Source organism: Dreissena polymorpha, chromosome 4, assembly GCF_020536995.1.
Source record: "Dreissena polymorpha isolate Duluth1 chromosome 4, UMN_Dpol_1.0, whole genome shotgun sequence".
Taxonomy (NCBI): domain Eukaryota; kingdom Metazoa; phylum Mollusca; class Bivalvia; order Myida; family Dreissenidae; genus Dreissena; species Dreissena polymorpha.
The window spans coordinates 7,865,794-8,009,972 of NC_068358.1; the positions used below are offsets into that span (position 1 = coordinate 7,865,794).

At 34.3% G+C, this 144,179-nt stretch overlaps 5 protein-coding genes across 6 annotated transcripts in view; 2 read left to right on the top strand and 3 right to left on the bottom strand.

The window, feature by feature from the left end:
- Positions 1-208: 208 nt before the first annotated feature.
- Positions 209-33,988, top strand: LOC127877113 (E3 ubiquitin-protein ligase RNF115-like). The gene is made up of 9 exons (XM_052422767.1): positions 209-334; positions 1,841-1,890; positions 2,214-2,286; positions 5,755-5,948; positions 15,128-15,193; positions 18,574-18,649; positions 21,633-21,726; positions 26,627-26,742; positions 28,156-33,988. The coding sequence occupies exons 1-9, from the start codon at positions 242-244 to the stop codon at positions 28,270-28,272; spliced, it is 879 nt and encodes a 292-aa protein (XP_052278727.1). The 5' UTR covers positions 209-241; the 3' UTR covers positions 28,273-33,988.
- Positions 33,989-36,177: 2,189 nt separating this feature from the next.
- LOC127877112 (beta-hexosaminidase subunit beta-like) lies at positions 36,178-61,078 on the top strand. Of its 2 annotated transcripts, XM_052422765.1 has the most exons (12): positions 36,178-36,682; positions 46,857-46,972; positions 47,570-47,680; positions 49,841-49,942; positions 50,249-50,354; positions 52,295-52,499; positions 53,010-53,096; positions 55,283-55,355; positions 57,246-57,417; positions 58,345-58,435; positions 59,204-59,308; positions 60,517-61,078. In XM_052422765.1, the coding sequence occupies exons 1-12, from the start codon at positions 36,250-36,252 to the stop codon at positions 60,581-60,583; spliced, it is 1,668 nt and encodes a 555-aa protein (XP_052278725.1). In that variant the 5' UTR covers positions 36,178-36,249; the 3' UTR covers positions 60,584-61,078. The 2 variants fall into 2 exon arrangements, with proteins under 2 accessions (XP_052278725.1, XP_052278726.1); XM_052422766.1 differs by lacking the exons at positions 36,178-36,682; positions 46,857-46,972 and adding an exon at positions 47,125-47,205.
- Positions 61,079-74,054: 12,976 nt separating this feature from the next.
- LOC127877379 (uncharacterized) lies at positions 74,055-75,098 on the bottom strand. Its single transcript, XM_052423141.1, has 3 exons — positions 74,968-75,098; positions 74,618-74,825; positions 74,055-74,228 (listed from the first exon to the last, which is right to left on the bottom strand). Exons 1-3 carry the CDS (start codon positions 75,002-75,004, stop codon positions 74,066-74,068), a joined length of 408 nt encoding a protein of 135 aa, XP_052279101.1. The 5' UTR covers positions 75,005-75,098; the 3' UTR covers positions 74,055-74,065.
- Positions 75,099-89,839: 14,741 nt separating this feature from the next.
- LOC127877058 (uncharacterized) lies at positions 89,840-91,836 on the bottom strand. Its single transcript, XM_052422658.1, has one exon. It carries the CDS (start codon positions 91,692-91,694, stop codon positions 90,036-90,038), a length of 1,659 nt encoding a protein of 552 aa, XP_052278618.1. The 5' UTR covers positions 91,695-91,836; the 3' UTR covers positions 89,840-90,035.
- Positions 91,837-138,259: 46,423 nt separating this feature from the next.
- Positions 138,260-144,179, bottom strand: part of LOC127877059 (uncharacterized) — a 29,506-nt gene continuing 23,586 nt past the window's right edge. The window contains exon 2 of the mRNA XM_052422659.1: positions 138,260-138,378. Coding sequence (XP_052278619.1) covers positions 138,260-138,378 — 119 coding nt within the window. The remainder of the gene's footprint in view (positions 138,379-144,179) is intronic.

Consider the following 144,179-nt stretch of genomic DNA (forward strand, 5'->3'; position numbering starts at 1 on the left):
AAAATATGTAAGTATTGCTTTATTGTAATATATAATAATTACGACTCATTCAGTTTATAATTGTGATTTGCTGTATATCCTTATTGTGTATTATGTATACTCGAATAAACGAAGTGATCTGTTATATTCACAAAAGAAGTTAATGTTAAAAATGAAATGATAAGTTTTAGAACAATATCAGTGAAATGCAACAATTTAGTGGGTAAGAGACATTAGTGCACTGTAGCCTTAAACTGACAAGATGGCGGAAGCAATGGTTGAAAATCAAGAACGGACACAAAACTCTAAATTTTATTGCCATCAGTGCTCTCTACAAATAACACCAAAACTACCGGTGGTTACCTATGCTTTTAATTCTCTTAATAACTGTACAAAACGTAATTTCATCTTGAAATTAAGTAAAACCATATTTGACAATGTCAATTAAGGGATAAGTCAAATATTTGATGAAAGTTGTTATATTTTGTTGACGTTGCCCATAATTCTTTATGGTTGGCATGTATACTGAATATTTTCTTACACATTGGTGGTTTTTCCTAAAAATAGCCAAAGGACTTATCCGAAGATATTAAAAGTTTTTTTTGAAGTTTGTCATCAAGTGCCTGTATACTCAAACCGGGTTAACTCGCGGGTCGGGTTGACTCGCGGTATTTCATAAGCGCCATCTAGATTTTGTTTATAAACAAATCTGCTTGACCTACTTGTCAAATCTGACAGAAAATATCTCGCTACAGGTTGGAATCGATTTTTGGTATTTTAATGTTGTAATACTCGGACTTTAACAAAATTTAAATTTTTATAGTTCAGTGAATTGTCGTAAGGAAAAAAATACAACAGTGCTTGAAAATAACTGTGCTATTTATTTTATTTGATGTCTTAAAATTCATATATTTAAATTGTTATATACGTTATTGATTGTTAATTTGAATGATATGTCAGAGCTTTGATTATTCATGTTATATTTAATATTGGTGCTGTTTAACCTATTTACCACGAATCTACCGGGCGAAAAAATTAACAACAATGGAGGACAGTGGTGTTGGATTTATTTCTACGGCAGTTAATTTTGAAGAATTTTCGTCATAAAAAGGCATTGTCCAATAAAGTTAAGTAAAATATAATTGTCCTTTTAATCATTTATCTGATATATGAAGATGGTTTCTAGACGCAAGTGAATATTCCTGAAGTACCGCGAGTCAACCAATGCAGTATAATTGATAGCATAAGAAACAAAGCACAGGAGGGAAGCCCATATTTATATATATATATATATATATATATATGCTATAATAAAAACAAGGAGTTCAACTTCGTTCACCGTAAAACTAGACCATATTTACTGTAAACCATGTAACTCAAACAATAATAAACGAATCAACTACACACCGGTTGTTTTCAAAAGATAATAAAATAATTAATCAGGAAAAATTAACATCAGTATTTTCTCAAAAGGTCACTTTCGAGCGCGCGGGTGTTTCTGGAATGCTTTCTGTTGCATGTTAATTTATATATTATTAATAATTGTTAGAATATATTTTTCCCATTATTATTAAACCATTCAAATACCGTGTCTTCAATGAGGAATAAATGAAATACAATGTAATAAGAGATTTATTAATTATAGTATGTAAAAAAAAATATATATTTTTTTTTTTAAGGGGCAGGGGGGGCCTAGGAAGGGCAGGGCGGAGGTTCGGAAGGGTCTAGCTGGAGCACTGTGATTTTTTATGATTATACCATGTATCAAGGGATTTGCACCCATCAATAAACAAGATTATTTTTCGGGGATAACAATTCAACAAATTTGCTTGTTTTGTATTAGATTAATTATTTTCCTCAGGACTTCACCTGTCCACGATGTGACAATGGATTCATCGAAGAGATTACAGAGTAAGACTAGTTAAATGTATTTATCAATTATCTACATGATCTATGTACATTTATAATTGTATTATATTTTTAGTGTCTGTAGATAAAAGATGGATTCCAAAAGTCAAAGCTTCAAAACAAACTAGTATGCTCACTTTTTCACAGACTTATTTGGTTGCTTTTATTGTTAAATATAATAGTTTTGCAATCTGGACTCTCACATTGTTAAACGAAGCAGTAACAAATGTTTTTTCTAGACAAAGAGTAAACAAGTTTCAAAGGCAATTCCTGTCTTTTGTTGATTTTTTGCGACAATTGTATACACATAACTGATATTGTTGTAGGGAAGAAGGCAGTGCAGAAAGTTCTAATTCTGTACCAACACAAGTGCTAGACCCTGCTACACAATTTGCACAGGTATTATGCCTTTTCATTCTGCAATTTTATGTGAGGTTAATAACAAACAGTTAAATTCTGTTAAATTTGTGCCTTTACAGTTGATTTATTTTACTTGTATGGTCTTGAGAAAACAGAATATTTAATACAGAGTTTGGGATTTCTGATTGTTTTTTTAATAGCCAAAACACAGTTATTCTTTACTCATACCTCATACCAAATCTACATAAAGAGTTATAAGATTAACCCCATACTGTTGTATATAATAACGATGCAAGGCTTGAAACTCCATATTGGTTAGAATGTATTATGGGTAATTGCACTTTGACTTGCATAAATTTGCTTGAACTAGTTCCAACTGGTTTGATGTCTTTCCTACTAACTTAAATTGGCAAACTTGACCATAATAATAATCTTAAGTTAACTTCGTGTGATGTCTAAAAGGTTTGGTAGCGCTTGGCAATTAATATACCCAGATAGGAGTTTTAACCCTCACCGAAGTAAGAGTTAATGCAGTCAAACTGAGGATGCCTTTGATTTACTGGAATATATTAGAAGTGGACTGCAATAGATACATATATTATAAATTGTTTGAAAGAATAAAGACCGAGGTAATTTATTGTAAAGAATATTGACCGAGGTAATTTATTATAAAGCAACATTTTACAATACCAAACATAGGACACAGGGCAATCAGTCATTTTAATAAGATCATGAATTCAATTCCATTGAATTGTGTAGTTTATTCTCATGTGAAGGATAAACAAACTTTGACATGTTTCATAAAAAATATTCATGTGTCTTTCTAAATTTTGAGTTTTTTTATGCGTCCGGTAGGGCCAAAAAAAGGTCCGTTTCGTGTCTCCTGAATTGGTGACGACCCTCAACTTTTTATTGGGGTCTCCAAAAAAAAATTGTTCATTTTCGTTCATATGTAATATCAAGCAAACAAAGCATATATATATATATATATACATGTACTTTTTATAATAAGCTTTAGTAGCCTTCCATTCTCGTACCCGAAAGACAAAAAAAAATCCCTACCTACCGACCCTGTTTTTTTTCCCCAAGGAGACCCCAAACAGACCTAAATATTTTTTGGGCCTAGGGTGTCATATAGCAGTTGGAATGTCCATCTGTCCAGCATCCCATTTTCCAGTCCATTGATTTTTGCCGAAGTGATGGACCTTGGACTTAGAATTTTTCTCTATAATAACCGTTTTCTGGAGGGTTTTAGCTCACCTGATTGCTCAGGTGAGCTTTTGTGACCATTGTTTGTCCGTCGTCTGTCCGTCCGTCCACATTTGTTCGTAAACACTCTAGAGGCCACATTTTTTGTCCGATCTTCATGAAACTTGGTCAGAAGCTTTGTCCCAATGAAGTCTCGGTCGAGTTCAAAACTGGGTCATGCTGGGAAAAAACTAGGTCACTAGGTAAAAAAAAACAACCTTGTAAACACTGTTGAAGTCACATTTCATGCCCAATCTTCACATAACTTTGTCAAAATGTTTGAACTAATGATATCTTGGTTGAGTTCAAAAGTGGTTCCGGTCCGTTGAAAAACATGGCCGCCAGTGGGCGGGCAGTTTTTCTTTTTTTGCTATTGAGAAACCTTGTAAACACTTTAGAGGCTACATTTCTTGCCCAATCTTCATAAAACTTGGTCAGAAGCTTTGTCCCAATGATATCTCGGTTGAGTTCGAAACTGGGTCATGCCGGTTCAAAAACCTAGGTCACTAGGTAAAAAAAAAAACAACCTTTTAAACACTGTGGAAGTCACATTTCATGCCCAATCTTCATGTAACTTGTCAAAATGTTTGTCTTAATGATGTCTTGGCTGATTTCAAAAGTGGTTCTGGTCCGTTCAAAAACATGGCCGCCAGTGGGCGGGGCAGTTTTCCTTATTATGCCCCCCTTCGAAGAAGAGGGGGTATATTGCTTTGCTCATGTCGGTCGGTCTGTTGGTCGGTCTGTCGGTCCGTCCACCAGGTGGTTGTCAGACGATAACTCAAGAACGCTTGGGCCTAGGATCATGAAACTTCATAGGTACATTGATCATGACTCGCAGATGACCCCTATTAATTTTGAGGTCACTTGGTCAAAGGTCAAGGTCACGGTGACCCGAAATAGTAAAATGGTTTTTGAATGATAACTCAAAAACGCATACGCCTAGGATCATGAAACTTCATGGGTAGATTGATCATGACTCGCTGATGACCCCTATTGATTTTTAGGTCAAAGGTCAAGGTCACGGTGACCCGAAATAGTAAAATGGTTTCCGGATGATAACTCAAGAATGCATACGCCTAGGATCATGAAACTTCATGGGTAGATTGATCATGACTCGCAGATGACCCCTATTGATTTTGAGGTCACTAGGTCAAAGGTCAAGGTCACGGTGACCCCAAATAGTAAAATGATTTTCGGATGATAACTCAAGAACGCTTTTACCTAGGGTCATGACACTTCATAGGTACATTGATCGTGACTCGCAGATGACCCCTATTGATTTTCAGGTCACTAAGTCAAAGGTCAAGGTCACAGTGACAAAAAACGTATTCACACAATGGCTGCCACTACAACTGACAGCCCATATGGGGGGCATGCATGTTTTACAAACAGCCCTTGTTTGGCTATTGAGAAACCTTGTAAACACTCTAGAGGCCACATTTCTTGTCCGATCTTCATTAAACTTGGTCAGAAGATTTGTCCCAATGATACCTTGTAAACACACTACAGGCCATAGTTTTGGTCCAATAATGATGATACTTGACCAGGGTGCTTTTCTTGATGATATCTATGCAAAGTTTGACATTTGGTCATGTGGGGTCAAAATCTTGGTCAGGAGGTCCAAATTTTACAAAAACCTTGTAAACACATGTAGAATTAGCATTACTTGCAAACTTTTGCATGCAAAAAATCAATGCAGATATTACAGTACACAATCAGAATTAATCATATGCTCACACTGCAAAAGTAAACAGAAGAGATATGCAATAATATGCTCAAGAGTACTGAATTTTCAACTGAGCAATGAACAAGGCCTTGTAAATAAAGGTGAGCAAACTAGGGCCATCTTGGCCCTCTTGTTTACTAAATGGTTTCCGATATTTAGCTTATTACTGGTATGTGAGTTTACCCACATGACTTACAGGTCAAGTGTGAGTTTTGTTCCAATCTATTGATTTTTTGCAAAGTTATTGGCCTTGGACTTAACAATGTTCCCTTATGTAGCTGCTGTGCTGCTTCAAAAGCACAGTAGGGGGCATTGTGTTTCACAAACACAGGTCTAACTTGATTTTTTATGTCATTGCTTTATATTTTAAATGAAGAAAGTTGAAAAATCAAAACGCACAAACAACTCTTAAGAATATTTTTTTTCAGATTTTTTTACTATACATGTACTTTATTTATGCTAAATTAAATAAATTTCTGAAAATATATAGCAAAACATTGCTGTTTTGAACCATACAGTTTTGGTTTTTTCAGCTCTGGGGTAGAGCGTTTCTAGATAGCTTTAGTAATCATGCAGCAGAAAGAGATGAAGGGGCTGCATGGAATCAGAACAGAGATTCTGACGATGAGGTTGGAGAAAATATGTGGCTACAGAGACATAGACCCTTCCCACAACCCAGGACCACATATAGAAGAAATAGGCCAGTTAGAAATCAATACTTGCACGGGTTGGTGATATTGTTGGAATGTTTACTTTGTGTAATGTTTTTAGTTAACATTTTTTGGCAGAAGCAGGAAAATAATAATTTTCATCCAGCAGAAAGAATTAGGGAAAAATACATCATTCTGCTGATTCATTTTTAGCTCCACTGGCCAGAGGCCAGCGGGGCTTATGTCATGGTCCTGTGTCCGTCGTGCGTGCGTGCGTTAACTTTTCCTTAAAACATCTTCTCCTCAACTACTGGTCCAATTCTGATGACATTTCTCAGGAATGTTCCTGGGGTGAACCTCTTTCAAATTTGTTCAAATTATGCCCCTGTGGTCAAATTTGACCCTGCCCTGGGGGTCACAAAAATGAAAATTTTCTTATATAAGGCCTATTTTGTGTAAACTTTCAAAATCCTATCGTCTAAACCATTGGGCCTAGGGCTATCATATTTGGTATGTAGAGACATCTAATAGTCCTCTACCAAATTTTTGCGAATTATGCCCCTGGGGTCAAATTTGACTCTGCCCTGGGGGTCACAAAATTGAACATATGCTTATTTAAGGCCTATTTTGTGAAAACTTCCAAAACTTCTTGTCCATAACCATTGGGCCTAGGGCTATCAAATTTGGTATGTAGAGACATCTAATAGTCCTCTTCCAAATTTCTTTAAATTATGTCCCTGGGGCCAATTTTTTTTTTGACCCTGTCCCGGGGGTCACAAAATTGAACATATGCTTATATAAGGCCTATTTTGTGAAAACTTTCAAAATCTTTTCGTCCATAACCACTGGGCCTAGGGCTATCAAATTTGGTATGAAGAGACATTTAATAGTCCTCTACCAAATTTCTTCAAATTATGCCCCTGGGGTAAAATTTGACCCTGCCCCGGGTCACAAAATTGAACATATACTTATATAAGGCCTATTTTGTGAAAATTTTCAAAATCTTTTCGTCTATAACCATTGGGCCTAGAGCTATCAAATTTGGTATGTAGAGACATCTAATAGTCCTCTACCAAATTTCTTCAAATTATGCCCCTGGGGTCAAATTTGACACTGCCCCTGGGGTCACAAAATTGAACATATGCTTATATAAGGCCTATTTTGTGAAAACTTTCAAAATCGTCTCGTCCATAATCATTGGGCCTTTGTCTATCAAATTTGGTATGTAGAGACATCTAATAGTCCTCTACCAAATTTCTACAAATTATGCCCCTGGGGTCAAATTTGACCCTGCCCCGGGGGTCTTAAAATTGAACATATACTTATATAAAGCCTATTTTGTGAAAACTTTCAAAATCTTTTCGTCCATAACCATTGGGCCTAGGGCTATCAAATTTAGTATGTAGAGACATCTAATAGTCCTCTACCAAATTTCTTCAAATTATGCTCCTGGGGTCAAATTCCTGGGGTCAAATTTGACCCTGCCCCAGGGGTCACAAAATTGAACATATGCTTATATAAGGCCTATTTTGTGAAAACTTTCAAAATCTACTCGTCCATAACCATTGGGTCTAGGTCTATCAAATTTGGTATGTAGAGACATCTAATAGTCCTTTACCAAATTTCTTCAGATAATGCCCCTGGGGTCAAATTTGACCCTGCCCCGGGGATCACAAAATTGAACATATGCTTATATAAAGCCTATTTTGTGAAAACTTTCAAAATCCTATCGTCCATATCCATTGGGCCTATGGCTATCAAATTTGGTATATAGAGGCATCTAATAGTCCTCTACCAAATTTCTTCAAATTATGCCCCTGGGGTCAAAATTGACCCTGCCCCAGGTGTCACAAAATTGAACATACTGTGAAACCATTATATATCGTAAGGCATTAATTTTCGTATATTTCGTCAGTCAACCGATTGACAAATTCAAGATCCTAACAAACAATTATGTCCCATATTTAAACAAATTAAGACTGAATTACCAAAGGCATGAGGTACTAAAATCCAACGTAATCCACGCATTCATACTCCGTCTGTTACGTAATCAAGATAAATCCGGTTTTGACACAAAATTGTGTAGATTACACAGTGTACTTAACTGACACGCGACATTGCTCTAAAATGCGAAAGCAGTACAGCTGTATCGACTGCGTTGACTTCATTTAGGTAGAATTGTAATGATAAGCGCTAATTGTTAACAACTTTATTACCCATTGTGTGTATTGTGTTTTTCAGTGTTGTTGCCTCCACGCACCGGATTAGATCCGGATCAAAGACAATAAACACAATTAAAAGATGGTGATGTATATACTTACCGTATACTTTCTCTGCATTGATTACAAATAAATACAGAACATTTTGATTTGTGTTTGGTTGTTTGCGTTTAACGACAATACAGGTGTAAAAATAGCTTGTGCTTCGTTTTATGGGCTATCGATCTCTTTAATCATTGACATCTTTTACACGTTTTTACTATACATGTTTCAAATAACTGATACTTGTAGCAATATTGAAAACGTAACAGATAAAGAGAAATTAGCAATCATGACGATTAGTTCCATCCAAACGTAGGGAAATTGTTTTCAAAAATTCACTTTTATTTTTGTGCGATTTCCAGGAAATCCCCGGAAAGCACGTGTTTTGAATGACAGTATAACGCAATAAAACATTGCTTTGTATCCTATTGCAGTCAATCTTATTTAAAGTCACTTGTCCCTAAGTTGTTACAATTAAATCTGAACTTTGCCCTATGAAACCGCTGTCCCATAATGCACTGTTAATTGTACACTTCCAAAAATTATTGTACTTAAGTGGTCAAATAATTACGATGCAAAACTCATGAAACTTTATTGAAAACTGACCAAACAGTTTGCTAACACTAATTTTAACCAATAATCTCCGCACCTTTTCTAATTTGCGCGGATAAGGCCAGCATTTTTTTTTAATTTGTTATACGGGAAATTTTTCAAAAAAATTGAGTCGGGGGTGATAAATAAAAATAAAAATAAAAGCATCAAAAGTGCGCATTTTACCAAAAAAACGATTATTTTTTTTATTTTTGACAATTTAAAATTCAGCCAATTTAATCTTATGTATACTTGCATTAACCTTTAAGTGTTTTATATATCACATTACACTGTAGTAAAAGCTTTTTATAATAATAGTAAACATATTTATATATATATTTCTAGGTAAAAGCACCTTCTGCATGTATTATGCTGTATTGATTCAATAGAGACTATTAAACACGACAGGTGTGTAGTGTATTATAGTGATTGTTGAACTTTAGTTGAGTGTATATCATAATTATTATTTTTTATTTTTTTATTTTATATGTATGTTTATAACAAATATAGCATGAATTTGACTTAAATAAAAAAGACTTAAAAACTTTTTACATTGTTTAAAAGCTTTAAATAACAACCAACTTTGTAACTTTCATCCATGGGTGGAATATGCACATTAAAAATACTCTTTAATATACAATAGACTTGCTTTATATCATGATAATTTGTATCAATCATGAGAAAAAAATGAGCCACGTAACAGGAAATTGGACCTTAGGGTGATAGCGACCATTTTGGCTCCAAAAGAGCAGTCTGATCAGGATCCAAAATGTTCAACATAATTGTCATTCAGTCAGTACTTCTAAAAATGTTAAGCGAACACTTTGGATCCTAATCAGACTGCGCTTGAATTGATCTTGATCTTGATCAAAAACTTTGTGTAGCGAGAGTTTTATTAAATATTTCATTTAAGAAACCAAGAGTTATAGACTTATAAAAACATGTGCTGCTTTTCATCACATATTCAGAGTCAAAAACTTTGGTTTCGTCTGTATAAGTTCAATAAAATGAACTGATCAAAACAAAGGGACGTTACTTGGTCAAAAGGTACCGGAAAAATGGTTAAAATGTTGATATAAAAATAGTTATACAGTTTAATATAAGGAAAAAATGTTTTGTTTTAAGTTAATGAAGAATAATAAGCATGTTAATTTGCTACTGTCTGTGTCAAGAAAAAGAATTTAAAACTTTCTTGTGACTTTGACGGACATACGAACATCTGGACCCAATGTTATTTTCTTCAGAAGCTGTGTTGCATACTTTTTTTCTAAATTAAGAAAATATATGGGTGGGTGGGGAATGGGATTTTTAATGCAAGTACCTGTGGTTCAGTCCTCATGTTCATTATTAAGAAACGTAAAGTAGTATATCTTGGACATTTTCGGGATGTTGATTTTTTATCTATAAAAATATTACAGGATCTACATTTTAAAAAATACGCATATTTATTAAACCTACCCAAAACTTGTTAACACACCAAATGTTATCGATGGTGACACCTGTGCGTCATCTGCAAAAACTCTAATTATTTTTAATTTTGTATCACATAATATAGGCATGATGTCAACAATGGTGTTCTGAAGATTAACTTTTCTAATTGAAATTGTTTCTGCTCCGTTTTTAATTAATTTGATTTTAAAATATGCTACATTTGTCTCGTTGTTATTAATGTCCGCCATTTTGGAAATGCAATATGAAAATCATTTCTTAAATACTCACCGATTGGCTAATAGCGTGTGGTATTGGCTGCAATAGCCAATGAAAATCGCTGATGCTTTACAAGTCGACTTGGCACAACGAAACAACCCGTATCATAAACAAACTTTGAACAACACTTTCGGCAATCTTCACAATTCTTTTTCTAGTTTTGGATAAAATACCAGGTCGGCGGGTGAAATGAAAATAAAAAAACGAAAGTGACTTTTATTTTTATTTGTATTTGTCGAAAAATAGGGTCGGGGGCTCCCGTAAAACAAATAATAAAAAAATGCTGGCCTAAAGGTAAGATTGTTATTAGTTTGGCCATGATAATAAATGAATAGGACCAATTGGCAACTGGCTTCACTGTTTCAAACACTCGTTAACGGTTATTTGGTCCCACTTATCCGCTAATCATAATAATGATACACACTAATGGGGGCTAATCACTGATCACCTGATAACAAAAGACAAGTATATTGACATGTTGCAAACAGGCCCAACTTGCTGCAAGTGACTCTCAAGTGTCCTCCCTCTTTCTCCACTACGATTTTTCGCAACCGCGATATATTTCGGAAAAAAAATCTGATATTGACTGAAGCATTTTTTTTTCAAAGTCAGGAATTGTGAATTTAAGTGCTGACAAACACATTATTTTTATAAAAATGACAAAATTTCTTGCTGGCGAAAATAAATGATTTTACAGTCGGCTTATATAAGGCCTATTTTGTGAAAACTTTTAAAATCTTCTCGTCCATAACCATTGGGCCTAGGGCTAATAAATTTGGTATGTAGAGACATCTAATAGTCCTCTACCAAATTTCTTCAAATTATGCCCCTGGGGTCAAATTTGACCCTGCCCCGGGGGTCACAAAATTGAACATATGCTTATATAGGGTCTATTTTGTGAAAACTTTACAAATCTACTTGTCCATAACCATTGGGCCTATGGCTACCAAATTTTGTATGTAGTGACATCTTATAGTCCTCTACCAAGTTTTTTCAAATTATGCCCCTTGGGTCAAGTTTGACCCTGCCCCGAGGGTCACAAAATTGAACATATGCTTATATAAGGCCTATTTTGTGAAAACTTTCAAAATCTTCTTGTCCATAACTGTATGGCATTGGGCTACCATATTTGGTATGTAGTGACATGTAATAGTTCTCTTCTTAGTTTGTTCAAATTATGCCCCAGGGGTCAAATTTGAAACTGCCCCGGCTGGGGGTCACAAAATTGAATATAAATTATGCTTATAAAGGTCTTATTTTTTGAAAACATTAAAAATCTTCTTGTCCATAAACATTGGGCCTAGGGCTACCAAATTTGGTATGTAGTGACATCTTATAGTCCTCTACCAAGTTTGTTCAAATTATACCCCTGGGGTCAAGTTTGGCCCTGCCCCAAGGGTCACAAAATTGAACATAATTATGCTTATATAAGGCCTATTGTGGGAAAACTTTAAAAATCTCTTGTCCATAACCATGTGGCATAGGGCTACCAAATTTGGTATGTAGTGACATGTAAAAGTTCTCTTCTTAGTTTGTTCATATTATGCCCCTGGGGTCAAATTTTAAACTGCTCCGGGGGTCACAAAATTGAATATATGCTTATAAAGGGCTTATTTTATGAAAACTTTAAAATCTACTTGTCCATAACCATTGGGTCTAGGGCTACCAAATTTGGTATGTAGTGACATCTTATAGTCCTCTACCAAGTTTGTTCAAGTTATGCCCCTGGGGTCAAATTTGACCCTGCCCTGGGGGTCACAAAATTGAACATACGCTTATAAAAGGCCTATTTTGTGAAAACTTTAAAAATCTCTTGTCCATAAACATTGGGCCTAGGGCTATCAAATTTGGTATGTAGTGAAGTATTATAGTTCTCTACCAAGTTTGTTCAAATTATTCCCCTGGGGTCAAATTTGACCCTGCCCCGGGGGATCACAAAATTGAACATATGCTTATATAAGGCCTATTTTGTGAAAACTTCAAAAATCTTTTTGTCCATAACCATCCAACCTAGGTCTATCAAATTTGGTATGTAGTGACATCTTATAGTCCTCTACCAAGTTTGTTCAAATTATGCCCATGGTGTCAAGTTTGACCCTGTCCCGAGGGTCACAAAATTGAACATATGCTTATATCAGGCCTATTGTGGAAAAACTTTAAATTTTCTTGTCCATAACCGTATGGCATTGGGCTACCAAATTTGGTATGTAGTGACATGTAATAGTTCTCTTCTTAGTTTATTCAAATTATGCCCCTGGGGCCAAATTTGAAACTGCCCCGGGGGTCACAAAATTGAATATATGTTTATAAAGGGCTTATTTTGTGAAAACTTAAAATCTACTTGTCCATAACCATTGGGTCTAGGGCTACCAAATTTGGTATGTCGTGACATCTTATAGTCCTCTACCGAGTTTGTTCAAATTATGCCCCTGGGGTCAAATTTGACCCTGCCCTGGGGGTCACAAAATTGAACATATGCTTATATAAGGCCTATTTTGTGAAAACTTCAAAAATCTTCTGTCCATAACCATCCAGCCTAGGGCTATCAAATTTGGTATGTAGTGACATCTTATAGTCCTCTACCAAATTTGTTTAAATTTTATCCCTGGGGTCAAATTTGAAACTGCCTCTGGGGTTTCAAAATTGAACATATGCTTATATAGTGCCTATTTTGTGAAAACTTTAAAAAAATTCTTGTCAATAACCATTAGGCCTAGGGCTACACAATTTGGCATGTAGTGATATTGTATAGTCCTCCACTTAGTTTGTTCAAATTATGCCCCAGGAGTCAAATTTGACCCTGCCTTGGGGGACACCAAATCGATTATATGCTTATATAGTGCCTATTTTGTTAAAACTTTAAATTCGTAATGTCCTTAACCATAAGGCATAGGGCTACCAAATTTGGTATGTAGTGACATCTAATAGTTCTCTACCAAGTTTGTTCAAATTATGCCCCTTGGGTCATATTTGACCCTGCCCGGGGGGTCACAAAACTGAACATACGCTTATATGGGGCCTATTATGTGAAAACTTTAAAAATCTTTTTGTCCATAACCATTGGGCCTATGGCTAACAAATTTGGTATGGAGTGACATCTAATAAACCTCTACCAAATTTGTTCAAATAATGCCTCTGGGGTCAACTTTGACCCTGCCCTGAGGGGTCACAAAATTGAATAAATGCTTATAAAGCGCCTATTTTGTGAAATCTTTAAAAATCTTCTTGTCGAAAACCATTCAGACTATGGCTACCAAATTTGGTATGCAGTAACTTCTTATAGTCCTCTACCAAGTTTGTTCAAATTATGCCCTGTGGGTCAAATTTGACCCTTACCCGCGGGTCACAAAATTGAACATTATATACGGTTATATCTTGCTTATTTTGTGAAAACTTTAAAAATATTCTTGTCCTTAACTCTAGGACCTAGGGCTACCATATTTTGTATGTACATGTAGTGAGGTATAGTAGTCCTCTACAAAGTTTGCTCAAATTATGTCCCTGGGGTTAAATTGGACCAAGCCCAGGTGGTCACAAAATGTACATGTGCTTAAATAGGGCCTATATTTAAATATTTGCACATGCAGAGAATATTTGTTTCAGCCTTTTTCAGCAGTGGAGCGATACAGGGCCATCATGGCCCTCTTGTTATTTGATAACATGAAATTCTGTGCATTCATGATTTGCCATTTTTGTTAGATCTTCAGTTTGAAGATGTCTTTTTCTTGTAAACAACAACTAAAAATGCAGTAATTATGTATTGTGGGCTCAGTTGACATCTGCTATAACAAAAATTTGTTATTTTTTCTGTGTCTGTATCGTTATTTCATGTAAACATAATCTCTCAGTCATTTTTACAGGCTGTTTCCCAATTGTGAAAAATAAAAAAGGCTGTTTCCCAATGGCAAAAAGTAACATTGTTTCCCCAAAATCTGACAAAAATTTCCCCAAAATATGCCAACCTTTTCCAATCAACAAAATTATGAGTTTATTATACAGCAATTTGATTACCTTCTATAAATTTTAGAAAGTAGTTAAACATGTACTTAAAAGTAATTGGAATACTGTTATAATCATATTAATTATGTTTAATTTTTCCCAATTTCATGGTCTATTGCGTTTTTTTTCCCCAATCAAAAAGGTACAGGCTGTAAAATATGAAGTGAAGAAAAAACGCTGTCTCTACCGTTAATTTAAAGTGTAATATAAACTTAGCCTAATTAAAAAAAAAGGTAGGCTTTTTATCATAGAGATACCACTGTGCCTGAATTTTCAAATATAAAGGGGTGTCACTGTGCCTGAATTTCCAAACATTATAAGTATATATGCTTGTTAGCATTGCATTACCCCAATGCCTTATCAATATCCTGGAGAATGGCTGGGTACAATATACCAATTTTACAATTGGTCAAACTCTTCCTTTCAGTTATTAATTCTGTATAATTTGTGCATTCAAGAAAGACACATTACTGTTATACGAATTTTCAAAGAGTTTAAGAATGATTTGACATTTAAATGATAGCTTTGCACAGTATTATTATGCTTCACTGCATATGGCATAAGACCTATTTTCACATCACATGGCTTATATTATAAATATTTTTATTAACTAGGACAAATATTTCAGTGTGTGTTTTTATACTTAAACATGCTACATGTTGCTAATTTTCTTAAATATAAATTGTACATATTTTCAGACTTTTCCAATACATCTCTGATCAACTGGAACCAGAAGGTGGGGGAGGAGGATTTAGACTGCCAATGTATGTATGCCTAGTTTGTATCCATTAATATATCCATTGTAGAATACATTACTCATGGTGATTAACCCTTTCCCACTTAAAAGCAAAGTGAAAATGGCTATGTGCAAACAGCATGAAAACAGAACAGCCTGCGAGTAACTCGCACTCTGTTCAGGTTTAATGCTGTTTGCTGCTCATAAGTATCGAAGGGTTGGAAATGAAGCCTTTAAAATTTGAATTTAGTAAGAAAGGTCTTAAATTAAATGTAACTTTCTAAGGGACTACCATTGTATCAAAATACGTATCTAAGTGGTAAAGGGTTGACACCCTTTATTATTCTGTGCATGCATTTGTTCATACTTTGTCATATTTTCATGCATAGAACATTTCATGATGGGCATGGCTGATTTGTTTAAAAATTGTTTACAAAATCCCTCAAACTGTAAGACTGACAGGTTTAACATGAGATATTTGAAGTTGTCTACTTTTCTTCCATTTAGTAAGAAAGGCCTTTAATTAAATTTAACTTTCTTAAGGACTACAAATGCGTCAAAATACGTATCTAAGTTGTAAAGGGTTCTATAAGATGAGTCTTGTTGGTAACACTACATGTATGCTAGAAGATAAAAAAAGTAGCCTCCATTGCCGCACATTTATCAGAATCTTAGCCTTGTTAAAATGATGTCATAATTGGGTCAAGTTCTGAGGTAAGAACTTTTCACAAACAATTTTATGATCTACTAAGTTGTGTTCACCTTTTATGAACATTTAAAATGATAAGATGGTCCCTTTGATTTGTGAGTGATGTGCCCAAATTGGTCCCAAATTCGCTTAAAAATTAAATATAAACTTTACCAATGTCACGATGATAGGGCGAATACAACAACTTTTCCGCTCACCGTCAAAATTTTATACTTCTGACAAGAGCACCATATCCTTCTGTCAAAAACATGGCCGCAAACTCTGTGGCGAGTCCAGAAATTATAGAATAAACAAGAAAAGAAGGTAAGTTGATAATAAAAAGATATTCCATCAAATGAAGTATATACATTACATCTAATTGCCGCTTACCGTATCACAATTAAGTCGCTATTCACTTTAAAATAGTGAAAACAATTTGAGCATGTCGTGAAAGAAGTGACTTTCGTGACGCGAAAAATCGTATTTTTGCAGATTTTAAACATTTTAAATGAGAGATTTTTGTGCTAAACGGTATTTTATGGTAGAAGCATCAATTTACAACACATTATTGCATGCTTGATTGAATATAACTGATTTTTACATTTACACGCGTTAGCAAGTATGCACCGCTCAACACTGACATTATAGAAATATGGACACCGCTCAACAATGTCGTAAAAGCACCGCATCTTTATGATGTTTTGGCACCGCTTTATTCTGATATTTTTTCTTTCAGAAGGAAGAGACATTCACATTTATGTTTGAACAAACCAAAAAACAAGAAAAGGAGACTTTTTCCTCCCGGTGCTGAAGATGATACCAGCGCATCTCCAGGCGACCGTCAACCGGCATGTATCAGCTCCACGTATGTCATAGAGACACAAAACGATCAGTGCCGCCCAGCCGTCCATGACAATTGTGTAACTTCTCCACACAAACGAAAAACCAAAAAAAAAACAAGATCATCAAGAAAGAAATTATTTCAAATTAGCATTTTAGAAAACATGTCTGAAAAAGTGACGCAGCTATTACGAGGTTTTCTTCAAAAATTACACTCGGCAAATTTATGCAATTACTTTTGTAACTTTATTTATTTTGTATGTAACAACAAGTTTCCGCTGACAAATATTGCTCTGCTATTGTTTCTGGTGCATCCTCTTAATCATGTACTATTGTGTCGTTGTTAAGGGAAACAACTATATCATCAGGCATCAATTCATCACTATCTAGGCCACTCATCGCAAATTCCAGCAAAATCTTAAAAAAATAGCATCAAAGGTTTGTACATGTATTATGACACAAGAGCAGTAGAAAGACAGTGTGATCAACTATTCTCAGTGCTTGATAGTATGATAAAGCTATTCTAATAAGAAAAATTGTGGTTAGTTTGGGTTCATAATTGTGAACAAATATAAAGCAAAATATTTAAACAATGTTAAATAATGGCTGCATAATTTGAATCACGATGGTAAACACGTGTACAAACGGTTTCAAAGCAATATTAAAATGTACTTTGAAAATATTTGGTTTTCAATTGTTTGTTTTATACTACGGAAATAACTATATATGCTTCGAACCCTTAGCATCTCGATAAAACGGACCGCGCTGTAATGTCTTATCTATGGAGACATGCAATCACAAACTTCTATAGACAGTCTCCAAAAAGTAGTTTTTTTATAATTGTTACCCCTTTGTTTCTGATATAAGTAGTCAAGAGCATCTTCGGTATATATCTTTGGTTTTGGCCACAAACACTAAATTCATATTTCAGTTAATGTAACCAATGCAACATCACACTGTACACTCAATAAATAACTATATTTATTATTTCCTTCAGTTAGTTTTACACCAACATTGCTTATACCTTTCCATAATCGTAGCTGGACATCTTTTTTACTGTTTATGAATCTGAAATCAATAAATAATAATTATCAATAATTCTTGCATTTTACCACAACAATATAGAAAAATTGAAACACAAGACTTAAACATGTGCCCTCCACGTACTGGAAAGCAAGACAATCCATCCCAGTGAACCTTTTTTTGGTGCAAGTATGCCATCATTTTCAAGATCAATTCTGGGACATGTAACTTTGATAAATGGAAGATTAACTTAAATAAATTAAGCTCACAATAGCTTGTTCTAGCTTATCATTTTAAACCATGTGCAGAAGTTAGCGGTGCCACGAACTTCAGTTACACGGAATATAGATACGGTGTTTATAATCAGTGTTGCGCGGTGCATGGATATTTATGTAAGTGATGCATGTTTTCACCAAAAAATTAGGCTTTTAACAGATATTTAAACTAACAGGCTCGTATGGCATGTTCTTTTTACAAATACAATGATTGTAATATGTCACATCAGGTCTGACACATCGACAATCATCTGATTATTACATTTTTCTCACAGGTCCGAATGGTGTCGAGCGCGACGCGACTTTTTGTTAACACTTTCAAAGTCATGCTAAATATTTCACGACTGGTAAACTTTTAAAAACACGTTATATTGGTTCAGAAATTCGATGGAGTGCTTCGCAAGTGGCAATCATTTTGCAGTGTATTATAATAAAACATTTTGTCACCCACTTACAGATATTTCTTCGTCCGCCATTTCTTTTTGTCAGAAGGATACGGTGCTCTTGTCAGAAGTATAACATTTTGACGGTGAGCGGAATAGTTGTGGTTATCGCCTAATCACTGTGAATGTTGTTTTTCAGAAATGTGATGCCCTTGCACAGTAACCCCAACGACTATGTGTGGGGAGCAGGAGGTCTTGATGCCATTATTACACAGGTAGGTGTACAACTGATAATCTGTGAACCAGCTGATTTTGCATTTATTATACCCCCATTACCATTGGTCACTTTGTCGGTCGGTCCGTCTGTCGGTCTGTCTGTTTGTCCCGAAATTTCATCCGATCTTCACCAAACTTGGTCAGAAGTTATCAAGCTGATGTCTAGGTCAAGTTTGAATATGGGTCATGCCAGGTCAAAAACTAGGTCACAGGGTCACTTAGTGTGTTTTAAACTGAAAGTTTGTTCGGACCATAACTATGTCATTTATCGTTAGATTTTAAAATGACTTGGTACATTTGTTCATCATCATGGGACGGTGTGTCGTGTGAAAAAAGTACGTCGATATCTCAAAGGGCAAGGTCACACTTGCAGTTCAAAGGTCAAATGCTTGTCCGGGCCATAACTTTGTCATTTATTGAGAAATTTTAAAATCATTTGGCAAATTAGTTCACCATCATTGGACGGTGTGTCGCGCGAAAGAATTATGTCGATATCTCCAAGGTCAAGGTCGCACTTTGATTTCAACGATCATAAATGAGCTTGTCCGGACCATAACTATGTCATTCATTGTAAGATTTTAAAATCATTTGGCACATTTGTTCACCATCATTGGACGGTGTGTAGCGTGAAAGAATTACATCGATATCTCCAAAGTCAAGGTCACACTTTTAGTTCAAAGGTCAAAATGGCCATAAATGAGCTTGTCCGGGCCATAACTATGTCGTTCATTGTTAGATTTGAAAATCATTTAGCACATATGTTCACCATCATTGGACGGTGTGTCGCGCGAAAGAATTACGTCGATATCTCCACGGTCAAGGTCACACTTAAAGTTCAAAGGTCAAAAATGGTCATAAATGAGCTTGTCCGGGCCATAACTATGTCGTTCATTGTGAGATTTTAAAATCATTTGGCACATTTTTTCACCATCATTGTATGGTGTGTCGCGCGAAAGAATTACGTGGATATGATGTAAGATTTAAAAATGACTCTGTACATTAATTTTGTTCACAGTCATTGGACGGCGTGTCATGTGAAAGAACTCAAGAGTTCAAAGGTCAAAATGGCTATAAATGATAATGACATAATAATTCTTAAAAATTGCCAAAATTAGATTCTCTTGTTTTGTGAAGACAGGATGAAAAATAGTCTGTGTCAATGCGGCATGTGGGGGTATATGTCACGTCTGTGACAAGGCTCTAGTTTCTTGGGTGTGATTTTCGAGAGGTCAGCGCATTTTGCTGCCCCTTTTGACCCAGTGGTAATTCATGAGATTCTTATAAATTCATTAAAAAATTTAGGTAAGGGGGAATGGGTTATTGACTCTGTGTCAAATTTTATAATAAATGCTTGCCCAATAAAAGACATGAAACCTCTCTGCCAATAAAAGACATGAAACCTCTCTGCCTATAAAAGACATGAAACCTCTCTGCCTGTTACTCTTGTGGCATTATCCTCATATTGCACTACTAGCATTTTTTAAGAGCGTGTTGTAGGCCTTTGTTTCCCACGTTTCCCATTACAATTGGTCTTTGCAAATGTGTTTGCTGATTTGTTTGCAAATGGTGTAGTTCTGATAAATATGATATTATTGAAAGAATGAACGCATCTAGATGAATCTTGTTGATAGATAAACCAGGGAAAAAGGGAAATGAGAATGGCTATAAACAACCTTGGATATAAATAACGAAGCAATTCCAATTTACCCATGCTCTGTGAAAAGGGGGTTTAATGCATGTGCGTAAAGTGTCGTCCTAGATTTGCCTGTGCAATCTCTTCTTAGCAAAATCCGATTTAGGTGGAAAGTGTCGTCCCTGATTAGCCTGTGCGAACTGCATTAACCCTCCTTTTCTCAGAGCATGGCCCAATTGTTAAGAAGATGAACCATCCTTGTAAGGTGTAGTATCTTCCAAGTTCCGTTTGAAACAAAAAAGTGAACTACAGATCCCAATGGTAAAGCGTCATTTTTTTAACAATTTAAAGTGCTTACCCTATGTTGCCAAAGTAAAAACTCAAAGATTGCCAGCATTGTTCATAGAGATTGGGAAACAAAATGACAAGCATTACAGAATTCCCCCCAATAAATAATAAAATTGCATACTTAATAGATTAGTGAAATTAGAAAAGTTATTTTGTTAGAAATAAATCTTATTCTAAAATTTAAATAGTTTTTAATTTGTATGTCTGTTTTAAGAGGTTTGTCACTTTGCTATGCACACAATTATGCGAAATCAGTTGACTTAAAATACGTCCCTTCGGACTTCCCCTCAATGGCACCCCTGAATAATAGTCAGATTTGTGTTTTGTCCTATGAAAAGGTTTGAAGTTGCCTTAGCTATTGTAATAGGAAAAGTTTCATTTTATATTAACTCACAAAAAAATCATGTGATTTTTGGAAAAAAACACAATACACAAGCTATTTTGTGCAAAATATTTCAACTTCTCAATATATGCGGTTTGTAAAATGAATGGTGTTTGTGAAAGCCACTGCATCTTTTGACATGATTATTTACATATTATGTTTGTGTGTTGAACTTAAGTTTTTATGTTAAACACTGATTTTTTGAAGCTGTTGAAGTTTTATTTCTATATGCATAACCATTATTTTCTCACACAAAACCACTATTTTTTACATGGGCCATAATTTCTTTATGTGAACCTTTATTCATGTTGAATAATTTTTTCTTCATGTCCCATTATTTCTTCATGCGAAACCTTTATCTTTTTACAGTGGACCATTTATTTCTTTACATGGGACCATTATTTCTTTACATGGGACCATTATTCCTTTACATTGGACCATTATTTCTTTACATGGGATCATTATTTCTTTACATGGAACCATTATTTCTGCACATGGGACCATTATTTCTGTACATGGAACCATTATATCTCTACATTAAACCATTATTTCTTAGTATGAACCTTTTTTTCCCCACATAAATTCTTTATGTCTTCATGTATAACTGTTATTTCCTCAGCTGCTGAACCAGTTGGAGGGATCAGGGGCACCCCCTGCCAATCAGGAGCGAATTGAAGCTCTTCCGACTGTTAAGATCACACAGAAACAAGTTGGTAAGTGTATGAACTTGATTATACTGAACTTACCCTTAAATATACTCATAAGCAATATTTACAGCTCTACAAAAATATCCTTTTATACTTGGGTTTGACTTAGTAAGCCCAGTTGAAACATGTGACTATCTACAGCCAAGTGTAAACAATTTCATTTTTAGCGAGGCTGTTTTCATAGAAAACCCGAGCTATTGTCATAGCCAGCTCGTTGTCCGCCGTAGGCGTCATGCTAAAACCTTAACATTGGCCATAACTTTTTAAATATTGAAGATAGCACCTTGATATTTGGCATGCATGTGCATCTCATGGAGCTGCACATTTTGAGTTGTAAAATTTCAAGGTGAACATCATCCTTCAAGGTCTAGGGTCGAAAAAACAAAGTCAAGGAAAGTATTAGCTTTAAATGGACATAGTTATCTGACCTGCCCAAGTATATATTTTTTTTAAATAAATCAAAGCGGCGCAGTAGGCGGCATTGTATTTCTGACAAACACATTGTGGTAAAAGGTCAAGGTCATCCTTTACGGTCTACGGTAAAACATACAAATTTAAGGGAAGTAATAAGCTTTAAAGGGATCTTTTCACGGTTTGGTAAATTGACAAAATTGAAAAAAGTTGTTTCAGATTCGCAAATTTTCGGTTGAGTTTTGATATTTGTGAGGAAACAGTATTACTGAACATTTGCCATGATCTAATATAGCCATTAAATGCATCTTTTGACGATTTAAAAACCTAAAAATTATCAAGCGTTGCAACGCGAAACAATTGAATAATTTGGAGAGTTCTGTTGTTGTCGTTTAATTTTGTGAAGCTACGAAGATTGCTTATATAACGTATAAAATACGCACCTTTGTATGCTTGGCAGGATAGCTCAGTTGGCTTATGTGTTTTTACTTCAGGATTCCAGGGGTCACTGGTTGGAGCCCTGATGCGGGCTACTTTTTTTCCTTTTTTGAATTTTATTTTTGATTTATTACTGGAGCTTTTAAAATTTTATGTTTACATTTATCAATATAAAGCATTAAATTACAAACTTTAAAAAATGCCAAAATATGTGAAAAGGCCCCTTTAAAAAGGGAGAAAATTATTCAATATTGAACATAGCCTCTTTTTATATTTGGCATGCATGTGTATCTCATGGAGCTGCACATTTTGAGTGATGAATCTACAGTCACGGTAGTGGCTTTTAATTATTTGCTACTAAAAATAGAGATTTTTACAGACAATTATTTTCAAGGGAAGTAATTTATATAATTATAAATCTCATATTATATATTTCCGTACCAAGAATTGAAGTTCTTTTCACAGTTACTGTACAGATTTATTATTTTGATTATTTATAACCCAAATGATTGATTTGTCAAAGTTTTTTAGATGGTCGCTTTAGCGACCGTATAAAGTGCTTAATGTGAAATTCAGGTCGATACGGCCTAGGTATGATTAATCCAATACCCGCTTGCGTATCCGCGCAAGTAAGAGTTGTATAATTTATGCAAGAGGTTTGAGTTCTCCAATTATGTGTATTCACAAATGGAAACATTATATTAATATCGTGTTACATTCAATATTTTCGAACGGTGTTTTATAGAAAAGAATCAATAAACAATGATCGTATTGCACGTGTCGCGGAGGAGATTGTTTATGAATGATTAAAATAGTCCACTTTCTGCTGCGTGTGCTTGACGTAGTATTTTCGCTGAGCTCATTCATAAATCTGAGGCTGGCGATAAACAAAGGGGAGTCCGTGTGAGAATAACGCAATAGTATAAGGTTACGCTTGTTTATATTCACAGGTCTCAATTAATAATACGTTGACCACGAGTTCAACAATTATTACAGGGATACGATAGACAACATAAAAAATGTTTCATTATCGCTGAAACTGTTAAAAAACATTTAAATATAACAATAATATTCTCTAAAAAATGTAGTCTTGCTGTTTTGAAATAAGGTTTGGAATTTTGTTTTCTAAATAACTTAATTCAAAACAAAAGAATAATTATAGTGTTTTTACTTGTTAGTCGCATATTTACCGCATTATAATGTGTGTTATAATAGGCAAACCATACATTAGTAAAATTCAATCTGCCTTCGCACATAGAAGGAATGGGTCAATTAGGTGCTGCGTTTCCTTTGCTTACTTCAGTTAGAGGTCAATTATTTACGTAATAGCAATCACAAGGCTCCGGCTTCAAAGGAATTGCGGAGCGTTCTTACATAATAAAAGTCGTAGTCGCATGGTATTTGCATCCTATTTGGTCACGTGGTTCTTTTTCGCGGGTGTTTTGGCATTCATGATAGGAGTCTATTAATAGATGCGCCTGTCGATAAACAAAGGAAAGTTTACGGGTTATAACAACCCAATAGGTTACGCTCTCGCATACAACTCAATGACGTAGTACAGGTCGTAAATTGAGAGATTCGGGAAAAAGTTGACGCTTATTTATATTCTCAATTTATAAAACGTTGAACATAAGTTCAACACTAACTTCAGCGATACGATAGACAAAAAAAAAGTTTCATAATTGCTAAACCCGAATATAACAAACAATTTATAATAATAATACGAATGCAATAGTAGAAGGTTAGTAGAAGGTTAAGCTTGTTTATATTCACAGTTCTCAATACATAGACAGTTGGATATGAGTTCATAAATTACTACAGGCATACTATAGGCAACCTCGAAAATGCTTTTTAATCGCTAAAACCGAAAACAACTTAATATATTATATTAAATATATTTATAACAATAAATGTCTTTTTAAAATGTAGTCGGCGTATACGCTCACTTTGAAATAAAGTTAGCAATTTACTTTTCTTAATAATTAAATACAATTAAACAAAAGTTAAACTATTGTGTTGTGTTTTTCACTTGTAAGCTGCATATTCACCGCATGAAATGTGTGTTAGCATTGTCAAACCACACATTAGTGTGAGTAAATAAAAAATATACTACGGGAGAGCACTTCATATGTGTCCTCATATGCCTTGTTATGAGTATCTTTCTTCACTATGGAAATATATCGTATGTTTATATTTTATTTAAACGCAGTTTTCTTTCGACACATTTAAATCACACCTTAATAGCGCCGTCATGCGAAAATGGGTCTTAAGCGTATCGGCAAGCGTTTGTTAAACCCAACATGTGCTTTTGCGCAGTCAGGCCATAGGCGATGCTGTTCGCTTTAAAATCATTCAATATGTTATGTTTCTCCTTACCAGAAGGAGGGATAGCTGAGTGGGCTATTTATATGATGAGCGCATGATATGGAATAAGACCCATTTTAGCATGACGATGGTCATTACAAATCTCATTGCGAATTGAAAATGCCACATTTAAGAACAATGCTTTTTGATACAAAATTGAATTGAAAATAGCAAACTTGTTAATAATGGCAGCCTATCCACACATTAAAGAATGATTTCCAGACGTGCTGACCAAGTACGGCAAACATTGTGGTATGATAATTAAACGATTTTCTCTTATCGTGACACTATACTTTTTCGCTAATGATTGTTTTCTCATCTTGGAGGCGAAAGTGAAATTCTGCGAGATGGATTGTAACGCGTAATTGTAACAGGGCCACAATTTGTGTCGTTTGAGCATACAGAGAGTAGTCCGGAATTCCTTACACTGAATAGTGCTACATCCTTTGAATTGAGCACATACGCAGTGATGTAGCAAAAATTCAGAGGTTGTATCTCAAATCAGCTTATTAAATATTCGAAAATAATAATGCGTGTCTGTTGGCGTTATGTAAAAGTCACTAAGATGAAAACTGAAACAGTTACGCCTAAAAGCGCATTAGTGCTCTATACCTATGTTTATGTTAGCGTTGTTGACACCGTGTGAACTGCTCGGGTAACAAGTAAAGCATAAACAGCAATGTTTATATACTTTTATTCCTCCATATACAAGATACGAAGATTATTGTATATTTTGAATTTGTATATGGTGTCAAAAATCAAAAGTTTTGTACACGGAACTTTCATTATGAATTTATATTCTTGGTGAGATAGTCATTTGATATTAGAAAAAAATATTCCTTTAATATGATGGTGACTGCAAATTTTCTTTATATTAAGTTATCATTACCATTTTCATCATTCTTTCTATGCTTTCAGAACTTCCAAAAAGCATGTTGTTTTTATTTTGTCTAAGTTATTTCTATGAAATAATAAGGATGATAAAAAGTGCACACAAAACTCCACCTGTGCGCTATGACACACACTTTATAAAGTTGAATGGCGTGTGTTAATTTCAAACTTGCGATTGATTTTCAAAAATGAATTGAGTGTTAAATTATGCAATAGCGAACATCTTCAGTGCCTTCAGCGCTTTGATTTTTAAATGATATAATTATAATTTCTTTGATGTTCATTACATACCTGTGGACTTATGTCCATAGATACATGATCAACTCAAGCTATGCTCTCTTTTAAACCACAGGCCTTGGTTGTCAGTAATGTCTGACATGGTCATAATTGACTGTGAGACCCTCCCCAACCCCCCCCCCCCCCCCCCCCCCCCCCCCCCGCCCCCGGTTGGATTGGACAAAATTCAAGGGAAGTACTAACCTTTAAAGGGAGATGATTTCTATACCTGCCAAATGATAAATAGAAATTTTATTTCAATGCGGCGCAGTAGGGGGCATTGTGTTTCTGACAAACACATCTCTTGTTGGGTCACTAGGTCAAAGGTCAAGGTCACTGTGACCTCTAAAAAAAAGCCTAGCATGGCACCCGTTATGCTGTGCTGTTGTTTTGCTTCTATAATATTTTCTCTTACCCCCTGGAGTACAATATTTTGTGTGCTGTATTTCTGAAGTCTTACAATGTTCAAATAGCAACATTTAATTTTAAAAAGGTGTTTTACCATGTTAAGTGTGCTACATTTCAGATGATATTTTACAATGTTCAGTATGCATGGATGATTTTCACCTGAATGATGAAGTGAAGAAGCTACCCTGTGATCACCATTACCACAATGACTGTATCGTCACGTGGCTGAAAATGGTAATGGTTGTACTAGATGTTATATTTGAGCCACACTTTTTGAAAAGGGGGTTTAATGCATGTGGGTAAAGTATCATCCCGAATTAGCCTGTGCAGTGTGCACAGGCTAATCAGGGACGACACTTTAGCTTTTATGATATTTTTTTCGTTAAAAAAAATTCTCTTCTTAGCAAAAATCAAGAACACATTGAGGGGAGGATTTACTTGTATTTCAGTGTTAAAAATCTTATTATATGTTGGTCCTTAAAAAGTCAAAAAAAGAACAAAAAGGAAGGCAATGGCACGATTTAGGTGACTAGCTTTTAAGGATTTGCGGTGGTTTTGTCTTAAAGTTCATAATAGAGGAGGGTGTACCAATTTCACCATTGAAATTTGTCGGTCTTCCTGTCTGTCTGTCCATGGACAAAACAGCTCAGACGAAAAACATTTTGTCCAATATGATATAAAACTACATGTGCATTGTTTACCCCCCCCCCCCCCCCCCAGCATCTACTGATCCAGACATGGGGCATATAGTGATTGATCTGTACTTTTTTTCTTTCATTTGTCTGTGGGTCAGTACAAAGTTAAACCAAAATGACCCGTTTTAAATATGACATCAATAATGTTTTCTACAAAGTATTGATACACTCAACACACCCTTATTAGCATAACCTCAATTGATCTTGAAATGGACCTACTTTTGGACTAATTCAGAAGGGCAAAATTATTGGTGAACCAAAAATGATGCGTTGATATCATGCATGGATGTTATCTATAAGACTCAACACACCACATGGGCCTGACCTCATGTCGAACTTGACACATTAAGAAGGCTTCCAATGACAGCATCTTTGTGTATTGAATGCAACATCTTGCTATCATCCAACTTTAAACTTGCACAAATAACACCTTATTTTCATCAGTGAATTTTATAACTTGATTATTACAATTGATGATATGCTCTGATTAGCTAAGTCATTCTTTAAACAATACTAATAGATTTAAGCCTTGGCTGTGACAATTATACCATATTGTAGCACTGTTACATACCATTACAATTCAAGTGAAAGCTTATTTTAAAATAAAAAAGTAATTAAATTCCAAAAAGGAAACTTATTGCCAAAATTTGTCTAGTCATGTATCAAGATTGATATCGCTTAACTTGATTATTTGAGCCTTGTTCTCGTATCATCCCAGAGCAGCCTGTGAAGTCAGCACAGGCCAATCAGACACTTTCTGCCTAAACTGGATTGCTAAGAAAAGACGTCCTTTAAACAAGACATTTCATAAAAGTCGATATCATCTATGATTATCCTATGTGAACTTCACAGGCTAATCTGGGAAGAAACTAAGTGCACATGTTTTAAGGCCAGTTTTCACATTACTAGGCTTATCTTGTGAATTTGATAAACTTTTTCTATTTCCTCGCAGCATGGAACATGTCCGGTGTGTCGGAAGGACCTAAATGGTGAAGATACCTCGCTTAAGGACACTATAACCCCCATTGTGGACTCTGAGTCCCCAAGTAGTGACAGCTCGGGAACATAGAGTGACACTGGCATTTTGGCTAAATACTCCAGCATGGTGTATATTATGTTAGATAAAATGAATTTTGTGTGTAGGTTTTATGTTGCATGTGTTTTTGCTTACTTTTTATGCCCCCCTTCGAAGAATGGGGAGTTATATTGTTTTTCACATGTCGGTAGGTCCGTCGGTCAGTCGGTCGGTCCTTCTGTCTGTCCACCAGATGGTTTCCGTATGATAACTCAAAAATGCTTAGGCCTAGGATCATGAAACTTCATAGGTACATTGATCATGACTAACAGATGACCCCTATTGATTTTGAGGTCACTAGGTTAAATATCAAGGTCACAGTGACTCGAAATAGTAAAATGGTTTCAGGATGATAACTCAAGAACGCTTACGCCTAGGATCATGAAACTTCATAGGTACATTGATCATGACTCGCAGATGACCCTAATGATTTTCAGGTCACTAGGTCAAAGGTCAAAGTCATGGTGACTTGACACAGTAAAAAGGTTTCCAGATGATAACTCAAGAAAGCTTACGCCTAATATTATGAAACTTTATATGTACATTGATCATGACTGGCAGATGACCCCTATGATTTTCAGGTCACTAGGTCAAAGGTCAAGGTCACAGTGACAAAAAACGTATTCACACAATGGCTGCCACTACAACTGACAGCCCAAATGGGGGCATGCATGTTTTATAAACAGCCCTTGTTTTAGTAATGCCAGTGCAAATGTAAACTGAAAAATAAAAACAGTGGAAGTTTTTATATCAGGTTATTTTTATCATCTGTTTGGTTACATTCAACTGAAGTTTAATTTTATTTTGTTTGAATTGTTGAGAAGGTGTTCAGTTTTAAAGATTATAAAACCGTAAAAATAGTTTTGTTTTTTTGTAAGTCACATCACAGAATGACCTAGGATACAATGGTTGGTATGTAAATTTTGCCATTTATAAAAATGCACAATATAATTTTGTGTTTGTGGTTATTCTGAAGAGCACCTTAGTTGCCACCCTGTGCAGTTAAAGTTTTGAGTATTACCTTTAGTGTACTAAACAAAATTGTGCGTGGGCATTGCAACTACATGTAGGTAAAATTTGATTATCAGCAAAATATCTAAAGGAGTAGACAAGATATCTCCCTTAAAATATAGCCCAATAAGCATCACAGACTCTAGATACGCTCCATATAAACTTTTATGCTGCCCAACGTTTTTTGCCCTAGAATTTTTGAAAATGTCTTTTTTAGCCTTTTTCTCAAATAGAATATGACAATTTCTTGACAAACATGATAAACATAGTTCAAAAGTTTTAAAATCAACCAAATCATATGTAGAATTAATGCCCTTAATTTTGTAAAACTACTTGTAGCCCTATAAATTATTTTTTCTGCTATGCATCATTATGCTGTGTTACAAACCATTCTTGTTTTTCATTGCTGTCTATAAGCTAATGATGTATCTGTAAATTTATTAAACAGCTATACAAGTTGTGTTTTTCAGTTAAAGGATCCCAGATGTTGACTTTTGAAGCAAAAAAGTGTTTGCAATCATGTTCAACTCTAGTGAAACAAATATTGTTATTGGAATCATAATTTAGGTTTTGGCATGATCTTATTTATGTATTTAAGCAGAGTTCTGTAGTGAGGTATCTCCCTGTCATGAAACATGGTTTTTAGCTCACCTGATTGCTCAGGTGAGCTTTTTGACCGGTCTTTGTCTGTCGTCTGTCCGTCCGTCCGTAAACATTTGCTCGTTAACACTCTAGAGTCCATATTTCTTGTCCCATCTTCATGAAACTTGGTCAAAAGCTGTGCCCCAATAAAATCTTGGCCGAGTTCGAAACTAAGTCATGCTGGGTCAAAAACTAGGTCACTAGGTAAAAAAAAAGAAAAACCTTGTAAACACTGTAGAAGTCACATTCATGCCCAATCTTCATGTATGTTTGTCAAAATGTTTGCCTCAATGATATGTTGGTCTAGTTCAAAAGTGGTCCGTTGAAAAACATGGTCGCTAGTGGGCGGGGCAGTTTTCCTTATTTGGCTATAGAGAAACCTTGTAAACACTCTAGAAGTCACAATTTTTGCCCAATCATCATGAAAGTTGGTAAAAACATTGGTTTTATTGATATCTCGGACGAGTATGAAAATGGTCCAGTTCGGTGAAAGAACATGGCCGCCAGTGGGCGGGGCATTTTTCTCTATATGTATATATATTGAAAACATGTGAACACTCTAGAAGTCACATTTTTGGCCCAATTTTCATGAAATTTGGTCGGAATTTTGTTTCCTTGATACGAGAGTTGAGTTCGAAAATGGTTCCAGTCAGTTAAAAAACATGGCTGCCGGGGGGGGGGGGGGGGGGGGGGCAGTTTTCCTTATTTGGCTATAGAGAAACCTTGTAAACACTTTAGAAGTCACAATTTTTGCCCAATCATCATGAAAGTTGGTAAAAACATTGGTTTTATTGATATCTCAGACGAGTTCGAAAATGGTCCAGATCAGTGAAAAAACATGGCCGCCAGTGGGCGGGGCATTTTTCATTATATGTATATAGTGAAAACATGTGAACACTCTAGAAGTCTAATTTTTGGCCCAATTTTCATGAAATTTGGTCAGAACATTTGTTTCCTTGATATGAGAGTTGAGTTCGAAAATGGTTCCGGTCAGTTGAATAACATGGCTGCCAGGGGGGGGGGGCAGTTTTCTTATATTTATATAGTAAAAAAAGCTTGTGAACACTCTAGAAATCACATTTGTTGCCCAATCATCATGAAACTTGGTACAAAGATTGGTTTTATATATATCACATAATTAATGCCATAATTATTGCCCTTAGATTGTCAAAATTTTCATTATATTATACAAAATCCTTGTAAACACTCTAGAGGTCACAATTTTGTTTCAGATTTTATGAATCCTGGTCATAATATTTATTTTTGTAAGCAAAGTTTGATGTTTGGTAAGGGGGGGGGGGTCAACTTAAAATATAGGTCACCAGGTCAAATCTTACAAAAACACTCCATATGCCAGAGTTTTGGTTCAATAATGATGAAACTTGACCAGGATGTTTGTCTGGACAATATCTAGGTAAAGTTTGACGTTTGGTAAAGATTGAATGAACCGACTCCTCTCAGGTGTGCGAACTAGGGCCATCTTGGCCCTCTTGTTATTTGCTTTTACTACCACAATTATTTTAAAAGTGCTAGGAGTTAAGAATTTATTATACTTTACAATACTGGAGGATATACTGAAATCACAATTGATGTTTGTATGTTCGTAAAAACATCCTAGACTTTTGGAGAAACACAATTCAAATATGTCTAAACATCTGTGTTTTTCATGTAATGGTATGCAAGTATGTCTTAGTATGTGACTGTTTCATTGTTATAAAATGCATGTTATGGGGTACCATACTTCTTTTATATTTGCTTTTGTGAATTCCATTTAGTTTGGCTTGATTGTTGATTGTCACAATGTAGATTAAAAACAAATAATTATGTTTTACCTTTCATCACTGTGACTGTTACTGTTTGAAAAGATCCACACAAGTAGCTGTACAGAAATGATTGTTAAACAGTATTAAACAATGATTATAAATGTTTCAGTGCGTTTCAAATTTACAAACACCATTTCATTGTATTTACTATCTTAATTTATTTGAAAAACTTGTATTATGGTAGCTGTGGTTTAGTACAGTGTAAATTGTCCATTCAAATGATTCTGTTTGCTAATTATATGCGATACAAGTACAGATGTCTGTTCATTCATACAATAAGTTAGCCTTGTATTCATGTATTATTTTTGTTCATAATATCATACTTGAAGTGTTTGCTCCACCTCTAGAGATACATGTAGTTAATTTTGTTAAATTTTACCTTTTGAATGATACAATTTGTTTATTTTCAAACATTTGGTTTGAACGTTTAAGTTCAATAGGCTTATTTTGTGTTTGATTTAGAGAATGTATCATATCCATGTTATTCCAACATTCATTATTTTAAAAAAAGTGTTTTAAGTGGTAAATATTACACCTTTGTATATTAAAATTGAATATGAAGTGGATTTTTAATCAATTTTTCCAATTTATGTTATGAGTTGTGACACAAGTTAAAACATGACAATTAGTATTTGATATATGTAGTATGAATTTTGTAAACATTGTCTCAGCGGTGAAATGTGTCTTATGGAAGGTCCCATGGTGTTCTTACTACTGCCCTTTGTATATATTGAAAGGACAAATGAATTAATATTGTTTAGATTTAAGTCCAAAGGTTTATTCTATCTACTGTATAAAATAGTACTTTTTTGCTTTGTAAATGGCTTTAATTGGGAACACCTGAGCAGGTTTAAAAAGACTGGTTAGAATTGATAAACATGCGAAGACAGAGTATCATTTGCAAGAACGAGACATGAGGGTCAAGGTAAAGGTCACAATTGAAATAGTCTAAAATAACCATTATATTAAAGCTCTTTTTTCTGCAGCATAATTTGTCCAGCACAAATGGATAAATGATAGGCATGGTGAGTCGTAGTATCATTCACAAGTACCAGACCCATTTAAATAGTAAAGGAACGCATTTGTTGACAAATGGTTATACCCAAAACCCAGGCCTTGGTTAATGTCACAATATAGCTTTGAGCCATTTAAGGATTTTCAAATAATGTGGCAGAATTTAAAAGTCTGATGAATCAGGGTAAAATGTTAAATATAAGTAATGAACTGAGATTTTGTCCAAAATCAAAAAAAGACTTCATTGATGGGCATATTGTTGCATCTAAGAACTCTACCAGGCTGTTATGTTTTGTGAGGCAACATACAATTTATTCATAGATTCAGATTCATCTTAAAAATTGTAATTTGCAATTTTGACACGTAAGTGCTAGATTAAAAGTTTTTTGTTATTTTATGACACAATTTCGAATTTTATGAATTTTTACATACAGTCTATACAGAGCTTCACACAACTGTTGATTTGTGTTGATGTTTAATTTCTATATGTGACTGTGTTATATTGTCTTATTTTATAAATCTGACCCCTCTTTTCGATCTTCTGTCTGGCTTTAAGTTATGCCTCATATGTATAATAGAATAAATATTCATAAAATGTTCACATGTTGTTGCTTATGATAATTGAACACAATTTATTTTAAATATTTGTGTGAAAGTTTTGTTGCTACATTTAATCACTAACATATGAATATAAATAATGAAAATGTTAATGTTTTCTCTTGTACTGCAAGTTGTAAAAGCTTTCATATAAATTATAAAATTATAAATTATATATTATTTTTTGTTACATCTTTATCAAGTATGGTCAGAAACAGTGAGAGCACACACTTCTGGCAAACCAACATCTAACATTTAAAGAAACAACAACATGCACATTAAAATTGTAAACATCTAACAATTATTGGTCATGTATGTCTAAGTTAATCATATGCAGATTAGACTAGTGTAGAGGGAAGTGTCACATTTTAAGTTCAACGGTGGTTAGGTACTGATCATCAGATATTTCAGTGAGCCTAAATAATACATTTCATATTGATTTATTTAAATTGCAAAGACATGCTTACCTTTGTTCTTCAGAATGTAGTGTATTCAAATGTAATCATACAATGAGTAATAAGTTACAATTTCAAATACAAATATGTGTTATTTTCATTTATTTTTTTGTTGTTATGTTTTTCATGATTATTTAGACATTAATGGTATTAAACTTCGAATTTATATTGATATATATTTGTTTTGCTTTGCCAAATTAATGACACTAATCTTTTGTAATCAAGATATGTGTATTATTTCCAAAGGATTCATTCAATCATCTGTGGGGTCTTGGACAAACTTGGATGACTTGATAAGTTGAAAGTTAATATAATATTGAAAGCACTTTTATTCTCTTTATTAAGTATTTGTAATCAACAACACCACCTATTTGCCAATTTAAGTAAAAAAATGAAAGATTTTTGCCAATACAAATGGCCCTGGCTGCTTTCCAAAATACGGAAAAAAACCCTGATATTTCATATTTCTTCATCTGTTGAGTTGTTAAATAAGTTTTCTGTGGTGAACAATGTCGAGTCTAGAAAAGTATAGAAAAGCGTTTCTGATAAGAGATTTTTGTATTATACACTTGATGTTTTATTGTTTGAAGTTTAAAGTCGGCACATAAGATCTTTTGCCTTTTTAATCTGTATATTGTTTGCAGATCAGATCTGTTTATTCTATACATTTATTTATTTTATTGAGATCTGAAGAGCGTTTTTTTCTCTCTGAGGTATGCGAAATTCAAAGAAAGCGTTTCTAAACTTAGATTTGTATTCAACGATTTTCTTGGGACACTGTATATTGTTTATGTGTTTCTATTTGTCATATCTCTAGAGTCTACATAATGCATTTCTTCTGTAACAACCTTCTGAACAATCTGCGAAATGTGCATCAAGACGTAAAATATGAAGACTAGGAAAATACGTTTCTTGAAAGTCTAAAGATTACGTGCGTAAGGAAGCGTCTTTCAAGGGTGCAATATGTACAGTTTTCAATACGTTTCTGTGCTGATATCAATTATGTCGAAAACGAATCGAAAATTGCATGACTTAAGGCCTTTAGTGTAACGTAACGTTTTTTTTAGTTTTGTATTCTATGCAGTCTTTTTTATGTGTGTAGAGTATAAAAATGCGTTGAAATCTTTGAAGGCGGAATGCGTATATGCTTTTCTAAAGAGTAAACATATGTGTTTATCGTGTTGAACTCTCTTTTGAAAACTGTTGAGTTAGAAAAGGGGTTTCATTTGATGCATTCTGTAAGTTAAAAAATTGTGCTTTATGCATTTTGATATTCAATATCTTACACGCGTTTCTTGTATTTGGATCTTGATATTCGAAAATGCGTTTCTTGTATTCAGATCTATAGATTCTTCAACGCTTATCTTGTGTTTAGATCTTAATAAAAGACTGTAATCGTTTCTAGTGTTGAGGTACGAATGTAGTCGAATTTTTTTTTCTAGTAATGCCATCTGTACAGATGAACAATCGTTCTGTTTGTTTCGAGCTTTTTGATTGAGGAATCTGATTCTTTAAAAAGCCTTTCTTCTGCTAGAGAGATGTAATGAGTCTGCAAATCGTTTGTTGAATTCTATAAAATATATTAAAATGCATTTCTTATGTCGACATGTTTTAAGTCAGAGGCGCGTTTAAAAAAAAAGACATGTAAAGATGGAAATAGGCTCAAAGTCTCAGCTCAAATTAGCGCTTCTTTGAGAAAATACGAAAACCATGAGTAGTGCTGCACTTTATTGAGTCTGAACATGATCTGGGATATACATATACTCGAATAATTGGATACTAATTTTGGTAAACGGTTGAAACGGGGGATATCTACAGTCATTAACCAACCGTTTACAATCTAAACATTTAAGAGTATTAGGTGAGAAAAAAGTACAACAACAATTGAAATAGATAGTGTATTTATAGCATATTTTATTATGAAATAGAATCGATTTGTAAATCTTTTACTTTAGAAAAAAAATTCTTCTGTTTTGTCCACAACAAATTTATCAGTTAATCGACGGCATTCAGCTCCAACATATTGGAGTGAGAGGGCAAAATATAAAATGCAATAAATTTAGTGATTGTTAGAATACGGATAATATACACTATTTGTGGTAATATATATATATATATAGACTGGATCATAAGACATTGAAAACATGGAAAAAGTCGGATGCTTTGTGAAATGTGGATAGGTAGGGGCGCAATCCAAAAATATAATTATATGTATATCATTTGACGATTTTGAGGTCTCGCGCCTCCAACGAAAATCTGATCAATTTGCTGTGACCTTAGTTCATTTTTTTATCGTAGCTACTTATTCTATCACGGACAAGAGATAAACTGATTGTGGAGATGGCCTATTTGATCGGAGTGTTCTGTTTGGTGGCTTTTGCTCCTTTATCACGTGCGCAATCATGTGATGTGTAAAGGTTTCGTTCAAAATGGCGACTGCAAACCTAGTTTTGTTTATTTTCTGCATGGTTTTAATTTTGTTTTTAACAGTTGTGCAATCAAAGGATGGGTATAAACTGTTCAAGGCTTCTTTGCCTAAATCTCAAGGCATGCCTTGGCCGCTCCCTTTTCAAATGACATTGTCAGAAGATCAACTATTAATTGACACAGACCGGTTCGTCTTCAATTTGGACCAGAGATGTGACATCCTCACGATAGCGTTTCAGCGATACATGGATATTATTTTTGGTGCAGTTAAGAATAGAGTATCACAAACAAAGAGCGATTCAAACAGAACTTCAGTGTTTGAGTTTGCCATTACGCGGCCACTACGGGATGATGATGTTGTTACAGCTCTGCACGTTGATGTTAAGGGACAATGTATGGATGATGCATACCCCAGTCTCAAGTCGGATGAATCTTGTAAGAAAAACTTCCAGATCCTAGATAGTAACATTTTTTATGTTTTTATTTATGGTTTTGTGATTTATTTTTTGTAACTAATGTGTAACCATAAACGAAATCACGAATGCCTTTTAAAGGGACAGTCAACCAGATCGACGAAAAAAAGAAAAGTTCTAAAATACCGTCATTAAATCGAGATTATACGATTTTTATAGGTGTTAAATTGTAATATATTGATAAAAATCTGTTACAATATCACAAAATAGGCAAGAAGAATTATACATTGAAGACAAATTTCATAAAATGCAGCAAAGGCAAATTAGCGCCCCGAGCCGATTGTGACAAAGATATTTCGTACATATTTTCCTACTATAACCGAATCATTCGTCTTTTTATTAGGATCGAAGTAAGTGTTTGTATGTCCTATGAATATATATCGTTGCAGGAAATCAAAATGATCCGTAAAACTAAATTTAGATTCACATCGTACATGCATGATGTACATGCTGGCAAATTCGACTGTACAGACTATGGAAGCATATTTGTGCCACTACTTACTAGATGAAATAACGTGAAAATAATTGCGGATTTCGCGGAAAAAAACGACTTTTTTCTCGATAACAGATAAATTTTCACGAAAATAAAATAAATAATGTTAACACGAAATTTTCCCTGTTAGTGCTCTAAACTGCCACCACATAAAGATAAATTAAAGTTTTCACGAAAATAAGTCACTTTTCTCGAAAACAGATAACTTTTTATGAAACCTTGGAAATAATACATTTTCACGAAAAGAGTAAAATAACGGAGGACTTTTCTTGGAAACTTTTCACGAAACATTAAAAAATTCGCGAAAGTTGCCAGATCTAAAAATAGATGCACTTCAGAGCCTTTCACGTGCCAGCATATATGTTCATGTATACTTGTGTACTGTTGGATTGTGTTTTATAATTGCTATGTTTTTACAATTCTTATAGAGCACTTATTAAACCAGGATATTTTAAGTGTGGATATTAATTTGTTCAAATTTGAATATTGATTTCAAATTTCTTAATGTTAGATTGACATAACATGTGTACATATTTGGATATTTTTATATATAACATAGTTTGTTAATTTTTTCCAGATTTCATTTCTTACACAAGAATATGATACAGTTTTTGGTTTCCGAAGCATAACTTTGTCATTTCTCAAGCAAATTTTAATTAAATTGGCTCAGATGTTCCCCATTATTTGATGAGTCGCACATAACAACCATGTCCCATTCTTCAAGGTCAAGGTCACACTAATAGGTAAAATGTCGATATATGACTTTATGATACAATGTTTTGTGTACGAAACATAACATCTTCGTTTATCAAGCAAATTTCATTGATCTTGGAACAAATGTTCCCCATCATTTGCCTATGTTTCGCGCTTAACACCAAGGTCAAGGTCACACTTATAGGTCAAATGTCCATATATGACATTATGATAGTGTTTCGTGTCCGGAGCATAACTTCGCCATTTATCAAGCGAATTTCATTTAGTATGGCACAAATGTCCCCTATAATTAAACGATGTGTCACGCTCAACACCCAAGGCATTATCTCCAAGATCAAGGTCACACTTATAGGTCAAATGTCTATATATGACAATATGATACAATTTTTTTATGTCCAAATCATAACTTCGTCATTTATTAAGCGAATTTTAATTAACTTGGCACATATGTTACCCATCATTTGACAATGAGTAACGCTTAACACCTAGGTCCCTTCCTCCAAGGTCAAGGTCACACTTATAGGTCAAATGTCTATATATTATGACAAAAGGATACAAGGTTTTGTGTCCTGAGCCTAATTTCGTCATTTATCAAGCAAATTTCATTTAACTTGGCACAAATGTTTCCCATCATTAGATTATAATATTATGTTGCTTTTAACACCCAGGTCCCTACCTCCAAGATCAAGGTCACTCTTATATGTCAAATGTCCATATATGAAAATATGGTACAATGTTTCGTGTCTGGAGCATAACTTCGTCATTTATCAAGCGCATTTCCTTTAACTTGGTTCTAATGTTCCCCATCATTAGACTATGTGTCGCTCTTAACACCCAGGTCCCTACCTCCAAGGTCAAGGTCACTCTTATAGGTAAAATGTCCATATGTTATTATATGGTACAATGTTTCGTGTCCGGAGCATACCTTTGTCATTTATTAAGCGCATTTCATTTAACTTGGTACTAATGCTCCCCATCATTAGACGATGTGTCGCGTTAAACACCCAGGTACCTACCTATAATGTCAAGGTCACACTTATAGGTCAAATCTCCACATATGATACAGTTTCATGTCTCATTCGTGTCTGGAGCATAACTTCGTCATCTTTCAAGTGAATTTCATTTAACTCGGCACAAATGTTCATCATCATTGTCCAATGTGTCATGCTTAACAGCCAGGTCTCTACCACCAAGGTCAAGGTCACACTAAGACTTACAGGTTAACTCTCTATTTATGGTACAATACTTCATGTCCTGCCTGCGTCCGTAGCACAATTTCGTCCGCGGAGTTCTTGTATTTGTTTTTTTTTTCTTATTTTCTTAACTTTTTGATAACATTGATTTCACATTGATTGCTATGTTGTGGTATGACAAAAAGTCTGTCTTATTTTAAATAAATCAATATTAATTTTATTTGCCCTTGCTTGACTTAATCATGTTAATGTGTTGTAGCTCTACTTTTCGACGCATGTTGAGTTATTGTTGTCAGACCATTGTAGTTGAGGACATCAGTCTTGTTTAAGTGTGTGACTGGTGTCCATTTTTCAACAACTATCAAAGGTTTTCACCTCTAACTTTGAACACTTGCAGCCAGTTGTGTAAACTTTGATAAAAGTTATCATTGGTTATCTTTTTCAATATCTCTGGTTTTGGATAATTTAATTTGGATTCCAATTGTATAAAACGATTAACGAGACCATCACATGCTTTGGATATTGTTTTTTTGTTGTTATTAAAGTTAACCAAGATCTTAACCAATTTGGACAAATTTAAGCAGTGGACAAAGATAACCGGCGGATAAGATATCCAAGTTGTATACAATGGGCTGTTGTTAACTATCAAAAGGAGAACACAAACTTGCAAGACAGATACTCAAAAAAAAAAATTGGCAGAATTATGCCCCATGTTCAACGTATATTTTTTCACTTACATTTTCATTTTATAATAATAATCTAGCACTGCCTTGAGAAAAGTCGTGTGTGTGGATGTCGAACGGTTCTTGTTTAAATATCATCTTGATTACCATCAAACAAATTCAACTAATACAGCCACCCCTGACTTACCTTTGCACTTTCACATACTCGGTGTAGTTGTACCTTAACAAATAGATAGTTGTACATAACTTTTGATGTATTTATCCATATATACTGGTGTGTTTGAGGTATATTACTCAAAGGTCAAGGTCACATGTAGACTACTGCACAATGAAAATTAGTTCGGATATGAAACACTCTTATTGTATGGCATAAAACTGCTATTCTCACCCCACATTGGCGGAACAAGGCAAGACGAGAAGTGCCTTATGACAACCCCTGCATTCAAGGTAACACGAGAAAATGACACCTGACAGCCCTCTGACACGACACAATGATATCAAATTTGACAGTAGTAATGAGACAGTTTCTCTCGTTTATCTTTAGTCTTTACAGAACCGTCTCAAGGCACACCTTGTGTTGCCTTGTTCATACCGTATGCCCAAAAAATGTATAACTATTTGACAGTATAAGGGCGATTGCCACACATGGGAAGAACAGAAGCATTCCACCGTTCATATGAAATTTGGAAATGTTACGCAAACAGTGCAGTGATCCAGAAATTATATTTCCAGACACTCTACCCTTCGTGTAACACTACTTCCCCTGTGACGGTATTGATTCCATATACAACGTAACCTGGTTTGTGTGGGTTTTTTTTATTTCAGGGTGTTCATAACACATTAAGCTAGCATTTTGGCCACATATTTAAATGATATTTTAAAGCGAAACTGACAAAATATGTATTGTTTTATTGACACATAATCATACATGGCAATGACAGCGCATACAAAGCCAACAGCTTGTTTAAAACTGGTACTTGCTCTGCTTTCAGACACAACTATATATATTAATTGACATTTTGTCAACCAATGCACAAGTTAGCCAGCTTGTAAGGAAGTATCATTAAGTTCATTTTTGTTTCATTTCCGTGTTAAACGAGGCGTTCAATGTACATGGTTATTGCAGCAAAAAGCTCTGTTTCCTCTTCTCTGTTTCTAGGTGGGTATTGAAGATTCAAATCTCCGACAGCTGCTCTTGCAATTGTCAGGAACTCTGTGATACACCAAGTTCTGGAGGGCGTTGAGAATACTCCCGTTCCACATAATTTAATTCCCTATTGTCAACCAGTGGTATTTTACAATCTCTTGCACCATATACTTCTGGCTGAAAGAACAACACCTCAGGTTTTCCTGCAGAACATGAAATTCGGTTATTTCGACGAACACGATGAGTATTCCAAATATTGCAAACTTCATTCAGGTCTTTGCTAATGACAAGAAGAAAACAGTATCTAATGCATTCTAAGTGCACACTATCAGATGTGTCCAATAATCCGAAATCACTCATATCTTTAAAATGGTTCATCTAGACATTTCCACACATTTCTCTAAGACTTCGCCAAAACCTCTCAATTCTGACATTTCTGTTAGATGAAACATAGACGAAGCTTAATTCCCGTACAGAAATGAAAAGGTAGCGGCTGACTAGCCGCTAGGCAGCGGCTACCTAGCCGCAACCTAAAAAGGTAGCCGAAACGGGTATCCTGGAGGTAGCGAAAGTCAGCCAATAGCGGCTAGGTTGCGGCTGAGTAGCCAAAACCTATAGCCGGTACTGGCTACCATAGCCGCTAGCGGCTACTGTAGCCAAAAGGTAGCCAGAACACGTGAAATATTTTTATTAATTTGACATATTGTCAGCCGCTAGCGGAAACTGTAGACAAAAAATTAGCCGAAAACAAAAATTTGGTACAATAACCTAATTTAAATGAACAAATTGTCAGCCTGTAGCGGAAACTGTAGCCAAAAAGTAGCCGAAAATCAAACTTGTGTAAAATAATTATATTAAATTAACAAAGAGTCAGACACTGGTGGCAACTGCAGTTAAGAAGTAGTAGTGACACTGCATTATAAATCTATTTACACTTATTTTTAATTCAATCCATTAATTGGTCTTATTTTGTTGCAAATTTTTCTCCTTTTTATTATAATATTTCATTATTACAAACTGACTGTAAGATTTTATAAATAACAAGACTTGGTTGTTTTCATCATTTTACAGGTTTCCTTTAAAAATCCACACACAATTATTTTAATTTTATTTTTTATCATCATTATTTTTTATATTCTGGAAAAAAGACATGACGTCAAAATATATTCTATGGTGACAGAAAAAGACCAAGAGCCATAATTATGCCAGAAATTTGTACAACTAAAATTCCTTTCTTCATAACTATCTACACATCAAGATTGTTAAGATTTCATAACTTTGATTGAGATTTATCAGGTAGTTAAAGGGGAATAAAAACAAAGAAGTTTGGAACTAAATATATAGTGGAATACCAGACAAAAGGCTTTAATTCTGCCAAAAGTGTAGCCGATGTACGTTTCTTTATAATCATCTACACATTGAGGACATTCAACTATGAACGTTTTAGCAAGATCCACCCAGTCATTAAAACGGAATTAAAACAACAGCTTCAAAGAACTCTGCCTTATATATTGGAAAAACAGACAAAGGACCATAACTCTGCCAAAAGTAGTCACAGCCTAAAATGCTTTCTTTATGATCCTCTAAAAATTCATTGTAACTACAACCAGTGGGCATCAAACGTTTAACGAACTTTGCTAAAACGTTATATTTAGGTCGCAATGTCGGCAACCATTACGGAAGGTTGCTATAACGTTGAATACAAAACATTACCAGGGGTGGTATTCCAGAAACATATTAAGTCATTTCTTAAATATTTTCACTTAAGTTAAAAATTACAATGTTTTGTATTTCTTTACTCTATAAAGACATGCATGTTTTTTTGGTATGCCTCAAATAACTTTGACATAATGATGTTATTTTTATGTAATTTTCGATGCCTTGCTATTGCAGTATGAAATGAAACACTTCCCAAAAATTCCCAATTTAAGGATAAAAATAAAATTTAACTTAAGATGCTTCTGGAATACCACACCAGGACGTTTCATCATAACGTTGCAAGGACGTTTCAGAAACGCTGCATTCTGGTCGCGACATTAGTAACCACTTTCGAACGTTTCTGCAACGTTGCAAGCGAAACGTCGGTCGAACGTTTGAGAAGGATGTTGAAACAACGTTGCTTCTATGTAATTGTGCTCTCTTTTAGCGTCTGCAGTTTTTTTCTGCAGTTTTCTCCCTTGAATTCAGTATCGCCGCTAGTTTTTAGTTCGACTATTATATATGAAATAAATATATTGGAGCTATCCCACTCACCCCGGCGTCGGCGTTCGCGTTAGCGTTAGCGTGCAAATGTTAAAGTTTGCGTACCACCCCAAATATTTCCTATGTCCTTTGACATATTGCTTTTATATTTTGCATACTTCTTCACCAACATGACCCCAATCTATAAACAAGAGTAGACAACTGTATCAAGCATTTTGACAGAAGTATTACCCCTTTTATACTTAGAATATACATGCTATTGATAAATCTATGTTAAAGTTTGCGTACCACCTCAAATATTTTCTATGTCCTTTGACATATTGCTTTCATATTTTACATTATCTTTACCAACATGATCCCAATTTATAAACAAGAGCAGACAACTGTATCAAGCATTTTGACAGAATTATGACCCCTTTTATACTTAGATAATTGACCATTCTGCTTAAATTGCCATAACTTCTTTATTCATGATCACATTTGATTCATACTTTGACAAAACAACACTTACCTGATATACCACAATGCACTCCACCCAAACCATCCCCCATGCCCAACCCCAGTATCCTCCCCGAAAAAAAATATAGCAGCTCTTGTTTCCCTTGAATTCAGTATCGCCGCTAGGTGGAACGTATACTCTTATTTTCTAATAATTATTTCGCTTGTAGGATAAAATAAACATTGGTTAACTATCGATCTGTGAATTTTTAAAGACAGAATATTAAAATGAAATGAAAAATTCAGTTCTTCAATGTATAATTTTTCTTGCCTATTTTGTGTTATTGTAACATATTTGTATCAATATATTACAATTTAATACACATACTAATTAAAGATGCTTAGGATGAACTTTTACTCAAAATCGCTGGATAAAATAATTTTTTTAAGTTTAAGTTGACAAAATTTGCCCAAACTTTTAACTGACACGGTGGTGTAGTGGATGGGGTGTCCGCCTAGCGATCGGGAGTTGGTGGGTTCGATCCTACTCGGGGAGCGTTCTCATTATCTCATCCATAGACACTTAATACTCGCCCTTCTCAGGAAACGGACTCGAAAGAGCGATTGGCAGTGACAATGTATTTTGTTTTTACATAAATATATGTAAAATCTATTAAATTATTGCAACAATAAAAAGTAGCCAGAAAAGATAGTCGCTACTAGGTAGCCAGAAAACAGTAGCCGCTACGTAGCCGGAACAGGAAGCCGAAAGGTAGCCAGAAAAGGTAGCCGCTACTAAGTAGCCAGAAAACTAATTTGCATGCGAAATACTACCCAGCCGCTACTCAGCCGCAACAGGTAGCGGCTGAGTAGCCGCTAGGTGGCAGCTAGGTAGCCGCTATAGGTAGCCAGAGGCCTTATATTTCTGTACGAGTTAGGATCCCCTGGTACTGATCTGCGTCTGTCCATCGAAATGCCATTTGCACATCACGGAAAATAGAATGCTCTGTACCGCGGTCACCGTAAACCCGAACTGGAATGCCATTACTTTCCCTAATGTAGTCTAAATACAAGCTAGATGTGTACATCGGCTTTTTGTTAGAATCACAACATTTCAGCCACAACACTCTACGGGAAAATCTATCCACAGCTCCATGGATTGACAAACCGTATGGCTTCAATGTGTCCCAGCCATCTAAATGGATTGCAAAATTGGGACCATTGTTTATATAATTCTCCGCCTTAACCTTCCCGCCTGCCTTAATGCAACACATTGTGGATCAATGAGTCCTAAAATTAGACGAACAATCTCAAATGTAGCTGCAAGTCCATGATTAATCAGGAGTCTTTGGTGCATTTGCCGGTAACCGGCATTTTCACCGGAAGCTGATAACTCATGCAATATTCATTGAATAATTTCTTCGAGACTGTGCTGACTTTAGCCTCTAGACAGGTGGTAACGTCTCAAGACTCGGAAAATTGATCGTTGGCTTGTTATTTTTCCATGTCGTATGGCCATAACTCCAAGAATTGCACGTATAGAATAACTTCTCTGACGATACAAAACAATAAGCTGTGATGATGACATACCCTGAAGATCGGCGTCTTGAATATTGTGTTAGGGCATGATCTGGAATACCATAAAGAAAATTAGAGATCTATTATTCAAATAAAAAATCCAAAGGTCTAACAAGTGGCTGTTCAAAGGGGTACATTGGTACTGTGCCTTTTTCGACCTTTGAACTCTAAATGTGACACTGACACGGTATAGACTGTTGCATTAATGAATACAGAAAAATCGCACATCCATTTCTCACCCGGTAATTTCCATTTATGTGTCGGAAAATAAATATGTAAAAACAGATACATGTATTTTCGTCAACAAAGATGCATTTACATTTAAAATATAACAATAAAAGGAAACTTACTACTTGCTATAGTATGCACGTACACTCCAGTTCTTGGTCTGTAAGATAAAGACAATGTTCACCGATTGAAGAGCATCTATTTTTATATAACTGGCATCTTTCGCGAATTTATATTCATAATTTCATGAAGTTATCTGATTTCGAGAAAAGTTATTTGTTTTCGCGAAATCTTCCATTATTTTCATGAAAATTTATCTGTATGTGTGGCAGTTTAGAGCACTAACATGCATACATTCGTGTTAACATAATATATTTATTTCCGTGAAAATGTATCTGTTTTCGCGAAAAGAATGTCTTTTTCGCGAAATCCTCCATCATTTTCATGTTATTTTAAGTTTTTAAGTGGCGGCACAAATATGCTTCCATAACAGACATTTTCGATTTCAGAAGTTAATTATCTGGCTTATTTCGCATTTTTCGACACATTTTCTTCTTAACTTTTATTTTAATTTATATTGAAATATATGTACAATAAGTTTTTTTACACATTTTATATAAATTCATAAATATTTGACAAAATCGTATAATCTCGCTTTAAATGCTTTATATTGATAAATTTAAACGTTGGATCTAAAAATATCCAGTAAAAAATAAAGAATTACATTTAAAAAATGTAACCCTCAACAGGGCTCGAACCACTGACCCCTGCAGTCCTGGATTTAAAAAAATAATTGAATTACCGAATATACTGAAAATATAAAAACTTAACAACATGTTTAAAGCCATGTAATATACCAGTCGTGATATTTTAATCAATATAAACTAACAATTGTAAAAAAATACGGTATTTTAGAACTTTTCTTTTTTCGTGATATATAGCAATCTGGTTGACCATCTCTTTAATTGTTTTCCTTAATCATGTGTGGTATTTCTGCCTATTAGTTACAACACTACCGAGCCATAGCGCTAAGCTTGAACTTTGCCTTAGCAGAGGGGGTAAGCACGTGATAATCCAAGATGGCGACGAGTAAGAACGTGATTAGCGTTTATCTTGCATTAATATTCGCTCTATATATTGACTTTACAAGCTTCGAAATTTCTTAGAGGGATCACAAAATTACAACTCCCGCTAAGAAAATTCGTGGTGAGTGAAGTCGAGTTATAGAGCAAATATTCATACGAGATCAACGCTTTTCACTTTCACTTAAAACATGTTATGCATTGTTTAACTTCAAATTTGTAAAATACTTTTTAAAGTTTTTTTTTGTTCAACGAATATAATCAACATTTAATTTACAATTAGTAACATTCTATGGAAATAATATAGGTATTGTGTGAATTTGTGTAATATATTCTTGCTTGAAGATGACAATGTATATTGTATTTTCCAAATTTCAGACAATTTGAAGATAAATCCAAATGGCTTCGCGACTTTGGATGCAAATGAAGTATGGGGAGCATTGAGAGGTCTTGAAACTTTTAGTCAGCTCATCTACACAAATAATGGTGGTGTTGTAAGTGTTTTATATTTGCAGTCATTCAAAGCCTCCGTCCAGAAATGCTTTTAAGACAATTTAAACTTTGCAGAAATTATTCTAATGGACGTCTTTCCTACAAATCGTCTTGAAACTGGATTTGCTTTTAATAAATCATATAGCTTCTATAAATGCGATAGCGTGCTAGTGATGCAAAAGGGGTATTTCATCCCACGAGCGTTCGAACAAAAAGTAATTCCAAAGACAATAATGTAAGTAAAATTAAGATCGTTTTGTTGTATTATAGGTATGCCGTTTTAACAGGCAATTATTTATTTTATGGTCAGGGGCTTTAATCGGACCTGCCTAGAATTGCACCTTGTTGCCCTTTTTTGTGTGTCTAAAGCAGCAAACGAACTTTAAAAACCGAAACAATTTTGTAAACAAACTGTTTGTTTGTTTAAGTATGTATGTGCTGAACGTGAGAAATGTCCATAGTTTTTATCATATGAAACCAGGTAGTAAATATTTTCTTTTGAAATGCTGACAACAGTTTGATTGATTTCATGTCTACATTCTATTGCATTGGAACAATAGAAAATGTTACACCAATTGAATGAATGATCCGTATTTTAGTTGGTCATTAACGTGACATCAATCACAGACAAACCACGATTTCAACATCGAGGTATCCTACTGGATACATCCACGCATTTCCTGTCAGTAAATGCGCTCAAGAAAAATTTGGTAAGTATTTACTTTTCATTATTTTTTTAATAAGACTATCATCACTTTCACAAAATAAAAAGACACTACTGGTATAAACAGGAACCAACATGAAACGTGTAAAATAACATTTAGACTGATATGAGCCTGTAAATTGACTTCATGTTTTAATATACTTAAAAGTATGTTTGTACGCAAAAACAGTTTCTGTGTTTGCACTGTTGAAAAGAATTCATATGCAAGGTCTCGTTCTTTAGCATCATTTTACAATCCGGCGGAATAGCCGAGAGGGCTAATGTGTTTTTACTTCAGACTAACTCCAGGACTCCGGGGGTCACTGGTTCGAGCCCTGATACCGGCTACTTTTTTTCCTTTTTTAAATTTTATTCTTGATTTTTTACTGGAGCTTTCAAGATCTGATGTTTACATTTATCATTATAAAGCATTAAATGACAAACTTCAATTTTGCCAAAATCTGTGAAAAGGCCACTTTATTCGGGTCTGATCGTTTACGAGTAGGTCACGCGAGTTGTGTATCGTGTTATTTCTTAATATTCGACCCAACACTTGTAAAAATATTATGTACATTTCCAGAAAGCAAATTAATTTCTGCGTTGAATAAGACCAAGTTCATGGAAATCGCTGCCCAATGGGTGAAGTTATGGCTGTTCAAAGCGATGCACCCTGTTTTCGGGTGATTTTGAGTTGAATACCTTGTTATATTTATATTTGATAGTGCATTTTTTCAGGGAAGTTGACTTTTCTTTATTATTTAATTATTTTGCATTGAAAATGATGTTTTACTACTTAATATCATAGCCACACGATAATCACCTTTGGTCTGACATACTGTTGAAAACGTCGACAAATCCACCAAACAATCAAATATAGCTTGTTGTTTAACTTTGTTTATTCATTTTTTTTTATTGTCCAATATAAATATGATGACGACGGGTAGTATAAGTAGTACTTGTAAACAAATATACGTCGATCTACATGAACATATAGAATACTCGTTTGTTTGTTATTGGCTTAACCAACTCAGGTTGAGACTTGACATTATTTTCAGTCAAAAAGTCATTATTCCTAAGTAAACGAAAGAAACACGAAACATCATTTTACCATCCGCACAACATAAATGTAATTGGGGGGGGGGGGGGGGTGTACGTTTTTCAGGTTGTCCTACTTGCTTTCCGTCTGGCCGTCTGTTTTGTTTGTATTCGTATCATATCTCAAAAACGGGTCGAGTACTCCCGTGAATACTTAAGCTTAACATACGCGGCAACAGTAGTTAACAGGTGCAATAACTTTTTCTCCCATTTTAAGAGTTATTTCTTTCAGGTACAAAATATATTTAACTTGTGTCCGGGTGGAAATTTTAAAACACTTTAAAAGTTATCAAACTTGAAAGGTTTATTAAAGAAAGAGGACACACGAGCAACAATTCTTACTTCTTAACATTCATTGCCGTTCGTGTTTTTTTCTTCTAAAAGTTAGTTTCGAGCATATCTTTAAAACAAAAATAATGTAATTGAAACTTAATTGGTCGTTAGAATTTAATTTGCTGAGTCTTAACTCTTTTTTCGTAATAAGAGTTATTAAGTTTGCTAACTTTATTTTGTACATTTTGTTCGTTGCATATGTCGATACCTATTCAAGGTTTTAATCAAACTTCGTCGATAGAACCATCTTTGAGGTGGGAAGGAGATTTAATTAAACAAGATAAATAACTCCAGCCTGTATTGAAATTTCAAAGGTAGTTCGATCTTATTATATTCATGCACTTTTCTTAGGAACACTATTTCTGTTTTAAACTTTTTAAGAGTTATTGTCGCGTGTAAATGTTTATATTAATGCTATTAACAAAATGTTCCTAATAAAGATTGATGTAAGTTGAGGTGGTAAAAATTCAGGAAGACGCAAAAAAGTAAAGGGATTCTTGAAAAGTGCAATTTGAAGAATATTCTTTATTCTTGGTCTTAAGTCTGCAAATTGTTTGGTTTATACGGGCCTAGTTTCTACTTACTGGCCCTATATCACATCCTTCAGGTCACAGGGTATGATGCATTTTACTTACCGAGTGCCATTCTTTCCAGTAATAATTATGATTCTGAAGTATCAGAAAAAGGTGATTAATTGACAAATAAGCAAAGATATGTAAAACAAACGTACTATTTTCAGGATCTAATGGCCATGAACAAGTTCAATGTCTTTCACTGGCACATTGTGGACGACCAGTCATTCCCATACGAGAGCTACACATTTCCAGCAATGTGCGAAAAGGTGAATATTAAAAACTTACACTTGTCTGTGTTGCGTTTTTGCAAAGTATTATGATATGATATGATATGATATGATACATAGGTCTAATGGCAAACTTAAGCATACACGAGCATAATTAATATATAATTTACAAGTTACCTATATTAAACTATGTGAATATGTTTGGTAAGGAGACAATATGTTTTTTTATGTCAGTTTGAATCATGTGAGAAATGTAAAGCAGGTTTTATCCCATTAACATGCATATACAATTGTTTCAGTAACTTTAAAACATTTAGCATTGAACGGACCAATTATCTCTTTTAGAGTGCCTACACAATGGAAGATATTTATTCACAAAAAGATATCGCAGATCTTATTGAGTATGCCACATTACGAGGAATTCGTATCATTCCTGAATTTGATTCACCAGGTATTGTTTTAAACTCGTTTGTTCACCGAATAGTCGGAGCAAAACGTCTCATCTAAATGTCGGCGTCCGCGTTATGCTCTGGTTAAGATAAACATGCAACATCGTCATATCGATATTTTCACTACATGTATTACAACGAAACGTTACACATGTGTTTGGGGTCATCGTGTGAGGTCACTGATCAAGGTGCACAGCTCTGATCTGCAATTTAGGAGAGCAATGTCCCTTTTATATACTTAGACATTCGGCTGAGGTTAACGTGAAACAATTACAAATATTGAAATGCAACTTTCCATATATGTTCCGGATCAGCATGACCACTCTCTGACCAAGACCTGTAACTGTGACCAGCTTTTGAGAGTAATTTATCAGGAATATGCACGCATTTGGTATAAGAAATTCCGGTTCAGATGTACGTGCAATTCATGGAATTCACGAAACAGTGTGCATGCAAAAAGTACACATCTTTTTATCAACTACAGGTTTCAATAAAAACTGTCCATTTCATTACACTTATCATACAAGGAAGAAGAAAAAAGAAGAATTCCCACTGAGGTTGTTTAGTTCTGTTGGAGGTATTGTTGCTAAGAACAGAAACATATAATCTGAGCAATAGCTTGGTTTTGAACAGAGATATTTCTACAATTGTGTGTGGAGGTTGCATATATGCAATCGTGTCTTGCAAAATTAATAAAATGGAAATTAATCGATATATTAATGTTCAAGTATGTATGTGTGGTCAATATATTAGTTGACATACACAAATGTACTGTAATTTCAAACCGTAATGTATTCGAGCGCGCTGTCCTGAGACGGCTCTAGTTTTATTTTTGTACATGTCATTTCCACGAGTTATTTTCTGTAAACATGCTTGCTGAAGTGTATCTGTAATGGACAGTTAATGGAGGATTCATACTGTCCTTTCAAACTGTTTTTGAATCTAACAGGTTTAAATGTTTGCTGCTTTAAAGCGATTTTTACAGTTACACATAGGTATTCTAATATTTGTAGTAAAGTAAATTTTATTGATAATGATTGCTGTAATTACATCGTTTATTTTATTATATGTTTATTGTTTGGAAATCAGATGCTATATAGACTTCAGTTTAAATTTCACCGTATACCCACTTGTCATGTGTGGCTGCCATTAAAATTTTAGACCCTTTTGTTAATGGCTTTTGATAAAAACAGGTCCAGAGAGCAATATTACACAAGAAAATAATGGCAGACTGTTTTTGTGCTTCGCTAAAAGTGATGATTTTAGGGACTGGATTTTGACAAAATAATTAATCCGCACGTGAACTTTAGAAAGTTAATATTTTAGTTCATAACTGCCGTTACGTTCCTTGTAAAAAAAGGAGAACATACTTCAACTTGCGTTGCGCGTTTCCAAAAATTATATAGCTTCTTGATGTATTTGTCAAACATATTGACACGCATATGCAATTTTCTGTTGACATTTTTTAACTTTCTAGTTTTGAGACTAACGTGGAATGTTTGGGCATTCGTGTCCTGCGGACACATTTTTACCTCATCTTGGCTTTGATCAAACTTTTGTGTAACGATAAGGTCTCAGTTATTCGTCAGATATTAGTCCGACCACCATCATATTTGGCGATGCCGGTAACAACAGCAAAATAAAAATTTGTTATGGGACAGTTTTGTATGATATATAAGTCAGCTGTTAGATCTTGCCTCAGTCATTGCCTGTACCTATTTGCTCTCTAGATTCCCATTTTATTATAAATGCAATGTCCAAATAATATTTCAAGAGTTGAACTTTTATTTAAACCGTAGGGTAAAATTATTGCCAGGTCTTGTACTGATTTACTCATTTACCCAGGTAAAGTAGGACTAGGTTTTACCGCCATGATATGACTTAAATAAGCATAATGTTGAATTTGACAAAGCATTTTAACGACAAACAAAAACGTTTCTAGGTCACTCTCTGTCCTGGGGTCCGCCTTTTCCCGGATTGTTGACAAAGTGTTACTCAGCCGGGAAGTGGGACGGTAGTTATGGGCCTATCGACCCGTCCTCAAACACAACATATCCCTTCCTGACCCAATTCTTCGCCGAGATCTCGCAAGTTTTTGAGGATCAGTTCATCCACCTTGGTGGGGACGAAGTTTCCTTCGACTGCTGGTAAAATTAAGTGGACATAAATTTAATTGTAAATTAACGAAAAACTGTTCATTATTATGTCCCTATCATCTCGATGCGAAATGGATATATTCTGCCTGTAATGCCATCTTATCCAGAGTACCGTAGATGGCCATTTTGTCTAGATCTAAAACCGGTAACAACAACCCCTTGCTTCTTACACAGTTTCATTTAAAACTGGCACATACTAATACGTACCTTTGGCTATGACCACACAACAATGTCCCTCTAGATTTAATATTAAAATGTATGCACACTAATGCAATTTATATTAATGCTTTTGATATAAAATGATGCAGTCTTGAATCGCATTTATAAATATTCAGAAGATACAGTCATTTATCGCTTAACAACCAATATCGCCAATATAACCAATGCACATAGTAAAATCTTGAAATGGAACTTCATGCGCACACTAGATGAGCATACTAATGGTTTATCCTTTCATGGTTTATTTCTATGATGGTTTATCCTTTCAAGGTTTATTTCTAGGAAGAGCAATCCTGATGTGAATGCATTTATGACACGAATGGGCTTTCCTAATGACTATTCCAAGCTGGAGGAGTATTACATGACCAAGTAAGTTCGGAACTTGCAGTGGTGTATTTTCCTTGGGCACTATAACTCAGTACATATGTAACATAACGCACATTTGTGGCATTATTGAATTAATATAATAATTGAAATGTGTACCAAATTTCATACAATCTTAAATAGGCAGTCTCCTAGATCAACATTTCAGTAGTCTCCGGGTATCAAACGTCAATAAGTACCGGGCACGAATATTTGCTTACCTTAGGTGTCAATCTTTGGTCAATGTATTTTTTATGTGTCCGTTGCATACGTCATATTTATGTTACAGACACGTGACTCTACAAACGGCCAATCAGAATTGCACAAGTTTAATCAACTTTACTTTGCAGACACTTGACTTAACAAACGAGCAATCAGAATCGCACAAGTTAAATCAACTTCTGTTTTTTGTTAGTAAATAGTCAGTCTTAGGAGCTCAGCCGAACATAGAAGGCGCATTATTGCTTGCTGTTGCGGGCGGGGGCCCGTTACGGGTCTTCGCACTTGAATTCGAAAAACATTTGAAAACGTGCTGTGTTAAGAAGCAGAAATAAAACGCACAGAAATCAGAATTGGCTTTTTCTACGTGTATCGTGTATCGATGATTATGTGACGCAAATTTTGTTACCAAATATGTAAATTTGTAATTATTGGTAGTAAAAAGGTAATATTTAAGCAATACTATTTTATATATATTATATTGACTAAAATGTTGTGTGAAGACCTTATCCTTGATCATTACGTTTGGGTTATGTTTGTGCACTTTAAACACGAGCAATCATGGTTTTTGTCCTTACACGAAAGCAAAGGTATCACATGGTTATTTACAATTTATCATCAAGTGTTTTCTCAGATCCTAGATTAAGCATCATAAAATATTACATTCAATCAGCCCAACGCAATTCTTTTTTATGTTTGGTTAACGAGAATTGTAGGTGCAGATTTGGCAATAGAAAGATGAAATACAAATACATATACAATTAAAACTGTCCAAATATTATTTCTAAAATTTGATTTGATAATCTTAAAGGGACTTTTTCACAGAAATTGGCATGTTTCGAAATTTGTAAATTTTTTTTATAAATTGATAATTGTGAACATCTGAACTAAAATCTCCAGTGAAAAACAATAAGACGATTTAAGAAATATTTTTTTATCCACACCTGGGCTCGAACGTCTGATCCTTGGAGTAGAAAGCTCTTAAACAACTCGATCACCCGTGCTTTTATAGTTAATGATGTATTTTATACGTTTTATATGCACTCCAAGTAGTGTCTGAATATAACGATAAAAACAGAACTCTCCAAACTATTTACTCGTTTCTCGTTTGTAACGCTTTATAAATTTTAGGTTTTGAAATCGTCTAAAGATGCACATTATTGGTAATTTTGGGCATGAGACATGTTCAGTATAATTGTTTCCTTTGTTTTCTCGCAAATAACATGAATCAAGCGAAAATTTGCAAATCTGAAACATTTCTTTTTCAAATTTGTCATTTTACCAAACCTTGAACAGGTTCCTTTAAAATGCAACGGCATTTTTTTAAATTTTACAAAGCAAATGACTTTCCTGTTAAATGGACACAAACAACTTTATCAACATACTTGTTGAAATAGTATGTTATACAATGATCTTATTATATTATCGTTATTGCTTTAATTGCCATTTGCATAAATGCAAATGATAACATTTTAAAGCAGTCCAAGATCACAAACCTTCACAAATATAAATTGTATACAGACATTATCTATAAGAGTAGCCTTCACATTTACAACGAAGTTTGTAGAGTTATAAATAATCATGTGGCAAATGGCCGATGACTCCTTAAGTGTTTAATGGATGCGTTCATGTTCTGTGAATATGTAGGAATAACGAAACTTTGTCACATTGATCACAAGAGAAAATCCTTAATCACTTGTCTTTATGTAAGTTACAAATTGCCAATATAATACTGGACCATTCATATGAAACAATTTACAACAGAAAAAAATGATTAAAGCTGGGGTAATCGAGTTGGAAGAGCCAAAGCAAATTAATAGAGACTCTAACCCGGTTCAATGACACGCCGAACTTCGCGCTTATAACACACAACAATAATGCCAGCGGAAAAGCAAAGAGCATTAAAGAAAATCGAGGTTGGGCTATAACGGTTAGATTGTTAGTTGCTAATCCTTTAGGTGTTTTGTTTATAGGTTGCACACGATTGTCGACTCTGTAAAGCGCAACTCTATCATCTGGCAGGAGGTGTTCGATAATAATGTCACAGTAAGTACCATAACACACTTTTCTGCATGTACCGATACGACAAACACTCAACTGCTTAAGGTTGTAGCTACTTAATAACCACGTACGTTGTATTTAATGCGTTCCAATTATAGCTGACTATCCATTGTGTGTTGTTTTCATTAAAAATCGGGTCCGGTTATCTGCCCTATTTCCAATGGAAAAAAGTATATAGATTTATTTTTTATTAGATCGCAATATTTTGTTAATCTCCCTCCCATCCATATTAGTTCAACCGTAGTAAATATAATACTGAAAAAACTTGTATTCTCATCTTTGAAGCATTTTTTAGCAAAACAACAACAACACTTAATTTCCCAATTTTAGTCAAAACGCCGCAAATTTTCCCAATTAAAAGGGACCCTGCCCCATTATCAAAATGGTGAAAAAAAAACACACTGTTATCACTAATTAATTGTTTGTGAACATGTGCAGATCTTTTGTTTTTACCGAGTGATAAAAATTAGTTGACCTCTTTGTCAATCAGATATTTTCTTGAACAAAAGAAAACGTTCATAAAACGTGCAATCACACTGTATATAAATAATATTTTATACAGTCATGTGCAAATAACACCATGGTAATGTCAAAAGGGAAGGGGACAACGACAACGGGCGAGGGATGGTATTGTAATAACCCAGGGTTATCTTCCCTATACCAGGCATCGGTCGTTGTCGTTGTCCGCTTCCCATGTCAAGATGCTTGTTAATTCAAGAGTTTCATGTCGGTACGCTGTTTGTGTTGAGGTAATTTATTTCCATGTTTACTTTTTTACACGTGTTACGATTGTTACATTTTCACCGCTCACCGAATAGAATCAACGTTAAGATTATAAATAACGTGCGGGTTTTGACACGTACTTCGATTTATAAATGTACGATATGTTATTTATGTTCGATAAAATGTTCGACAATATACGTCAATATACGGAGAGAAAACGATACGTTTCAAACGAAATCGATATTACCCGATACTGCAAGATTCCATAAGTCTTCAATCCTGGGGGTTTGATATTTTACCAAAGGAAATAATTAATGAAGTTAAATATATTTGCAAATTATCATTGGCCGACGTCGATTTAAAAGGTCCGAAGTTTTGAGTCGTTGTATGATCTGGTACATTTCGTTAGTGTATGTTTTTTTCTCAATTGTATATGCCCGTTTCAAAAACGGCGTTGTTATGTGAACATTTGAGAGGGCAGTTGGTTTTACGGGTGGGAAGGACTTTTTGGACATATTTTCAAAGATCTTGGCAGAATTGGAGACTGAGCTTTGCCACAAGATCAAAACCACTAGGGCCAAGGTGTAAGATCGACCCCAAACGATCGAGCATAACGTTTTCAAACATGGAATGAATAAAATAAGGTATTAGTGATAAGCGCGATTGGCTAGATTTCCGCTTTCAAGACCAAAGACAATTGGCACAATCATGGTCACAATTAACAACATAATATCTAATATAACACATTTATCCTAATCATTTTCCTTTGAGCAACATTTCGTCCCGGATGGTTAGAATTTGAAACATCCTTGTAAAAGCAGAGACGTAGATAACATCTAACCAACGTCTCTGGTAGAAGTGATAAACATGATAAGATGAAGTGTTCGTGCATGAACTAGATGTATAGGTTCCAAGTCAAGATCACAATTCAAAGTCAGGGTCGAATATCAAACTTTTGAAAATATAAGATTCTTTACATCAAAAAATGATTTATTGATGGGCGCTTTTGTGTGAATATGGTACGCTTGTTAAGAAATGATACCACACGTTAAGTCATTCTTTTTACCTTGTCACTCATCGCCAGATAAACGCAAGTACATGGGCTCCTGACATGACTCTATCCGAAGAATACATTTCAATTGTTGATGGTAGGTAGCAGCCAACACGTGGGTGGAAGTATGGAAGGGCGATTACCAGAAGGAGATGGCGGCGGTGACAGCGCGGGGATACAAGGCGCTGCTTGCCTCACCCTGGTACCTTGACCTCATATCATACGGCAGGGACTGGTTGAAATATTACCTCGCTGATCCACAGGACTTTAACGGTGCGTACCCAGAGCTGGTGGGAGTAAAGGTCTTCAGGAAACTTTAAGCCTAAGTTGAAATTAATGAAAATATTTATATTCACTATACCTTATTGAACATGGGCTCCTCAGCTTATTCATTTTACAAACTTCTATAAAATGACTTATTCCGATTCAAAGAAGACAAGCGTTTTCCACACTTGAATTTTTACGTATATGATGTTTCCAAACATTAAATCAGAAATATAACATATCAATAACTAAAATTTTGAAGTTTTAATAAAGTCATTAATTAATTTACATTTTAATAATGCACCGAGTTCTTCTAATTTCAATTGTTTTATTGATGGCTTTTTATATTTTCAAAAACTAAGAGTAATTTAGAACTTTTGTAATTAAATTATTGCTTGCCACGCAGGTCATTATGAGCTTCGTATCAAATTTAATATTATAACAGTTACATAAAAAAGGTGTGCCTATGAAAACTGTCTTGTGTTATGGTATCAGTAGTATCATTGTAAAATAGTTGTGATGGAAATCGATTCATTGATAAAAAATACTTTGCTATTTTTTATAATTCTTGTTGAATTGTAGAAATTATGTTAGTCGTGAGTTTCGGACGATAATACGAAGACATTGTATTTTTTTTTAAATAATTATTTCATCAAACCTTATTGCTTCTGGCGAAATACAAACACGTGGAAATGTGTTTTCATGTTTGTCTTCATTAAGAGGGAAATATTATAAAAAAGAACAATCTAAATTAATTACAATCAGTTGAAATGGTGTATTCAACAAAAACGGGTACTGTTCTATATCACAGGCATCTATGGTAACTTAATATCATTCAGTGTTTGCCTTTCATTCATTATTCTCCATGACGATGAGCGTAGCTCGATAACAAAAACAGGGCTCCAAGAAATGAAGCTGTGTTATTCTCTACCACAGGCACACAAGCTCAGTATGACCTGGTTATGGGCGGAGAGGCCTGTCTGTGGGGTGAATATGTGGATGATACAAATGTGCTGTCTAGACTCTGGTAAGTGTGTGTCTGTGTGGGTGAACATTTGGATGATACCAATGTCCTATAAAGACTCTGGTAAGTTCACAAACGTCCATGCTCAGTGCCCCACACAATCCTGAGTTTTGTTCCCTAACACTTAACCAATTTAGATATCAACTTAAATACTTTTTAAAACGTTTGTTGAGCTAATAGCCATCTTTTTTCTACATCTTTATAATTGAAACACACAATATTTCATCAACACGTAGTGTAGATTAACACGATACAATGTTCATGCGAAGTGATATATTTATTTCTGAGCTATGTGTCATTGAACCTAACGATGGGCAGTGCTGCTATGAAGGTGACAAATCGATGCGCGGCAAAGTTTAGTAACGTATTTTACATTAATCAAGTTGCTGCATTTTTTATCAGGACTTAATACAGTTATTGTCCCCTACCGGTGAAACCGAAACCGGAGGGGACTTATGGTTTGCGCTCTGTCTGTTAGTCTCTCTGTCAGTCCGACACACTTTTCTGGATCATTCGATACATTTTAAAGTTCTTCATATTTTTACATGAAACTTGAAACGTGGATGGATGGCAATATAGAGATTGTGCACGTCATTTCATTTTGTTACTACGTCAAGCATTCTGGTTGCTATGGCAACAAATATATAAAAATTAAAAAACTATGACAATGGTGGAGTTTCACCGGTAGGGGACCATATTGCTTGGCAATCTCTTGTTAAACTTGTATTGCAAGTAAATATTAATTTAAAAAAACAACGTCCTTCGGTACAGGCCCAGAGCATCCCCCGTCGCAGAACGGCTCTGGAGCCCTATCGGGACAGTTGACATCCAATCAGCTGAGATGAGGCTTGATGAACACCGCTGCAGGATGGTCAAGTAAGTGGAACTTTCCGTTCACACATGTATTTCAGATTCATTGTGTCGAGCATGTACAAACATATTTATGTGTGCGACACTGTTATTCTAGCCATCCCATGTGTTGATTTATTGTGTTTTTATTCTGTTTTTTTTTAAGTACACAAAATAGTATGGCGAAAAAAAAACCCGATTTACATCAAATTGCGCAATGACAATAAGCAAAAAGACCGTAATTGTATTGTGCTTTATATTTATATACTGCTGAAATAAAACAAAGTGTATATATATAATATAACGATATTCATTCAATAGCATTCATCCTACACATATCGCAATCATCAAATAATTTCTTCTAGCCGGAGAATATTTAATATTCATTAAAGGGGCCTTTTCACAGATTTTGGCATGTTTTGAAGTTTGTCATTAAATGCTTTATATTGATAAATGTAAACATTCAATTTTAAAAGCTCCAGTAAAAAATCAAAAATAAATATTAAAAAAGAGAAAAAAAGTAGCCCGCACCAGGGCTCGAACCAGTGAACCCCGGAATCCTGAAGTAAAAACGCATTAGCCAACTGAGCTATCCTGCCAAGCATACAGATGCGTATTTTATACTTTATATAAGCAATCTTCGTAGTTTCACAAATTTAAACGACAACAACAGAACTCTCCGAATTATTCAATCGTTTCGCACTGCAACGCTTGATAATTTTTAGGTTTTTAAATCGTCAAAACATGCATATAATGGCTATGTTATACCATGGCAAATGTTCAGTTATACCGTTTCCTCACAAATATCGTAACTAAACCGAAAATTTGCGAATCTGAGACAACTTTTTTCAATTTTGTCAATTTACCACACCGTGAAAAGATCCCTTTAACACTATTCATGCAATATTGCCTATCAGTAGCACATTTATTTAACAAAATACAGAGGTGGGAAAGAAACAACTACAACATGCACATGTTTTCAAATTAATTTTGCCTGAGGGCTATAATTTCATCCCTTGAAAGCTATTATGTATACAATATATCTACAAAGAAGACTAAAAAGCTCTCCCAGCTGCTAAAAATGAATTATTTCTGACCTTGTTTAAAAAAAGATGAATATTCTATAAATAAATCTTTGATTATTTTTTCTGGTAATGCTGTAGTTTTTACTGCGCATTTACGAACTTCTGTGAATTTTTTGTCGAAAGCGCTACCTATCTGTGTATTTATTTTAGGCGTGGATACCCAGCTCAACCATTCAATGGCCCTGGTTTCTGTCCAGAAGAGTTCGTTGACAAATAAAATTTGAAAATGTGATGACACTTTGTCCAGCCAATAACGAATGAAGTGTAAGATTAGAACTGTATTTCGTACGTAAATATGTGTTTTTATATATTCCAGTTTGTTTGGAAATATATTGTTTGTTTTTATTGATTTATAAGCAATAAAAAAAAATTATAAACATATTTTAATATTTCAAATAAATCAGATTAAATTGAGAGTAAATTGCTCCCTCCTTAACATGTTTTGTGTCATAAAAAATATAGTGGGCTTAAGCTGTAAGTAAATATTTGATAAAAGCGATATGTTCAAGTATTCATCAATAAATGCAATATAACACAGTAATATCGTACAAATTGATTTCATAAAGTAACCCTATGTAATCGGTTGCCTTCATTATATATGAATAATAGAAGCCTTGAAGATTTAACACCTAATGACTATGTTTTAGAAAGTGACAGAATATCTACACAATACATGTCTTTATATGTGAATAAACAACACTAAAAAAACACATTTATATATACATGTTGTTTTTCACATGAGTGTTTTATAAGAGTCCTGTTTTGGTGTACATAAATCATTGGCAATCGACCATGACACTATATCTGATGATAATATTACACCATGAAAGAATTCCTAAATATGATTGTTATTTTGTAATGTTCTGATACAGCTATTTTTACAAGTGAAGCTCACGCCCATTACTTACACATATGATATGAATAATAGTTAGTGTTAAAAGTTTTGTAACAAATATTGGCGCTTTATAAAAGGAAGTGTAACTTATTTAGCTGCGTGAAGAGATTATAACTTCAAGTACAATTATTACACGAAAAACTAAAAATAATTTAATATAAATCGTTGGCATCACGATTGTTATGATGTATATTTTGGTATAACAAATGAACTTTTAAGCTGTGATAATATTTAGTTTCACAAAATACTTGTTATGTAACGAATTTCAGAGTTAAGTAGCTAACTTATGATAACATGGTTTAGCAACAACCATTTATATGTCAAATATGAATCCATAAACATTCAAGCACATCAAAAGCATACTTATTATGCAATAAAAATGACGAAATATTGTAAAAGGTTATTTTTTACATGATAAATTGGAGAACACTTCGCAAACAACATGTTGTTCTGAAATTATATTATCATGGAATTTCTATGGCTTCTCACTGTATCAATCAGTTACACTACTGCCTTTATAAATTGGTGTATACACGGGTAGAAAGAATGTTTACACCAATAGTCACAAACTAACCAAAATGTGAAAGAGAGCACACAATTCGATAAATGCATTTGGAAGATATTTAAAATATCTTTGGAGTCTTCAAAAGATGTTCACGTTGCGATTACAATCACCGCGTGTGCTTAGCACTGATATGCCGTGAATTGGTGAAGTCATATCAAGAATCACAATTAATACCGTTGATATGCTCCTGATGCTCCTGGGAAAAACACTAGTACTAGCTGATCATTCTTCTTCCACGTGAGATGTCGTCATATTGAATGACGATCTACCAAATGGACAGTGGAAAATAGCGATGATAGATCAACTAGAGTCGAGTCATGATGGATTGATACGTTTGGCAGTTGTAAGACCTCCGTCAGAAACTTTAACCGTTGGTGTTTCGATAGAATCCATGCGTTGACAAAACGGATGAATGAACACAAAACAAACAAAATCGGAAAATCAATAAGTACACAACTAGAGGGGGTAATCAGGTGTTAGTCAAGATGGCGGTATCTATGACGAGACAATTTTTTTCGCCGTTTGATACCCTGTATTTCTTCTGTTTAATTTTTAAATGATGCTCACTTTCCAGCCAGAAATTCCGCAGCGGGTTAAGTTGAGGTATATAGCGAATATTGATACGAAAAAAACGCTAGTAACATTTCTTGCTGAAATGGCTGTGTGCGGTATTTACAAAATTAATACAAATAACAACGGGTATGAAACGGCAAAAAATACCTGTCTCGGCCTTAACTTTGTGTGTAATGTTTGACTATGGTATTGTAAATATGTATTGCATATAGAAACCGACTGAAAAAAATAACCGAACAATGTGTTAGCATGAGGTTTTCAAGTACAGGTCTACATTGTTGTCATTGTTTTTCGTGTATGTTATGTAAGGAAAACGGGATCGTGTGGTTGATAAAACTGGTATGTCTTGAACGTGCATTGATTTCTAAGTATTGTAATTTCGCACAGGTGAAGAAACTGGTTGTGAGTATGGCATGAAACGCAGTGTTCATGTATTGTTCATGTTTGGTTGATTTTATTGCCATGATCTTGTTGTGGTAGTGTCGCAAAATTATCACATGTATTTTCGTTGTAGGTACATGTTAAGAATGTTTGTCAGTTAATACACTAAAGATTGTGTTTATCTTGCATATTTTATGAGAAAACCCACTTTTGAAACAGTCGTTTATGTAGAAAGATAGCGTATTATTTTCGAGATTAGTCAATCGCTAACATACGTGAAAAGTAGATCGTTTATTAATAAGTTCACTATTTATTCTGTGAGTTAAACATATAAGTTTAGTAATTTTATAATGATTAGGTCTTCAGATTTCTTACAAATAAACGTTTCGCTATTTACTTTTCGTTAAATTTTGACTGTCTCCGGCAGTATGTTAACTTTTGGGTTTGAAAAGTCGTATGAAAAGAAAAATGTCAATTCAACAAAATGAGACATTTCTTTCGTTTGCAATTTGTGCTCGGAAATATCTTAAAATCTAATAGTTTTTACATTGCGTGACGTCACTTCACGTTTAAACGTCATTTGAGCAAAACGTAATTTGATCTCTTAATCAAAAAGGAGTACGCTACAAATGCTATAAAACGTATTTTACAGATATATATTTATTTAACTGTTATATTCAATAGCACACAAGGTGTAGCTCGTGATCGCATACAATACTGAATATAACAACTTATGATACCTTATTTACTAAAAAGTATATATTTTTATGACTTTGATAAACAGTGTTTTAAATTAACCACACAAGTACAAAAGTGGTTCCAATTGTTAAGAAAACTCTATTTATATTTTGGGTGTTAATTTTGCTTCGGTTTTCAAAGATGTTGAAAGTGACATAATTCCTGTTTCGGCTGTAAAACAAGAGTTAGCGACATTCATATACAGAATGGGAACGAAAGACCAAAAAATGTTGGTCGGACGGGATAACTTTTACAAACAGATCGTTGTTTATTTTTCAATTTAATTCATATACTCTACCTTAATATATATCATGTCGAAAATTGTGATTGGGTTTATAACAATTTAGTATAATGTCAAACAGATTACAACTTGGGACCGACAGAAGGGCAAGACCTTCTACAGCTCCATAACATTACAAAAAATATAAACAGATTAGTTTCTCGTGATTACTAAATGCAAATGATAATATACTTATGTCAAAATACTAAAACTGTAATACACACTTAGACCACATATGCACAGATTCATAGAGATAATTATATTAGAAAATGTTGTAACATTTTTATTTGTTATCAGGTTATTTCATAATACAATGTATCATCGAATAAACTCGTTAGATACCGTTACATATTTTCTTAATTCCTTTGTAAATTCAACGTCGAGCAAAAACTTTCGTCGGGCATTTGGGATTTGGGATATTGAAACGGGGGATCATTATAAAATATAAGTACGTTACTTATTAATTGTTGCTCATAACACAATGTAACGGCATTATGTTATTATTTTTTTACTTTTAGGACGCAGTTAAACAAACATTACCGTGTTCAGTAAAGTCTTCCATTACTACCTCTCATATGATATATGAATGATAGTAAAGACAAGTAATGAAATATTATGTCCGTCTTTAATTAAGAATTAAATCATGATAGCTATCGGTCGTTCCCAAATGAAATGCACGTGTTTTGCTTATGATTGGTATGTTTAACATTTTAATTGCCCGAAGTTGACAATGTACATGTATAATCAAGGCAGCGGAATTGCATATAACATCTCAACTTACAATTGGAATTATTTGGAGCGATACCGGATGTGATGAAATGCTTTATCTTTATCAAACTGCCGCCATACCATGGTTTCTTAATCCCCAAACATAGAAAATAAGTGCAATTTTAAATGTGCAACGTATGTATTAAACATTTTGAATAATAATATAAACAATCCAGTTTAAAAGATGGTGATAAAATGTATTGAAATCAAACGTTCTTTACTTATGGCAAATAACCAGTTGACAAACAATCCGACACAATACTGGGAAACCCACAAGAAAGGCAATACAACGGATTATTGTCAATTCAATGCTTTCGGGGATTAAACAGGTTAAGTGGAGCTACAAACATCACGTTGTGTTCAGAGATCTTCATTAAACAGGTAAATAAAGTAAAAAGTGTAGGCACAGCATCACAAATCAAAACAAATATCAACATTAAGAACACATACACTTTAGGAACCTTTTAACTATTTTATGATGGCATGTGCAATTGAAGTATAATTTTCGAATTTCTAATGAAATTAAAATGAACAAATTTCAATCAAATATATTGTTTTTATTTAATAATTGACATACAATTATTCATTTAGTGATATATTCAGAAATATTCAGATCTTTAAAATGGCCGTTGAATGCTTTTTCATTTTTTGTAAAAAGCGTTAACTTCGTGAATAGTAATCTGAATTTATGTTACAGTAGCATTTTTACAGTTAAGTGGTGAAATGAAACAAACACAATACATTATAATATATCAGCCAAAATGTATAAACTCAAAAATATACAACGGTATTGGCCAAAAGGAATTCCATCTAAATATACACATAAACAAATTTAAAAAAAGAATAATTAACAAGAAAACTAGTGGGTTTCACATACAAGCTAAAATTCATATTAGTGCTTTAGGTAAATGTATCTATCTACAGACCAGGATAACTGTCTAGCAGCCAGTCTTTCTACTGTTTTCTGTTTGATACTTCTGCCAGACAGCACAGTCTTTTGTGTGTCGGAATATGTCCTGTTTTTCTGCCCGACAGTATTTGTGAATGTATGTATACTCATAAATCAACCGGAATGCTTGTCCCTCTGTTTCTGTTTTTTCGTTGCATATGTTGTTTGCTTTCCAGTTTGCCTACATGTATGCATTTATTCTTTAATAAATGAGCGAATATTCTTATGCTATAAGAATGTTCAACATAGGATCTGCGTTACAGACTGACTGACTGACTGACTGACTGACTGACTGACTGACTGACTGACTGACTGACTGACTGACTGACTGACTGACTGACTGACCGACCGACCGACCGACCGACCGACCGACCGACCGACCGACCGACCGACCGACCGACCGACCGACCGACCGACCGACCGACCGACCGACCGACCGACCGACCGACCGACCGACCGACCGACCGACCGACCGACCGACCGACCGACCGACCGACCGACCGACCGACCGTCTGACTGACTGACTGACTGACTGATAGAGACGGTTTTATTTTGGCACTGATACACAAATCATGGTAAGATACAAACAAAGAGATACATACTAACAAATACTTATAAATGACTAGTTTAGTAAGACATGGCATAATATAACAAATATAAGTTAAAATAAATAAATATTACCATGAAATGCTAACCATTACCATGGATAACACAAAATAGTGAAAATGATTTCACTTATTTCCATAGTGGTCCATGATATTTGCAGCCTGCCACAGAAAGTCATGTTACTTGTATCAAGGGTAATTACCGTGTAAGCACAAAAATACTAGTTCAGTTAGGAATGCTTAATGAGATCACATTTTATATATATCACATGTTTATGAGTATCAAATTTAATGTTGCATCACAGATTTGTCAGTCATACTTTAATCCAAATTCTTTAAAGACATTACATATTATTTAAAACAAAAAACAATGATTTAAGATCAATATGCAGTAACTTGAAACATGGTCAATGTTTAACTAAAATTGGAATAAAACAGGTAGAATAATTAAAGCTATGTTAAAATGACTGTAATAAAATCAACTGGCTATTAAGTGAGTTTTGATGGCTTGCTTAAACGAGTGGGAAGATTCGATATCCTTAAGTGATTGTGGGAGACATTCCACAGAACAATACCATTGTAAGCAAAATAATTCTGACTAAATCGTCCAACTTTTGGTAAAGAAAATCACCCAGTGTCACATAAACTATAACTTCTTTCAACTGGACCGGTAACAGGGAGTGCAGACACGCTAGATCTGGTACATCAGTCATGGGCCAAAATTCAGGGGTACAAAATGCTCCTTCAGATATACAGGACATGGTTGACTTTATCTTATGAAATTGGCATAGTTAGTTGATCGACTCTCTTAGAAACAGGTAACCAGTTCAATGATTTAAATTGCTCAATACCAACATGAGACCTGCTTTGCTTAATAAGGACAAATCTGATTAATTTATTTTGGGAAGTCTGAAGCCTAGTTTTCCAATATTTAGTCAAACTAGGGTACCAAAAAGAACAAACATAGTCAAAATGACATTATACAAGGGACATAACCAAAGTTTTCCTAGTGTGAAGATCCAAATATTTACTTTTTCTATATAGGTACCTTAACCGAGCATTTGACTTTGTAACCACAGACATTGCAATATCATTGCATGAAAGATTTTGATGCAAAACTGCACAAACATACTTACCTGAACTTAATTGATTGTTTGTATGTATATCTTTCAATTTACAATAGTCACTTTCAGTAGAGCTGTATATAGCATATCGTATAGTTCGTTTGTTTCTTATTGAAGACACCATTCTTAAAAACAAGTGCTTCTTTTCTAAAAGAAAGTGAAAACAGAGCCATGTTTCGATTTCAAAAGCACCCAAACTTTAGGTGTTATGTCCGACTTACATCGTCTAATCTTAATTATTTTGAACACATGTTATTATTAAACAGGTCTGTCCCATACAAAATGACGAACCTTCACCGCCTAAGTGCCTTGGCTCCTCCTCAAACTCAGAGCTGTCTCCATGTGCAACGTCTATAATGCAGAAGACATTATTTGTATAGAATCAGTATATCATTATATAAAGAACATTTGAATCAAACGTAGACATTTTATATTGCGTCACATCACTCATTTGGGCCAACCAAACTACGCCTTTAGGTTCATAAATTATAAGTGAAACTTCATGTCTTTTGTGTGCATGTGTTTCTGTCATTCAATACAGAATAAAACGGAGTATCCCTTGAAAAACCGCTTGCTACCTGACGCCATGTTTTGTTTCCGCTTGTTTCGTTAAGAGACCTTCCGCTCTAGGCAAATTATTTGCTTGTAAAATTATCTTCAAGCGTTAACGGGCATGTACACAATGTTTATTTACTACTGATTAAAACTATAAGTAAATAAAAAATCTCCCGCGTTAAAATCGAAAATACTCGTAGACACGTTTAGGTCATAATATACTAAATAGTTTCCCTATATAATTCAAAGTAAAAGCGACAACTTTAAGCGAACATAAATGCAACAATTTGCACATAGAGATCCCCATAACCATACCTTTTTTGAGGCCATTCTAAGCGGAGTCGATTTATGCAATAAAAAAATCATGTTCAAACCTAGAAAGAACTTTACACAAATCAAAATCGTCTGTTGTCGCACCTTTTTTCGGCCGTTTCTTAGTGGAATGTAACCTTTTCAGTGCATGGCTTTACTATAGTCTCTTAGTTTATCATATTTCAGGGGTTCAGTAGTAAAAACCTATTTATGCCATACCACACACAAAAGATAAAGCCCGAACAATAGTTTAAAATGTAAAACATGCCTTCGCGTCAACTATGACATTTTGTATAGAGATTACAGCCCTACATGATTTAGTATACTGTAACCTTTAGTAAATCGAAGAGTTGAGAAGAGTAGCATCCCCTGAAAATTATATCAGCAAATGTTCTTCGCATGCCTTAAATGACTTAAAACTTAGATGACTGTATTTACAAGTAGGTAGAATGTCAAAAATTAAAAACAAAACAAGCTATCACTTTAAATGTATTGAATTACGTATAGGCACAATTTAACTAGAATACGTTAATAGATTTACCCAGTCATATTGTCTTCCAATAATTCTGAATATATTCAAAGAAGAACCGACTGATTTGACATCATTTACTTTCCACAAAACATCACGTGATATAAATTCCATTTGTGTCAATATATTTTACTTAAGTATTGCGTGTATATTGATTATTTAATAACTGCGATAACACAATACTTAATGCACACGAGTATCATTAAATCTCTACAATTATTTCTTTACAGATCAAATCCTCATATTAAATTATAATGCATGCTTTTGTTCAATGTAATATACCGCAAATGCAATTATAGCTTAAAATGTACACTATTGAATAAATCGAATTAAATTGAATATATATACTTTTCAATTCGCGATGTGTAATTTTAATGTGGTAATATTAAACGAAAAAACACCAGTTACCTTATTCAACAAACTAAAACACATAATCATAATACATATAAACTAATCTAACACTTAAATATCTTCCATATCCTGCTTCAAGAGTATTCACACACATTTAAAAAGGCGTTTTATAAAAAAATAGCCACAATATGCAATACTATCATACCAGTCCACTGCTTAACTAAAACGTTCGTCTCTATCATTATCGTGGGTCCGTATGTAAACAATTTTATTAAATAAAACATGTTGAAGTTACTATTACAAAGTCAAGACTTGTAATAATTGGCATGTAAAATCATATGATTTTTTTCAAACTATACCTCTGGAAACAAATTGGCTCCATCCTGTGGTTACTGATTTATTTGATGGGGGATGATTTTAGATTTATTTATATTTAAAACGACACGGTCCCAGGTTATAATATTTTGCATTATCTGGCGACTTCTACCAATTTGTTAAATTCATGTCCCTAGTTTGTTTGTTTTTTTATTTAATGAAAGCTTTACCATTCTTCTCAGCTTTAATTGTTAAACCCAAAGGAGTAAGAGTTTACACCTGACCCCGAGTTATTCATAACACATTCTTATGCAAGAATCTGGTTCAAACCACGTGTTGTTATATCCAGAATCAGTTAACAGCTTTACTGTAATGTTTCGCTTTATAAAACATAATATGGTTAGTTCAAAGTGGCGAACAGATGTTAATGACATTTCATCACTATTTCTTTACCAGGAATTGAAATTCATTTTCGAAGATCCATTTACTTAGAAAAAATGACAATGCGGCATTATGAAACATCATAGCAGAATTTAGACTGTTCTCCCATGTTCTATTCATAGAAACTGGTAAGCAACGACACATTCCAGGAAATTAGAGAATAAGAAAAATGTGTACCCTTAACGAAATTGACATTTGTTCTTTTATGTCATTCATATACTATTTTTGAAATACACTTACACTTGTTGTTTACAGAAGAGTGTCGAATGAGTTTTAGTATTTAAAGTTATAAAATGCGACCGAAAAAATCTATTGTGACACGTGTACCTAATTGCTGCATTGGTGCATTTAAAATTAAAGGATAAATATTAAGATTTATGAGCGAATATATTTTTTCCCACAATTCAAATTGTGTATATAATATCTAAATTCCTAATTTTTGTCGCAATGAATTTCAGTGTTTAAACATTAACATTTCTTTTTTTAAATACAAAGAGCCTTCTCTTACATCATACATTCATTAAACTGTAAAAACAATAAATATCATAGCATCTATATACAATTAAAAGGCAATTACAGATAATACAGTGTAATGTTATGCCATACAACTTTTGAAAATATACTCTGAAGTTGAATATCTCAGACGTGAACTATTTGGTTTGTAACATCATACGGTGGTCCTTTAAAGCTTATATTCAAATCATGCGCCTGTGGTCTAAATTGGCTCAGAGCTTTGAATAACTTGTTGAAAAATTAATAACAGTAATTGTGCCAATGACAAACAATCCTATTTGTCTCTTTTATCGAAGAAAGGGAAGTAGTATGTCTATATGGACATTGCAAATTATCTTATTGCTTAAGTCCCCTACGATAACTTTCCTTCAAAACAATGCTGTATATTGTTTCGACACGGTCGTTTTTAGATGGTCGCTTAGCGACCGTCTAAGGTGGTTAGTCTAAAATTCAGGTCGATACGCCTTAGCTACTAGGAGCCCAATACCCGCTTACTACGCGTATCCGCGCGAGAAAGAATTGTATAATTTATGCAAGAGGTTTGAGTTCTCCAATTATATTCATTCACAAATGGAAACATAATATTAATATCGAGTTAAATGCAATAGTTTTGCACGGTGCTTTTATAGAAAAGAATTCATAAACAATGATCGTATTGTACGTGTCGCGGAGGAGATTGTTTATGAATGAATAAAATAGTCCACTTTCTGCAGCGTCTTCATGACGTAGTATTTTTGCTCAGTCCATTCATAATATGAGGCTATTAATTGATGCGCCTGTCGATAAACAAAGGAAAATCCATGGGCGATAACAACGCAATAGGTTACGCTCTCACATACACCTCAATGACAAAGTACAGGTCTTAAATTGAGGCTAGTAATAGATTCGGGAAAAAGTTAATGCTTATTTATATTCTCAATTTATAAAACGTTGAACATAAGTTCAACAATAACTTCAGCGATAAGTTCGATAAAAAAATGATTCATAATCGCTAAACCCGAATATAACAAACAATTTATTATAATAATAATACGAATGACCTGTTTCGTAACCTCGTTCATGCTACTACAGCAGGTATTTCTGGAAAACGTTCTTTTGTTCTAAACATGTAGCGGCGATCTTTTGTATTTACGGGTGCTAGCAACGCAATAGTTGAAGGTTAGTAGAAGTTTTAGCTTGTTTATATTCACAGTTCTCAAAACATAGATAGTTGGATATGAGTTCATCAATTACTACAGGCATACTATAGGCAACCTCGAAAATGCTTTATAATCGCTAAAACCGAAAACAACTAAATATATTATATTAAATATATTTATAACAATAAATATCTTTTAAAAATGTAGTCGGCATATACGCTGACTTTGAAATAAAGTTTGCAATTTACTTTTCTAAATAAATAAATACAATTAAACAAAATTTAAACTATTGTGTTGTGTTTTTCACTTGTAAGTTGCATATTCACCGCATGAAATGTGTGTTAGCATTGTCAAACCACACGTTAGTGTGAGTAGATAAAAAACTACTACGGGAGAGCACTTCATATGTGTCCTTATATGCCTTGTTATGGGTATCTTTCTTCACTATCGAAATATATCGTATGTTGATATTTGATTTAAACGCAGTTTTCTTCCGACACATTTAAATCACACGTCAATAACGCCGTCATGCGAAAATGGGTCTTATGCGTTTCGGAAAGCGTTTGTTAAACCCAACATGTGCTTTTGCGAAGTCAGGCCATAGGCGATGCTGTTCGCTATAAAATCACTCAATATGTTATGTTTCTACTTACCAAAAGGAGAGATAGCTGAGTGGGCTATTTATATGATGGGCGCATATGGAATAAGACCCATTTTCGCATGACGAGGGTCATTACAAATCTCATTACGAATTGAAAATGCCACATTTAAGTACAATGCTTTTTGATACAAAATTGAATTCAAAATAGCAAACTAGTTAATAATGGCAGCCTATCCACACATTAAGGAATGATTTCCAGACGTGCTGACCAAGTACGGCAAACATTGTGGTATGATAATTAAACGATTTTCTCTTATCATGACACTATACTATTTCTCTAATGATTGTTTTCTCATCTTGGAGGCGAAAGTGAAATTCTGCGAGAAGAATTGTAACGCGTAATTGTAACAGGGCCACAATTTGTGTCGTTTGGGCATACAGAGAGTAGTCCGGAATTCCTTACACTGAACAGTGCTACATCCTTTGAATTGAGCACATACGCCGTGATGTAGCAAAAATTCAGAGGTTGTATCTCGAATCAGCTTATTAAATATTCGAAAATATTCATGCGTGTCTGTTGGCATTATGTAAATGTCACTAAGATGAAAACTGAGTAAAACAGCTACGCCTAAAAGCGCATTAGTGCTCTATACCTATGTTTATGTCAGCGTTGTTGATACCGTGTGAACTGCTCGGGTAACAAGTAAAGCATAAACAGCAATGTTTATATACTTTTATTCCTCCATATACAAGATACGAAGATTATTGTATATTTTGAATTTGTATATGGTGTCAAAAATCAAGTTTTGTACACGAAACTTTCATAATGAATTTATATTTTTGGTGAGATAGTTATTTGATATTAGAAAAAAATATTCCTTTTATATGATGGTGACTGCAAATTTTCTTTATATTAAGTTCTCATTACCATTTTCATCATACTTTCTATGCTTTCAGAACGTCCAAAAAGCATGTTGTTTTTATTTTGTCAAAGTTATTTCTATGAAATAATAAGGATGATAAAAAGTGCACACAAAATTCGACCCGTGCGCTTTGACACACACTTTATTAAATTGAATGGCGTGTGTTCATTTCAAACTCGCGATTGATTTTGAAAAAATAAATTGCGTGTTAAATTATGCAATAGCGAACATCTTCAGTGCCTTCAGCGCTTTGATTATACTACTGTTCTTATTCGGAGTCTGACATTTTGCTTTCGAAGACTTGATTCAATCGCTGAATCTATGTAGAAATCAAAGATTCCACTTCGCTGCCACCATAAATTATGTCACGAGCCGAGCGGTACCTGTGATTTTTCTTGATTTTTTCCAAACTTGAAGCTTTTGTTCAAGTTTAACATTGAACTAAAATGGACTCTGATAAACAGTACACTAAGAATAACATTTTGCCTATTCAGTTGTTTTAAAATTGTCAAAAAATATAAACTAAAGATTTATAACATTTCTAAATTTTATTCATTCATAACGAATAAATAAATAACAACTTTCAATATAATATATATATATATATATATATTTTTTTTTTCTTCACAGACAGATTAATTCTCAGACATTTATCATTACAATACAGCAATATGGATTATAAAAAACATTATATATCTGAGTGTTCCTCATTAGAATGAAACATGGCAAAAATCATTGTCCCTGCTAAACAATTTAAATTAAAATCAAACTCTTTGAAATTTCCACTATTAAGCAAAAATTTCATCAATTTCTGAACTTGTTCTAATAATTAAGAATCGTACTTTGTACACAAATGTATTAATGACGTATTTTCGGGTTAAAACATAATGAAACACAAGGGGTTCAATTTAATTTTACAATGTATACCTTCACTTTTACTTTCAGTTTACATTTTACAAACAATACATTAAAAAAACTACACGATTTACAACAATATTCATACATGCATTTTGTTCTGTAATTCGTTAATTAATCTTATTATCTTTGACTGAGAATTTACCAGTATCACAACTGTTTTGATATTAACTCTTTCGAATATATTTCAAAATCGAATTATTTTGTTTCTAATCTCCTTTGCAACATCAATAGTTTGGACCACAGTGATTAGGGCCCCAGGTACACGCGCCAACACCATAACCATAAGTTATGAGACTGGCCCTTCCTGCAACAGGTTGCGAGTTTACTGGGTTAGGCAGGAGTTGTTTGTGATCTTTTATTATGAAAACTCCATCGAAACAGCCAGCTCTGCAATAGAAAATCCTTGAGTAAGAAACAGCTTAAAGAATCTAAGCATTATATTTTATTTAAATCTTAACAACCGTAATAATACGCTATAATATATGTTAAAAATATATTAAAATTTGCAATAATTTTAAATCACAACATTAAACAAGGCGCAGTTTCCATGCACGATGTAAATTAAACAATCTTTAATTCATAAATGGTTTCCAAGTAATTTCGAAACTAATACATTCTAGACGGAGTTAAAAAACGGGCATGAATTGCGACTTGCACAATAAAAACACGGAGAGATGTCCACGCGCTAACCAGCTGTCTACAATCAGTGCATCACGCAACTAGCTAGTAACTTATATTTGTGATACAGCAATAATAAGTAATAAAGGAGTACGTACTTAGTCACTTGAATTCCCATGGCACTAAGAATGTCGGTCTTTGCCGCCGCACACATGTTGTTGCATGTTGGAGCTATGCCAAAACAATCCCGCCTAATACTAAACACCCAGCCTTCACCTTTTGCAGCGCAATAGTTCTGTGCCATCTCGTCAAAGTAGTTGTAGCTTAACCCAAACATGTCAATAGCATTGGCAATGTTCAAACAGACTGAAAATAATAGTTTGATGTTCCGTCTTAACTGCATTTCGCATGTAAAACAGAATTAATGCATAACATATTTTTTTCTGACTTTAGTGTACTAATAACTAGTAACAAGTTATATAATATTTTAATAAATCATTTAACTCACCTGGAAGGGCAGCAGAAATATACCAATATGTCGTCATCTTTTACAGCTTCTTAGAACGTGAATAACAAAATATAAATGCACTGCTTTTGAGTGCAAACAAATCCGGAGCTAAAATCCTACATCAAGCGACGCATGACAAAACAGCAACTGAAAATGTAGACATGCAACTCATACATATGAATACAATGGCTATAATTGCCATAAAACGAAATTGTGTAAGTTTAGCACGCGCATCTAAGTGGTACTTGGCCTTTACCACTGAATAACAAGATGTTCTAAAAACGAGATGCCTGAATCTAAAAATGCGCACAGATTAATCCGTGAACATACGAAACTACGAATAAAAGCACAATGGCTACTTCAGTGTTTTTAAAATCTCCGGCAGTTTTGAAAATATCATATGATGAATTTTCGTATCTTGTTCCCGACAAAGAATATAAAGTCCGCTTTAATGAATGTTACAATAACTGTTTTACGTCAGCACAATCGTCTATTCTTCCGCTTTGATTATGCAATATATATTTCGTGTCAGTCACGTAAAAAGCAGACCACAAAGATAAAATTGAAGTTGAATAGCTTTACAATTTATGAAGTACATGTAAACTAAAATTCACACTTTATGAATTTAAACAACGAAAGGGGCATTGTTATGAAATACAATTTTTAAATATTAATACAAGTATTATGTTTAATAAGGTACCTTTGTCAGCAATGTTTGCATATAAACTACCTACATAGAACAAATACAGCACGATACCTCCCTTCAGACTTAATAAATATCGTAGAAACCATTTTTTATTAAAAAAACAGTTACCTTGATTCAACTGGCCCTTAATGCAATAAAAACCTAAGTTTCATCTTTACTTAATCTGCGTACATACACAATTAAGGCAACACACCTAAAGTGAAACTAAAGTTATTGAGTGAAAACTGATTTTCTATTTTTAGTGACCTTGATTGCACTGGCCCCAAATACAATTCTTACATGCGCTTGCATATAAGCTACACACACTTAACATTTCTAGAAAAACAACTATATCCAAACCAAAATTATGCAAAGGAAAGTATTTCTCTAATTTAAGTTACAATAACCTTGACCCAACTGGCCCGCTAATCCTTAAGCTCACTAGATAGAAATGTTAATTACATACACACAAAAGTTAGGCACATTATCTCCATCCGTTCTGACGTAAGTGAACTTTTTATATTTGTTCAGCAACAGTGCGATTTACCCAAATGTCACCAAATGCACAACCGTGCAAGGTATATGTATCTTCTTGAGATTTTTCATGCAAACATTTGCCTGAATTTTCTTAATTCAGAAAGCGCTTAATTCTAATTTATTATTGGTCTCTTGTAAGGGCCTTTGTTTGTGACCTCATATTATGATCACCACAAGAAACATATAAAGTTTCAATGAAATATCTGTATTAGTTTCAGCGATATATATTTGTTGCACGCAAACCTTTACCTTATTTCATACTGCAAGCAATTCTTAACCATATGTATATGAGAACGAATAGGGCATAATCCTGCTAAAAAGCTGGTCACAATAAAAGGTCTCGGTCGGATAATATTCATCTAGACACTTACCACATAGGGAAAGCATTTTTGTGTTCAATATCTGTAGAATATATAAAGATATTGGTTAGTTCCACCCAAACTTTAACTACAATTTGCAAATTACAAAAATGTGGATTTCGGTTATAAATTAAAGGTCAGTGACCTCACACATTGTCCACAAACACATATGTGAAGTTTCAAGTAAATACCTTTAGTAGAAGTGAGATGTTGCAACTCACCTTAACCTCAATTCGTAAATTATGTATACTTTTCCTTAATTGCAGGTAAGGACAATGGGACTTGTAAGTGAACTCACAAAATACCCCAAAACGCATGTGTAAAGTTTCAATTGAAAAGCTGAAATAGAAACAATTGATATGGACATAATTTTCAAAGTACAAGTATTGCATAATTCTGCTAAATTGCAACTCGGAGTTATGAAATTAGGTTAGGGACCTCACATAATGACCCATATTGCATGACTTAATCGTAAATTGAATACCATTAGTAAACAAAAGTTACACAGATGAGTAGCACGTCTTTCTTATGCAATTTTATTTGTAAAAATAGTGGGATCATTCTGCTAAATTTCAGGTAAGAGTCATGGAATTCTGTCAGTGACTACACACAATGACCCGGAACACATGACTGAAGTTTTTTATTGAAACCTGTAGCAGAAGCATTCATATAAAGATATGCATGTTTACCTTTAACAATTTTTAAATACAAAAAAATACATTTCTAGCTGAATTGCAGGTCGGCTTAATGGAAAATAGTCAGTGGCATCACTCTATTAGCCCGAACAAATGTAGGAAGGTTCAATTGAGTACCGTTAGTACAAATGGTTGTATGGATATGGTGCATGTTTACAATAACCCATAGTTTCGTACACAAATTACTAACATGGACATTGTTTCCCTTAATTGCAGGTCGATATTATGGAATAATGTCAGTGACAATCACACCTTGATCCGAACACATAAGGGAAGATTCAATTGAGTACCAGTAGTAGAAATTGTGATAGGGAGAATTTCCAAGCCGTTGCTTAACCAGACCATTACGCCGATGTTGACGCAGCCATTTTGACTCGTACTCAAGATCGGATTATTAGGTCTAAAGTCAAGCAAACACATAATTACCTAGTTGGTATTACCTTCAAACAAACAACTAGCTTAGGGGGGGGGGGGGGGGTTATAAAAAGACTCAACATTTGTGTTGTCTTGGATGATCTAGCAATTCTGTTCCAAATCCGACAATGAAATTCTTCAGAATGGTCGTCAATTATAAAACGATGGTGTAAGAAGAAATAACACTGTTGTGGCATTTTTGTATAGCGTGTAACCTTAGATCAAATTACATTCTTTCAAGTACGGTCACCTTTCCTCCAAAAAGTCTAGGTGTAAGATGGCCAACAATTTACAGAACATTGGCTGTGCAACTTATTGTCAAGAGGAGAATATAAAGCATAATCTTTCTCCTTTAAAAAAAGTTAAGTAAAAGAAATACATACATGGACATCTTTGACATTTCAGCACATTCTTGCCCCATGTTTTCATACCACGTTTTAATTGACGTCAATTTGGGTTAGCGCATTAAGAAAGATTTTCAAAGCTTCAACGTTTGCAAGATTTGTAATTATAATTTTCTCCTCGCTTTCGAAGACATAAAGCTGTTGCCTTGAAAAATAATGGCGCCAGGGAAAAAGAAGTGCACGCTATTGAAATTAAAGTTGCATATCACGTGGTATGATAATGATAATAATTTTCACGTTATGTGTGTAAGACAGCATTGTAACAGTCACCCTTATACAACTTTTTTTTGAAGTTCGCAACAACTTTTAAATTCTTTAACAATATCGTTCAGGATTCATAAAAAATGTTGATATTTTAACCTGAAATGTGACATTTACCTCAGAAAGATGAGCAAGCGTTACACCACAATATCTTATTATGGAGAAGTGATCTGACTATGATCTGCTGTAATACTCAAAATCTTAATGGCAATTAGAATGTCATTAAACCTTGATCGTTATAAACTGCTTTATATAATCTATTTAATACGTTTAACATTACAGGGGCTAGTAGCCAGTAGTCTAACTGTTTTACAGAGACTTCTATAGGAGTTTTATATTCTAAATCGATAAAACTAATACTGTGTGCATATGGCGTTCATATTAACATTCTGCCTTTCGACTGTCTGTCAATGTAGTTAAGTGTGTGGATTTAAATGTGTTCCATATATGGCTGTTATCTCTTCTAATGAAACAACATTATATATTTGTCATTAACCTTTTCCCCATAGTAATCATGTCGTCCCACCACAAGAGTGTGTTCGGGCTTGTATGTCTGCCTTCTGTTTTCTGGCTTTATCTCCGATCTATATCTTTTTATTTCATGCACATATTTAGGGATAAAATGTTCATATTACTATATTCCATGATCATATGCCAGATATCTTAGAATATCTGTGCTTGTCTGGCAAAGGTTTATGTAACAACTGACTTGTATGAATTGTTGACATTATTGAGACTGGATTTAGAAGTGATTGATGTCTTCAAATTAGAGTATTTCTGTAAACGGTAGTGAGTAGCTTGGTGGACGATGATGAAAAGAAGAGTAGCGCCATGTCCACAAATGTATTACACCAAAGGTCTTTGCATGCTTGCAAATTGGCCTTGCTTATTTTAGGGTCCTGGTGTTCCGCATAGGTGAGACCAGTACTTGGTAATAGGTTCATGTGAAAGAAAAGCTTGATTGAATGTGATGTCCTGTTCCTTATCAAAGAAAGCCGAGGAGTTTGTGTTCAGGATATGCACGGTCGGTTGAGAGACGAAGCATGGCTGTCTTAATGGGAGTGGCGGATGTAGTTGAAGATTGATGGACGCAACTTATTGCAGACAATCCGTATGATGTGTATGGGTTTTGAGGTTGTTGTGAAAGGAACCGTGTTTGCTGCTGCGGTAGCTCGCCGGCATTGTGGTTTACAGGGGATGGGCAGCCCGTCGAATGTTTTGAAAGCCTGCTCTTTAGTAGCCATTGCTGTTGTTGATTTTGTAGCTTGCTTGCCAACATAATCAGGCTGTCGATGTTGCCGTCCTGCTTTGTTTTTTTACTCGTTTCATCTGGAACACATAATGCACCTAAAGAAAATAGATGTTAGCCTAAATTGATAACTTAACAATAATAAAAATGTGTCCGGTACGGGAATTTCGATGGAGCGTTACTTTGATTGTTTTCTTTCACTGCAATACTTGCGCCATCTAGTAATAAAACAGTCTTTAACTATAGATGACAACTTTTAATTGATCAAGATATCAGTATCAGTATATCTCTTGAAGGTGCTTCCAAAAATACATTAGTCTCCCTGAAAAGAACAACATACATATGAAATAAACTGTAGAAGTTAAAAAATAAATAAATAATTGTCATGCGTAATATATAAGATAGCTCAATAGGATTTAGATACGAATACATGACTTTCCAGAATTTTTTTTATTGATCCTATGGTCTACTTGTTTAAATAATGCTGTATTATCTCTTTATGCTTATTCAATAACTGTCGTTACGGTCTAATATGTTTACACACTCCTGCTAAAAAGCACACAACCAGAAGTTCAATAACACTTTTTGTAATTTTGTTACAATTATATTCACATGACACCTTGCACAAACAATCCTTGCGATTTTGTGTATTAAACAAGTGCATTAGTTGGCAGTAACAATTCACTGAAATTTCAACATTTTGTAACAAACAGTTTTATAGTAACTCACAAGAAAAGGTTTGCCGCAACAGAAATAATTTCCTGCCCGTGCGTGGGTGGCTTTGTGTTTGGAGATTCCCGACTGTGTTTTGACCTCTCTAACACACTGTTCCCAAACAAATGGTATTCTACAAGTTAACAAAATATGAATATAAATTATCGACAATCATGATACTTTTGAGTAGCTCCTCTATGAAGAATTACAATGTCCGCCCTAATTTTTAAACCTTTGACAATATTTAAATGAACGTTTTTGTTGATTGCATAAAAAATATACCACATATAGCATTTCACTTCGTGTGTTTTCAAACACGCGGGTGCACTTTTTGGAAAAAATACTTAATTAATTTTGCGCAAACTTAATACAGGTGTGTATTATGACAATGACCGGGCACTCGTCTTTGTTGTTTGGAAAATGGTTTTGAATTAATGAAGAAATTATCAAAAACGTTACCTGAAGCGATGGTTTGTTGACATCCAATTGTCCCACACATAGCCGAAAAAGTCACGTGGTACAGGCACTTGTTTTTTTAAGGTATATTAATTTGTACAAAAACAAAAGTTGCATCTCGATAAGCTTTGATTTTAAGCATCCAATATCTCTTGCAAAAACATTGTATGCGATAACTTTAGAAGTATTACAAATTAACATAGCAGCAGCAAATTCAAGAGCAAACGATTGGTCGACAGAAGAATGCAACTCCTACAGCGTTCGACAATGTACCATTATATAGTTGTCTTTCTTTTTTAATTAAAAAACTAATAAATGAGAATCATTGTGTTTCTTGTAAGTACTTATTGAAATCGTGGTCCAGGCTCTTCTCAAAATGGCTCCTATTAAGCAAACATTTAATCATTTTCTATATTATTGAATCAATTAAGAATTCCATTTCTAATATAAATTCAGTTATGTCATATGTTTGGTTTTTTAAGAAATTTTTTTTATCTAAGTATCAATACTCTTGAGATGGTCCATTTCAAAACAGATTTTTTTGTATTTACCAATTCACAATACTGTTTTTAAATACTTTTTAGACGTGACGTCAATGACACGTGGTCACCGTTTATAGATGGTCGCTTAGCGACCGTCTAAGGTGGTTAGTCTAAAATTCAGGTCGATACGCCTTAGCTACTAGGAGCCCAATACCCGCTAACTACGCGTGTCTGCGCGAGAAAGAGTTGTATAATTTATGCAAGAGGTTTGAGTTCTCCAATTATATTCATTCACAAATGGGAACATGATATTAATATCGTGTTAAATGCGATAGTTTCGAACGGCGCTTTTATAGAAAAGAATCAATAAACAATGATCGTATTGTAGGTGTCGCGGAGGAGATTGTTTCTGAATGAATAAAATAGTCTTCTATCTGCAGCGTCCTCATGACGTAGTATTTTGCTCAGTCCATTCATTATATGAGGCTATTAATAGATGCGCCTGTCGATAAACAAAGGAAAGTCCACGGGCGATAACAACGCAAAAGGTTACGCTCTCACATACACCTCAACGACGTAGTACAGGTCGTAAATTGAGGCTATTAATAGATTCGGGAAAAAGTTAACGCTTATTTATGTTCTCAATTTATAAAACGTTGAACATTAGTTCAACAATAACTTATACATAACAGCGATACGATAGACAAAAACAAAACAAATGTTTCATAATCGCTAAACCCGAATATAACAAACAATTTATAATAATAATACAAATGACCTGTTTCGTAACCTCGTTCATGCTACTACAGCGGGTATTTCTGGGAAACGTTCTTTGGTCCTCAACAGCCAGCGGCGATCTTTTGTATTTACGGGTACTAGCAACGCAATAGTAGAAGGTTAGTAGAAGGTTTAGCTTGTTTATATTGACAGTTCTCAATACATAGACAGTTGGATATGAGTTCATCAATTACTACAGGCATACTATAGACAACCTCGAAAATGCTTTATAATCGCTAAAACCGAAAACAGCTAAATATATTATATTAAATATATTTATAACAATAAATATCTTTTTAAAATGTAGTCGGCGTATACGCTGACTTTAAAATAAAGTTTGCAATTTACTTTTCTAAATAAATAAATACAATTAAACAAAAGTTAAACTATTGTGTTGTGTTTTTCACTTGTAAATTGCATATTCACCGCATGAAATGTGTGTTAGCATTTTCAAACCACACATTAGTGTGAGTAGATAAAAAATATACTACGGGAGAGTACTTTATATGTGTCCTCATATGTCTTGTTATGAGTATCTTTCTTCACTATCGAAATATATCATATGTTGATATTTGATTTAAACGCAGTTTTCTTTCGACACATTTAAATCACACGTCGATTGCGCCGTCATGCGAAAATGGGTCTTATGCGTTTCGGCAAGCGTGTGTTAAACCTAACATGTGCTTTTGCGCAGTCAGGCCATAGGCGATGCTGTTCGCTATAAAATCACTCAATATGTTATGTTTCTCCTTACCAGAAGGAGAGATAGCTGAGTGGGCTATTTATATGATGGGCGCATATGGAATAAGACCCATTTTCGCATGACGAGTGTCATAACGTGCGTTTAAAATACAAACGAACCATGATATAATTTTGTAAATGTAACATCATCAGCGAAACAAAAAGAGCACGATGCAGACTATTTATACACATGTTTATAAACATTCGATGTCACACAATAAACAAACACAGTTATTTCCGTATACAAATATACACAATTTATATACGAAAATGCATACGTATGTATATATTGAGTTGACATGAATTGATATTGATATTAGTGTGTGTGTGTGTGTGTTTGCGAACGTGCTTGCTTGCGTGTTTGTTGGTACGTTCGTGCACTTGCTTAAATTGCATTTACATACATTGTAATTGTTACATTTTGTTCATGTGTATCTTGTCATCATAGTACGTTTATTTTATATGCGTTATCTTGAGTGAGGGAAATATTTTTTTTTACAAAATATGGTATACAGATATGTTTTATTATTATATATATTTTATAACATTCAGTGAAGTGAAGTCAGTATCATGACATCTTAAACTGAGCAAGAGCTTCCATGGTTGCAGTCAAAACAGCAGTCTCAAACTGAGTTTATGTTGTCGGAGTAAGAAAACTATATCCATAAGTTTAATAAACCCACCTTAAGTTTATACAAGTTATGTCAGTAAGCAGATGTTATTTTTTCAATTACTTTTGTGATTAAGCGGCCACAAATTAATTCGATCACTATTTAACCTGAATTAACATGCATATATTTAATTTTGGCTTTTAATCACATACCGATTTTACAAAACCTAGCTTAAGTACATTTTGAGTAGTTAAAGGATCGAGTTTAACTTTTACATACTTCGGTTACCATTTCAAAGTCCATGATAAGCCTTCTTGAATGAAACATATCTTACATACATTAAGTCCGTTTTTTCAGAGCGCAGCTAATATATATATATATATATATATATATATATATATATATATATATATAATAACATAATACATAAAATGCCTGTATATAATAATCTAATATATAATATATAAACTTGGATACTTTTCCAAGACTTATATTGCTGTCAATCTGTCTACCCGTTTCTTTTTCTTTTATATACCATCGTATGTGATTGTCTAACTGTCAACTACCCCGATTACCTGCAAATGCAAACATCCAGCCAACCTCCTTTATCGTTCACCTGTTTATGTTTTGTGCATCGCTGTTGGTTACTTTGTTTCGTCTGAGTGTCTGTCTTTTGGTACGCCAGTCTGATTGTAAAACACGTGGTAACAGGACATTGGAACGGAAATATATTTATGTAATTTCGTGTGTTTATTGCATTCACTCCATTTTAACATATGCAATTAAAACTCGAATTTGTTTAAAAGTATAAGCATATAACATCGCTAGTATGATCACATTTTAAAATGTATCAATCTGGATTGTCTTATCACGTAGATAACAAATGCCTATCCTATTGTAGTACATGGATAAATATCTGATCATCAAAAAATAAAAAATAAATCACATGCTTACTAGAACTCAATGGAGATACATTAATGCACGAACTCACTTGCAAGAAAAAGTTAAAAAAATAATAGTCTATTTCCGTGTCAATGTGTTTTTCCAAGTGTTTAATACTTGTTGTTTCAACTCAAAATTGGTAGAGAGCAGTAAACAAATTCCTCAAGCAAGGTCATGTTTGTGTGGTGCAATGTGATCAAAGAAAGTGATTTAATTATGTATCAATTTATCATGTTTTTGATAATTGACCATGTTCAACCAATATTATAAGGCAGAATTCATATCAACACTTTATGTATATTAACTTGGCTGATTCTCATCTTGAAGACCCTGTTGATGACAGACCATTCGACAGTGAATGTTTCGACATTTGAAGATCAACCAATATAATAATCTATTCTTACTGTATACGTTTAAATAAATGTTATGCATTTGAATATTGTAACTGATTTACATGCCTATATTCGCCAATCCATTGCGAAAAGATTGTGCCCTGAATGCGTTTCATTTTAGCCATAGGATTTTTTTTATCGGTATTCAATTGCATCTTCAGTAGTACAGGTCTTATGTCCCTGTTTACTAATTATATGAATTTTTAGAGTTCGCTTTTTTCAATCTGGATTCCTTTACTTACTATAAAGAAAATCTTGTACGCTGTGAGTTTGATGTGTGACGAATAAGTGATGTTCTTTTTGAATATATATTATATCTTCATGGTTTTAACTTTTAAAGGAGTATTGTTCAATATAATTTGAGGAGTTTTGGTATCGGCGCATTTCTATGTGTTTCCTTTAATTGCAATACCAGCTGCTATATTGTTTTTATTGTCTGCTTTTATGGAAAATATGTGTTAATTAACGATTTAATTATCTAACTTTGGAAAATATTTTTTAACTAACGATTTAATTGTTAAATCACTTGTTACACTTAGCTTATTCGTATTATTTGCTTTTTATTTGTTTTGATTTTGAACACTCTGATTTTATTGCTGGTAAAATGTATATGCTGGTTTTTGGTTGGTTGCCCCTGACTTATTGAGGTGACATTAATGCTGTCATTGGTTACATTTGAATACTGTTGGCCTGTCCCCACCTTTGGCTCCCATGTTTTAGGGTTGTTGGTGTTGCGTATTTGTTTCGTTCAAACCTTCTTGCAGTGTCTTTTCCTCTCAAGTAGAGATTGCAGTATGGTGTGAAAGTTTTAATATCTCTGCTGCATATAACTTCATATTGTTTTGTTGAAAAAAAAGATTATTCAAGTCATTATTTATTTAAACTATCATCAAAGGTCCTGTTTTATGCAAACTGATTGGGCGTATTTTATTGTTTAGGCCCAATACTTAATATGTTATTTTTTAATTAATTAGATTGTAGAAGCTATCATTCCATTACATAAAAGGGGGAAAGATAATGCCAATAATTTAAATGGTATTAATATATCTAGTGCACTGTTTAATTAATTAAAAAAATACATATTTAGTATTAGGCCTAAATGTCTGAATGGCATTTTGTAAAACCATTCAATATCTCCTACTAAAAACCCTAAAATGTATTATTTTACATTTACATGAAGAGATTACAGACAAGGCAGCTAAGAAATCATAATTAACATATGCACGTACTGCATAATACACTAGGTGCGAACACCATGTTTACATATTCGTTTCGCACAAATGATTTACAACCGTCTGATTTACATCGGGTAAGCATGGATTACGCAAATAAATTAATTATAATTCTTAATTATCTTTCTAATACATTAAATAAGAGTTTACACAAGTTAATTACATTGATAAGTGAAATGTTAAAAGAGTAATTGTGCGGTCAGTGGGAACACAAATGGCAAATAGTGGGTTGGAAGAGTTGCTTGAGTCAACAGTTGCTGGAATCTCCAAACTCCTAAATTGGAAGAAATATCCAGAGAATGTACGGGCATTACAAATAGTGACAGAGGAAATGTTGCGCAAGGTATTCACTAAACATAATTTTCAGCCATTTGATGATCTAGAAATGTATCTTAACAACATAGCATCTGCAAGTCGTACGACTTAATTGTGGGTTGATTGTTTGATTAAAGCAGTTTTCCTTATGATGATGTATGTTAAAACAGATAGAGAAGGTGATTGGTATCAGTTAAGCTCATGGTACCATACTTCTTGCCGCTTAACACCAAAACTACTCGAGATATGGCCTCTTTTATTTAAGGTAAGTGGAGGAAGCGCACAAGAAAAGTTTAAAAAAGGGTGAGCATGTTATGAGACATGTTCCGGGGGTATGGAATGCCAAATGGAGTGACATGCTCAAAGAAGCAAATGAGCTATAGTCGTGACAAGAAGGGAATTATAGGATCAACACTTAAACCTGAAACTCTTAAAGTTTGGAGCTGAGTCTGCATATTTTCAGCGAGATAGAAGATCTGAGAGCAATGAATATTGTCAATTAAATGGACACTGAAAAACAACAGAAAGAAGAACAGCGGATGAGGATTAATTTAGATGCTAGGGATAAATCAAGTATTGAGAGAAAATTTACAGAATGTATTGATCCGTGGAATCCATGCAAGCATCCACCCAGTCTAGTGAATATTGTGACCGGAACAATATCCCCAACGTCTGCTTATGTTGACCAAACACAATATATTGGTAAAATCAAAACGATCGGATTTGAAAACTCATGGTCGCACATTGTGTATGGGTCAATATCTTAAAAAAGGTTAAAACCCAGGTTGTGTCTAGAAAGCACATTAGGTCTGTGAACACCAACGTGTATGACACCAATCTGATATATTCAAGAGTAACTGGCCTACAACCTAGTTCTAGGGAAATTGATATATACCATACACAGGGCCATGCATTGGCTCCAGTACCTACTGCTATGTTTAATGAAACAAAGGAACTCAGAATAAAAATTTTGAAAATAGGTGCCGAAGAATCAATTAAAAGTAGAAGTGACTGAGATACACATTGAAAGCCAGCGCACATGTTCAGTTATAGATGGATCTGCTCTCCTGTATGCCATTCATTGACCCTTAGACGGAAAGATACATGACTATATTGATAACTTTAAGTCTTTTATAAGACACAATCTGAATAAATATGATGTCTACATAATGTTTGACGATACATGGAGCTCAGCACTGAGAGTGTGGCAAGGTCAGGTGGACAATCAAACGTTTCAAGGGTGTAAAACTAACAGGTGACATGTCTTTATCACCACATACTGTTATAATAGATGTAACTGAGAAAAAAACAACAGCTGATCTCTCTGATTTGTTAAGCTTTATCCACGGATAAAGAATTTCACCTTTTGTGCACTCAATCACACAAGTTGGTCGTTACAGGATATCATGAAAAGTCCACTGCAATATATGAAGGTGTCATAATCAAACGAGCTGATTTACAATGAATCAGAGAAGAAGCTTACATGACAATGATAAGGAAAATGATAGATGCTGTAGAAGCAGAACACACTGGCATTTCTGTGGTAGTTGATGATACGAGTTTGATTTGTTGTTACATTACTATTTTGTCCTGAAACTTTTCTTATTGGCCATCATGGACTCATCAGTGAGGGAAATAGCAATAAAACACATTCCAAAAACTGCCAAAACCAATATAAATATCGCAACCGACTTGCTAACGCTATCTTAGATGCAACACGGTGGCTGGATATTTTTGTATCGCTAAGGGAAAATTTAAGATGCTGAAGGCAAGCAACTCCATTAGACTGTTAAGCGATATGTAAGCTTGTTTAAAAGAAGTTGTGAAGGAAGCGACCAGATTTGTTTCAGCATGCTATGGAAATCCTGATACGGAGAAGATGTGTATTACAAGACAATTCCTTCAGGTAGGCAACCAGGGTAAGCAATTCGGATAAGGCTACGCTATCGCCAGTAAGCTTGCCGCCAACCATGGAAGCATTCTATGCAAAACCCACAAAGATTCCAGCCGGCATCATTTGGAATCTTCATTATTACTTTGTCTCTAATAAAAAAAAATCTTTAACATTTACTATACAATCCAATGTCGGGTTTAGTGAAAAATGGCCACTTTTCTGCCGGACTAAATTAAAACTTGTGTTGCACTTTAAAAAATATATTTTAATTACCAAAACGAACAAAATATACTATAATTTGAAACTAATTTTGAATTGAATTTATACAAGCTTTTAACGTGCTTCAGATGGTTTTAATGATGTGCTCCGATGACATTTTAATAACTCAATAGTTATTCAATTAAATACATATCCTAGTTTAATTATGTTATCGTTTTAATTGTTTTACCTTTCACATTTAATTGTTGAACGCCTTGCCTTAAAAATCCACCCTTTTAGTTATGGGACTAATAACGGAGGGCAATTGGTCCAACACAGTATGATTGAGGCTTTGATGGCGTACCTTCAACCCACACAAGTTTGAGATCTATATATTTGTAAATGTCATATACTGTCACTGTGGTAAATAGAGCTGAATTATACGTTTTAGCTTTGCAAATTTCATACATAAACATACTTAAATGTATAGGGTTAGATAATTGCCTGAAACATATTAAACGTTTTATTGACATAAGTTATTTACCAAGAACAATGATACACCTGCAAATAAACTTAACATTTGATACAAAAACAAAGTAAGATAATTCAAGTACAATACATTAATCAAGCTTTGCAATATTAAGCAAACAGGCACTTCACAAAGAATCCAAATCTTTCATTTTATTATATAATTTGATAAATCCTTGAATTGATGTTCATTGTAAATACATTCGACTCCCAGTGCCAAACGATTCCACGTTTGCATGTTCTTGTATGAATCATATTCAAATGTGCATTCAAAGCTAAAAATTCTGCTCTAACAACTATTTACGTACTAAATATAAATTACATTTTAAGAAAAGATGTGTTAATTGTTATATAAACATACGTTTTAACGTTTTACACTTTTTAATAGCTTTTAATATGCATATTAATAATTAAATACGCAGTTCAGTCAGGAGTATAAATTAAAAAGGATGAAATCAGTTAAAAGAAGATTTGATATTTATCACACAAAACAAAAAGAGACATTTACACAGGAAATTACATAATACTTCAGAACAGAAGCATGGTGTTTAATAATATTTTCAATGGTATCTATAAATTGTATATTCACAAATGTCGCCATTATGCGCTTTTTTTGTTCTTTCCGACTAACTTTGTAACTAGTGTGATCTTACGCGCACTTATAAAAATAACATGCCAAATTTTACACAAATTAATTAATGAATTACCAAAGAAAATTTTTACAACAGCTGTGAAAACAATTCATTATCTCAACACGTGTGCATATATCGAGGACAACATACAATTGGAGGACGGTAATATGCTACTTATCGTTTTTATAACGAATCTTATTTTATGAAATACAAATACAACGTTGATATACATAGATCTTTATACATGAAATACATATAAAACTATTCGACGATGCGTTGTTTTATTGTAAATCCATGTTCTTAATATATAACTTAAAAATGACAATAATAATTTTTAATCTATGGTATTATTACTGTAGTTATTGTATTACTTCTAATTGAAAACGTTGATTGGGAACTCATTTAATTAAGTCGTTGTGGCAAATCTTCTGGTTGATTCAGTTAAATAGATCTAATAAATACAGTTTCCCACTTGACTAACACTTAACTCACTAATACCCTTTCAAGTATTTGATAAATATTACATGTCCAAACACTTATGCGAACGTGCTTAGTGATCGTTTAAAAGATCCTTACAATAACAGAAAGATTTAATAACAGTTTCAGAACAGTGCGACTGATTTCCATAAACATTTAATCTGCTGGGTAGTCCGATAACTTGTATCCTGTTTCCATTGGTAGCACTCGAATAATCTAAAAGTCCTTCAAAAGAGGCCTCTCCGGGGATCGTGAAGATCACCATTCTATACCGTCCGTCATTGTACAAATTCTCTTCAGCGGCTTCAGATTTAGTTTGATTATTCCAAGACGATTTCCTACCTTGATCTGCCTGTCGCTTAACATGTTTATCAGAATATTCAAGCGACACGTCAGATATGTTATATAAGTGTAAACCGGCACATTGGCTATTGTTGTGAAGAATATTATTGTTAATGTGATGAACAAGATGCCGGCCTAATTCCAAACAGATACTGGAATTTGTACCCACTGATATGTCCTCATAGCAAGTGCAATACTCTGCAGGAACACCCGCATCTGAACACGTTCTCTCAATTGGTATTGGATTTAATATATTTCGTCGCACTAACGTGTCTTGAACATCCATATATTGCGGAGGAGGGATGTGTTTATACGAAAGAATGTCATACATGGTTTGGTAAATATCATAATGACTTACAAGTCTTGCTGTGTTCTGTAAAAGTATATTTTCGACGTTTATCTTCAACTGCTTTGGTACATGTATAATAAGCGCGGGATTGTTATTCTCCTTTCGCCCGATATGCGTCAAGGCTAAACCGCCCATTCGAAAGCCGTGGTCACCAAGGAAAATTAACATGATGTTTTCCATATTTATTTCTCGTTTCATCCACTGTAGCATTTCAAGTAAAGATTCGTCGATTAACCGGACATGGTTTACATAATCGTGCCCAACGTGGGTCGCCCAGAACAGAGCAAATTTTCGCTTGTCTCTATACACTTTAAGAAATCCTTTAAAATACTCCTTCATCAACACAAACAAATTTTTCTTTCCGTAACAGTCCCCAGAATCTTCCCCTAGAGATGTAAACATCATCGGCTTGAATTTTCGCCGTGCAACTTCAAAAGAGCGGAAATAATATTCAGATGGTTGCTTGTAAAATCCCGGCTTCAAATAGTTGAAAATGGAAATGCCCGGACAGTCTTCAATAAAAGCCGTTGCGGTTCTAGCGGTACAGTCTTCCTTCCAGATTAAAGGTATTGAATCGGCGAAATCTTTGCCTTGCATATAATTGGGAAAGTCGGTATGTGGTCTTCCCGTAAGAAGTGGTATTAAATTTGGAAACGCATTCAACCCTACCTTACGTAGCCCCATGAAATCAAAAGCCTCGAGATCATCGCGAAGATATTGCAGAGTTTTTGGAAGGCTTCTGATAGCATTTGACCTTGAAAGTGAATCAATCCCAATAAGGATGACACTTGGTCTATATTCTGTTTCATCGTCGATGTCGTCTAGCTTGTTTGCGGCCCAATACGGATTGAAGAATGCCATATCATAGACTTTTGCTGCACTTTTCGCCGTATGGTTGAAACATGTTATGCGAAACAGCTGACTCTCGACCAAAAAGGTGTATTTAAATTCTTTTTCACCGCTAAATATCACATTTGAATCGCCGAGACTTGCGTGTGATATTACTATAATAGCATTTCCAATCCGAGACTTTAACGCCATTGACCTTCTCTACACTCGCGTTTATTACGAGCATTCCATTTTCCTGAACATAAAACAAGTCGACGATTTCGGTACATTTAAGCGGTGCCGGTTCACGTAGAAATGGCTTAAGTGAAAGATCCCACGGGTCGAGAGCTTGAATCTTACACGGTATATTTGATTTTTCATTGTGTTTCTTCTCGTTTTGGTTCGTAATTTGTTGAGTCATAAAAACACGAATGGTTGATTGAAAACAGAATATCGCCAATATGGTTAAAACAAACAATATCGCTGTTACATATTTGTATTTATGTACTCCCATGTTTGCCTCAACGCACAAAGCTACAATGACAGTGTAAATCGTGCAACATGTGTGAGTTACGCTCTACTCGATAATGGTAATTATATGTCCTCTTTATACCAATATCAGAAAACTTCAAATCTGTTACCAGTATTCAAGTTCACTTATAACCGACCTAGAATGCATATATAATTTATACTTTTGTTAACAAATAATAACACTTAAGTGCTTACGAATCTCGCGAAATATTGTCAAAATGCTTGAAAAAAAAAACTTAGACATTGAATGCAAACGTTGAGGAATATAGTTTCCTAATCCGCCCTTTTAATACACATTTTATATAATATTTTTTTCACTTTCGCATTGGACTAGACATGTTTAAGTTATGTGAATAAACTTTTTGTTCTGCTCTGTTCTGATATTCTTTTACTACGACATATGATTTGATTTAAGACCATTAAAGGGGCATTTTCACGTTTTGGTAAATTTACCAAAAACAATCAACATTGTTTCAGATTCGCAAAGTTTCGCTTTAGTTTTGATATTTGTGAGGAAACAGTAATACTGAACATTAACCATGCTCTAAAATATCCATTATATGCATCTTTTGATGATTTAAAAACCCGAAAATTATAATGCGTTGCAACGCGAAACGATTGAAGAAGTTGGAGAGTTCTGTTGTTGTCGTTATATTTATTGACACTACGAGGATCGATTATTTAAAGTGTAAAATAATCACTCATTGTATGAGCACGGATGGTCGAGTGGTCCAAACGTTAGACTTTTACTCCAATGGTCAGTGGTTCGAGCCCAGATGAAGGTTCCTTTTTTTCTTTATTTTTTTTCTTGTTTTTGTTTTACTAGGGCTTTTTAGGTTCAATGTTTACATGTATCAATATAAAGTATTTACTGAAAAACATTTCAAATTTACGTGAAAAGGTCCTTTTATAGCGAGAATATTACCAAGAGATACTTAGGATGTCTTTTACTAGTACATTCGAATTAAAAATATAAAATGAACAAAAGTTAAATACAAATATTAAGAATAATATATCATATATACCTGTTGAATACATGTCAAAGAAAAAAAGCCTTTCAAACATATGTTTAGTGATAATTGAATCAATGAACGCAAATAAATTTTTAAACACTTTTCCTAAACAGGATTGTGTGTATGCTTGTTTGCATATCATAGATTCTTTGCATGTTTTTTACTAGTTATTGTGTCAATCTTTGAACATCTTGTCAGTGATTTTTTTTAAATGCACGTTGAACGACCTGTTTACTATGAAATTGAATAATTTAAAAAAGCAAATCTAATAAAGCGTACACTTATTTTAACTACAGCAATCAGGGCGTAACCTTATGGGACGTCAATTGTGCATGTTTTAATTACACTCATACATTGTGACGATAGCTGTATAAACACGCGGGTTGTTGCTTTCTTTATAATAAATTCTATATTAATTCTTTATCAAATGAGCCATCAATACATCTGCTATGTATTGACCGATAAAGTGGAGAGTTGTTGTATTTCCTTAATTGAATAACAAATGTTTGCGTTATCGGTTCTATTCTTTGCATTGCATATAGGGTTTTTCATTTAAAGATAGTCCATACACGTGTTTCGTTTAAGCGACTTTTTCGCATATTTTCGAAAGGACAATTTACAAACTTTCCAGCTTAATAAATAAAAGGACACTAAAAATCCTGGAATGAAATACTACGTATGCAGTACACTTAAACCGAATAACAGCTTCGTTCCAGAATAAACATCATTTGAAATTGAAAGTATTCAGCGTAACATTCGCTACACGATTGAGTCATTTTATTGTTGTTTTAATTTAATTATCTCATCATACAAAAGTAAAGAAGGCCGATCTGGGTTTTTTCCCCAAAAGTCTTTAAACCGAAGGACAATGGTTTCAAGCCCCGCTAGGGACAAACCTGTTTTGTTTTCTTTCTTAGATTTTACTCTGTCATTATATGCAAGCAATTAAAAGCATTTACTGACAAACTTAAAAATACATCAATGTGTGGATAAGTCGCTTTAACAAGCCTAACACTATAGAACTTTACACCGTCGTTATGTATTTATTACATAACAGACTCCCATTGGGAAGATGGCGCTCGGAAAAAAAACGTCCTCAGCCCATGATTCTCCGCAAACTTTGTCTAACGTGTTAATCGACCTCATTCGTGGCATCAGTGTGCATCTTCGCAGGTACGACTCTCATGTTTCATGCTTATTTCAGGGAACCTCTGTATCAAGCTATCGCCTTTATAGGTACACAATACAGCACAGAATTGATAGACGGTTCAAATATACGAACAGTCAAATATTGACAGTTTCTATATTGGTTAAAAAAGAGGTATTAATCAATAGACAAGAATGCTTGAGTTACCCAATCATATGCTTATATTTCTGTTTGTTACTAGAGCACATGGTTGTGTTATCCGATCCATTTACTGAAAGTTCTTTTGATAACACAAACGACAGCTTGGCTATACAACAATGACATTGATTCAAGTTAAAGCAATACCGTAATATATTAAAAAGACCGACATCTGCGTCGTCACAATACTAGTCAAATAAGGCCAAAAGTATGTTTGTTTTTACAACTTCAGTAAATAGTTTGTTGGGTAGGTTGGATACACTTTAGTTGAGTAATTTGTTTTATGTATACCATGTATTAGTATAACAAATCTAATATATTTGTATATTCTTTCTTTTGTTAATGTTAGTTAATTGAAAGTTAATTTAGCGAATATGCTCGAATATAGCTTCGATAATCGAAATCAAGAGAGGGTCGCCATTTCCGTGAAATAAAATTATCATGTGACGCCTAAATCTAAAAACAGTGTATGGAAACCTACTGGGGGATCATTGTTTGCATCTGAAACACTATCCAAAAGCTAAATATTGTCTTGAAGGTTACAGTAAGTCATAATGCTCGATTCATTCTTTGCATTGAAACATAGCAGTCTCCATTATTGTGTCCTTTTTTATAGCCAACCAAAATGTAATCCTTACACGGTTTTATCACAGTCTGAAAATTATAAGAAGTATTAAAATTGTATTATTAAAATGATTTAATCATTTAATGTTGTTTCAAAATGCGGAAACATGTTGAAGTGGTAAACAACTCTCCCGAAAAATGAAGCTACATGCTTCGAGCAAAGTATTTACAGATAGAAAATTGTCTTATTTATGAAACGAAAAGATTATCTTGATAACATTTCGTCAATTATTTTTTAGATATTTTAGATTTCCAGAATAAATGTTCCAAATTTTCCACACTTTAAAAAAAATTATGATATAATGGATCATCAGTTATTTTCATTTTATTCAAACGACTATTTGTTCCAAGTATCCTGTGCATTATTCTATATTGGAACCACTGAACCGTAACATCATTGGTCATTAAAAATGGTAGTTCAACTATTCAATTCCATTCCTTTTCATTAATTATAGTATTGAGTTTGGTACACCCTTTTGCTTTCACGGATAGTTGATATGATAAGATTTACAGTCTTTTAACACCAGATTCGTCTTTAATGTTAGTTGTCATAATAGGGGTAAAAAGGGTTTGATGATTTGTTGTGTAGGAATGTGATGTGCTTACATAAACTCAGAGGTGTACAAATAGTTCAATATGCAACTAATTTGGTGTTTTCTCCAAATTTGGAAATATGTGCTTTATACAACCTTAGCTAAATGAAATAAGGGATAACAAAGTTAATTGGAAAAGCACTTTATGGTGATACGGATATTGCATTTTAACATCCAATATTTAAAAGGTTTAACAGCAAGGTTTAATTGAATCAATAAATGACATAAAGGTCGCCGTTATGTAATGGATATTGTGTCCGCCTAACGACCGTGAAGTCACGGGTTCGATCCCCACTGCGGGAGCGTTCTTAAGATCTACACCAAAGACACCAAGTACTGGTTCTAGGCCCAGGAAACGGACTCGAGAGCGTTTCAATAAGCCTACAACTTTTGATGCAATTCAGCTCAAATAAGATGGTTTAAACTAAAGACAGTTCTGCAAAGAGGCATCTGATTGGCAGTGTTTGTGCAAAAATCTGTATTTTATAACCTTAGCTAATCATTCCTTAATACGATTTGAAACCAACTACAAGGTTTTAATTAACTTCATAAGATAATTCAGATAAGCTCTACTGAAAAGGTAACCAAAAGTTGAAAATCATCTTAACCCAAAAGAGGTTTACTATAATACAAATCATGATATGAAAACTGCATCTGAAACTACATCTACAAAATCACGTCGTCAGTACTAAATTTTGAATAAGCCCGAAGCAAGCGTAGTGTGGTGACGTCGAGAAGCTTATCAAGAAGAGACCTATCCAATATATTAATATCCGAGATACTTTCGATGCTATCAACAAGCCGAAGGCTAACATAGCTGTTTGTCATTAGGGCAGAGCCAGAAGCAAGTAAACGTTAGTTCAGACAACATCGCCTAAAGATTTAGTTTAACTATTCAAGTCCATCTGATAAGTCTACCAACAAAACTGAGAATAAATAGTCGATTGCATTATTGGCCAACCTATTCTTACCAGATAATTCAAATATCCTATATCTTGTTAGAGATAATATTAGCAGGTTTTGAAAGATATGACAGTTTCTGCATTAATTAAAATTTGAAGTTAAGCTATGTAAATAAAGCTAAAGTCGTTTCTAAAACTTCATAGGAAGGCATTTGTTAGTCATTTCGTGACACTCCTGCTAAGAGAAATTAACATATTCAATAGGAATATCGGCTTAGCAGAATTACCAAATGACAGACAGACAGAAAGACAGACAATTTTATTGGCGAATACAATCAGTACATAGCCATATAAACATAGCAAATATTTCAATAAAATAGCATGTCAAGGAAATGTGATTGGCATAATTGTTATTTTAATTTCGGAGAATGTTCTTAACAAATTTGATGTGAGATAAATATTTGGATTCTATGCATTTCAAAAACAAAATGCATATAATATTAATTATAACTACAACTATTAAATGACAGTTAACCATTCCTAAAATCAAATACAATCAACGGCAACAAACTTGAGCAGAATATGCATAAAGTTTGGCAATAACAGACAGACAGACAGACAGACAGACAGACAGACAGACAGACAGACAGACAGACAGACAGACAGACAGACAGACATACAGACAGACAGACAGACAGACAGACAGACAGACAGACAGACAGACAGACAGACAGACAGACAGACAGACAGACAGACAGTTTATTTGACAAATGCAAAGGATTGTTTCAATAATAAGGTATTTAGGGTGTTATATTTGTTAAAGCACCGTATTATCTCTGAATGAGTCTGTGAGTTTGTGGTTGGTTTGGTATGTGGGTATTTCGTTTCTGTGCTGTTACTTTTTTAATGCTTTTGATGTTTTGATATTAGTAACCCATTTATGCCTAGTGGACTAGGGATGTCTAGTATATTTATTTCTATATTTAGAATATATCTTACAGAAATTCATTTGAGCAAACAGTGCAGACCCTGATGAGACGCCGCATCCTGAAATTTGGTCATAACATTTTCCTCAATAATAAAGTGACCGAGGTCATAAATGGTTTATTTGAGGTCAAAACTAAGGCCACTATATCAGACGTACTACACTTGGATAAATGATATACACGAGTTATCTAGTGTTGTTTTTTGTAAGCTTATCATTGAAATTTTAAGATTTAAGTGTCAATATTTATTATTTTGGCAATATCTTATCCTCGCAATATTTAACTAAAAGATGAATATGATTGAGGAATTATTAATAATATATATGTTAATAATATGTATATAAAACTATGAAAAATATATATTTTATAAGTAAATCTGTCTAGACTTACTAGTATTGTGGATTTCCCACCAGTGCACATGTTTTGTTCATGTGAAGGATTTTCCGGATGTACAGCAGATAATTATTTGCAATTTATAAAACTCTTCTATCGTGTTTTTTCTGATATCACTATATCATGTTGCGCTTTGAGTCTTGTTTAAATTCAACACCGTGTCATCTGTTAAAAAAACATGTAATAAGATCTATGTTCTCGCTTTAAGGTGTGTGCTCCATTTGTTCAAAATACCTGTATTATAAGTAAAGCATGTATAATAAGCTATACTGTTTTCATGGCTCCCGTCGTTGCTACGTGGCATTCGAGTGTTGTTGTTTAGTAAGACATGAGTACCGCGTATTTAATTGTTGCGTTCTTTCACATCCCAACGATTTTCAATCTATCTCGGTGGGATGCATCAAGACTGACAATTAACTTTACAATAAAACCTATATTCTGCTGTATGGAAATGATGAAAACATTATATCGTTAATTGATGACAGCTGTTTTCATACAATGGACTGATTAATACACGGCAACTTGAATATTATTGCAATTGTAGGCACGTCAACTTTTTACAGGCACCAATTATGTTCATAATTATCAAATAATCGAATCTGAATTTCGTATTCGAATAATCGGCAAGTTTTCAAATATCCGAATATTCAAATCTGTGTTCCAATCCTTACCTTATTCACAGAGCAATTGCAAAACAATAAAATGGTATATAAATATGTAACAAACTATTTTTAATAACTGAAACGTTCAATCAAGAGACATACTACTTAAAAAAGTTGTCCTTTCAAAGTCATTGAAGACTGTCAGCGAAAATGACAGTCTTTAAGTATTTGAAGCGTGGATTTACAAGCAACCGACTGATTATTATTTTCGCTCTTTGACATTAAAATACGCCCATTCAAGCCTTAACGTCTCTAGAAAAAGATTTTCAGAACTGCTACGGAAAGAAAAATTGCTGTGACTTGGAGAATTGGTATTTATCAAGATTTCTTAATGTGTATAGAGCCAAACGCGCATTCGCTCTGTTCTCATTGACTCGCTATTGTGTGCGATAATGTTAACACTTAGGTAAAGCTTTCCTTTAAATGTTACAGTGGATAAAACGGGAACCCCGCGCTTATTGCACATGTACCAAAACGATTGAAGCTAAGCATGAAAAGATTAAAGAACACAGCAATACTGTATATGAGTAAAGTTCCATTTGTTGTTAAACAAACGAAGGACTATGACACTAATAACGCAACCATTTTGTGGTAAAATTAATGGAGCGTCCCGCGTTGTCATCATTAATCTTGAGTTCCGATGTTGATAAAGGGCTGAGGAGAATGGAATCAGTCCGGGTTTTATTAGCACAGTCTAGTAACTTTGGAAAATGTGTCTGAGGATCCGCTAAATCGCCTGTCAATATAACTTTACATATTGAACCTTATTTTAAAAGAGCATTCTATTGGTGAACTGCATGTCTACAATACCGTCTGACTTTATACATAACTTCTTGTTATAAGTGCATCATGTTAGCAACCTAATGAAACTTGCCAAATAAAGTGGTTTTCAACATTTCCCTCTTAAGTAAACAACTGTAATAACCGAACTGCCACTAGTATCCATACTATGTCGGAATTTTCGAGATTTTGGGTGAATCATTCGTATGTGACGCATGGGCAGTACTTTGTAATGAAAGTGAGCTTTAAGATATAAACATCCGTAGTATACAGGGATTTCCAGACTGCAATATCATTACATTAGGATAAACTACTTAGTCAGCGATAGTGTTTTGACAAATGAGTAATACACCGATATGCGGTATCACCATGATACTAGCAAAACCGTCCAAAATGTCCAGTATAACTCTAATACACTGGTCAGCTTTAGAAACAAACTTGGATTGTTGTTGTTGTTTTTTCACAAAAAAGTATTGATCGCATAAATCCCATTTCATATGAGTGACATTGCCCTGGACGATAAAAAGTCTGGTTCTCAATATGCAATTCCTTCGATTTGTACGACGCGAATGACGCCTGAAAAAAAATCGCCTGAACATTTAAATGCTATACCAGTAGCATTACCATCCGCTTTTTTGTATTTTCTTGTAGGTACGAATATCGGCCCGTGCCCAATCCTGATCTAGATTTTTTCAAATTTCAAAATATACGGTTTGCTATTTATAAAGCAATATATAATGTATATGCTTTGGTGTCAGCTGTTTCCGGCGTGTTTGGTTTGGTCCACGGCCGTCTTACTATATTTAGAATATTCTATGGTCCGCGTCACGGCTTCAAATACTTCTAATACGGCAAAAGCCCGCGAAGCGGGCGTTGACCGTTCATACATTTGGAAATTTAGACCTAAACAATACACAAAGGGATGCATCTCAAAAAAATTTGCAACGCGACATATATTTTTGCGATGCTAGTTATGAACTTGAACAAATCAAAAATACTTTGACATATGCTAAATCACATGTAAATACATACCTCAGGAAAAAGTCTTAACAAAACACAATTTCGGTAAATATAACCCGTCTCAAATGTTTTGCCTGAATCTTCGATTTCTTTCGAATTTATTTGCTTTGATCTTTTCGATATCTTATTGTTATTATTATCCTGACAAATCACAAACTCTTGACTAAAAAATATTTGTTTTACACATTATAGTTGGCATCTATATTCTCGCAGTTTCTCGCGGTATTTCAATAACGTCACCCTACTGTTAACTTGTCAGAATTCGTGACGCATTTTCCATTCGCTCTCAGACAGCAGTTTTACGTGGGATCATGAGAAGTATTCTGGTAAGTTGTGGTTGTTATCCATCAGAAATACATTTATTCACAAAATTTAACGATATTTAATTTAACTTTTTCTAGTCTTTTAGCTTATTTTCAACGTATTTACACCTCGTCTGCTCGCACTTGGCCGATATCCCGAAAGGTTACATATCACTATATAAAGTTTAGACATAAAACCACAAAATCTAATACCGTTGGATTTTCGTATCGAATTTTTTCGTAACAATCCTTCCAGATTCGAAATGAAAAAAAACAACAACAGGACATTTAGAAATTTCTGCATCATATATCAAATTTTAAGATTTAGGTTGGTTTTTCGTTTTTAGGAGCTGTTTGCCAAGGCAAGAGCTGGGCTGCCGCATCACACAACTCCAGGCAGTCTATTGAGCAAAACTGACAGTTTTGTTTTCCAGAAATAAGCAAAGCAGGGATTCCTGAACTATCGATGTTTCCAAGCTATACACACAGTTATTTGTTGTGGTGATCTTATTATTTATTGATTCTGTTAGTTTACTTGGATGGAACATGTGTAAACTTTTATAGAAATTTGAAAAGTCAATATCTGTATATTTATAAACAAAAATCAGCTATGGCATTATAAAATCAGATGTGCAAACATTGTCAAAGAGTTGTTAAATTAACAATGTGAAGGCAATGATGCTGAAGAATTATGAAGGCTTCTTTGCAAATTTAGTCTGTATATCGACAAGTGTCTGCCAGTAAATGTCAAACTAGTAATACAAAACTTACCACAAGTATGTAAAAGAACTAAGTACCTGTTGTGATCATTTTTAGTAAGATAGTGTAATTTTTAACAGTAGCAAATAGCTAGTTTAGTTAGTGCATTATGCCATTAATTTGATTTCCTTTTTATTATGAAATTAATAAATTTGTTGTTACTTGTTGTTCCATGAAAAATGTTTTATGCGCTAGTACAAAATCAGCATGGTTGTCCCCACGCTTTTCGGAGAAACAGTGGGAATATTGTGGTTATCTCCGTCTTCCGTCCGTCCGTCCTCCCGTCCTGGCCACTATCTCCTCCTACACTTTAAGCACTAGAACCTTGAAACTTACACAAATGGTAGCTATGGGCATATGTGCGACCCTGCACTATTTGGAATTTTGATCTGACCCCTGGGTTTACTTCTTCATTTCTACACCGATTTACTTCAAATTGATATTGAACATCTCTTATGACAATACAGTCAATTTCATCTATGCATGGCCCCATTAACAACCCTGGGGCGCCCTGCCCACATAGACCACGCCCACCCAAATTGCCGTTTACTATAATTTCTTCATTTCTTAATTTCTACACCGATTCACTTCTAATTGATATTAAACTTCTCTTATGACAATACGGTCAATCTAAACTATGCATGGCCCCAATATCAACCCTGGGGCTCCCCGCCCACATGGACAACACCCACCCAAAATTGCCTTTTACTATAAGTTCTTCATTTTTACACCGATTCACTTCAAATTGATACTGAACCTCTCTTATAACAATACGGTCAATCTCAACTATGCAATGTCACATTACCAACCCTGGGGCGCCCGTCCCACATAGACCAAACCCACCCAAAATTGCCTTTTTACTATAATTTCTTTATTTCTACACTGATTCACTTCAAATTGATACTGAACTTTTCTTATGACAATATGGTCAATCTCAACTATGCATGGTCCCATTACCAATCTTGAAGCGCCCCTGGGCCAAACATGCGGCGTGGGGATACGCGTCGGCTCTGCAGCGCCATTTCTAGTTAATTTTGTAAAAGGTAATAAAATGTTACTTCATTGATTCCACAGTTTTGCAAAAGATAACATCACTTTGGAATTTCATATACGTGAATATTCTTGTTCGTTGATGACAGTGTTGTAGTATTGCTGATTGTGTAACTATTATTTTATGTGCAATTAAATGATGTGAAGCGTTTTGTATCTCCACACAATACCACACACCTTTTTATATATGTACTGAATATATATATATTAACGTCATTTACATGCTTCTGCTAGCGGCTTACCCAAGAAAGACAATGACTTCTTTAGCGTAAGAATTGCCGAGTACATTTCAGTAAATTGTCCGTACCAGGTGTACATTTAAGTATACTTTAGAGTACCCCAGGTACATTTAAGTAGTACCCGAACCAACAATGAGCAGTACTTAGTGTCTTGAGGGTGATCTTAAGAACGCGCCCACTTAAGGGATCAATACAGAAACCTCCCAGTTACTAAGTAGACACCATATCCACTATACCGCAGCCACCGAAATTCCTGCGGCTAGAAAACACACAAAATTATAAGATGCTTTATCTTAAAGCTAGGCACATGTTACTCGTTTGAAGATTGAATTTTTTGGATGTATTAGTCTACTTTATTTTTGAAACAATAATACTATTTAGAACACAATAATGTAAAATATTATTTATTAAAAATACATGGTAATCAAAAAAGCTTTTGCCCGTAAATTAGGTAGCAACTATAATCATATTACTCTCTTTTGTAGAAGGAAAGAAAGTAATAAAGTTACGTCCCTGTACGATTGTTTAAAGAGTTTGAACATTCTGGAAATTTAAAGGGTATTGCTTGCACAGCAGCTACTTGTTCACAGTACGTGTGATATAGCTGTTCATTTGAGCGTCATAGAATTTAATTTTAAGTTGCATTGCAATTGCGAGCAATTTTCACTGTGAATTGTGACTAAGGTGTTACATGACCTTCTTTTTCGCGACCGTCGTCTTTAACGCGGTATGGGCGTCTTCAGAATTTAACTGAATGTCCAGTTTTTAAATGTTGTTTATGTCAATAAGTGGTTAAAAAAGACAGTTCGCGGAAAAGATCTTTTTTTGCATATAAATCGTATAGCGAGAAATAGACTTTACATAAATTCATTTAAATATATTTTCATCGAGGTTGACTTGAAAAAACTGGTAAAAATCGGTTTTAAATGGATATAACAATATATAATTGATCATTAATACATGCAATAGGCGAAAATCATTGCAGTGTCGCGCGTTATGCAAACTATATCTATATAAAGCTTTCGCTAAACATTATTAACATATGGAAGATAAAAACCTAGATTTAGCAAAAACGTAGCGTTGCAACTCAGTTTCTTTCTGTAACAGATGTTTTTGCATTTGTTTTTGCCTTCTCTCCGCTTAATTCGCCCGTATCGTCAATTTTTGTTTTTGTTAAGGTTTGAACACTGACTCTAGATGACACGGATAAGAAACGGGACAGTACGGCAAATATCTATTCTGAACTGAGTCACATGACAGTAACTATCAATCTTTTATAATAAGCTCCATCGAAGCGCAGAGGTTATACATTTTGATGCACCCACTAACGTCTCTTTTTAATTATACCTTCATTTCTCGGCCGATTTTGACAAATTATACATCATAAGAAAGCCTATGTTACATAGTTTTCACAGAACGGGTGGTAATTTTATGATAAGACAGCATATATAGCAGACCCTCTTGATATTTTTCGGCTTTGCATACTTAAAATCAAATGGTTGTCAAAAACATTAATCGTTTGTTGTTTATTTTCAAAGATGTAATATGTATAATTATATTAAAGGTTATTTACCTTAAATTCTCAATTAATTAAAATTATTTAAAGATTCTTGAAAATCACGGCCGAAAATATCAAGAGGGTCCGCTAAATAGGCTATCTCATTCTGTTTTTTTAAAGTCATGATAAGTGGGCACAATTTACCATTAGCATGGACTTTTGTGTCGGGGAGCGATTTTCTTCTGTACTTGCAGATGCGGAACCAAAGATGGATACGCCAATGATAGCAGGTGATTCTAATGTGCACCGCATGAAGCGCATCGTACCTGAGAATTGCACGCCTTTCATGTTTTTGCCTGTGTCAGATAAGAAAACACACACATGTAACATTAAGTTTGCCATGCACACTATTTCATTTGTGTTTTTATTCCCCTAAAGGTGGGCATATAGTGATCACATGTCTGTCTGTATGTATGTATGTCTGTCTGTCTGTTTTCCCGTCACACTTTGCGTTTACGTTTCGAAAAATTCTCATAACTTCTATGTCGCTTCAGATGTAACCTTCATATTTTGTATACATGTGTATATGGACAAGGCCTTTCCATAAGCACACAAATGTCGACCCCTTTGACATTGACCTTGAACTTGGGGTCCGCATTTATGTTTGGAAATCTGCGTATTATAATTATACATTATATTATTCATTTTACATGTACATTACAAACTATTCCATTATGGAAAACGTAATTGGTTGTATATTTGTGCATGATATTTAACTTAAAATAGAACATGCTCGACAGCTGACTTAATGTATAAAAAAGACGCATGTATATTATTATAAAAATAAACACACAAGATTGTTCCAATAATTAAACTTGTTATAATGTATGCATGCTATATACTTTTAGCTTACCTGAGCACAAAGTGCTCATGAGCTTAAAGTGCTCAGAGTGAGCTATTGTGACCGGTCTTTGTCCGTTGTCATCCGTTGTGTGTCGTATGTCAACATTTTTACTTAAACATCCTATTTTCTTATACCACTGAGCCAATTTTGATGAAACTTAGCAGGAATGTTTCTTGCGTGGAGCGCTTTCATAGTTGTCCAAGGAATTGCATTCCACACCACACATAACAGGTTGCAATAGTAACTGAAAGTTTTGTCTTATATGTATATAGTAAAAAACTTAAAAAATCTTCTCTGAAACCACAGGGCCTAGAGCTCAGATATCTGCATGAAACATCTTCTGGTAGAACTCTACCAAGTTTGTTCAAATTTTGTGCATGCCATATTTTTTAAATAATGCCCATGGAGTCAACATTAGCCCCACCCTGAGGGCAAATGCGTTTTCCTTATATATATATATAGCGAAATCATACTTTTTTTCTAAAACCACTAGACCTAGAGCATAGATATTTGGCATGAAGCATCATCTAGTGAACCTCTACCAAGATTGTTTAAATAATATCCTTGGTTTTAAAATTTGGCCCACTCCCATGGGTAAATTTGTCCTTATTGGTTATAGTGAAAACTTTTAAAATCTCTCAAACGGTAAGGAATAGAAGAAACATAAGTCAGGTATGGGGTCATTATGGCCACTTGTTTAAATGGGATTATATTTGAATTAATTATAATCTGGTCTAAAATTATGGAGTCTTAGCAGAAAAAGAAAGTAGAAAATATCAATCAGAAAAAAATGCTTAATGATTTATTTTCAATTCATTTATCAAACAAAAATGGCAGCAAAAAAATGGCATTACTGGTTTATAGCAAAAAAGCAGTATTAATGTCACTCATGCAAGCTAGTTTTACTGGTAATATTGTTCAAATTGTATTTTCAATATTTGACTTTCAAATAGAAGCCAGATATGTAAAGGATAGACGGGAATTCATCAGGAGTTTGTCAGTTGCCATGGAGAAAACTCCTTTCTAACGCATCTATTTGCATCTGGGCTCTAACGATGCTCTTGTTGACCAGTCTCTGTTGTACAATAGTTTTAGCCACTCAACAATACTGTAGTTGTTCATTTATAATTTGTAAAAAAGTAATGTTTAATGAACACATTAAATTTATATTACTTTGTTCATATTTAGGCTTTGTTATGTCAACTGGTCCAGAAGTCTTGGGGAGCTGTTGGTGTAGGAGACCTCTTCCTCAAACATTGTCTTGTGTCTGTTTGGCAATCACATATTATAAATGTTTTGTATTTTTATTGTCAGAATTTTTATATATCATGCAGTTTTCTTTGGAAATTTTTATGTTTCTGCATACTCTTTTTTGAACAAATTCCCCTTCAAATACCAAAATCAATGTTATATTTTTCCTCCCTCTCATTTTTATGTCCCCCACCACTATAGTGGGGGACATATTGTTTTTGCCCTGTCTGTTGGTTTGTTTGCGCCAACTTTAACATTTTGCAATAACTTTTGCTATATTGAAGATAGCAACTTTATATTTGGCATGCATATATATCTCATGGAGCTGCACATTGTGAGTGGTAAATGGTCAAGGTCAAGGTCATCCTTCAAGGTCAAGGGTAAAAAAAACTAAATCAAAGCGGCGCAGAAGGGGACATAGTGTTTCTGACAAACAAATTTGTTGTTTATATTTTTAAAGTAAAATGTGCATGTCTTAATCTCTAACGTAGACATGTTGTTAAAACCTGTGGCTCCAAACAGGAGGTCAGCCCAGACACAGAGATTGTTATCTGCTCTCTTTTACTTCGTGATGTTGACAGAACAAAAGTACCTGGTCTACACCACAGGGGAAAATAACAGCTTTTCAACGCTGGATACATCAGGCCAACCAGTTGTTGAAAGATTTGGCTGAGAGTTCAACCTTTATCTGGTTTATAGAGTATAGGAAGGTACCTAATAGACATGACTCATACACATTGTTCACAATATTATAGATATGTCAGGTTTTTTTAGCATTCAAAATTGTCATACATGTACACAAAATATTTGTTTTACCCGCGGATCGATAGATCGGGGGTATATTGATTTTGTCTTGTCTGTCTGTCTGTCTGTCCAAAACTTTAACCTTGGTTAAATTTTGATAACTTTTGCAATATTAAACATACCAACTTGATATTTACCATGCATGTGTATCTCATGGAGCTGCTCATTTTAATCTCATGGAGCTGCTCATTTTGAGTGGTGAAAAGTCAAGGTCAAGGTCATCCTTCAAGTTCAAAGGTCAAATATCATTGAATGTTTTTTTTCCCAAAAGTTTTATCATAAATTTTTTAATATTGAATACAGCAACTTCATATTTGGCATTCATGTGTATCTCGTGGAGCTTCACATTTTGAGTGGTAAAAGGTCAAGGTCAAGGCAATCCTTCAAGGTCAAAGGTCATATATAAAAAAATCATTTCTCCATGCAATCTCTTACTTACTTCTCGTGGAGCTGCACATTTTGAGTGGTGAAAGGTCAAGGTCAACCTTCAAGGTCAAAGGTCAAAAATAAAAAAGTGGCGCATTAGTGGGCATTGTGTTTTTGACAAACACATCTCTTGTTGTTTTTTGGAATAATTCATGATATCTTTATTATTTTTAGTTTTATACAATACTGCACATATAATAATTCCTAAATCAGAGGCTTATAAAATTGCCCATTGGAGAGCTTTTTTGGTTTTTTACATACAGTAGCAACATATTCGTCATATAAGCCAACTGCAATGTCCAGTTTAACAGCAATATGTGCACATACTGAAACCTGCAACAAAAGTAGGTTAAGAACTGCCTTATGAAGGCTTTCATGATCAATCCCTCCAAAAGCGTACGATTGATGAAACCACCAGCTCCAAAAATCTTTTGTTGAGCGCATTTATTGACCAGACCTGTCCTGACCAGTCCAGACGTTATGCATTTATAAGGCATTATTTAGCGCAGTTCACTAAATAAAGATTAAAAGTCGTTTAATGCTATAACTCTTTATATTTTCATATATCAAAACAATATTTTGTTTTTGAAATAAATTTCCAAGGTCATTTTTTCACACACACAGAATTGAAACATGTTTGGTACACTTAAAACATAAATATACTTTTTTAGTTGGTTTTTCTTGCCTTAACATTTAGTAACATCGAGAACTCTAGCAATATGAAATGAAAATTATGTATTATACTAGGAAATTATTTCATGAACAGGCAATGAAATAATATAAAAACAAGGAGTCTGCCAGCCTCGAGGCTGACCCTCTGTCTGGTCCATGGCCTTTTCTTGGCACTGCCAACACTGATGATGCCTCATTGACGAAGACTTTTGCAGCTGTAGTACATGAGGTACTTAATTCATTTAGTGAATATTTTAAATGTTACAATTTTCACAGGCATTTGTGTAATCTTCCTCCCTTAAAAGAAGGGGTATATAACTTTGCACATGTCATTCATTCCATCTGTCAGTCTGTATCTGAAGACGAAACCTTTTCTGAGTGATAACTTAAGATTTCTTTGACACCAAATTCTCAAATTTTGTTTATATAGTTTCTTACCACTAGAGGAAGACTCCATTTCTGGTATTGACACCTCAAATGTCAAGGGCGCACATAAATATATTTATTTTATATGAAAATTGTGTGTCAGTAATATGTTAAGTACAGCATTTTAGGGGGGCATACATGACTCACAAGCATTTCTTGTTCAAAATTAATATTTCTTCCCCATATGGGGGATATATTGTGCTGTCCAGAGAAATGTCTGGATGGATAATGTTCCTGGAATCTTGTCTGCACTTCTTCAAATAAACTACTGAAGTGATTGGTACGAGTGATCAGTACCACGCCTAGTTGTGCATATTGTTAGGAATTTTTATTCGGGTAAAGGTCACTAGGTCAAAATATATAATTTTATAAATTCTTTAATTCTCATCAACCAATAAAGGGATGTCAATGTTTCTTGGTCAGATTGATAAGCTCCTAGCCTAGTTGTGCATGTTGTCAGGAAGTTTCATTTGGGTCAAGGTCACAAAGTCAAAAAAAGGATTTCCTGATTAATTTCTTGTCAGCATATCTTCTCATAAATCAATGAAGGAATTGCAATGTAACTTGGTCAGATTTATTAGTACTTAGCCTAGATGTGCTTATTGTCAGGAATATTTATTTGGGTTTTCTTAAGGATTTCTTGAAAAATTTCTTGTCAGCACTTTTCAGAAATCTATGAAGGGATTTCAATGTAACTTGCCAAAACTGAACAGTACCTAGCGTAGGTTGTGCATTTTTTCAGGAATTTCTGTTTGGTCAAGGTCAAACATAGAATTCCCTTGTCAGTGCTTCCTCTCATATTGCACCAAAAAGATATCCCTGAAACTCTCATAGAGTGCACATGCATAAAGTGATCAGTACCAAGCCTATGCGTGCATATTGTCAGGAATTTCTATTTTGGTCAAGTTCATCAAGTTTAAAAAAATCTTTGTAAATGTTTCTTCTCATAAACCACTGAAGGGATATTGTTAAAACTTGCTTAATGTGATCAGTACTAAGCCTAGTTGTGTGTCTTGTTATGATTTTGCATTAAGATGAAGGTCAGGGTCACAAGGTCTTAAATGAGCTCGTCCATTTTCCCTACTCGTCCAAAAAATTGCTTAAAAAATTGGGAAGACGTTTGTTGTTTTTTCCAGTTAAAACAAGCCATAGTGTTGTTGTTTTGTATTATATACATGTATGATGTTTATTCTAAACCTGTTGTTTAAGAAATGCAGTTACCTCAGTTTTGTATTTAATCATGCACGCACTGCAGCTCGCCGCCAAGAACTTAATGGAGAAGAAGGAACACATAAATCTCAAAGAAGGTCCTCTAAATAAAAAGGTACCTTATTATACCCCAACAAACAAAGTTTAGGGGGTATATAGGGGGAGCTTGTCTGTCGGTCTGTCTGTCTGTTGGTACGATTTAAGTGACCGCTCTTTAATTCAAGTTGTTTTAATCCCATCTTCACCAAACTTGGTCAGATGTTGTATCAAGCTGATGTCTAAGTCAAGTTCGAATATGGGTCATGCCGGGATCTAAAACTAGGTCACGGGGTGACTTAGTGCATTTTAAGCATTCAGCATGGTATCCGCTCTCTAATTCAAGTAATTTTCATCCGAGCTTCACCGCAGTTGGTCAGAAATTGTATTAAGATGATGTTTAGGTAATGTTCGAACATTGGCCATGCCGGGTCAAAAACTAGGTCACGGTGTCACTTAGTGAGTTTTGTACATTGAGCATGATGGTGTCTGCAGTTTTATGTGAAGAAAACATGCAAAATATTTTTTGTCAATGCGGCATGTGGGGTTATTCGTCACGTCTGTGACAAAGCTCTAGTTAGCTCGGCTGTATTTAGAGAAGACCCGAATTATTGTCAAAGCCGTGCTAAAACCTTGACATTTTGCTCTTAAATCAAAGTGCGTCCACCTACAGCTTTGAAACTTGATATATAGATTCACCTTGAAGAGTTCTACACGGCGTTCCCATGTTTGGGTCACTGGATCAAACGTCAAGGTCACTGTGACCTTAAAAAAGAAAAGAAAAAATCTAACGAGCTTTCATTTTGTAAAAACTGCACCCGCAGCCGAGCGTTGGCACCGGTTATGCGTTGCTCTTGTATTAGTTTTTGCTTTTTATATAACTTTAATTTGCATACGATTTTTATTTACAGTGTTAAATTGAAATGTCTACATTTTGCATGATACTATATTAATAATTAATAATTTTATTGAAAACATGTACAAATAACAGATTATTTACTGTTGGTCAATACAATATTATAGCATGAATAGACATGTGTAAAAATTTGTAATGACTTAGATTGAGCCATACGTGATTCAGATTTAAATACTGTATTTTAAATCTGCACATGTAAAAAGCCAAGAAGACCAATACTAGGGCAAAAGGAGGTAATGTGTTTTGTGTTATCCAATAACATGTGTATGATGTTAAATGATAAGATTATAGAACTGTTACCAAACAACATTTCAAGTGTAAATTCAGTAATCCTAGTACAGTACATATTAAATGATAAAATGGTAAGTTCATTTTTAGCTCCGCTGTTTTCGGAGAAAACCTGAGGTATTGTCATAGCCAGCTCGTCGTGTCGTGTCCGTCGCCCGCCGTCCACGTCGTGCTATAACTTTAACATTTTGTCAAGGTTCTTAAATCAAAGTGCTTCCACCTACAACTTTTGATGAGTTCTACACACCGCACCCATTTTTGGGTCACTAGGTCAAAGGTCAAGACCACTGTGACATCTAATATAGAAAAATAAATCTTCTGACAAACCCTTCATTTATTCAAAACTGCACCCGCAGCTAAGTGTTGGCACCCGCTATGCGGTGCTCTTGTTTTATTTTAGTCTTAGTACTTCTTTAGATTGCTGTTACATCTGACATCCATGGGAGAAGACATATTCTAGGATAGAATAAGGTAATTTTCTTTTGTATTGTTGTGGTACACACAACCTTATTGTGTGCAATTTTAAGATCAGTGCTGGAAGTGAATGACTCATTAAAGCTTTTTATGATTGTTAATGTATTGAAAAATATTATTTATGATAGTACAAAATTGAACAATTACTTTTAGCATGAATAAGACTCTTTATACTTAAACTAATCATTGTTCAACCTGTATTAAGTTAGATATAGTTGTCACTCTGTGATCAGCGTTTGCATTAGTGATTTTTGTAAGTTTTTTGTTTATATTCCTGCCATTAAAACAATTAAAGGCAATTATTTTAGTAATTAAGTTCACAATTTATCAAGAGGAAAGAATTTGTGGTATCCTGAGCATGTGTGGTACACTGAGCATGTGTGGTATCCTGAGCATGTGTGGTACACTGAGCATGTGTGGTACACTGAGCATGTGTGGTACACTGAGCATATGTGGAAAACTGAGCATGTGTGTTATCCTGAGCATGTGTGGTACACTGAGCATGTGTGACACACTGAGTATATGTGGTACACCGAGCATGTGTGGTATCCTGAGCATGTGTGGTGCACTGAGCATGTGTGGTACACTGAGCATGTGTGGTAACCTGAGCACGTGTGGTACACTGAGCATGTATGGTATCCTGAGCATGTGTGGTACAATCAACACTGAGCATGTGTGGTATCCTGAGTATGTGCGGTGCACTAAGCATGTGTGTTATCCTGAGCATGTCTGGCATCCTGAGCATGTGCGGTGCACTGAGCATGTGTGGTATCCTAAGCCTAATTACCCATTGTATTGTCAGAAGTCTGCCTGAATTGGCAGATGTTGAAAAAAGCTCTTGACATAATGAGTGTTATAGGTGTTTTCCCTCATCCTTTTTATGAGACACGAAAAATAATGTCTTGTTCAGTGTTATAAAGGTAACATTGCCAGAAAAAAATATTTTGTATGAGGATACTTGATCTTTTTTGAGTTTTGACAATTTAATAGGTTTAAAATAAACAAAGAATTATCTAATTTTTCTCTTTTATATTTTTTCACTATTGACATTTTCAATTATTTTGCATATTTGCAGATTTTAGGGCATTCTTGAGAATGTTATTTCAAAAACATACAAAAACATACAACTCTTGAGACGCAAGGATGTTATAGATATATTACACATGCATTCAGACTTGTAAACTTCCTATTCCATGCCGCATTATTTTATATCATCCAAAAAATTCATTTTTTTCATGAAACAATTTAATCCAGCGTATTTACAATTAATTATGTAGGAACCGACTGTCAACCAGTGAAGGAGTAGAGATTGTATTGGTGGGTGCCAAAGTACAAGTCAAAACTTCTAAGATCCATGGCTTATACTTGGTATGATTTCAGTTTTATTTTTAAGTGAGAATGTAATTATGTTATTTTGTAGCAATTTTTTAAAGTCTTGTCATAGTTAATTGAAAGCAAAGTCTTAGTGTATTATTATGTTAAAAACAGTCTTTCTTATTTTTAGACCATCTGTAACATGTGTCCTGGATGAAAAGTTGTATGCTTATCTGATGATGCATGACTCAACCACTACGTTAAAGGACATGTGCAACCCATCACCAATAAATCTAGCCAACCGGTTTCAGTGGTTAGTCAACTGGTTTTAGTGGTAAGTGTTGTAATCATATTCTGTTTAGATAAGCTCCCTACAGCTTATATGCAGTATGCATTTTTTTATGCCCTTAATGGGAGGTGTGAGGTGTATAGTTTTTGTGGCGTCTGTCAGTCTGTATGTCTGCCCACACTTGTGTTTCGAACCGCAATTTGATTTAACAAGATTAATACAGTAACAACTTCCACTTCGCTGCATAATACATTATGACTAGGGTCTTGTATTGAAAACAAGCTTGATATACCTACACTATGAACTATGTTTTAGCTCAGCGTTTTCTGTCATAGCCAGCTTGTCGTCCGCCGTCTGATGTCCGCCGTCCGCGTCGTGCTAAAACATTAAAATTGGCTCTAAAATCAAAGTGCATCCACCTTTAACTTTGAAACTACATATGTAGATGCACTTTGATGAGTTCTACACGCTACACCCATTTTGGGGTCACTAGGTCAATGGTCAAGGTCGCTGTGACCTCTAAAAAAAATCTGACAACTTTCATTTATTCAAAATTTCACCCGTAGACGAGCGTGGCACCCGTTATGCGGTGCTCTTGTTACATATGAAGATATATTTGAGTGTGATTGTTTACTATTAAGAGTGTTCAAGAAGAGCTTGTCCGTAGAGTGGAGTCTATCGCCTGTGAAGAGGCGACCAGTGGTAAGAAAGACAAGGGAAATCCTGACCAGTTTGCAAGAGATGAAGGTATGAAATAGACTAGTAGCTTTGGCTTTTTTTCACACATAATCACCTTAAAGGATTACTCTATAAAATATTGGCAAAATCCCTACAACAAGAGCTGTCACCATAGGATGACATATGCCCACGACACCCCAATGTCATTGAGGGGTCAAGGTAAAAAACACGTGTCAGAAGAAAAGTCTTGTCCAAAGGGATGTTGTGTTTAATTATGAAGTGAATCGGTTTACTAGAAAGAAAGTTATGGGCAATGTTAAAGTTTTCGGACAGATTGACTGACAGACGGACGGACTGACAGACAGTTCAAAAACTGTATGCCACCCTTCTTGGGCATAAAAATGTAATAAAAACACACACACACACATATATATATATAACAGTATAAAACAGTATATTTTATTGGTAAATCATTATTCAAGTAGATTTTCATGTGCTTCAATAGTAAGACTTGTATGCAAGTAATGCGTAAGTCTTTAAGTATTTAAAACAGAATACATCTCAAAACAGACTGATACCCAAAGAAACAATATAAATAAATATCAACTAGATACGATTAACAGTTTTTGTAAATAGATGTCTAGTTTGTTAAGACATATTACAGTACCTGCACTTGTCTTTCTATAGGATTGCTCATCGCAGACGATGTTGACCTTTCAACGGAAACTTATATTGAGGAATGATGTTGAACAAAACCCTGGACCAGTAAGTTTTTGTTCATTTGTTCAATGTGTTTGTAAACAATCAGTAAATTACAGTTTAATTAGTAATCATGAAATTTGAAAAAGATATGGTAAACAGTTAGGAAAAAACTAATACCGCTAGCATATTCAAAACGAGACAAAAAAATTGACAATGTTTCAAATATTTTGTATGATTAAGTTTTGCCTTAGTTACTGCTTTTAATTACTACCATGCTATGCTTATGAATTATTGTAGGTGTACTCTTGCAAGTGGACATCCTGCAATGTTACGTGTACAACAATTGGATCTTTAGATGCATACATCATATCTCACACCGCACGTGACAAAATTTGCAGATGGGACAACTGTACCGAACTAATTAGGAAGAATAATCTTAAAATATATGCCCTTCAACATCATTATAATGCAAGTAATAAATTACATATTTGTTTATTACATTTCAAGATCCGGATAATATTATAATAATGTTTCCCTTAACATCATATAATACTATACATCTTGTGCCTGATGAATCTCTTTGTCACAAAATAACACAAATGAAAACAATAATTAAATAGGTAAGTATTATTTTTATAAATGCATAAACACTTTTATATTATGATTATAACTATTTCATCAATATTAAGAACTAAAGACAGGAACATCTACTTGCAATTATGTAAAAGATTATTTTAAGCAATACAATTGCATATTTTTTATTAGGACTAGACGATATTTGTAGCCCTTGATGACTGGCTGTCAGTGTCAGGAGATCAGCAGCTGCAAGGAACACCACATCTGGTGTTATGTTGACCACATCGATGATACCAATGATAAAGAAACTAATACAATAAAATGAAGCATGAATAAATGATTTGAGATGGTGTTTAGCATATATGCCTATTCATAATGTGTATCTTATTGCAAATGATAAATGCCATATGATTCTTGATGAAACGGTGTCCTGGCTTGAAGTGCATTTTTAGCGTCACATTCTACAGATGTGAAGCTATTTTGTAATTTCAAATGTATATATGTATTGCATTTAAACTTGACTCTCATCCCAAAATGTCAAATATTTATTATGAGTTAAAAAGAACGTGATAATTTAATTACTCTAACCATTTCCTTTTTTATTTAAAAAAATGCAATTGCATGTATGTTAAATAGAAGTTTATTGTTGGCGTGGAATTGAGCAATGGCCTAAGGTTTATGTAAAATTGAGAACATACTGAATGAGTTACCAACACCATATGTAGAAGAAACCACAGGTCATGACCGACTGGAGCACGATACAGAGGGCGCGGGCATCGCGGTTGCCGAGGTAACGAGTCGTGTGGAACACCTGGAGGAGCGCGAAAACTTATGACGTCTCTTAAATCTCAATCAATGATAAACAACCTCATTTTTACTGGTGTACCGGAAGTCGACGGTGAAACACCGGAAGTTACAGAAACTAAACTCCGAGTGCATCTACAAAATGCCATGAAGATTGCCAAGAAGGTCGCCGAGTCCATGCAGGATGAGAGGGTACACCGTTCTCCGGGCCATCCGACACCAGGGAAGACCCGTTCAATAGTGGCGAAGTTCGCTTTTTTAAGGACCGCGAGGCTATTCGGCGGCAGTAGAAGCAACTGAACGGTACAAACTTTAACACTTTCGAACAGTTCCCACCGGAAGTGGTAGCCAAACGTAGACGACTGGTACCGTAAATTAAAGAGGCGAGGGGGCAAGGCAAACGATCCTGGATAGCCTACGATACCCTCTACGTTGACGGTCGTCCGGTCAAGGAATAGGGGCATGATGGGGGAGAACTTGCGATCCTGTCGTGGAATGTGAATGGTCTTTCACAATCCAAGATTGATAATACTTTATTTGTTGATGTTTAGTTAAAATATGATATTTATTTTTTGTTCGAAACTTGGACCAATTCTTCACGTAACATTTCTTTAAACGGATATATTTCTCACAATTTTTATAGGAAATTCCAGAACAATAACGCTCGTAGATGTAGTGGTGGGGTAGTTTGTTTTATATTTTAAAGAATATTGAAAAGATGGTATTGACATTATACAAAATCATGATGATTCAATTATATGGTTAAAATTAGATCAACATTTTTTGGGTTTGAATGAAGATATTTATCTTTGCGGATGTTATGTTTGGTGCGAAGTTTCACCTGCATACAATATCATAAGTGTAGATCTTTTTTAATTACTCGAAAATGATATTTCTATTTATGAAAATAAAGGACGTGTTTACTCTGTGGTGAATTTAATAGTAGAATATGGTCTAAATCGGATTTTGTTATTCATGATGTTGTAAATAGTTTTATAGATGATGTTGATTGTGATCCAGATATGTACTCTGTTAGGGCCACCGTTGACAGATCTCACAACAATCACGGAATTAAACTGCTTGATCTATGTAAATCCTCAAATTATCGTATTGTCAATGGAAGAATAGGAGAAACGAGCCAGTTTACATACTGCTCACACAATGGTTTATCTACAATTGATTATTTGATTTGCCATGAACGAAATTTTGCACTTATTAAAGAGTTTGTGGTGCACGCTTTTAATGAATTCATTGACCACGCACCGTTATCGTTTTCATTATATTGTAATAACAAAACAGTTGATCAATTGTCATACACTGAAAAGAAGTTAAAATGGGGCGATTCTTTGCGTAACCAGATTAGATCGGATATTATTAGCAACCTACCTATGTTTAACAGAATTGTATAAGATTCAGATTGTTCAAGTTGTGACTCTATAAATAGTGCGTTAAATAAATGTACTGATGTTAAACGTAATGTTGCTGATCCTTTATTTTCGAAAGAATATTTAATAACAAATACACACAAATGTGTACAGTTTAGCGCTGTTAGACATGCCAACTGGTTTAATGTGGAATGCAAAACGGCACACAGTCGCTATTTTTCTCTTTTAAAACAGTTTAATTGTAATAAGTCGGAAGACAATATACTTCTATTGTTGCAATATAAAAAGAATACAAACAAATTATCAATAGAAAAAAAACACTATTTGAGGAATAAGGCCAATGAGATGGAGAGCTTAAAAAATCGTAGACCAAAAGAATTTTGGATATTTTAAATCAAATAATCAAACAAAAAACCAAAATATTCCATTGAAAGTCTTCCAAAACTTTTTCTCTGATATAAGTCATGGTTTGTTTGATTGTGTAAATGATGAGGCTGAACAATTTTGCAGAACTCATAATTTTAATATGCCGAATTCGCGTTTCCCCGAATTAGATCAGCCATTTACCGTTGATGAGATTATAATTATCTGTAAAACGATTGAAACGCAACAAAGCATATGGGAGTGATTGTATTTTAAACGAATATTTAATTGAATGTATTGACATGTTAGCGTTGCATATATGTGATTTGTTTTATGCTGTGTTGAACTCTGTTCATTTTTCAATGAAATGGACGGAAGGTATTATAATCCCTTTACATAAGAAAGGCGATAAATCTGATGTGAATAATTATAGGGGGGTTACTCTTCTTATTTGTTTATCTAAGTTATTTACTTCAGTTGTTAACAATAGATTAGAAAATTTTTGTAGTAACTTTAATATAATTTCGGACGCCCAATTTTGATTTAGAAAAGGGCGCTCAGACTTAACGTCAAAAAGTCCGTCCCCCCAGAAAGTTGCGCATGTGATGTACATGTTTTATTAATAACATTTTCATTTTATAACATAGCGTCATGATAATTATATCAAACGAATCAGCTTAAAAATGCGCATTTCACAATAAATTGTCTGATGCGACAGACGTCAATGATTTCATGACGTCATTTTCACGCATATCCGTCAAACAGTCCAACAATGGTGACGAAAAAAGAGGGAGGTAAGTTTTGTAGAGATCGCTTTGTTTGCGACTTTTTCTTACTAATTTGATGTCCACACTTCCATTGCGTTATCATTGAATAATAAATGAAAAAAATAATTACATTTTAGAAATGCGTTTTTTTTCTAAAATTTGATTCATATTGGATATATGTTCATAGCGTGAAAACTGGCCATCTCATCGCCATTTACAATTGTACCAAAAATGCCACAAAAATGACAAAAAATCAAATTTTAGTGTTCAAAATTTTTTGAACCAATATTGTTCGCTCAATATTGAAAATTTCGGCAAAATAAAAAGCTTGAGACATGCGTTTTTTGTATGAAATCTTCCTGCGAAATTTCATCAATGACTGAGTTTATTCAAGTTTTACTTTGTACCAACAATGTCACGTTTTTGTACAAAATCCCGACGTCGACGTTGCAGTTGTAGTCGTTTTACGCATATACCCATGGGGGCCTGCGTATACGGGAGCTTACCGCGTTTAAGTGAGAACGTTGTTGCAAAACATCAAAGATGGCGTCGTTTTAGTGTTTTTCGTGAAGGAGTAGCGGATATTTTCACCCGGTAAGCCAGTTTATATTTATATTTCTTTTGAATGAATAAGCCCTTTCGGCTCTACGGTGTTTGTGCTCCCCTCGGTTTTTTGTTTCAATACCGTAAACGTCGAAATAAAAAAGTTATTGAAGCAAAATCGTCGACAAATTTGTTGTTTAATTTCTTGACCTTCGAGATGTTGGATGTTCGAATATCATTTTCTCTCACAATAAACAGTATTTGTACATGTTTATAGTAAAATATAACATAAATCACGATTATTTTATTATCTCGACGCGTTTTTATGTCTATTAATTCATTTAATGCCGAGTTATAACGATTTAACCCCCCTTTTTGGAACTAAACTTCCTTTTAAGCACATTTTGGGACCTGACTTCCAAATGATAAACAGCTCTTTCCTATGTTAGAAGGTTTTATGCGAAATAACTTTCGTGAATGAATTCCGCATTGGTGCGAGTGTTTTGGAAATCATTTTCACTTGAGGAAATCAAGTTATCTTTTTTATTAATTGTTATATTATTAATTTTTATTATTGTATGTTTTATCGCGTACTTAACGCTAACATTTAGTGTGTGTAAAATATAAGACATTCGACGGTATTATTAACACAGTGTAATCCTTACCTGTTTATTTTAACACATATGGATATACTTATGTTTGAATATGCATCAAACGGAATACTATGCCTACTAAACGGAATACAATGCTTACTATTTACAGATATCAAGACGCCAGTTATATATGTCGAGGATGCCAAGATTAAAAAAGACGGCGTAACGAAGTGTGTACCGCTCTAGAAAGCAAAAGGTACATGAAAACCCACCAATCAAACAAAACAGATTACGTCGAAGTACCACGCCAAACAATCACATGTACTTGCAATATAAGTGTAATGAAAAACAGAAAAGAGTAAAGCCGTTTCGAAACTAGTATAAGGTTGCTGTAACCAAATACTGCCATTGTTGCGATTCGGAATACATGAAGCAATTTGGAATACCTGACACCTGCTTATAGATGCATATCGGTGGATGTTTATTTTTAATGAAAACTTAAATATTAATTGTTTATTAATAACAATGACATTTGACACGTTTTACCATAATAACGATACTGATACATGTTTGTGACTTTGATGTGACAATTTTTGGACGACCTTCTTTTAAACCAGTTCTGAGTTGGTCACTATATTATAATCGCAAAAAGTGAATTTGTAGTGGATAGAAAGATTTGTGCAAATGCAATACACGATATGATTTCAGTAGAAGTGATCAATATATACATGTATTTTTTCTCTTTTATACATATGTGAATACATATTATTTAAGACTGTTGTATTGAGGGAATAAAGTGTTGGTTCACATAGAAAGATTATTTTGTTTGTTCCTAAAATTGCCTTCTAATCGTAAGTTAATATGTCAAATGCATAACGAATTCATTCCGACCCAAATCTTTTTTTATCATGTATGTAAGTGCTGAATACAATTGAAAATGTATGCAGAGACATCGTTGGAAGATATGACGTAACACAGATAATGGTTTATTTTAATTAAAAAGTGAGAAACTAGCATGCAATATACGGAACAAAACGTGTAAGTAATTAGCTCTTATAGCAATTATATGTCAGACTTGTCTATGTAGAAATAATAAAATAAAACAAACAAAAAAACACATAATACATCAGCTGTACATTTTTTTGTTTGGTTCGTTTGTTTAATTTGCTGTTTTAGTCCGGCTCTGTGGAAGGACTCTCTCTTGCATATTCTACATTAACACTCATGTGTTCCATGAATGGGGAATGGTATCCCAGTCCTCCGCTAATGTTAAATTCCTTATTACATAATTTTATACTGCAACGAGAGATGCACTTATTATCGCCCTTTAACCTTCGTCATCTTAAAAGACAGTAAAAGAATGGTTAAAGAAAAATTCATATCAGAATAAGGTCGACACGTCATAAAATACATTTAATTAATTAAAATATTACTGAAAAGGCTGATAAACTTTCAATTATCTCGTACATCAGCCACCCCACAACCCATCTTCTTTAAAATCGGTGAATTGATTCAGTTGGTCGGCAGGTTTTGTGTACAACATTTTCATAATTCTACAGTAAAATGGTTAAGAAAACACTTATATTGCACCACATAAAATAATATAAAACTATAATATTGAAGTACACATATAAACTTTATTATAAATGGGTAGGTATTTCGTGTCAATCTCTTTCACATATGAAAGAGCTGTTGGTCATTTGGAAGTCATGTTATGCTGCTTAAAGTACATATAGATGCATAACTTAATTTAGATTAAGCAAAATAAAACACTAGGTATTTGCCAAGATTCATAAGAGTCAAATATATACGAGAAGCAAGAGCGTAATCGTGCGCAGCGAGACTTGCTCATATAGAATTGAACCTCCTATGGCTTTCTTTCAAAATAATTTCATGTCTCCGAACTAATATGCAATACGCCCGGTGTTTTTTTTAATATGCGGATTAATGCTCAGTTTTAGATCCATAACTAATGAACGCCTCAATATTTTCAAAAATTAACACCGGATTAATGTTCACCGACATTTTTTTTCATACAGATTTGATATAAATATTATAGAGCTGAACAAAAAAATACATTAAGCCATGTTTTCCCGGCACACGCACTGTACATACACCTTTAAATCAAAGTACTGACAGTACTGGTGTGACGATGCTTTTGAAGAGGATTGATATAAAAGCATCTATTTAAGTTTATCTACATCACCACACTTGTGTATGTGGGTACGAAAAGTTTGGGTAGGAGAAAAATGGGTACGAAAATTGTGAGTACAAAAATTATGCCCCCAAAAATATGGGTACGACAAAAGATTTGGTTACGAAAAAAAAATTGGGTAGGATAAAAAATTGGGTACGAAATAAAATGTGGGTACGAACAAAAATTAGAGTACGAAAAAAATGGGTACGAAAAAAATTGGGTACGAAAAATGTAGGGTACGAAAAAAAAATGGGGGTACGGGGAAGTTATACCCTTGGGGAACTTGATCCATTCAGCGAAACTGGGAGGCGGGTTACATTCTCGATCAAAATAACAAGAAATATCTTAAAAACGTTTTGTTACAGTAAAACGTTTGTGGGTTATAACATTACGTTTCAGCATATAAATTGAAAACTTAACATGCTCTTTAATTACACCATGCTCTTTAATTTCACATGTATATCATACCAGACTTTATATAGTATAGTTTCCTTTCCTAAGTTAATGATGCTATGTGTTCGGACGTGATTTCACATGCCAATGTGCATGAACATATAATTTTTCTCTTTTGATTATTGTTTGTTTCTCTAATCCAATAATCTTAGGCATGTTGTATGTTAAAAACGGCATTAATTTCATGATGATTCCCGAAAGTAGGTATGAGCACATAGTCGTAAGAGCAATTAAAGAGGTGGGTTCGCCCATGAACACATGGTAAGGTTCACTAAATCTCCGAGATATGACCTAATACATTATGTGTTTAAAACAGCAAACAATATCCAACAAACGAATGAATTATCAAACATAGTATGTACACTGATGTGGCTCTGTAATTTCTGTTTGAAAAGTTTATTAAATATGAAAAATGTGAAAGCACGCATAAGAGCGAGTTTCACAGATATCAATCGGCTATTATGCTCTTATATACCATAGTCGCTACAACGTTTACAAGTGGCAGGTTCGAAATAATTCGTTTTCGTTGAACTCATGATCGCGTTGAAAGTTAATTATACACATTTATTGTAATTTTTTTTACTGAATCACGACAAATGTAAAATACAATACAGAAAATGCATAGTTATTTCATTGATCTATAAACATATAATGGATTAAATATAACTGATTTAAAATTAACGTTGTCTATTATTAAATCTTTTTCCTAGAATATGCTGTCCTATTTATAGCTGAGCTTCCTATACCTTTATCAATGATAATCAGCGAGGTATGCCGATTAGAAAAATCGAGCTATCTCAATCTCGGTCATTTACATAGGTCGCCATTGTGGAGAATTTTTCATGGTATGATAACTTTGACGAGCTACTTTGCAGCATCGTCAAAAAACGCTATACAAATTCCAGTACTTGTGCACTTAATAGATTGTAAACAATGACGGTTGAAATCCGTACGTGGGAATTTTTCTGGTAACCTAGAGCGACGTCAACGTTCATGAAGCCTTTCATTCATAAATGTATATATGCGTCGGGTGTCAAAACCAGCATCACCGGATGTAAAATCTATTTTTGACCTGCATATTATCCGCTACTGTGTGCACCTGCCAATTAGTTTAAAATGGATTCCGAACCGGTAAGTAGTTAACATAACATCAGGACATAATATCCCTTCCAAAAAATAGCGCTATGCTGCTTAATAGTACATGCATATTGCAAAAACGTGAAGCTCCCCACGTATAATGTCGCAGTTTATAACAATACAAGTTATGTTTCATCTTTTGTAATGTAGCCTGAGGTTTCGTACCTTTGAAAATTATGAAAGAGGTATAAATTTAACCAGAGGAAACGTTCTTTAAAACATTCATATCAATGGTAAATTCAATCACGACAGAAAGTTCGTGTATTTGGAAGTCATGTCCCAAAATGTGCTTAAAAGGAAGTCAGTTCCAAAAAGAGGGGTTAAACCAATAGTTTTTGGCAATAAATTAGTTATAAGAGATAAAACAGCGTCGGGAAAATAAAATAATCATGGTTTTAGTTATATTTTACCGTCCACGTGCATCAATACTGTGTATTATAAGAGAAAATGATATTTGCACATCCCATTTCTCGAACGTCACGTAAGGAGACAACACATTTGTGAACGGTTTTCCTTCAATAACTTTTTTTATCCTTACGTCTACGATCTTGAAACAAAAAATCGAAGGCTGCACAAACACCGGAGAGCCGAAAGGGCGTATTCATTCAAAAGAAATATAAATATAAACTGGCTTACCGGGTGAAAATATCCGCTACTCCTTCACGAAAAACACTAAAACGACGCCATCTTTGAAGTTTTGCAACAACTTTCTCACTTAAACGCGCTAAGCTCCCGTATACGCAGGCCCCCCTGATACCGTGATACGGGTCATGATGAGCGATCACAATTTATAGCATATAAATTAATTAATTGGACAGTACTTCACAATTGTACAGTGTATAGAGTACCTTGCAGTAAAATAAAATAATTAAGTTCTGATAAAATAAGATGTGTTGTTCAGCGCAGAGCTGAAGATCAAATCTTAACAGATGGCGGTCCAGCTTTGTCGCAATTTAATTGAACAATACTTCTCAAACGTACAGAACAGTACAGTAACATAAAATAATAAAGTTATGAGAAAGTGAGAATCGTTGTTCAGTACATTGTTGAAGATCAAGTCTTAACAGAAGGCGGTACAGCTTTGTCGCAATTTATTTGAGCAATACTTCTCAAAGGTACAGTACAGTACAGTAACATAAAATAATAAAGTTATGAGAAAGTGAGAATCGTTGTTCAGTACATTGTTGAAGATTAAGTCTTAACAGAAGGCGGTACAGCTTTGTCGCAATTTGATTGAACAATACTTCTCAAATGTACAGTACAGTAACATAAAATAATTAAGTTACAATTTTGATGATACAATAAAATGGTTTAGTTTAAAGGGATATAAAACAGAGTATTGAGCGAAGACGCATTTTCGGATGATTTCATGTTTTAAGAACATAGCAAAATTAACGCATATAATTTTTTTAATCCCGTAGCTTTTACGTTCAATTTATTTTACAGATACGCTCGATATAGCAACACGGCTCGCTTACGCAAAATCTCGGAGTTTTCAAGTATTTGGAAACGATTAAGAGAGACACGGAAATAAGATTCAATCCCGGTGATGAAATCAGAAGCGTCCACCACGTACGCGTACATGGAGACGAGCCCGGTGTCGTTCATGTGAAAGCAATAACATGCTTCTCCTGTGATTAATGTAGTATAGGTATGTAACAGAAGAGAAAACGCGTTACCCAGTACGGGACTTAAACCCGCGACCTCCTCCATGCAAGTTTGACACTCGAACAAACTGAGCTAACCGGGAAGCTATAATATACGACTTATATTTACATTTATACAATATACACACTATGCCCCAACTGCTTACAGAGGGTAATTAAACAGTAGTTTTACACTCTCTATTACATTCCTCTCACCTTTCTTATTAAACATATAATAATAATTATAATCAAATAATTACAACAACCTTCGACGTTTTGACTAACCAATGGCTAATCACTCTTACGGAACCGAGAAAAAACTTGTTGCCTACCCGCGAACTGCTGCTTGAAAGTCAGGTACTCTAATAAACTGAGCTAACCGGTATACAACTCATAATTACATTATATATGTCCGCACAGGCTTATCCGGTACGACACTTTCCGCTTTTATGAAATTTTTCGTTTAAATGAAGTCTCTTCTAAGCAAATATCCAATTTAGGCGGAGAATGCCGTCCCTGATTAGCCTGTGCGGACTGCACAGGCTAATTTGGGACGATACTTTACGCGCATGCATAATGTCCAGTTTTCTCAGAACACGAATCGTATATAAATTGTATATATACACATTTATTATGCATTATAACTGTTTACATCGGCTGATTATAACTAGTAAGTATGCGCTCTATTACAGGAAAGTTCCCTTACTGTGAAAATGTAGATTTCACAGGAGAAAGCCGCAGAGTCACCATTATTCCAGAGATTGTACTAATTCCCGACCAACCGGTTGTTGAAGCGGAACCGTTAAAAAACCTTGTATCAGAAGGACAAGTGGTGGCATTGTTCACTGATGGTGAATAATGTGAATATTATTTAATGAAGGTAACACATCCGTTATCTAGTTCCACAAAGGTGACCAAGGACCAGTGGGGAGCAGTAATACCACAGAACACCGAAGTGTTTACTGGGTTATACTACGACAAAGTCGGAGAAAACAGATACTCTTTGATAAGGAGTCCATACGCAATTGTTCCCGCAGCATCAATTTTATCCCACTTTTTCAGCGATTTCGGTTGATTAAAGCCCCATTGAGTAAATATCATCTGTAATCAACGACAGGAAATGACGTCAATATTTCGACGCAATGACGTCATAAATCCAGCGAAATTATCCAGTCAAACTAATTTTGTTTAAATAAAACGCCAAGGCTCGTGCTTTTGTTTTCTAAGCCTCGCATAATAAACCTGATCTATAATCAACACTAACCTATTATTCTCTATTTATACATTTGCGCACAGATTGACAGTAGCAAAGATACAATTAAAGCGCCAGAATATCTACACACATCAATACTCGAATGTATGAACATGTCAAAGGATGCTCGTTAAAAACTAACTGTGTGACTGTTATTTTCGTTGTAAATGCAGTTTGATAATATAACATAATAATATCGAGACGTTGTGAAACGTCATGTGTTGAATTTACGCCGAGTTGTTAATTTTTTTACGTCGTTTTGACGTCGTTTTGATGTAACAAAATGTAGTCGGACTTTTTGACGTTACGTCTCAACAATTGACGCTATATACATTCTAATGTCATTGGTTCAAAAATATGTTAATGAAAATAAAAGACTTATACGTTGATATGATGAAATGCTTTGATATTGTTTATCGTAATACATTGTGGCTTAAAATATAGAAAGCCGGCATAGAAGGTAAATTACTTAGAATAATAAAAAAATATGTATGAAAATGTAAAGTCATGTGTTAAGCATTGTGCTTCATACTCTGAATATTTTAACTATGCTGTAGGTTTACGGCAAGGTGAAGTTATATCCCCTTTGTTGTTTTCTCTATTTGTAGAGGACTTAGAATTGTTTTTACAGAATGACCCCTCTTCCGGTCTAAGTATTGATGACATTATATTGATATTGTTGCTTTTCGCAGATGATATGGCCATAGTCAGTCAATCGTCCGGGGAAGTGCAGAAACACTTGGATCTTTTATCAAATTACTGTAAATGCTGGGGATTAAAAATTAACACTGATAAAACTAAAGTAATGGTTTTTCGCAAACGGGGTTATTTATTTTCATCTGAAACATGGACCTTTGAAGGTCAGAAAATAGAAGTTGTAAATGATTTTAATTATTTGGGAACTGTTTTTAATTATACTGGAAATTTTCAGCTAAATCAAGAACATTTACATGGAAAAGCACTTAAAGCTCTGAATATATTATGTAACAAATTTAAAGAGTTTGACTTAAAATCCAAAACAGAATGTCAGTTATTCGATGCTTTTGTCGGATCCATACTGAATTACTCTTGTGAGATATGGGGTAAAACAAAGTCAATTGAATTAGAAAGGGTACACTTAAAGTTCTGCAAACTATTGTTAAACGTTAAGCAAAATGTATGTAATGCTTTACTGTACGGTTAGTTAGGAAGATACCCACTATTTACTTCATAGGTATGTTAAGATGGTCAAATACTGGTTTAAACTTATTCAAACCGATAACATAATTTTAAAATCAATTTATATACAAGCTCTAAATGATTGCAAAAATGGTCGTTCTAATTGGGTATCTAATAAAAAAAAAATTGTAAGACAACTACGGTTTGTCATATGTGTTTAATAATCCAAGCTCTGTCGATGTTAAAATATTTATACCACATTCAAAAAATGTTGTTATTGATACCTATAAAGAAGAGTGGTTTCGATCTGTTGAAAATAGCTCTATTTTAGATATGTACCGTGGGTTTAAGTCTATGTTTGTTCACGAAAATTATTTAGATTTATTACCTAAATCACAAAGACACTACGTCACAAAGCTTCGAACTTCGAGCCTGCCGCTTAGGATTCAAACTGGGAGATATGCTGGTCAAAATACACCACGAAACGAACGTTATTGCCTTCGTTGCAACGAATTAGATGTCGAAGATGAGTTTCATTTTGTGTGTAAATGTCCTTTATACATTGATATTAGAAGAAACTACCTAAAGAAATGGTATTATGTTAGGCCTTCTGTTTATAAATTCCACCAACTGTTGAATACAACGAATAAATTTGAACTAATTAAATTAGCCAAATTTGTAAAGATGCTCTGATTTTAAGAAATAATATTTCTAATGTTGTTACTTAACTTCAAAAAGTTATCCTCTATATTTAAAAAGTATTTTACCTTGTATTTTCATAACCGTATACGATGCTGCTTATGTTTATATTATTACTATGTTTATCTCTGTGACATATTTGATTGAATAATATCTAGTGTTTAGACGATGTACACTGTGCAAGTCTGAATACATATGTCTTGTCTTGTCATGAATTGTAATTAATATGTTTCGCTCTGGCAATTTTAATATTATCAGTAGTTCCAGTTCCAGACGTCAAAATAAAACTTAAAAAGTAATGGTTCACAAAAGGGTAGGCTCCTCGGGCCGTGAACCGGGCAACGGCTTTTGTCATTCATGTTTTTACATTTGTAACAATGACATAAGCCGGCAAATACCCTAACATCGTAACGACGTTTTCCGATTATTTCTCGGAAACTTAAATATTATGTATTTATTTCAGATAAATGTGTAAAATGTTCCTGGCAATGTATTTGCACATGTTAACTCCCGCAAATAAATACATCAATAAATGCATGCAATTGCCTTTTGTGTCTTTTTCGTGATGGTCCAATGCATCAGATGACAGTCTTTCAGTTTTCAATCAAGTCGATGACCGTAAATAATATTCCTTATCCTAAACGTCCCCCGATGTTGTTTGCAATTTATATAACATACAAATGGGACGGTACCGCCGGATGCCGGAGTCTGTGGATAATCTAAAACCAAAAAAATGAAGTGCTTTAATATGTCTCTTTTTTTTTTTTAAATTTTACCAAAGTATGAAAGGGTTTTATAATCAAAGCGCTGAAGGCACTGGAGTTGTTCGCTATTAATAGCAAGATTTAAATCAACGCAAGCCATTCAAATTTATAAAGAATGTGTCTTAACGCACGGGTCGAGATTTGTGTGCACTTTTTATCATCCTATTTATTCTATAGGAGTTACAACAGCATTGCTCTTTTTTTTACGATCAGAAAGCATAGAAAGTATGATGAAAATGGTAATGAGAACTGAATATAAAGACAATTTGCAATCACCATCATATTAAATGAATATTGATGGAATATCGAATACCACTCTTACTATGAATAAAACTTCATAATGGAAATTCCCTGTGCAAAACTTTTGATTTTTGACACCATATAACAATTCTAAATATACAGTAAGATAATTGATGAAAAAAACAACAACAATAAATCTTCGAGCAATACTTTTTACTCATGAGTTAGGTAGTCATAAAGACAGCCCTGTTAACCCGTACTTTGTTGTTTATGCATTACTTGTTACCCTAGCAGTTCACACGGTGTCAACAACTCTGACCTAAACATGGGTATAGAGCACTAATGCGCTTTTTCGGCGTACCTGTTTAATCCAGCTTTTCACCTATAACTGATTTACATAACGCCAGCAGACACGCATGCATATATTCAAATATGTCATAGGCTTATTCGAAATAACACCTATGAACTTTGGCTACAGTACTGTGTCTGTACTCAGCGCAAAGGATGTATCACTATTCAGTGTTCGGAATTCCGTACTTCTCTCTGTATGTTCAAACGACACAAATTGTGACCCAGTTACAATTATGCGTCAAAATCCATCTCGCAGAATTTCAGGTTCAGTACTCGTTCACTAAATCGTCTGGGAATATATAATTAACTATCGATAAACACAGTTTTGATTTCAATATGAGAAAACAAACAAATAGTATAGTGTCACGATAAGAGGACAATCGTTTTTTTATCCAACCACAAATGTTTGCCGCCGTACTCGGTCAGCACGTCTGAAAATCGGTATTAAACGCCTGGATAGGCTGCCCTTAGTTACAACTTTGCTATTTTGAATTCAATTTTGTATTGAAAAGCATTGTGATAAAACGTGCCATTTACAATTCGAAATGAGGTTTGAATGACCCTCGTCATGCGCTCATCATATGTATAGCCCACTCAGCCTGCGCATCTCTCAGTCTGGTCAGGAGATACATAATGAGACCATTACATATTGGGTGATTTTATAGCGAACAACATCGTCTCTGACCAGACTGCGCTAATGCACAGGTTGGGCTTAAGATACGGTGGCCGAAACGAATAAAACCCATTTTCGCATGACGCGGCTATGAACGTATGATTTAAATGTGTCGCAAGAAAACTGCGTGTAAATCAAATATTAAAATACGATCTATTTCGATGGTAAAGAAATACACTCATAATAAGGCATGTGAGGACAGATATGATGTGCACTCCCTTTGTATAATGTTTATCTACTCACACTAATGTGTGGTACTCCCGTAGTATAATGTTTATCTACTTAATATTTTCCAGACATATCAATACCGATGTTCGTGTTCATAATCGCGTATCATAATAGGTCTGTTCGGGTAGGTCATGTAGCGGGGATGTCCGACTGCTCTATATAAATACCCATAACTGCATATTACAATATTTCATAACGGTTTCTGACAATTTACTTTGACAATAAAGTAATAAAGGTCAGACACGGCCTTTTAAATAGTACTACTCTTGATGTATTCAACTTAAACAAACACACGTAAACAACAAGATTAGGTTGTATCTTCTATGTTTAAATGCATAAAGAAACTTTCTATTATTAAATATAATACAGGCTTTAGCACTCGTGCAGCTGTTTGAATGTTTTAGAAAATGCAGTTTGTGTTTACGCTTATTTTACAATAGCGTAATAAATCAGTGTAATATAACCTTAACATATGGGCATTTGATTTCTTACGCTTTCTTTGTGCAAACTGATGACTTATATTGGGTTTATACTGTAGACCACTCTCTTGTTAAACATAAAATATTTTTTGTATTAATTTGTTATAATATTTCCTATTTTCGATGCTAATAATATTGATATTAACATAGTAATTTCGGGTAAAATTAATTCGGATGTTGCTCGAAAATACAGTTCCAGAAAATGAACAGTTATATAAATACGGTCTAATGGTAAACACGCAAAGTATAAGTTACACAGAACGAACTTGAAGTTGTGTATTAAATGGATGAAGCAGTTGTGTCTGTTCACTGTAATGTGGAAATAATGATGCAGCTTAATGATTTGTAATCAAAGCACCGACAGGCTTAAAAGATGTCGCCTTATTTTAGTCCATTTCAAATTGTCATGTTTGGCTTAAATCGTTTTAAAAGGTCGTTTATTGGGCTGAAACCGGGCGGATATTAACAATGTCAAGATTCAAGCATGCCAAAGTACTTCATCGCTAACACTTAATGCAAGTATACCATTTATACTACTAATGCTTATATTTGTTATCAATTACTGATTTTTTTAAACGATATTAAGATCACAGACAAGACACAAAAAATGCCAATTTTAGCTCTTTGTCCAGAAGTACAGCTTTATGGTTAAGCACACATATAGTCGTGTTACACATTATTACAGCTTAAAGAAAAAGCCTAGTGTATTACCCTCATCCTGTTAACGATGGGCTCATAAATGTGATTTAAGTAAAAGCCTTGAATGCGTTACCATTACAATTCTAATGATAATTAGCATTGAGCAAAATCCTTTAGGCGAGATATCATGTTGATGAAGACGTTCATAGCTCTCAGTCAAAATGATGTTAATGTCATATTAACTACCATTTTAATTCCCAAATTCCTGAAGCTAAAATACTTTAATTATACCCTTGCCATGAAATCAAACCGATACACTGACTTTTGCATCTAATGAAGTTTGATAAATTATATTGAACAACAATGATGAACACATTTTTTTCTTATTTTTTTATTTTGTTTAGCATACATATCATTGCAACATTAGAAAGGCTTTTCTTGAATCGCTCCACCAGCCACCAGAAACACTGAAAGAGACATTTAAAGCCAAGTAAATAATAGCACATGGAACGTATTCAAAACAGGAAATGATATTCATTTAATCTCAACCAGTGTGATGATATTAAATTAAATTGAATTTAATTTAAAAATCTATGCAATGGCTCCACACAGACAAAATTCCTCAATTAGTCCAAACACAACTTAACGTTTACCATGTCTTGAAAGGCAATTAGGTGCACCCACTTCTTCATGACCATGACCTAGCCATGTCATCGATGACAATTTGCATCAATAACCATAATATATTATAGATAGTCATATGCCAGATTAAATACATTGTATTCTCTATGCAAGAAAGACATTTGACATTTTGGATAGGGACCTTGGTCAAACGTGCGACAGACCAGCTGCATCTTTTAATGCGTAAAGAGACCTGAGCCGCGCGCGTCACTTCGTCTTCCGTGATACATATTTGTTTTAAGTTATTTTAAAAGCAATCCATTGATAACAAAGATGTTGACTGAACACACCTTTAAATGCCGATCATGAAATATGATCTTGAAAGTCTAAGTGTGACCTTCACCTTTGACCTGTGGAACTGGGTCTTGCGTGTGACACATCGTCATATTGTGCTATACATTTGTGCCTCGTTATTTTAAAATCCATCAACTAATGACAAAAATATGGACAGGACACGCCTATCAATGCACTTTAAATAATTACCTTAATAGGCTAACTATGACCTTGACCTTTGAGATAAGGATGGTCTTAAGCCCGACAATTCCTCTTACTGTGCTACATATTTGAGCCAAGGTATTTTAAAATCCATCAACTAATGACAAAAAAATGGACCGGACACATCTATAAAGGCACAATCATAAAAATATAAGCTTGAAGATCTAAGTGTGACCTTGACATTAAAGCTAGGGACCTAGGTCTGTCAAGCGTAACTTCCTCATACTGTGCTTTACTTATGTGCCACGTCATTTTAAAATCCATCCATTAATGACAAAGATATTGACCAAAAAGGCCAATCGATGTAACATCTTGAAATATGACCATAAAAGGCTGAGTATGACCTTGAACTTTGAGGCACGGACCGGGGTCTTGCACTTGACACTTCCTCTTACTGCGCTGCACATTTTTTGCCATGTTATTTAAAAATTCATCAATAAGTTACAAAGATATAAACGAGACACATAATTGTGGACAGACGTGCTGACCAACATACGGTTAAAAAACTATTGTGCCAGCCTTTTGGCAAAATAATTCATTTCTTTTCTTCATACACAATATTTCTCCTTTATAAAAGTACAATCAAGCCACTCCTTTTTTCACAAGCCAATACCTGTAGGGTGTAGTACACCAGGACTCGATCTTGTGTAGTTTATCAGCACTGGACCTTCTTGTGTCTAGTCAGTTACTGTAAATTAATAAATGTATAAACAAATATTATAATTTAACAATACTTTTCATTTGTAAAATGAACCCTTATATGTATATATAGGAAAGGGGTCATTTCATAATGACAATTCTTGTGTGCAGTGAAACTTTAAAGTTGTAGTAAAACCTTCTTGAATAAAATGTGCATGAGAAAAACCAGTATGAGCGAGTGCACTTTAGTTATAGTCTTTAAATGGCACTATTTTCAGTGAAGAAATCCTACAGGGACCATGTTGTGAAAAAAAAAGATTGTTTGAAGGTTCTATCAATAAAGGATTGCTATTTGTAAAATGTATAGCCATTATACGTAAAATTAGGAAATATGTTTTTTAATGTATTCCTACATATAAAAGGAGGGGTGACATTATTGTTTGTCCTGTTTAATGTTGCAGCGATTGCCATTTAATCACAAAGTAGCCTAATATCACAGACAAAAAATGTTTATGAAACATGCATGCCACCCTAAAATGCCATAATATTTACAGTACAATAGTATGTTCATTACTACCATACTATAAAAGATCCTGAATAGAAATTTCTTGGCAAAAACTAAGTTAAATAAACATAAAAATACAATGATCATATTATGTGTTCCCAGGACGGATGAGAAATAACTTCATTAAAAAGAAAGGTTAGAATGTGAGCTTGACCTTGTGTTCTGCTAGTTACATGCAACTTAGGTTAAAAGTGTCAAGACGTACTTTAGCAGGGCTACATATAACAAACATGTTTGTGTTATTACGCAATTAAAATAACCAAAAACGTAATTAAATTCAAAATAAAACGTACAAAAACGCAAACAAAACATTTAATTACATTATTCCCGTAAAAAAACCGTGTGTCACAAAACGCAATTCTTACGAACACCGGGCGTATTTTTTAGACTGGTTATTTTCCGTACAAAAATGTACCAGAACATTTATATGCCGTCCTATGAAGAAAAGAAGGCAGTCTTTCCAGCAGTTATCAATCTTTGTGGTATTATTGTAATTATTCGTAGACCCGTCAGATTTCTACTTTCATTTCCAAGGTATTCAACTTAAAATGACCCAAAAAAACGGGGTGCATAGCTTAGAACGCCCATAACTTCATCAACTGTGCAGCGATTTTCACAAACTCGGTCTTATTCAACGCAAAAATGAATGAACTTTGATCAGAAATTCAGTAATTGTTTGTTGTTATAAACAAGTACCTTTTTGAATTCATTTGTATAAATAATATAGTAACCTTTGTAGATTTTTATTATATTATGTACGTCATTCCCTAAATGACCCAATTGAATTAAAAAACCGGGGTTGAAAAACCCAATTAAGCTCAAAAGTAGGAGGTGAAAATTTTTGCTAAAACTCTATTGAATTTACAAAACCCTATTGTTGTCAAAAATAGGGGGTGAATTACCCAATATACCCAAAAGTTATCTATAGCCCTTCACTTGAGTATATCTCTCAGACACTATTTTCGTCTAATAAAACCATATTAAGATGTGACCTTGACCTTTGGAGTATCAACACAAAAATGAATAGAAGCCTTTGTCTTGGCATAAACCAAACTATACCAAATATAAAGACAGTCAAACAGAACTTAAGATATCACTTGCACAAGGCTGTCACATAAAGAAAATATGTTTACCAGACTTTGCAACCTTGAACTTTAAGGCATCAACGACAAAAACCATAGGGGTCTTACTCTAGAGAAAAGCAATGACTTTGCCCAATATGAAAACTAAGGGACAAACAGAACTGAAAAAATCACTTGAACAAGGTTGCAAATAAAGAAAAATGATAATATGGCCTAGTGACATAGACCTTCAAGACAACGCCAAAATCAATAGTGGTCTTCCTCTAGTGGTAAGCAACAGCTATTCCAAATATGAGGATGAGGGACAGACAGTACTTCAGATATCCCTTCAACACGGATGTCACATAAAAGAATTACGTTTGTGACCTTTACCTTCGAGGAATCAACGCCCAATTCAGTAGGGGTCTTCCTCTGGGAGCAGCATGTTATGTGATTGATGACCATTGTTCAGGGTTATATCCGGAAATTCAAATTCAGTGTATTTTCTCTCATCGATCTAGAGGGTTGAAGTCACATTTGCTTCAAATTCTGCACTGCACGTCCCTTAACATTTAATGCAGGAATTGTGACTCGCATGAGCAGCAATACGTAAGGTAAAGTAGTAGTAATAACAATCCAACTACATGTAACACTAATCTCCTAGTATAGATATAGTACAATTAAATAATCTTCAAAACATAATAATACAATTGTTTTTTACCGGTATTTGAAATGTAAGATATCAAACTTTATTATATTTCTCTGTCTTCATTGTTAATCATATTTATATCAATGTCTTGATATATAGTCTCAGTATAGCCCCTAGGGACTGTTCTTGAAGTATGTGTATATATGTATGAAAGTGTTGAAGTTTTCTTCTTTCCGACTGTATGCATTTTCGTTGAGATGAATTAAAAAAAGCTTCTAAGACATGGCATAATACATACGCAAAGATGAATCACTATGGTTCTATAAAATACTCCCAGAGGTTATATGCATAGGATCATAATACAATTGCCATCCGCAGATGGCACACTCCACTTTTGTCAGTGTTAAATAGTCTAGTTGTAAGCCTTGAGTATTTAAGTAACATGCTCCTGTGAAATCAGTATCCAAAGTGAAACTCAACATTCCATGTTAAAACAGAGGCCAAACTATAGTAAAATTGGATTCCTTGTTACATTCAATATGCACTTATTTAAAACAAAATTTCTTTGAAAGTTTTTTAAAATGGCCACAACGCAAAAAAAGTTAGTAAAGCATGAAAAACATTTCTAAAACAAGAAAAACATTTCTTAAGCAAGAAAGCGTTTTAACATTAAATTTTGGGTTATGTGACCCTAAATTTTGATATAAATTTAAATGCTGACACCCCTGGTGGAAGCCGGATCAGTATCGATTTATTTGCCCATTTCAATTAATTAAGGGCAATAACTCTAGAGCTCTTCCACAAAAATATGACACTTACAATTTATTTCAAATTTCATAACATTTCATACAATAGTTATTAAAAACAGTTCATGGCAGGAAATAATACTCAATTGTAATCAATTAAGGTGCATGCACTACCACTGTATGACACAGAAATATTTTTAGTTTTATTAAATTCCAATCAATTGTTACTGCAAAACATCTCACGACTGACAAAATGTATTATATTTTAATCAATTAAGGGGGCATACCTCTAGAAATACCAAGGCTATCAAAACAGAATTTGCATGTGCACCACCACAGTACCATGATACATGTGTATAACTTTCATGAACTTTCATGCAATCAAACTGAGAAACTGCTCCGGACAGAAATTTTTTTTTAATGTCAATCAAAGGGGTATAACTCTGGAGTAACAAAGGCTGTCCGAACAGATTTTGGGCTTGCACCACAGCAGTATGATGATACATATTCATTTTAAGTTTCAAAAACCTCCATGCAATAGTTACTGAGAAAAAGTTTCTAAAATGAAACAAAAATCTTAAATATTAAATATTAAATAAATCAATTAAGGGGCCATAACTCTGGGTTACCAAGGTCATGCAAACAGAATTCACGCATGCAACGCTGCACTATGATGATGCATATTTATTTTAAGTTTCATGAACCTCCATGCTATAGTTACTGAGAAACAGCTCTGGATGATGAAAAACAACCCCAATTTCCATCAATTAAGGGGGCATAACTCTGGAGTTACCAAGGCTATCCAAAAATAATTTACGCGTGCACGACTATATCATGATGAAACAGATTTATATTAAGTTTCATGAACATGAACCTGTGTGCAAAAGTTACTGAGGAATTGGTATCAACCTCAAAATATGTAGGGATCTTCCTCTTTTGGAAAGAAACAATTATACCAAATTAGAGAACTTAGTGTCAAATACAACTTATGTTATTTCTCAGACAAGGTTTGGTCTACTGACAGACAGACCACTGTTATGTCTAAAGCATGTACCCCCTCCTCTCCGAATGGGGGGATAATAGGGTTATATACACACACTCCTAGGCCAAGAACAGTTTCCAGGGTTTTTTCTATGAGACTACTTTCATTTTTTTATTTAATTATTATTAATTTAATTTTTAGCAGTCACATAAACAACCAAGCAATGTAATATTGAATTTTAACACCCATTATTGCTGCTTCTTCCTGTATTTGCGCGATGATGATCTGAAATATTAACTTAATGACGCTATATTCTTAAATCTATAAAGAAGGGATGTAGTTGACACTTGTTTGTAGTTTCATTTTATCGTTCGTCAAAAAGTTGTAACTCTGTTGCTCTGGTATCTTCAATACCATTGAGTAATTAAATTGTAATTAAATTGAATGCGTTTTAATTCCCTTTTATTATTGTTTGATTTGAGTTACAATGCTATGACATTAAATTTTATTTACACTTAAATGTATTATCAATATTGCTGGGCCAAGTGTGAGGTTGAGCGCTCTATAACCGGTTTAAACCCCCAATGCTTTGCATTGACCGTTCCAAGGCGGTGACCCCAGCTTTTTTCATATTTTGTGTTTATGTTGGTTTGTATTGTGCTGCATTGTGCTGTTTTGTACTGTTTGGGCAATCGGTCACTTGCCTTAAATAAAGGACCAACTAATTGTTTTAATTAGAATTCAATACTGCTCCAGCAGCTGGAGTTTCACTTCTTTATATTAATCTGGAGGTGATAATTTTATATATGGATGTGATATTTCTTAAAAGCATTTTTAGGTGATATTATTATCTATACAAATGTATTTATCGTGTCTTTGCTGTTATGAATTTATACTTGACATCGCGCCCTCAGTAAGTTACCTCTTTCAGACTGTGGCAAGGTTGCCACCAGGCTGCATGTACAGGTTGTTATTCTCGTTCATCCATACTAGGAAGAGCTTCTTGTTGCTGAAGATACCACGATTCGACTGCCGATCCATGTAGCCTTTAGATTCAGCCAGAATGCTATTGATTAGAGAAAGGGAATGGGGCATTTATAGGGAAAATGTCCATTCCACTGAAAGAAATCTGTCTGTTGTTGGATTTTGTAAAATTATGTAAGATTACTTCTTATTAATCATTTCAATATAATGTTTATAGTTAGCTGGTTTAAAATTATAAATATTCCAATATATGTTGAAGGCTGGAAATTACCGGCCTCCAAAAGCAACTCTCTAAGACCGCTCACAAACAATAATTATAACTCCAGAAACATACCCATTAACATGTTGTCAGAATGTGGTATACTTACAAGTCAAAATTGCAGAAAAGAACAAGTCGACATTCACTGGGAAGGGGTCATGCCCTGCCATGTGAGTAATTGTGAGTCCCTCGGTATGCCGCAAACTGCACCTCCACTATTGTTCGATCCATCTTAAGGCAGTCCTACCTGCATAAAGATAATTACGAGTTTTAAATTTTATGTTAAGATAGTTAACTATCAAATAATTATCCATAAGTTGCACTCTTGGCAGATCATTAGTAGCAGTATGAGAGAGAGAATATGGACTGTTGCAGGGCCAGACCAACATGTGGGGTCAGAGCTATAGTAAGACCAGTGTTATTAAAAGGAGGCAAACATTGTTTTAAGTTTATTATGTTTTCTTCAAATTCTTGAATTTTCAAATGGTGAAAAATACATTAACGTTAAAGGAAAACGCACACTTTTAAATTAAGTTTATGAGATCATTCCGCATCTAAAGTAAAGAAAGATCCAGAGCAAAATAAGAAGAAGCCGTTTTTATGTTGCCCCCTTTAAGCAGACATAACTTTATAAATTGTGCAGTGAATGCACTGGGTCTTATTAAATGACAAAATGGTTTCCTTTTTGGAAATGCACAGAACATGAAATGTTTTAAACAAGAGCACCGTCAAGCGGGTGCAGACCACTCATCTTTTTTTCTTTTTAAAGGTAAATAGACCTACATGTATCTCAATACTTCAATATAAAAGGAGGGAGGGTGGGAGGAGAGGGGTGTATAGTGTGGTCATTTATTACATTATCTTCCAAAACTGGGGGGGGGGGTTCTTGGGTGGGATTGTCAGACGGTCTTTCAAAAATTAAAATAACAAAAATAACTTTTTGTGGTTTTTTAACCATGTTTAAAAAATAAAAATTTAGGGGTCGGGGGTGAGATGGGTTTGGTGGAGTCGTATGTCAGGTAAGTGTTGTTTTGTCAAAGTAAGAATCAAATCTTATCATAAATAAAAAAGTTATGGCAATCTTAGCCAAATTTAATAATTTAACCTCGAGTCAAGGTCATTCAAAGGTCAAGGTCAAATTCATTTTGCCAGGTACAGTACCCTCATGATAGAATGAAAGTATTTGAAGTTTGAAAGCTATATCCTTGATACATAAGAAGTACATAGGATCTAAACACAAAATTTAACCAAATATTATAGTTACTAAGTAAAAAAAGGGCCATAATTCCGTCAAAGTGCCAACCAGAGTTATGCAACTTGTCCTGTACAATCCCCTTATTATAGTTAGCGAGTGTTCCAAGTCTGAAAGCAATAGGTCTGATACTTTTGGAGTAAAGTGGACCAAAACACAAAACTTAACCAAATTTTCAATTTTCTGAGTATAAAAAAGGGCACATCATTCTGTCAAAATGCCAGCCAGAGTTATCTAACTTTGTCTGCCTAGTCCCCTCATGATAGTCAGTATTTGTTCCAAGTTTGAATGAAATAGCTTTGAAACTTTATGAGAAAAGTGGACCTAAACAAAAAACTTAACCGGACGCCGACGCAGACGCCGACGCAGATGCCGACGCAGACGCCGACGCTCAGGTGATGACAATAGCTCTTTTTTGTTTCTTCAAAAAAAAATAGATTAGCTAGAAATGCTGAATTATGACCTACACCCTAACCACCTGTGGCCGGCTGTGCTCGAACAGTGTCAATAACTGAGAGGTGAGTGAACCAACCACATCTCTAGTTTGACAACCTTACAATTGGATGCCTATACTGCCTTGGGCTTGGCCTTAAATTATGTACATACTCATATTTTCTTCAAATCATCATTCCTCAAATAGTTGTAGTTCTGGTGCTTAACATGAAACCATTGCATGATTAAATCAATAAAATTGTTATTCTCTTGTATTTCTGTTTAATTTGAACAGAAATGCTATGAAGATATCGTTTTACTTGAGCTTTGTCACGATGTGACGAATACTCCACACACGCATTGTCACAGAATATTTTGCATGTTGTCCTCACAAAAAAAGCGGACACCATGCTCAATGTTTAAACCACACTAAGTGACCCCATGACCTAGTTTTTGACCCGGCATGACTCATATTCAAACTTGACCTAGATATCATCTAGATACAACTTCTGACCGAGTTTGGTGAAGATCGGATGAAAACTACTTGAATTAGAGAGCGGACACCATGCTTCAAGATCCCGTTCGCGGAGATATTTATGGACAGAATCGTAAGAAAACGTGTTTTTATTGAGGATGTCACTGAATATCCGGTTGAAATCGGTTGAAAACAAACAATATAGCGATTTTTATTTTGGGGTCGAGTACGGTTAAGTACGAAAACGACCTAATTAATTTTCATGATTCGACACGTTAATTCAAACCTAAACAAACAAAATTGCGTATACGGGGGAATTAAGCGGAGAGAAGATAAGAACAATTGCAAATACCTCTGTTACAGACGGAAACTGAGTTGCAACGCTACGTTTTTGCTAAACTTATGTATTTATCTTCCATATGCTAATAATGTTAAGCGAAATAATTTGCATAATTCGCGACGCTGCAATTATTTTCACTGCATGTATAAATGATCATTTATATATTATTTTATCGATTCAAAACCGATTTTGACCAGGTTTTCGAAGTCAACCTAGATACAAAATTAATTTCAATGAATGTATGTAAAGTTTATTTCTCGCTATACAATTTATATGCAAAACAACCCTCTATTCCGCGAACGGGGACTCTTATGTTTAAGACGCACTTAAAGATTCCGCGACCTAGATTATGATCTGCCATGACCCATTTTCGAACTTGGCCTAGACATCATCTAGATACAACTTCTGACCAAGTTTGGCGAAGCTCTGATGACAACTACTTGAATTAGAGACTTGACACCATGCTCAATGTTTAAAATGCACTAATTGACCCCATGACCTAGTTTATGACCCGGCATGACCCATTTTTGAACTTGATCTAGACATCATCTAGATACAACTTCTGACCAGGTTTGATGAAGATGGGATGAAGACTAATTGGATTAGAGAGCTCAATGTTTAAAACGCACTAAGTGACCCCGTGACCTAGTTTATGACCCGGCATGACCCATATTCGAACTTGACCTAGACATCATCTATTAACAATTTCTGACCAAGTTTGGTGAAGATGGGATGAAAACTACTTGAATTAGAAAGCGGACACCATGCTCAATGTTTAAAACGCACTAAGTGACCCTGTGACCTAGTTTATGACCGGGCATGACCCATATTCGAACTTGTCCTAGACATCATCTAGATACAACATCTGACCAAGTTTGGTGAAGATCGGGTGAAAACAACTTGAAAAATTAGAGAGCGGACACTTAAACGGCCAGACCGACCGACCAACCGACAGACAGACCGACAGACAGACAAGCTCACTCCTACAGTTGTATATATCCCCCTAAACTTCGTTTGTGGGGGTATAATTACACATGTTTGTACAGTGGTCAATTGTGGACCAAGTCTGAGGTTAGGTATCCCTGAAGACCGTTTTAAACCTGCAGTGTGTTCATGACGGTTTAACAGTTCAAAGGCGGTGACCCAAGCTTCTCAAAACATTTTGTTTTCAATGTTGTCTTGTTTTGTGTCTTTTCTTAAATCGAATTAGTATATTGCTGGACCAAGATCGGGATCTTTCAAATCGGTTTAACCTCCCAATGCTTTGCATTGACCTTTCCAAGGTGAGGCAGTGATCCCAGTTTTAATCACATTTTGTGTTTTATGTTCATGTTTTTTATTTTATTTTTCTGTTAGGTCATTTGCCTTAAATAAGGGATTTTTTGTTGATAATGTCGCATCGTTCGTTATGACACAATAAACGTGAACAGAGTCCAATTCTGATTTCTTCACGTTTTATTTCTGCTTTTTAACACAACACAACGTTTTCATGATGTTTGTCAAATACAAGATAACACGCAAAGCCCGCAACGGGCCCAGCCCGCGAAAGCAAACAACAATGCCCTTCTATCAAATCTAACCGCAGAGCCCCCATTTCCTGACCAAACATCTACATTTTGTTTACAGGTTAATTTGCATAAAACTCATTTATAACTTTGATTGGTAATTAGTGTCCGTTTCTGCACGTGCTTATTGTTGATTGGTTGAATTGCTAAATTACTGTTCCAAAATGACACGCCCCGGAAATGGTGCCCACTTATCGGTTCTGGTGATAGTAATTTATCATTGTAATCGTCTTACTAATGGATGTTATATATAATTTACTAAGATTAAGATTTCGCTGCATTACTTCGGGTGTCTAGTGATAATAATTCACATAGTTCAATGGATGTAACAAATAATTTAATCGGATTAGAATTCCCGTGGTCATGTCGGTACGTAGCAGATTCATTCGTCTATAATATCTTATCTTTGCTCTTTCAAATTGTTGATTTAGCCTACTTTAACAATTAATGTAAATGTCTGTCTGGTTTTTACTTGCTGAACTTTTAACATCTTCTTACTTTACTAAAACATCTATTTAATTTCTGAAAATGCACATATGATTTTGTTACATTAATAAAACATCTCTTGATAATTTCTGAAATACAATTAGGAAAATTAAATTGACTTATAAATTCCTATCACATTATTAATAGTATCTGTACTTAATTTATATCATATTGTTATATTATATAACATAATATTTATGTTATATATGGATACATAACTAATTAATGAATTTATCTCTACGGGGCTGTTACGTTACAATAATAAGGCGTTCTCTCCTAATAATGTATTGGGAGTTTCTTAATTTTATATCAGTGATTTTACCAATTTTTAGAGCCGAATACAGGCTGTTGCCCCTGAGCAAAATACAAGTTTCCTTATACGGATTTCTCCCCTAGATGTTTTCATTAAATTTATTCCAAATACCTACTTTTTATCATTTTTATCAAAAATGTGAAACTTTAGAAACAATATAAACACAGTTGTGTAATAGTTACTGACAGCTATTGACCCTCCGTATGTACCCATAAAAGCTCAGAGCATTCAAAAAGAACTAGTACTGTAGCAGGATTGGGAACGATTCGGCCCTTGTTTAATAAGAATGCGTCCCACATATCTAAGGACTCGCCTCACATATATAAAGACTCGCCCCATCATAACTTATATGGAAGGATGTTTGTGTAATTTGTTTATAGCCTAGTTTCTTTAATTCAATTTGTTCATGTGTATGCTTTATTTCGATTGTACTGTGTTAACGGTAAAGTAGGTAAAAACGTAGGTAAGCAAACAAATGGAAAAATATCTTATGATTAAGCAAATTAGAAATCGGATGAAATTTGATAAAATGCTTTTCTTAAAAAAGAAAGGACGAAAGGCTTCAGGGTGAAACATAAAAAAGAGAAAAATTGACAAACGTGCGTTTAAAATACAAACGAACCATGATATAATTTTGTAAATGTAATGCATTATCAGTGAAACAAAAAGAGCACGATGCAGCATATTTCTAGACATGTTTATAAACATTCCATGTCACACAATAAACAAACACAGTTATTT

Excerpts from the sequence above, each read along its gene's own strand:
- LOC127877113 (XM_052422767.1), top strand. The coding sequence starts at position 242 with ATGGCGGAAGCAATGGTTGAAAATCAAGAACGGACACAAAACTCTAAA. Across the intron at positions 1,891-2,213 it reads TTCATCGAAGAGATTACAGA|GGAAGAAGGCAGTGCAGAAA; the intron begins GTAAGACTAGTT and ends ATATTGTTGTAG. Across the intron at positions 5,949-15,127 it reads AGAAATCAATACTTGCACGG|ACTTTTCCAATACATCTCTG; the intron begins GTTGGTGATATT and ends ACATATTTTCAG.
- LOC127877058 (XM_052422658.1), bottom strand. The coding sequence starts at position 91,694 with ATGGCGTTAAAGTCTCGGATTGGAAATGCTATTATAGTAATATCACAC.
- LOC127877112 (XM_052422765.1), top strand. The coding sequence starts at position 36,250 with ATGGCGACTGCAAACCTAGTTTTGTTTATTTTCTGCATGGTTTTAATT. Across the intron at positions 46,973-47,569 it reads ACACAAATAATGGTGGTGTT|TTGGTCATTAACGTGACATC; the intron begins GTAAGTGTTTTA and ends TCCGTATTTTAG. Across the intron at positions 59,309-60,516 it reads CACCGCTGCAGGATGGTCAA|GCGTGGATACCCAGCTCAAC; the intron begins GTAAGTGGAACT and ends TATTTATTTTAG.
- LOC127877379 (XM_052423141.1), bottom strand. The coding sequence starts at position 75,004 with ATGACGACATATTGGTATATTTCTGCTGCCCTTCCAG. Across the intron at positions 74,826-74,967 it reads TATTTCTGCTGCCCTTCCAG|TCTGTTTGAACATTGCCAAT; the intron begins GTGAGTTAAATG and ends TATTATTTTCAG. Across the intron at positions 74,229-74,617 it reads ATGGGAATTCAAGTGACTAA|AGCTGGCTGTTTCGATGGAG; the intron begins GTACGTACTCCT and ends TTTCTATTGCAG.